Genomic DNA, 142,825 nt, shown 5'->3' on the forward strand with positions numbered 1-142,825 from the left:
TTTTTGCCATATCTATATAGTACTCACATTGTTGTTTTTTAACTTAAATTTTATTCTTATTCTAAATAATAACCACAAAATTACAGGTTTAATGTGTTAGTTATAGTTTTTCAAATAAATATTAAAATAAATGAATAACTCTTAGATAACTGTTATCTGTGTACTATTCACAATTATGCCACATGCTTCATTGTGTACTTACCAACCTTTAGGACACACTGCTGTTTTCATCTCCTCTCTCCACCTCTTTTTAGATGTGAAATCTCTTCTGATAAGATCACTGGTGTTCTGGCTGGGTACCTAATACTCTAGTCACTAGAGTCTAGTGGGTTCCCTTCAAAGCCACTCTGAGGGTGAAAACATTCCTGGGCAAGACTATGGGCATTTTCTCCTCTTTAGCAAGAAAACATCAGCTTTTATCTCTTCCCATGTCCTGGGGTTCTAGTTACAATTTTATTTGATAAAAGGGTTATGTGAATTTTTAAAAAATGTGTGCAAACCATAGGACAGATTAATCCAGGATATATAATGCTAGAAAGATCATTTGTCTGAGTATTCACTCACTCAGTCCTTTAGACATTCATTCAGCACTTTTTTGAGCCCCTCTTAGCCCATCCTAGCTTTGAGGTCAGGATAGCTGGCTTAAAATGTATCTTGTTTATTGTAATGAAGCAAAATAAATGTCTGAGTGGCTTAAGATGAAACCATGTGAAGCATTATTCCAATTCTCTTCCACTTGATCCAGATTGAGTGTAACCGTTGTTTTCAAAATGAGAAGATACCTTCTAAGATCACGAACCAGAGAATGACCCGATTATTGCATAAGGTAGGAAGTGATGCTTAGTGTCTTTTCTCTAGGAGAGGATGAGGGCAGGTACTTTGTAACAGGCATTTTTGTTCAACTCAGCACAACATGATGAGTACATTCTTTCCACATCACCATGCCCCATCTTCACACGATGTTAACTGTTCTATTCATTGATAGTCAAACTACCTCTTTCCTAATCAATCAGTCACTCAATCAATGCAGGGTGGGGGAGGAATCCAAGTGTGTATGTCAAGTCAATAACGTAGAGTAAGTGGGAACTATGTTGTACCAAGGAAAATTTGCAGGAAGAACTTTCCCATGTTAAGGTTGTAAGATATTGTAGTGATGATAATAATGGCTAACATTTATGGACTGTCCTGCATAGATTGCCTTATTTACCTCACAGAAAGTATGAGGTAGGTCCCATTGTTGTCCCCATGGTAGTGATGAGGTAATTGCAGCTTAGATAGAGTATGATCTGTTTACAGGGATTCAAACCCAGAGGCCATCTGCTTGATCACTCTGATTTTCTCTCCAAGAACTTTAAAAATGAATCTCAGAGAGAAGGAGGGGGATGGGAAGAGATTAACCAAAGAACTTATATGCATTACCCATGGACACAGACAATAGGTGCAGTAGGTCTGGGGGTGGCAGGTGCAGGGTGGAGGTGGTCAAAGGGGTAAATGAAAGGGACATCTTCAATACTTTCAACAATAAAGATAAATTAAAATTAATTAATTAATTAAGGCCTAGATTTGGTTCAGGCTCATCCTTGCTGTGGGGAGGATGCTGGGAGAAATGACTCCCAGACTTTTTCTTGCTTGAGGCTTCTGTAACTTTTCCACTTTCTCCTTCTATAGGATACAAACACCAGCATTACTTCACTCCCTTTTGTGGATACCAAGGGGAATAAAAACATGGTTAACTTCCCACACATCAGCCACAACATCATGCTGAATCCACCTCTGCTGTATACGGTGAGTGCTGGGTGGTGGGCATGATCTGAGCAGGAGGTGATGACTTGATTTCAGTCCAGAACCAATGTTTAGAAAGGCCCAGGAAGGTGGGAAAAGCCCAAGGCAGCCGAGGAGTCCGGTTTTAGTCCTGTTTTCACTCTTTACAATGAATGTAATTTTCAGCAAATACTGTTGTCATTGACTTTTTTTTTTATCTACAAAATGAGCTCTTCTAGGGTTGTCATGAGGATTCACTGAGGAAAGGAAAATGAAGTGTCTGGTGTACAAAAAAATTTTTTGCCTCCATTGTTTCCTCCCTCTTTTGAGATAGGACCAAATGAGATAATGTAAGAAAGTGCCAAGTTAAAGGGTGTTATACACTCATAAGTATAGTGTTTGTGTCCTGGGACAAGTCACTTTATCTAGTTAGGAATTGTCCTTCTCAAGCAGCAGTAAAATACTGTTCCATACATATCCTCCTGCAGTAGAGGTCACTGGAGCTGTTAAGTGCATACTGTTAATTGCATAATGTACATGGATCTCACAAAGATGACAGACAGATATAGTGGGGCCTTGACTTACGAGTGTCCCGACTAACGAGTTTTTTGAGATACCCGCTGTCTCTCAGTGGATTTTTTGCATTGAGTTGATAGAGTAATTTGAGTTAATGAGCTCCTTAACGAGCTCGGTCTCGGAACGAATTAAACCCATAAGTCAAGGCCCCACTGTACTCTCTTTGAGGGAAAGACTGAGAGCGCCTATTGTCTCATCGTTACCATTTCTCCCTGGAGAGGAAGGAGTAGAGCCTGTCTGGATATAGGTGTTCTTGGTCAGGTGAATAGTTTAGGACACCCAGGAGAGGCTTAAGGAGTTTATCACAAGTTCTTTCCATGAACAGGAGAATCAAAATCAGAACCAGATGCTGGCCTCTGAACACAGGGCTTCAGAAATGTCTTCTCTTTCAAGCGCCAACCCCCAAGATCCCAAGTCCAAGGAGAAGCCACGAAGGAAGCAGAAAGTGCCTCTGACAGCGGCAGGTATGCCTTCAGGGCAGTAGCAGGGTATGGTGAGGTGGTTATCCATGGTCAGGTGTGAAGAGCTGAGCTGAGCTGGAGAAGGCTAAGCTGCTAGATATTGGATTAGTCAATTAAGGCAACAAACCAAAAGAAAGTAACAGTCAAACCTTTTGTAAGCAGGATGCTAAATAGGAGAAAACACTGAGCCCCTCTGTTCCTCCTCTTCTCCCCCCCCGCACCCCCCCCCCCCCCGGCCCCCACCAGGTCAGGGTCTCAGGTACCAGCAGAGTCAGAGGCACTAGCCCACTGCCTGGAGAGCCTGACCAGGCTCCTGTCCTTTTATAGAGGAGAGGGGGAAGAGGAGTGCTAGAAGCGGAAAAGTACTGAGTACTGAGTCAGAGTGGGGAAAAATGTCTTGAAGTTTGTCCCATCTTCTTGATAAAGAGATCTTGGCAGAAGTACCTGCAGAGGCCTCTGAATGGAGGCTCCTGGGTTAGGTATATAATAAGTGCATTGCCAGCAAGGGACCCTGAGTCCTTGACTTAAACTCTTCCCAGATGTTAATGCATTTGGCTGTGCACCAAGGCTGGTGTGGGGGAGGGCAGCTTCCCCATGACATCTGCCAGATAAAGCCTTCATAATTGCCTATCGCAGTGGTTCTCAACTTTCCTAATGCTGCGACCCTTTAATACAGTTCCTCATGTTGTGGTGACCCCCAACCATAAAATTATTTTCGTTACTACTTCATAACTGTAATTTTGCTACTGTATGAATCGTAATGTAAATATCTGATATGCAAGATGTATTTTCATTGTTACAAATTGAACATAATTAAAGCATAGTGATTAATCACAAAAACAATATGTAATTATATATGTGTTTTCCGATGGTCTTAGGCGACCCCTGTGAAAGGGTCATTCGACCCCCAAAGGGGTCGCGACCCACAGGTTGAGAACCACTGGCCTATGGTCAGGCCTGAAAGCTTACACATCGGTTTTTGGCCAGGAGCTGACTCCTCACAAGGTTCAGAGATTCATAACCTATTAAGGTTCAAAGGCAGAAAACCCAAATCCACTGAGCATCTATCATGTCCCAACACTATCTGATGCTCAGAGCTGTTCTCCCACATCTTTGAAATTGGTTGTGCTGCTGCTTCTAAAAAGCTCAGGAATAGCCCTGGAGGAGATATTCTAGTTCTGAACTAGTTTTGCCTTTGAAGAGCTGCTATGTGTCTCCCTGCTCTTTCAGGCCTCAGTTCTTCTGGGCCAGGAACGTGCCTTGGTCAGCTTACGCTGTATATATGGAGACATACACAGGTCTTGTCCCCCATAAGTCTTTTTTATTCCCCCCCAATAATTCCTTCGCCAACTCTTCAGCAGTTTGTTAAATAACACCGTGCCCCTTCTTCTCCCCCATCCTGGTTTCCCTCCTCTCAGCACTCTCCAGTTTATCTACATCTCTCTTAAAGTTTGAATCCCAACCCACCTACCCCCAGACCAAACACAAGACCCTGATGTGATTGGGCCAGGGTAGGGTAGAGAAGAGCTAACACATGTTCCTTCCTTATAGTCTGAGGGACTCACTGGCTCAGCTGGCAGTACTTAATGGGCTTTGAAAGTCATATTTATGTTACCTGCTTGACCTCTGAAGACATCATAGCTTTTAGATCCTCTCAGGATAAACTATTTGTGCAGCCCAATACCAAATTAACTTGGGCTGAATGCTCCCTTTCACTTCCTTTGTGTTTTCCTCCTGGGTTGTTGAAATCAGTACACCTTGACCTGTATCCGTGTTATAGTTCAACCCTGTGAGACTCAAGATGCATAGTCCTTAGTAAGCCTCCTAGGTGCGGAAAGGGCTCACCGGCTCACAAACTGGAAGAGCTGCCATCGTCTCCACCCTGGGCAGATCCCTGGGTGCCTCACTGAACTGACAACCACAGTTTTTTCACACAGAGGCCCTAAGGTGTTTTAGGAACGAACTGTCTTCTTATGAGCAAAGTGAAATCCTGGGCTACACAGAGCTGTGGTTCCTGGGGCTCAAAGCCAAGAAGCTCCACGTGGATCCTGAGAAATTCAGCAAGACGAGTTTTGATGATGAACATGGCTCCTATATGAAGGTGATGAGAGAGTAGGTCATAGAAACCGCAGGGGTTTGGGACTTGGGGACAAAAAGGCTTAGAAAGGGAAAAAAGTGTGGGGTATTTTATAGCCTTTGGTGCTGATGTATCTGGGACTAGGCATCCTGAAGTATTCTAGTAGGTGCTAAACCAAAGAAATGCCATTTTTATAAATGGGAAAACATGCAATTAAGACGCAAACTACTCTAGTAACAGAATATAATTTTCTCTAAGAGTATTTGGATTAACAGTTTCCTGGGTGAACTCCCACAGGCTCTTCTCACAGCCCTGGACCCACTGGTAAAAGACTGAGTATGGAATATGATGCGGTCTCCCCAACATTCCCTTTTTTGTCCCCACACAAGCCCATACATGGACCTTTTTTCTATTTTATAATAAATGTCATTTCTCCTACAGACAAAAAATAAAAATAAAGAAAAAAAAGCTTTTGCCACTATAGTCCCTGGTGCATAGAGTCCCTGGTGATTGACTTCCTTCAGTTTTCTGTCTGTATCTCTGTGGCTTCCCAGGACAGGGCCTCTCCCCCGCCTCAGGTGAAATCTGGGCAGTGGAAAGTATCCCTATTGCTTCAGGAAGTGATTCCCACTTCTGAGGATGTCCAAATAAGTGATGCTTGTTCCACTAGGCTGGTGGGCTTGTGGGAATTTCCTTCTCTGGACACTCTTCATTACCTGATTAGGTTTAGGAAGATTGGCCTTTGATGACTTCACAGAGAGGCAGATTGTTTTAATAACATTTAGGGTTGTGTTTCTCTTAGCTTTACTATGCACACAAATCACCTGAGGATCTTATTAAAATTTTGAATTAGTATCCAACAGGTCTGGGGTGGGACCTGAGATTTTTGCCTATATATATTGATTTCAGTGAGGAAAGGAGAGGGAGAGAGAGACAGAAACATCAATGATGAGAGAGAATCATTGATCAGCTGCCTCCTGCATGTCCCCTACTGGGAATCAAGCCCACAACCCAGGCATGTGCCCTTGACCAGAATCGAACCCAGGACCTTTCGGTTCGCAGGCAGACGCTCTATCCACTGAGCCAAACCAACTAGGGCTGATTTTTGCCTTTCTAAAAAGCTTCCAGGTGATGCTGATGCTTCTGGTCTTCAGACCACACTTTGAGAAGAAGGATTTAGAGTTTCTGGCACACATCCTCTATCTAGAGTCCTAGTTCTCAACATTTTTAGGTCAAGAATCCCTTTAGGAATCTGATAAAAGCTATAAATCCTTACATCAGAAAAGGCACCCTGCACAGACACAAAATTTCGGTGGGGGTGGGGGAATAGTTAATGGGTCCTTGGTTAAGAATCTTTAATATAAACCTTACCACCATTTCAGACAGACTTTCCCACATTCTCCCTTCCCTCCTCTTCCCTCTCCCCCTCATCTGGGCCTAGAGTCTCTGAGAAATTCCCCAGGGATTTCAGCACTACCTTTTAATTCACTGGAATTCAGTTCCTCAATCTCAAGTCTTCGAGAGCTATGTTTTGGTTGGGGGGAGAGTGATATGTGTGCTTTCTGTATGCTTGGAATCTCCATCTTTGTTGCATTCTAGTATATGCACAAATATACAATGTACATAGCAAATTTCCAAACAAGAAACACAACCTCATTCTCATATTTATTCTGCCAGCAAATATTAATTGAGAACCTATCATATACTTGGGCATCTGCTAGACTCTGGAAATACTCAGGAAACTATAAAAAATGAGTATGGCCTGATACTTTGCCTCAATCAATGTCCAAGTGTGAGTGAATAACTATGATCCTCCAAACTGGTGGCATGTAGAAGATATGTACAAATGCCAGGGAACCACATATATCTTTACATCAACATGTGCAGAACCTTTACAAGTAGAGCAATCTATTTCCACATATCACTGAAGTTGTACATGTGCATGGTCTTGATTCCTCCTATGAGAACAGATCCCCCCACACACAATCACAAATACATTCTGAGGACTTGTACACGAACACTTTTCCTTCACCTCTCCCAAATTCATGAGTGTTAACACTAGGAATCACAGATTCTCAGAGCTGTAAGGTCTTAGAGATCATCTTATCTAGAACCTTCAGTTTCAGATGAAGACACTGCAGCTTAGAGTGGGTATATGGCTTGTCTGAAGCCACCCACAAAGTTTTTTTTTAATGTATAATTTTCTGTTGCTTTGACTAAACAGTTGCTTTGTAGTTTCCACCACATGGAGGGGCATGGATGATTCTGGCTCTTGGAAATGATTTCGCTTCATAGTTAAGAAAGGTCCAAGTTACATAACTCGGTAACTTGCTAACTCCAAGGTAGAATAAATCTGGATATGTCAAGAGGAGAACTAGGTCTGGCCAGAGAGACACAGAGCAGACACAAAGCCTTCTCTCATTGATGGAGACACATCAGGGGTCAGAAACAGAACTTCCCCCAAACGGAAGCTGCTCTTCCCCAAACAACACCCAATGTTCCTTGCATTACCTGACATGGATAGAGCCTGTGGGACTTTTCCTGGTATCACAGGGTAGCGTGGGATCGAGACAACAACCTAACCGTTGCAGTAGCAATGAGATGAGGGTGGGAGTTGCACTAGTGCCCAGTGCGGTTCAGAAAGTTCCCCCCAGGAGTCAGCCATGAGCTGAGAATGGGTATCCAGGGGCCTCAGTGTCAGGGAACCTCAGAGTCTATGGCTCTGCTCCTCACCCTTTGCCTGGCTTCTGTAGGTCCTGCATGACCACATTGCCTACCGCTACGAGGTTCTGGAGATGATTGGGAAAGGGTCATTTGGACAGGTGGCCAAGTGCTTGGATCACAAAAACAATGAGTTGGTGGCTTTGAAAATCATCAGGAACAAGAAGAGGTGGGGTGGATAGTAGCATAGGCTATAGAGGAGGGACTGCATGATTCTGGCCCCTCCATAATGCCAACCCTTCCCAACTATGCCCCTTCCTCTGATATTTTCTTTCTTTTTTGCCTATCTGATTCCATGGTGGGGTGAAGGGGAATGCAAGGTATGGAGAGTTTAGTGCTTTCTGCCTTGCCAGGGTCAAGGGAAGGAGCTGAGGAAAGGGGCTACTGCTGCAGCATGATATGTCACCATGTCTCCTGTCTCCATTTCTCATCCTCCCTGCCCCTCCCCAATCACTTCAGATTTCACCACCAGGCCCTGGTGGAGCTGAAGATCCTGGACACTCTCAGAAGGAAGGACAAGGACAACACCTACAATGTGGTGCACATGAAGGACTTTTTCTATTTCCGCAACCACCTCTGCATCACCTTCGAACTCCTGGGGTCAGCTGCTTTTTCTTTTTAATTCATTTACTTTAGAAAAGTGGCTTAAGGTGACAGAAGAGAAACGTTGAGGTCAGACACTAGATTTTTCTGGATGCAAACATTTAATGACTAGAATGGACATATAGAGAAAGCCTAGGAGCGAGGAGACTGAGCCAGAAGCTGCCAATCTCACCCCATCCCTTCATCATGCCTATCACCTGGGAGCATACACAGGCTGTGCCACCAAGTGCTGGGTGCTGGACTGGGTGACATAACCAAAACAAGGCTTCTGCCCTCAAGAGTGAAACTGAAATATGTTGAAAAGGACTCTTTTTTTGCTACCATTTCCCTATTTACTGGCTTTACCATCCTGTGATGCAGAGGTTGAAACTCAGGAAAGCAGGCAAACTGGCTGCTTAGAGTGGGGAAAGAGCTTTTTTATGTGCAAATAAGGACAGGAGCAGATTTTTTTGATAAGAGAGCAGAATCTGACTAAAATAGATTGGCATCACCTTGTTGAATATTGGAGCTGACAGTGTTCTAATTGGAAGGACATGCTAATTTGATTACTTTTCTCTCTGAAAAGACCATCTGATAAAATTAAATAAAACCAGAGATCTAGAATGCATTTAGCAAAGGAGAATAGTTAGAGGTGACCTCTCAGAAGCCCAGTATTATCAGCTTTACTGAGCTGGTAGCTTGGTGTTCCCATGACACCATTGCTGAAATTCTAGAAACTGGCTAAATTTGAATCAGGAGTGAAGTTGACACTCTCCTCACCTTCTCTGATGATTACAAAATGTCCACTTTCCACAAGCGAACTCTCTTCCTGTGACAACATGGACAACCCAGGCTGCCTGATTTGGCCATTAAGCAAGTGCACAGTTAGCATGTCATTGTATTGAAAGTGCTCTGAGAAGTCAGGAGGAGCAGTGTATGTGGGGGAAAGCCAAAGCTCAGAGAGGCTGCAGAGTTGCCCAGGTCACAGAGCTGCTTAGGATGAGGCCACTATGCCCATCAAAAATGAATGGCTTCCTAAATACAGGCAGAATTAGATAAAGTTTAGAGATAGAAGATTAGGAGAAATCAGAAAGAGGCCAATGCAGAGTCACTTCTGAGCTATGTCCTATCCCTCCTCTCTCCATCTTACAGTTTGTACAGAGGTCATAACCTGGTAACCCACAAATATGTTTTTCTTGTTAAAATGTTTTGAATTAGTTTCCAACATTTGTAAGTCAGCATATTTCATATAATATGGTTGGTTTTTATATAATCCTAGAGGCCCAGTGCATGAAATTTGTGCATGGGGTGGGGAGTGGGGCCCTCAGCCCAGTCTGCACCCTCTCCAATCCAGGACCCTTTGGGGGGATCGGGCCTAAACCAGCAGTTTGACATCCCTCTCACAATCCAGGACTACTGGCTCCTAACTGCTCACCTGCCTGTCTGCCTGATTGCCCCTAACTACCTCTGCATGCCTGCCTGATCACCCCTAATCCTGCTGCCTGATTGCCCCTAACTGCCTCTGCCTGCCTGCCTGATCACCCCTAACTGCTCTCCCCTGCTGGCCTGATTACCCCTAACTGCTCTCCCCTGCTGGCCTGATCACACCTAACTGCTCTCCCCTGCTGGCCTGATCACCCCTAACCACTCTCTCCTGCTGGCCTGATCACGCCTAACTGTTCTGCCTGTCTGCCAGATTACCCCTAACCGCCTCTGCCTTGGCCCCACCACTGTGGCTTTGTTCAGAAGGACATCCAGAAGGATGTCCAGAAGATGTCTGGTCTATCTGGTCTAATTAGCATATTACCCTTTTATTAGTATAGATTGCAGGCTTCTGCTTGTCTAGAACGTTTAGGAAAATCTGGTAAGAATTAAACCTTATTCTTGCAAAGTGACGGATGGAACCAAGTGGTCAGGCTTGGTATAGATAGGGTAGGGTGTCTCTGTTTTACCCCAGCCCCCATCTGTCCACATTCTTGCTCCCTTACCTGTCAGGAACCTGACATCTTTCTTTTTTGTTTTTTTATTTTTAAATAATTTTTTACAATTGACTTTTTAGAGAGAGGAATGGGGAGAGAGAGAGAGAGAGAGAGAGAGAGAGAGAGAGAAACATCAATGTGAGAGCAAAACATCTATTGGCTGCCTCTGTAAGCCCCGCTACCAGGGATGGAGCTCACAACCCAGGCATGCACCCTGACTGGAAATCAAACCCAGCAACCTTTTGGTGCTCGAGACGACACCCAAACAACTGAGCCACACCATCCAGGGCAAACCTGACATCTTTACATAGTCTTTTTAGGCTTGGGCAGAAGTGGCTGCTGGGTTGAGTAACTGATGGACTTCCTGGATTCCTCTCAAAGGCCTGAAGAACTATGAATATTTTAGAAGTTTGGTCCAATGTCTTAACACCCACAACATAACAAAGTTATTTAATGACCTTCTCATGTAAGAAATGAGGGCACATCTGAGAGGCCAGCACAACTGAGTGGCACCCTGGAGTCCCCATGAATCAATGGAAAAGTTGAGTTTATAGGACACAAAAGCCCTGCCTCCTGGTCTGACACTTGCCTATTACCAGAGGGAAACCAGGTAGTATGGGATTGTTTGCTGGTTCAAACTTAGAATTATACTTTTTACACTGATGCACATTACTTTCTCTCTTTCCCAGAATCAACTTGTATGAGTTAATGAAGAATAATAGCTTTCAAGGCTTCAGTCTGTCAGTAGTTCGGCGCTTCACCCTCTCTGTTTTGAAGTGTTTACAAATGCTTTATCTAGAGAAGATCATTCACTGTGATCTCAAGCCTGTGAGTACAATTTCTATCCTGCCAGGGTAGCTGGTTCCTACCCTCAGAAACTGTCCCATTCTCTTCCCAAGCGATAACTAGACAGCATCATGGCCAGAGCTCTCAGATGGAGCCAAGTAGTCATAGGTTGTGAAGAGTAAGGGATGGTTTGGAAACAATGAAGGGAGATGGTGTCATTGAGGTAGATAGGAATAGGAAGGTCTAGGGCTTTCCTGTGGAAGGTGTGCAGAAATGTGTCATTCAGGGGGCTGGATCTCCACTGTATTAAATCCTCACTATCTCCATTCTACTCTGAATTGGTTCTAGGGTACAGCAAATCTCTGACTACTACTTCTACTCCAAATGGATGTGCCCTTCCCTCATGACCTGCTAGCATTCTATACTTAGCTCTGTTACTTCACTGATTGCTTTCTGTAGGATTTGTTTGCTTATGTGTACCTGCCACTGAACTGCAAGTTTCTCAAGGTCAGGAATCATGTCTTCTCACCATTTTATTCTCAGGACCTAACATGGTACCTGACAATAGATATTGCAGTCAATATGTAGGTAAATGTTTGTTAGATGAATTAATGATTGTAAATGTGAGGAATACAGAGAGGCACTTAGAGAAAAGGTATAAAAGTATGAAGATATGAGGCCAGGAGCTAGTTCCCAAATCAACCTGACTCTCATAGATACTTAAATATCCTTTAATTTTTCCTCATTCCTTTCTCCTCACACCCCAAAATGGTTACTTTTAAAAAAATGTAATCCGTTGGATAATTTGGGATATTTAGACATTTAAGAATTGTCTAAATAGAGATGTTCTCTCAGGGCTGCCTGGAGGAGCCTCACAATGCCAGTACATTGATTTATTCTCCACACTCAAGTTCTAATCCTTAGCTTTGCAGCTTCAACAGGTCACAATAACCATGGTCTTTGAGCTTAGGGGACTGACTCTCAACAGGAAATTCACAAGACACCTGGTAGCCAAAATATTTATTTCCTTGAGAAATAGGTCAAGTAAATTGGAATGCATGTGCCCAGTAGGGGAAGTATGCATATAACCAACAGAGTGATGAATGTGGGTTCAAGAATTGGAGTTATTCTTATTTAGTATCAAAGACCCGTGATGCCCTGATGCATCCATGATACCCCCCCTACCGCACCCCCCTCAAGTGGTTTCTGCCAATAAATTGGAAGGCCAGTTCCCTCTAGCTAAGGAGCCTTTTCATTGACCTAGAGACACACAAGAAATTCTCATTCTTTTAAGACTTGCTGACCATACTCTTTCAGTTAACACAAATATTCTTTAGAAAAAGGAGTGGGAACTAAATTTGTACTTTCTTTTTTTTTTTTAAATGAAATCTTTATTGTTCAGATTATTACAATTGTTCCTCTTCCCCGCCCCCCCCCCCCCATAGCTCCCCTCCACCCATTTCCCAACCCCGCTCCGCCCTCACCCTCCCCCCACTGTCCTCATCCATAGGTGCACAATTTTTGTTCAGTCTCTTCCCGCATCCCCCCCCACCCCTTTCCCCCCCAAGAATAGTCAGTCCACTCCCTTTCTATGCCCCTGATTCTATTATAATCACCAGTTTATTTTGTTCATCAGATTATTTATTCACTTGATTTTTAGATTTACTTGTTGATAGATGTGTATTTGTTGTTCATAGTTTGTATCTTTACCTTTTTCTTCTTCTTCCTCTTCTTTAAAGGATACCTTTTAGCATTTCATATAATACTGGTTTAGTGGTGATGAACTCCTTTAGCCTTTTCTTATCTGTGAAGCTCTTTATCTGACCTTCAATTCTGAATGATAGCTTTGCTGGATAAAGTAATCTTGGTTGTAGGTTCTTGGCATTCATCACTTTGAATATTTCTTGCTACTCCCTTCTGGCCTGCAAAGTTTCTGTTGAGAAATCAGCTGACAATCGTATGGGTACTCCCTTGTAGGTAACTGACTTTTTTTTCTCTTGCTGCTTTTAAGATTCTCTCTTTGTCTTTTGCTCTTGGCATTTTAATGATGATGTGTCTTGGTGTGGTCCTCTTTGGATTCCTTTTGTTTGGGGTTCTCTGCGCTTCCTGGACTTGTAAGTCTATTTCTTTCACCAGGTAGGGGAAGTTTTCTGTCATCATTTCTTCAAATAGGTTTTCAATATCTTGCTCTCTCTCTTCTTCTGGCACCCCTATAATTCGGATGTTGGTACACTTGAAGTTGTCCCTGGGGCTCCTTACACTATCTTCGTATTTTTGGATTCTTTTTTCATTTTGCTTTTCCGGTTGGGTGTTTTTTGCTTCTTTGTATTTCAAATCGTTGACTTGATTCTTGCGCTCCTCTAGTCTGCTGTTGGGAGTCTGTATAATATTCTTTATTTCAGTTAGTGTATGCTTAATTTCTAGTTGATCCTTTATCACAACCTCGAGGATCTCACTAGATTTCTTGGGGTCTCACTAAGTTTATGGCAGTTTCTAGAAAATTCTTGAAAAACCTTAAAAGTGTGGTTTTGAACTCTATATCCAGTAGTTTGCTTTCCGCCATATCTGTCATTTGTGTTCTGTTTCTTTGTCTCCGCATTTTTTTATGCTTCCCTGTGTTGATAGAGTGGCTTTCTGTGCTAGGTGTCCTATAGGGCCCAGTGGCTCAGCCTCCCCAATTACCTGAGGTAGACACTCTTGGTACACCCCCTTGTGGGCTTTGTGCACAGTCTTGTTGTAGTTAAGCCTTGATTGTTGTAGGTATCACTGGGAGGGATTGACCGCCAGGCCAATTGGCTGTGAGAATCAGCTGTGTCTGCAGTGGGAGAACTTCTGAGCTGGAGACACCCTTCTGGGGCAAGACTTGCTTCAGTGGGGCTTTGGTGCTCACTGAGTCTGCCCCCTGAGTGTGTCCTTTATAGGTCTGAGGAGCTGCAATCTGGATGGTCCCACTCTGACCACCAAGCACACTGGCTCCTGGATCTCTAAGGAGGTGCTAATCTAGCCTCTGCCTGAGGCTACCCAGCAGGAGCTCAGCCGTGACACAATGAAAGTTGCCCTGGTGCCTTGGGCCAGCTGCAGTTTGTTGGGTGATTATCAGATTGCAAAGGGCCAGGCCTTTCATATGCAAAAGCCTCCGTGCACGGCTTGGGCGGGGCGGGGTCCCAGGGGATCAACAGGGCGGATCGAGCAGTTATGGCTGCTCTCAGTCCTGCCCTCAGAGGCCCTGCTTCTCAGTGTCCCGGCAATCGCTGCAAGCACCCCCAAGAGAAAGCTGCCCTCGAGTTCCAACCAATGCCAGACAGTCCAGTTTCTCCTGTATGAGTCTGGGTCCCCAGAGACTTGCCCGGAACTGGAGCTCAGAGCCTGAGACTCCCTCCCAATTGAAAAAGACAACCCTGTCCTCAGCCGCCAGCCCTCTCCGCATGCACCTCTGTACCTCTGTATTTTACTTCCGCACCGCACCTCCTCTGAGTCTCGGTATGCTTTTCTCTTTCCTTCTAGTTGTAGAATTTCCACTCAGCCAGCCTTCCTGTGGTTCTGGATGATGTCTGTTCCGTCTTTTAGTTGTATTTTTGAAGTGGTTGTGCGAGGCAGCAATCTCCGGTGTTTACCTATGCCGCCATCTTGGTTTCTCCCTAAATTTGTACTTTCTTAGTTTATGGTGCCAGAGGTTTTGGATTAATCCTGCTATTCCACATCTAGAATGGTAAGGGACTGAGTAAACAATTCATTCTTCCAATATTCATAATAATCAATTCATCTGATATCCAGATTCTTGAAAATACAATTAGTAGTTTAATCTTCCAGGGGATTTCTGTCATACTTGTGGAGGTGAGCCCAGGAGGTCTGCCTCTCTATCCATGACACTACTAGAACTCCTGGTTTCACATTTCCCCCCAAAGTCAGCATAAGAATCACAAATTCCAATCAAATCATTGTCTTTTTGTTTGTTTGTTTTAGTCTTTGACCTTCATAGCTGTATGTGATTGGGCACTTAATGGATACATCAGATTCTGTCAGTTATATTTCTAAGGCCTTATGTAAGCAAGGCATAGGACCAGGTGCCTAGGAGATAAAAAAAAAATAAATGCATAATCTGTATGGGGAAAGGGACAAAATACATGTAAAAGAAATACTGCAGCCGAAACCGGTTTGGCTCAGTGGATAGAGTGTCGGTCTGCGGACTAAAAGGTCCCAGGTTCGATTCCGGTCAAGGGCATGTACCTGGGTTGGGGGCACATCCCCAGTAGGAGATGTGCAGGAGGCAGCTGGTCGATGTTTCTCTCTCATTGATGTTTCTAACTCTCTATCCCTCTCCCTTCCTCTCTGTAAAAAATCAATAAAATATATTTTAAAAAAAAAAGAAATACTGCAAAGCAGCAAATAAGAGGTATATAACACAAGTCAAATGGGATGTCAAGGAAGGTAAACACATGGGATTTGGAGAAGATGTGGGAGGAGTCTACCATGAAGTAGTCTAATTTTGGACTGGGTCCTGTAGGATGGCAGACATTTAGATCAATAGAAGGCCTAGGACAACATTATTAAAATGTGACATATGTCCTTCTTCTTTTCAGGAAAATATCGTGTTACACCAGAAGGGCCAAGTCTCTATTAAAGTTATTGACTTTGGATCAAGCTGTTATGAGCATGAGAAAGGTAAGCCCCATTCCAGTCTCTTTGTCTGAATTTTCCTATTGAGATTTCTTTCCCTACTGAAACAAGTTCTTCATAACGAGGTTACTTGGGTTCTAGTCTGGCCTTAGTTGTTAAAATTGCTTGCATGATTTTGCACAAGGTTCTTCACTTCTCTGAGACTAAATTTCCACCTCTATAAAATGAGAAGGTTGGATTTAAAGCCACCAGATCTCGCCCAGAAGCCTGCCACAAAAACACTGTGGTGCATGGGCCCTGATCCCCTCTGTTGGGCCTCAGGGATAAGTTTGGCTACAGACATAAAAAAAAAAAAAAAGCCACCAGATCTCATATTCTGTGGATTAGGAATTACCCAAGAGCACTGGGTCCTCAAACTAACTAGATGGGCATCAAAATCACTTGTGGCCTCTGAAAAATTATAGCTTCCAGGGCCTCACTCCCAATGTGCCAAATCTGGTTTTCTGGGGGACTACCCAAGAGGCTGCACATAGCCATTCTGAAGCTTGGGATTCACTGCCCTAGGCTCCCTAGGCTTTATACTTCTTTCAAGCTAGAATCCAGCAAACAGCCCTGAGAACTTTGGCACAAACTGCTGAACTTGATTTGCTAGTCTCTACTTTGGGCTTTTATCAAGTTTGCTGTTGACAACAAGTACCATTCTACAAAGATTTATCGAGTATCTACAATGTGTCAGTCACTGTCCTGGATACCAGGAACAAAAAAAACCTGTGCTCAGGTTGCTTACAGTCCAATGGAAGACACAGAAAAATAACATGATAGGTGCAGTGATCAGAGATACACACAGGCTGTGCTAAGAGCATACAGAAGAGGCAGCCTTCATGGTGGCAGGGGTGGCAGAAGAAGCCTCCTGAGATTGAAAAAATAACTATTAGATGGATGTTTTCAAATATTCTGCAACACCACTTTGAAGACATGTGTCCTTTACCTTTTATGGATCCCATAAGAAATTCCAGCTAGAAAACAGTATGCCTCTCACAAAGAACCCGTGTGCTTACTCTCCTCGGCTGGAAAAGCAGTGTAACCTCTCAGTTACCATTCTATTGTGGCTGGCAGAATGCTCAGAAGCAAACTTGTAATTATTTTATCCTTGGTTTCTGATAGTCATATCCCTCTTTATACATTTCCCTTTATCTTTTGTTTAACTGTGTGACAGTATAGAGTAGAGACACTAGACTTGAACTGCCTGGATTCAAACCCCAGTTCTACCACTTATAGATGAAAGACCTTGACCATTTATTTAATCTCTGTATGCCTAATTTTTCTCATTTTAAAATGGGGGCAATAATAGTACCTCCTTCATAGGGTTGTTGTAACGATTGAAAGAGTTCATCTGTATAATACACTTGGAATAGTGGCTGGCACATAGTAAGCATTATGCAAGTATCTGTTAAACCCAGTTTTTAACACTACCCTGTATGTATGTTCTTTAGTTGAAAAGTGCTTCAAATCCATTTTGGAAGCAGGCAGGATATGAAAGTGATTTTTATTAAATCTTTATTTTGTCTTTAGTCACAAAATTATCATATCCTTACTATAACCAAGACAAACAACAAAGAAGGGATTACAGAATCCCCGCCCTGACCCATGCAGAGAATCACCAATAATAGCACTTAGAAACAATGAGAATGTCCCATTTCTCCAACCTCAGTCTTCCTATAATATCATCTTCCATACAGCCTCTTCTCCTGAGATTCCACTGAGCTTTCCCGTCCACATTTTACATTAAACAACGTATGTGCATAATATATTGAATATACATTTTTAAATTGTGCCTTTTGTGTGCTTCTTTTTCAGTTCTCATATGCCTCCTCCTTTGCCAAATCACAATACTTTCAGAAGATGTCTACCCCAAACTAATATGACAGTTTGGAAAGTCAGCTTGATATTAGTCTTACGTTTCCTTTTTTTATTTTTATTTATTTAAAATATATTTTATTGATTTTTCACAGAGAGGAAGGTAAAAGGATAGAGAGTTAGAAACATCGATCAGCTGCCTCCTGCACGCCCCCAGTAGGTACATGCCCTTGACCAGAATCGAACCTGGGACCCTTCAGGTCGACACTCTATCCACTGAGCCAAACCGGTTAGGGCGTGTTTCCTTTTTTTAAAGCTTAGCTGACTAAAATTGATTTCCTAGAACCATGGGGAAATAGAGTTCTTTATCGATAAAGTGAGGATAATAACCTCTACAACAAGGCTGCACTGTAAGATTTGATGAGATTAGATACAAGATGTGACTCCTGAGTGCCGCTCAGTTGTACTTCCAGTTTTCTGCAAAGCCCATAGAGCAAGCATGTCAAACTCAAAGGCTAACATGGGCCAAATAAACAAGGTTTAAGTTTATGTGGGCCACAAAAAAACAAAAGCTTCCATTTTTATAGAAATGTAGGTTTATTTCTTTTTTTAATTTAAATATACTTTATTGTTTTTTTACAGAGAGGAAGGGAGAGGGATAGAGAGTTAGAAACATCGATGAGAGAGAAACATTGATCAGCTGCCTCCTGCACACCTCTTACTGGGGATGTGCCCACAACCAAGGTACATGCCCTTGACCAGAATCGAACCTGCAACCCTTCAGTCGGCAGGCTGAGGCTCTATCCACTGAGCCAAACCGATTAGGGCAAAATGTAGGTTTATTTCAATAGAGACATGCTGAATACAAAGGGCTGAAATAAATGAGTAATCATTAACATAAAATAATAGAACATTTTAATAAAAATTAATATTTTTTCTTGAACATTAACTTACCAGACACTGAATAATGGCACAAATTAATAAGTGTAATGCAAATAAACCTATTTTTCTTGTTCTCCAAAAGCGAAATAATTTCCTTTTGCGCACACCAAACAAGTCAGTTCAAGACTAATAATGTGGCAATCAGCTGCTAAAATATTCGCTGCTAGTATTAGTGGAGAGAAATGGTGCACCTGCGCATAAGGCACATAAGTGAAATGAATGCAACACAATTATAGCAATCAGTCATTAGCAAATGTTGTAGTTTGTTATTAATAACTAGGGGCCCAGTGCACGAAGTCATGCACCTTGAAAGGAACTGTTGGCCGCGAGGCTGTGGTGGGCACAGGGATGGGTCTCAGCCCATCCTCCGCACCTCTGGCCTGCCCCTCCAGCCAAGGCCCCCAGTCCCCTGTCTGCCGGCAGTCCACTCCTGCCACCTCTACTCCCACGTGCTTACAACACCGGCCCTGCTCGCACCGCTGACAGCACAGAGCTATTGGGGCCGGCGCCAGCAGCGGATGCTAGAGGGGCCAGTGCCATCAGTGGGTGTGAGTGGTGGCTGCTGCCCTGATTGCCCTGAGCAGGGGGAGGTGGAGAAGCCCTGAGGGGCAATCGGGACCTGCAGCCACCGCTCACACCTGCTGATGGCGCTGAGCAATTAGGGCCGGAGCTGGGCGCCGGCAGTGGGTGCAAGCGAGGCCTGTGCCGGCAGCAGGTGTGAGTGCCAAGTGGGACTGTGACATGCAGGAGCTAAGAATTTTCAGTAACCACCAGAGGCTCACCCTGATGACAGCAACCAGCACCCCGCCTTGGTCTGGTGCCTCCACTCATCCCACCACGACTGACGCCTGCTATGTTCTATGCTCTGCCACCTGCTGCCGATGCCCACCATGTTCCGCGCACACCCCCTGGTGGTCAACACTTGTCATAGCGACCGGTTGTTCGGTTGTTCTGCCATTTGGTCTATTTGCATATTAGGGTTTTATATAGAGAGATTATGTATAACAGGATATTGTAAAAATTAAGTTACGAAATTTTTATTACGTTTCTTATATACCATTATACTGGCTGGGCTGAAAAAATATGTGTTGTGGCCCTCAGGCCATGAGTTTGACATGCTTGGTGTAGGGAGTAGTAGTTATCATTCACCCATACCTGAGAGGTTATCCTGGAGAAGGATGCTCTGGGGAGGAGAAGGTTTTCCTAGGGGAGGTTTCTCTTTCTTTTGCTCATAGTGTACTCGTACATCCAAAGCCGGTTCTACCGATCGCCAGAGGTGATTCTGGGCCATCCCTACGACATGGCCATTGACATGTGGAGCCTGGGATGCATCATGGCTGAACTGTACACGGGCTACCCACTGTTCGCTGGGGAGAATGAAGTGGAGCAGCTGGCCTGCATCATGGAGGTGAGGGGGTGGACTGGTCACGCTGCACTGGGCGGCGGCAGGACAGCTTGCTTCCACTCTCAAAGTTTGGGTTGTATCAGGCTCACTCTAGGGCAGTGGCCTGCATACTCTTCTGTTTTGGAGTAGATGTTCCCTAAAAGTATTTTTGAAATAATGTATCCCCTTTTACATTTTTAAGTTGACATCTAATATTTTTTTACCATTAATAATTACAAAAGTTGTAATTTTCACATATTGTGAAGTGACATTTAAAAATAAAACTGTTATACCAGTCTTTCAAATATATTCAAAAGACTCTAAAACCAGAGTGACATGACACCCATCAAAATCTATGTGTTGTTTAAAAAAAATCTCTGTGTCATTCAGTCATTAGTCATTTATTTTCTTAGCTTTCTGGGAAGTATATCTCCCAATAAAAAGATACATCAGATGATCATTTATTATGCCTATTATTCTTTTACTTAAACGCCTTTTGTTATGAAATTAAATTAGATAAAACAGGAGTAAAATAACCTTAAGAAATAGAAAATTTCTAATGAACAAAGATATTTTGATTGTGAACAAAAAAGGCTCATTATCTATCTATCTGCCTATCTAGCTATTTCTTTTTACCTATCTATACAAATCTCTTTTCTAAAGTGTCTCAAAGTTACAACTCAGAGACACACACATACCCTTGAGAATTATTTAAATACTAGAGGCCTGATGCATGAAATTCGTGCAAGGGTTGGCCTTTGCGGTCCCGGCTGCCTTGGTCCTTGGGGCCCCACCCCCTGCACACTGGTTTTTCCGAAAGGTCATTCTGCCATCTGGTCTAATTAGCATATTAGCTCTTTATTTTATAGGATAGTTTAATTTCATGGTTGAAAATAATAAAGTGTTAAAATAGCTGTAAACTGGCATGAGAATCAGTAAACCTGGAGTTTCATTCTGGATCTTCCTCTTTGGCAACGTACTTTCCTGCTCTGGATTTCTAAAAAAATGTAAGTATACGTATAGGTGGCTTTTAAGGTTGATGATGGATGATTTAATAAAGCCCCCCTGAACTCTTTCTGCTTCCAGTACCAAGGAGAATGAGGAATATGGGATCTGAGCTGAGTTCCTACTGCCCCAGAGTCCGCTTCCTCCTGACCTCAGTGTCAGTGGGGCTGAGGAGCAGGGGGGCAGGGTCTGCATGGATATGGCTGGGAACCCAGCTGCAAGTGCAGATGACCCTGGGCTTAGGGTGACACCTGTAATTTCTCTATCTCAGTGCAAACTATAGATTGCAGTGAGGACAGGTAAACAAGTAAGTGCTACACTTTTTTTTCAAGTAGGTATTTTGTGATATAGTGTTTGATGGCCACCTGTTTTTTCCCATCTCCTCTTCCTTTCCTCCCTCCCCAGTGCTCTGAGCCAGGATGTGATATTCCTTAGCTCAGGGCTTTCAGCATGGATACTGACTGGGTTGTTCAATGTGATAATGACATCTGGCTACCATCAAGAGTGCCTACCTCTAGTTGGTGCCGATGCCTGTTTAGAGTGACCTGACCGGTATTAACGCTCAGCGTGCTGAGACAGCCCTGGGTTAGGAGCAAAGACCCAAGCTCTTGGCCTGCTCTGCCACTGGCTTATAGCACAATGTCCTGGGTCTGTATCTGTAGAAGGCAGAGTTTGACCAAAGGCCCCCTCAGCTCTAACAGTCTTTGAGTGTGTGACTTACAAGAGTGAAGCAACTGCGTTTTAATTGTTGAAGGTGCTGGGCCTGCCACCATCTCACTTCATTCAGACGGCCTCCAGGAGACAGACATTCTTTGGTAAGTCCCCAGGTCTAACTCTCTTTATCCCATTGTGGCCTATGAGGTAGCACAGGCCTTAAAGACATCTCCCACACCCCAAACCCCATTGAGTGCTCTTCCCCTGGCCCCATCCCAAAAGACATGCTATGATTAGGGATCTCTTTCAGAAAAGTAAAACGATGCTGAGAAGTGGTACCAGATGGATTGGTGGAGACAGGATGGGCATGAAGTCTTGGCAGTGAAAATATGTAGGAACATGAAAACAATCAGGTTTCTGCTCAGAAGATATATCCGCAGATCTTGGAACCTTAAATATTATGACTATACCCTCTCCTGTAAGTTCTCCTAGCCTCTCCAAGCAGTTAGCCCCCTCACACCATGCAGTGTGCAGGGAAATCAAAGAGCAGAAGGTTCTTTTCAAGAATAGTGAAAGTTTCATTGCTATATTCTATCATTAATGGAGCATTATTCTTTTTCTACTGAAATTCTCTTATTTCTCCAGAACCTTACTATCTCAGTTCATTACAACTTTGGAATTAGGTGGGTAAACAAGGGCTCTCAGAACAGTTTTGCTGGAGGTGTGTTGTGGCTTGCCAGTTATGTGCAGGACATCTGGCTAATTACTGGGGTTAAGTCTCATCCACAGTCCCATGATGCCTTCATCACAGTTCCCACACTTTGGAATCTATGATCCTCTGCCTTTTTATTCAAGTGGTGCTGTGCAAGATGGACAGGCGGATCAACAAGGTCCAACTAAGGCAGGGCTTCCAGGGCACTATTAACCAAAAAGACAAAATTAGTCTTATATCTAAAATCCCCTTGAAGAGCTACAAGAAGCTAAGGGATTCCCATCTAGAAAAAAAAGCAATCGTAGCCCAAAGGTCATCCCAGTGAAGTGAAGCCAGACACGAGGAACGGGGGACTCCACAGGTAGGGACTCCAATGACATCTGGAACGACATTTCTGACCAGCCATAGTCAATGGGTTAGTTCACAGGCTCATACTGCTATGGAATCCCAGTCATTCCTAACCCTCCCACCTCTTATTTTTCACCTGAGAGTGGTTTCAAAATGAAAGGCAATCGCATAATTTCTCTCCACAACTTGCCCTGTCAATAGGAGAGTCAAACACACCCTCATGGAGGATCCTCTTGGTTAGCACTTCAGTCATGTTGGTGGTCAGTGGGTATGCACTGGTTCAGCCATGTGGTGGTTAACATGTAGACTATTTCTGTACCCTTTTAGTAAAATGCCACAGCCTCAAGCCCCTGCCTGACCCATCTCCTAGGACTCCTTGGATTCCCCATGACTTAGAAACTAAAAGTTTAAGGCCTGGCAAGAGGAGGTCCTCTATGATCTACTTCAGTGCCAAGGATGTCTGTCATCCATTGTGATTGTACAGTCCCCTGCCATTCCAATGGTTAAATCTTTTAAACATCACCCTGAAGTCATGGCTGGAGCTTTGAAGACCTTGCCTCTGAGTGGGGTCAGTGTCTTGGTAGCCTTAGTATGCTGCTTGCACATTAACTAACTCTTCCAGAGCAGTCTGATGGCAGACAGAGGATCTGGCTGACTGGCTGCTTAAACATGGAGCAATGGAACTGGTCTTTTGATCCCAAACTGGTCTTTTGGATTTCAAAGGATTTAGGGAAAGAATAGTAGAAATATTGGTGTTTCCTCCTTCTAGACAAAGACATTGTGGGAAGAGCCATATCTTATTTTTAAACTCCCACCCCAGGATATGTTTTTATTGAAGAGAGAGAGAGAGAGAGAGAGAGAGAGAGAGAGAGAGAGAGAGAGAAAGAAGAAGAAGAAGAAGAAGAAGAAGAAGAAGAAGAAGAAGAAGAAGAAGGAGGAGGAGGAGGAGGAGGAGGAGGAGGAGGAGGAGGAGGAGAAGGGGAAGGGGAAGGGGAAGGGGAAGGGGAAGGGGAAGGGGAAGGGGAAGGGGAAGGGGAAGAGGAAGAGGAAGAAGAAGAAGAAAGAGAAGGAGAAGGAGAAGAAGAAGAAGAAGAAGAAGAAGAAGAAGAAGAAGAAGAAGAAGAAGAAGAAAGAAAAGATTGATCAATTGCCTCCCTCTTAACTATAACACTAAACTCAGGAGAAAGTATGAGTGGGGACTGAAAGGAAGGGAAATAGAGCATCTTTGAGAGAGTACCAAAGACATATGCATGCCCATTTTATAGGGTATCCGATTTTTACCATCAGCACTAGGCTTTACAATGATGATGTGGTTTTGGTAGCAACATCCACATATACTCACTTCTTGCATAAGAAAGAATATTATTGGGAGCTGCATCCTCTTCAGTGTTTCTCAAACTTTATCTGTTTATAAGAATCACTTGGGTACTTGACAGTATGTTAATTCTCATGATCCTCAAGGGTCTATGTTCTTAACAATAGCTCTTTGTGATTCTCATGGTACAGTGAGCTTGGGAAACACTATGTCCACTTCAGTTCTTGGCTCCCTTCCTCAGGTTGAGTTGTAAATACCACTAATTAGTAGCGAAGTGATGTTGCCTCAAAGGTAAGATACTTAGGAGTTCCAGGCAGCAAGAAGGAGATGGAGAGAATAGGTGGGGTGAGAAAAACCTGTACAAGTAAATCAATTACGTAATGACGACTTTAGGAACTATGTCATTTATAAACCTTCGAGCCTGATTCTTCTTTGGTTATTTGTAAAAAGAGCAACATAAAGGATAAGGAGGGGGTGGGGCCACTGGTGCCACAGTTCAAAAGGGAAATAGAGATTTGTGTGAATTCACAGCACCTATACCCTATGCCAGTGGTCAGCAAACTGTGGCTCGCAAGCCACATGCACCTCTTTGGCCCCTTGTGTGGCGCCACGAAGTTTCAATCGCACTGTAAGTACGCACCTGCACGTGGTATTTTGTGGAAGAGCCACACTCAAGGGGCCGCAGTTTGCCGACCACTGCCCTATGCCATGCATTGCATCCTTATACAAATAAATACATATATAAATACACGTCTGTGTATGTACACACATACACATATGCACATTCTTGGTCCTGCCAGGAATTAAGAGCAGATGTTCTTTTGGAGGCTCCACAAATTGCACTGATTACAAAAGTAATGAAAGCTCTTCATTATGCACCTTCCAGAAGGTCTGTTACATGAACCCCACTGAGTTTTTGTGAGAATTCAGTTTAATCTGTAAATTGTGTGTACATGTGTGTATATACATACCCACCCATTCACATGCAGATTTATAAGGTGTGAGCATAAGTGGTCAACTTTTCTGAACATACACACCAGAATCCAGGTGTCCAAATGAGTGGTCTCACCTGCATAGCATTGCTCACAGCACCTTGGGAACCTTTGGAGCTGTCGTCAGGGCTTCTTTCCAGGCACGACAAACCATACATGTGATGAGGGCTATAATTGGTGAAAATGACTGAAGAAAGTCACTTCAAGCTGTTCCCTAAGAAGCAATTAAGTTTGATTTCCAATTATGGACAAAAATTTTTGATGTGACTACAAAGAAGTAATGAGACTAATTTGTCTGTGTGGTTTGTAAATGGGCTCTGAAAGCAACTCATTCTCCTAAAATGACTTTCTTATTATGCCCCATGATGTCCCAAATTCTCACTTTATTGAGTTAGTGGGGAAGAAGCTAAGGCATCAGTAATCTGAGAATGAACAATATCCTTTTTGTTCAGAGCTGAACGTTTTCATCATCTCAGATTTATTATTATTGTTATTAATCCTTATCATTATTATTTTACCTAAAACCATTGATTGATTCAAGGAGGAGGTGGTGGGAAGGAGACTCAGAACATAGTAAATAGCAGGGAAAATTGATCTAAAAGGTAGTTAAATCCATTAGATACTTCACACGTGGTTATTTCAATTGAGTGAGACTGCAGGTGTGTTTGTATGGAGGGGGCGGTGAAGTACCGGGAGTGAGAGAGCTGCAAAGACCACCCAAGACAGCTTGGATGAGTGAACAACTGTGATGTGACCAATGAATATTTACAACTGGAACTAAACACCAACTGTTGTATCTCTAAAGATTCCACAGGTTTTCCTAAAAATATAATTAACAATAGCGGGAGAAAAAGATACCCGGATTCCAAGGATCTCACGATGGTGCTGAAAACCTACGACGCCAGCTTCCTGGACTTTCTCAGAAGGTGTTTAGTGTGAGTTTGTCAAGGGTGTCTTTGTCTCTGACTCTCCTTTTAAATACTGTACTTTCCCACATGTTTGCTGGTGGAAGTCTGGGGCTGGGAGAGAGTTGTAAAAACAATAAGTGCTGACCAAAGACCTTTAGAGTCTACAAAACGCTTCCCCATCTGTTGCCTCATCAGTCTGCTCTCCCCACCTCCTGTGTGATTGTCTGGGCAAATGATTTGCTCTGTTTTGAGATATGACAGCTGAGGCTCAAAGAGATTAAGTGACTTTCCCTGGATTAGAATGTGTGTAGAGCTTGCCTTCTCCTTGGCCTCCAGCTGCCTGGCAGTGAGGTGGTAGGCAAGTCCTAAATGTCTTCTGCACATATTCCCAGTGTACGGGTTCAAGGCCTCTCCCCATTCCCCTGGGGTTTAGAGCCTAAATTCTTTAGGGAAGGGAAAGGGTGAGTTATAAACTATTTATTATGTGCAGCTTTTTGAATCTACATGGGTATTTTAAGTCTTAGAAATCAAGTTTCATACTTAAGTCAAATCAATGTAAGAAAAGAAGAGCACACGAAGCACCCACCTAGTACAGTGCCTAGTTAGAAGGTGTTTGGAAAATGTAGGCTACTATCATTTTTTAAAATATGTTTTCATTGATTTTTAGAGAGGAAAGAAGAGAGAGAGAAACATCTAAGAGAGAAACATTAACATCGCTCAGCTGCCTCCTGCACACCCCTTGCCAGGGCATGTGCCCTGACCGCAAATCAAACTGGTGACTTTTGGTGCGTGGGTCAAATGCTCAATCACTGAGCCACATCATATGGGCACTACTGTCTTTTTTTTTATTGTCTAAAGTTTTACATATGTCTCCTTTTTCCCCAACTGACCACCCCCCCACCCCCCACCAGGCCATTCCCACCCCGGGCAAGCACCTACCATCCCAGTGTCTGTGTCCATTGGTTATGCTAATATGCATCCGTACAAGTCCTTTGGTTGCTCTCTAACCCCCCCCCCCCCCCCAATCCTCTACCATTTGTTTCTGGATCTATTCTTGTTCATCAAATTATGTTGATCATTATATCCCACATATGAGTGAGATCATGTGATATTTATCTTACTCTGACTGGCTTATTTTGCTTAGCATAATGCTCTCCAGTTCCATCCATGCTGTTGCAAATGGTAAAAGTTCCTTTTTCATAGTGGCGTAGTATTCCATTGTGTAGCTGCACCATAGTTTTCTAATCCACTCATCTACTGATGGGCACTTAGGCTGTTTCCAAATCTTAGCTATGGTGAATTGTGCTGCTATGAACATAGCGGTGCATATATCCTTTCTGATTGGTGTTTCTGGTTTCTTGGGATATAGTCTTAGAAGTGGGACTACTGGGTCAAATGGGAGTTCCATTTTTAACCTTTTGAGGAAACTCCATACTGTCTTCCATAGTGGCTGCACCAGTCTGCATTCCCACCAGCAGTGCAGAGTTCCTTTTTCTCCACATCCTTGCCAGCACTTGTCATTTGTTTTGTTGATGATAGCCATTCTACTACTGTCATTTTTTAAAAAAGGTTTTGCCAGTTGGTCTGTACCGAATGGCAACTAGATGAGTGGTGTGATATTTGGCAAGTCACTGTCTCTCTTTGGGCCTGTTTCTTTTTTGTATATAAAGAGGTATTCCCAATGTCCCTTCTAGTGATAAGCAGTCCTATTATTGTTCAGTAAAGACCACCACATCTTCATGTTCTGTCATTCTTCCAGGGTGGGAGGCATGGAGTAGTTTTAGCAAACGCTCTTCTGGCATTTGTGCACTTTGGAATTTAGGTATTAGCTCAGAGGATAAACATCAGGTACTGCTGAAAGTTTTCCCTTCTGGAGAATCATACTGCTCCTCTTGGAAATGGAGATAAAAAGGGATCCTGTATCCCCATTACCCCACCCTACTCAAACCTCTTGCTAAAGCTGTAGAATGAATGTGCATTAACAAATGACAGAAACTCATTACTGACACAGAGGTGACTGATCCAGAAACCCCAACCATGCAGAACACAGCTTAGAACCAAGAGAGACATTATTTTTTTAATTAAATCTTTATTGTTCAGATTATTACAGTTGTTCCTCTTTTTTCCCCCCATAGCTCCCCTCCACCCGGTTCCCACCCTACCCTCTGCCCCCCCCCCCCACAGTCCTCATCCATAGGTGCATGATTTTTTTCCAGTCTCTTCCCGCACCCCCCACACCTCTCCCCCTCCCCCAATTCTATGCCCCTGATTCTATTATATTCACCAGTTTATTCTGTTCATCAGATTATTTATTCACTTGATTTTTAGATTCACTTGTTGATAGATGTGTATTTGTTGTTCATAATTTGTATCTTTACCTTTTTCTTCTTCTTCCTCTTCTTAAAGGATACCTTTCAGCATTTCATATAATACTGGTTTGGTGGTGATGAACTCCTTTAGCTTTTCCTTATCTGTGAAGTTCTTTATCTGACCTTCAATTCTGAATGATAGCTTTGCTGGGTAAAGTAATCTTGGTTGTAGGTTCTTGGCATTCATCACTTTGAATATTTCTTGCCACTCCCTTCTGGCCTGCATAGTTTCTGTTGAGAAATCAGCTGACAATCGTATGGGTACTCCCTTGTAGGTAACTGACTTTTTTTTCTCTTGCTGCTTTTAAGATTCTCTCTTTGTCTTTTGCTCTTGGCATTTTAATGATGATGTGTCTTGGTGTGGTCCTCTTTGGATTCCTTTTGTTTGGGGTTCTCTGCGCTTCCTGGACTTGTAAGTCTATTTCTTTCACCAGGTAGGGGAAGTTTTCTGTCATCATTTCTTCAAATAGGTTTTCAATATCTTGCTCTCTCTCTTCTTCTGGCATCCCCATAATTCGGATGTTGTTATGCTTGAAGTTGTCCCAGAGGCTCCTTACACTATCTTCATATTTTTGGATTCTTTTTTCTTTTTGTTTTTCTGGTTGGGTGTTTTTTGCTTCTTTGTATTTCAAATCTTTGACTTGATTCTTGGGATCATCTAGTCTGCTGTTGGAACTCTGCATAATATCCTTTATTTCAGTCAGTGGTCCTTCTTCATATCCTCAAGAGTCTCACTAGATTTCTTGAGGATCTCACTACATTTATTGGCGGTTTCTAGAAAATTCTTGAAAAACTTTATAAGTATGGTTTTGAACTCTATATCCAGTAGTTTGTTTTCCTCCATTTCTGTCATTTGTGACTTGTTTCTTTGTCTCTGCATTTTTTGTGCTTCCCTGTGTTGATAGAGTGGCTTTCTGTGCTAGGTGTCCTATAGGGCCCAGTAGCTCAGCCTCCCCAATTACCTGAGGTGGACACTCTTGGTGCACCCCCTTGTGGGCTTTGTGCACAGTCTTGTTGTAGTTAAGTCTTGATTGTTGTAGGTATCACTGGGAGGGATTGACCTCCAGGCCAATTGGCTGTGAGAATCAGCTGTGTCTGCAGTGGGAGAACTTCTGAGCTGGAGACACCCTTCTGGGGCAAGACTTGCTTCAGTGGGGCTTTGGTGCTCACTGAGTCTGCCCCCTGAGTGTGTCCCTTATGGATCTGAGGAGTTGTAATCTGGATGGTCCCACTGTGACCACTGAGTACACTGGCTCTTGGATTTCTAAGGAGGTGCTAATTTAGCCTCTGCCTGAGGCTACCCAGCAGGAGCTATGGAGAGATCATTAGATTCCTCTTCTTTGTTTAGGGTTTGGAGGTGCCCAGATGAGGCCCAGCTGTGAAGCAATTCAAGCCGCTGTGGGGCTTTGGGCCTTCTTTTGGAATTTCTGGGTCTCTCTGACCCAGCTGCAGTTTGTTAGGTAATTTTCAGATTGCAAATGGCTAGGCCTTTCATATGAAAAAGCCTCTGGTCACAGCTTGGGTGGGGCTGGGTCTCAGGGGATCAACAGGGCGGAGCAAGCTGCTATGGCTGCTCCTCAGTCCTACCCTAAGAGGCCCCACGTCTCAGTGTCCTGCGGTAATTGCTGCAAGCACCTCTGAGAGAAAGCTGCCCTTGAGTTCTGACCAATGCCAGACAGTTCAGTTTCTCCCCATATGAGTCAGGGTCCCCAGAGACTCACCCGGTACTGTAGTTCAGAGCAGTTGGGAGCTTGAGACTCCCTCCCGATTGAAAAAGACAACCATGTCCTCAGTTGCCAGCCCTTTCAGCATGTGCCTCCGTACCTCTGCACTTTACTTCCGCACCTCCTCTGAGTCTCAGTGTGCTTTTCTCTTTCCTTCTAGTTGTAGAATTTCCACTCAGCCAGCCTTCCTGTGATTCTGGATGATGTCCGTTTTGTCTTTTAGTTGTATTTTTGAAGTGGTTGTGTGAGGCAGCAATTTCCGGTGTTTACCTATGCCGCCATCTTGGTTTTAAGACATTATTTTTTAGTGCAAATGGGGCTGGTTGCTCACAACTAGCAAGAAGTAGTCAAATTACTGGAGCCTACTACTTCATCACTCCATATTTTGCTAATCAGCAAATCTTGGAATGAGAGACTAGAAGTTTTTAACAAATTTAACAGTGGTGAATATAAAGTGCTGGTCTAGGTTTTATAGACTAACTCTAGTTCTAGAAGTCTAGAAGAAGAGGGCAGCTGTAGCTTAATAGCAGTTTATTTGCCAAAAACTGGGAATTTCAGTTGTGTATGGCCTTGATGAGTCTAGGACAGTGATGGCGAATCTTTTTTTTTTTTTAAATATATTTTATTGATTTTTTACAGAGAGGAAGGGAGAGAGATAGAGAGTTAGAAAGATCGATGAGAGAGAAACATCGATCAGCTGCTTTCTGCACATCTCCCACTGGGGATGTGCCCGCAACCCAGGTACATGCCCTTGACCGGAATCGAACCTGGGACCTTTCAGTCTGCAGGCCGACGCTCTATCCACCGAGCCAAACCGGTTTTGGCGATGGCGAATCTTTTGAGCTCGGCGTGTCAGCATTTTGAAAAACCCTAACTTAACTCTGGTGCCGTGTCACATATAGAAATTTTTTGATATTTGCAACCATAGTAAAACAAAGGCTTATATTTTTTATATTTATTTTATATATTTAAATGCCATTTAACAAAGAAAAATCAACCAAAAAAATGAGTTCATGTGTCACCTCTGACATGCGTGTCATAGGTTCACCATCACTGGTCTAGGATATAATGACCTGCAGTTAGACAACAACTGAAATTGCCTATCTAGGAAGGTGGCAACCACATCATATGATCAACAGTTAGTAGTGTAAATGTTTTTCAGATACTTGCAGAATTATAAAAGATGGATTAGTTGTCTCAATCCATATAATTCTGATGGGTAGCATAATATATCATAATATATGACCTGGGTCAAAGTTACTAGGCTTAAAATTCTGAGGAAGTGAATTTTGGCTTAATAAAAATGAAAAACTAAAGAATTGGCATTTTAAAAAAATGTGGTTCTGTGAGTTAGTGCCTTGCCACTAAAAGTACTCAAGGACAACAGGATGATTCCACACTAGGGGTTCTGTCAAATGCATTTTGTTACTGCATTAGAATTTTGGCTGGATTATATCCAAGTCCCTTATAATCTTACCTGGAGGCCTGGTGTATGAAATTCGTGCATGGGGGGTGGTCCCCTCAGCTCAGCCTGCACCCTCTCCAATCTGGGACATCCCTTTCACAATCCTGGACCACTGGCTCCTGCCTGCCTGCCTGGTCACCCCTAACTGCCCTCCTGCCCCTGCTGGCCTGACCGCCCTGCACTGCCTCCCCAACTGCTCCCTCCCTGCTGGCCTGGTCACTCCTAACTGTCTCCCCTGCTGGCCTGGTCACCCCTTACTGCCCCCCTGCCAGCCTGGTCACCCCAACTGCCCCCCTCTGCCAGCCTGGTTGCCCTAACTGATCTCCCTGCCAGCCTGGTTGTCCCCAACTGCCCCCCTGCCAGCCTGGTTGTCCCTCATGGCCCCCCTGCCAGCCTGGTTGCCCCACGTAGCCTGCTTGTTCAGTCACTTGGTTGTTCCTCACTAACCCCCCTGCCAGCCTGGTTGTAGGCAGCCATTTTATGAGGATGTGATGGTCAATTTGCATATTACTTCTTTATTATACAGGATATTCTATCATTCTATAATATTCTTTTTTAAAAAATATGCTTTATTTTCTTCAGAGAGAGATAGAAACATCAATGATGAGAGAGAGTCATTGATCGGCTGCCTCCTGCATGCCCCCTACTGGAGATAGAGCCCACAACCTGGGCCCGTGCCCTGACAAGGAATCAAATCGTGACCTTCTCATTCATGGATCGATGCTCAACCACTGACAACACCGGCCATGCTATAATATTCTTTGTGATATATTTGTAGGTCCAAGTTCTGTAGTTTGGGAATTAAAATTAAGCATCTTTTTGTTTTGATCTTCTTAGTTTACAAATCCAAAATCCCATTGGTTAAGATTTCCTATATTTCTTATAAGGAAATTTATAGAACTCTGGGAGACTTGAACTCTATTACATTCCTTGACTTGTCATACACATTTACCAAAAATGATTATCCAATAGTTGTTTCCAATACTTTAAAATTATATGTAATAATCTCTGTTCTTTAGTATGTTTGAGTTATTACATAGCTTAAATGGGCTTTTTAAAATGAACCATTTATATTGTACTTCATTTAGATTTTTTATTGAAGTCTTTGAAAATGTTTCATTATTAAAAATAAAGCAATAATCCATGCTGGGCTTTGTTGGTGTGTAGATGGGAACCTTCTCTTCGCATGACCCCTGACCAGGCTCTCAAGCATGCTTGGATTCATGATTCACGGAATCTCAAAACACGGCCCAGGCTCCAGACCCTGAGGAAACTCAATCTCCCTTTATCCTCTGAGGCAAGAAAAGACAAGGTTCAAGGGCATCACCACTTGGATAAAAAAGGTACTGCCCCTCAAGTAACAAATCTTTTTCCCATAGTCTAGGAGGTAGGCATCTCTGGAGGATTGCATGTCAGCTTCTCTGAACTCAACCTTGGATAATTATTCTGGCTACATCACTACTGGCCTGCCACTTCTTACTTTTGGGATGTTCCTTTCAGGAAACTTGGTTGTAGCCCTTTTTTGCTACCTTGTTGTTAGGATTTTCCATTTTTCATCTTATCTCCAATTCTCTTTCTGCTACTTTTTTCCCCCACTGTGTCCTTTTCTGCAGCCCCATAATTACCTTTTGAATTTTTATCAGATCATGGAATTAGTATCTTTTATATACAAATAAACTACTGGTTATATACATGGTCATTGGAAGTAGACTGCCTGGAATTAAATTCAAGCCCTCTCATTTTCCAGGTGTGGGCCCTTGGGCAATTTACTTACCTCTCTGTATCTCAGTTTTTCCATTCATGAGAATAAGAGTTATGCCTTTTTTCTATGGTTGTGGAGAAAGGATTAAATGAATCAGTAAATATAAAGTCCTTAGAAGAAGGCCTGCCACATAGAATGTGCTTTATAAATGAATTGATTTAATATCATTTTGTCCAGAATTTTCCTGCTAATGGACAGTTAGAATTCACATTTGAACACTTGCTCCTTTGTCTTCTCTCTCCTTCAGCAGATGTGATTATCAAAGAGACCATAGACAAAATAAAAGATGGCACCACCAAGCAGTTTCAAAATTCAGGTGATCAGCAGGGCTCTCTCCAGCATGCTGCTGAAGTTGTCCAGCTGCCTCACCTAGCAGAAGCTTCCAGTAAACCAGAGGCAGTTGTCAGGCCAGAGGAGTCCAAGACCTCCACAGAGCAACAAAGCAAAAACTCCTCCCCCAAGAACACAAGCATTTTACCACCTATTGTATGACCTCTGCTGAGGGCGTGTCCTGTTCCTTTTCACCAATGATTTGTATTAGAGACCACACTTATATTGTACAATACATAAGATTGTTGTTTTTAATGCATAAAGGTTTGTTTAAAAAACAAAACAAAACAAAACAAAAACAACTCTATTCACATGGCCAGGTGGCATGATTCCTGATATGAGGGTGTGGGAGAGAATGTCCTTGCATCTATATTCCCTCCTTATGCCCTCAACCAGATAAAGCAATGGGGGTGTGTTTGTATGGGTTTGTGTGTGTGGAGGGGATGTTAAACACTCAGTTATATCATCACTAACAGAACTGTAAAATTTTTTTTTTTGCCCATGACAGGATTCTTGTTTGAAAATGAGAGAAGCTGAATTCAAACTAGTTTAAGCAACAAAGGACATTTATTGGTTTATATAATTGGGCAATCAGAAGGGTATGTGTAGTTTCAGGCACAGCAGAATCTAGGAATTCAAACAAGGTCATAGGACTCAGACTCCCTCTACATCTTAACCTTGCTTCTTTTTATGGTTAACCTCATTCTGAAGACAAGCTGTGCCCAGAGTTAAGATTATCATTATCATCCAATCAAATATGCAGTCTTCCTTGCTGCCAGGGAAGTTTTAGAAATGATTGGTCTTAAACCAATCACTATGTCTGAGATATTGGGATCCTTGATTGGCCAGACGGGTCACAAGTCCATACTGAGATGCTGGTGCAAGTGATAGCACCAAGTCTGATGCTTCTCTAGGACCACAATAGCAGGATGTGTTCGTCCACCCGCCACTCCCATAGTCTAATTAAGTTCATTTACTTTTTTTCCTTTCTAGTCCTTAGCTAATGTGTACATAATCTCTATATGTTGTAATTTTAATACCTATAAAATTTTACAAGAAACTCAAGATCGTAATGCCATAGACATGAAAAATATACTTGGCTTCATAGTTTTCCTTTTAATCACTGTGTAATATTCTATGAAGAGACACACCAGAGAACTGAAGCTATGGGTTTGCATAAAGTCAGGCAGGAAAGATAATACATGGTGAAAATAGCAGAGGGTCAAGAGAGTCCTAGGAAAGATCAATATGCAAGTGGTTGACAAAAGTAGAGTTCCAAAGAGACAGGAAAATTAGAAACCAAAGGAGGAGAAAGTTTCTAGAAGGATCAATAATATAAAATTATATAGGTCAGGATAAAAACAAAATGCTTTTTAAACGGGGTGATACGGACATTAACCCTTTGAGTGCCAACCAATATCCTAGGAACTATGCTAAAATTGCCAAGGCATTTTTGCTGATTTTACAGCAGTTTAGGAAAAAAATTATGAATCGCAAGTAAATGAAGTTACATATTCAAAAACTTAAGAAAACCTTTACTACATTTGTTTTCATCTTTAACATATATTGTTTGCTGATTGTTTTATAAAATACGAGTAGAAAAAAATTTTTGAGCGAAACATATAATGTTAAACTAGAGGGACACCCTTCTCCAATATCTTCCATAAAATCGTCATCTTCACAGCAAGAATTGACATATTTAGTAATATCATCATCACTAATAAAAGCAGACTTAGAACTGGATGCTATTTCAAAGCTTTAGGGCTACAAAATCTGAGTAAACTTCATAAAATCGTAGTACCTGTAAAAAATTAGGCAGATAAATGCCAGTGGTCAATTTTAGAACTACAAACATTCGGCATCATAAGTAATCTGCACTTAGGTGCCATCTGTCAATAAAGAGTGAACTACTAGCATCTAATAGTGACCCTGCAGGAGGAGCGCGATAGCACTCCCGGCACTTTTGGCCAAAGACGGGAGGAGCGTGATGGTGCTCCCTGGCAGTCTAGGGGTTAAGTCAGAGCAGTATCATGGGAGAGGTAACTTGTCCCATGTCTTATAACCAGGAAGGTACAGAACTGGCAAGAAATCTCGAGTCTTCTGGATCTATCTTCAACCATGGGTAAAGTTGAGGTGGACAGTTTTGTCCTTGAAGCCAAATCCTTGATACTATAATTAGAATGATTTAGGTTGGACATTAAAAATATTTCCCAATTTGCATGGTTATAGAAGACTGAAATGAGTTGATAAATTCTGACTTCCTATATTTAGGGAACACTTTAAAGAAGGGGAGCTGCAAATTGTGACAGAATGGGGGATACATTTTCTTATGCTATCCATCTGATTATTTTTTCATCCCTGAGATTTCTTTACCTTATTGCCCCATTGGTGCGGGAAGCCATCCATTGTCAATACTATCATGAGAGTGCATCAAGGAACATGGAAGGCTGATGATGAACCTTGAGCTTTAGCAGGGTTAAAGCTATGCACCAATTGTTCCATGTTGAGATAGCGATGGCTTGAAGCAATTTCCTGACCTGATAGCCTCAAAGTAAATCTTTACTGATCTTTACTGACCTTTGAGATGGTCTGTCTGCTACTTGTTTGCTGTGCTTTACTGAGGGCAAGATGTGTATCTAAAACTGAATAAAAAGTGGATTGGCCAAAGTTTCGGTGTGCTCTTCACGAAAGAGATACCCCTGGCCCCCCAAAGCCTTCTAAATTCATATTTCTTGTCTAGCATTTTCATTTGTGTGAGGCTCCTTCTTCAGATCCTGAACCCCCGCTGCAAAAGGTTGTGGCACATTGGATCCCAAGGAAACCATACACAGGAGCCCTTTAATGTAATTTTATTTTATTTTATGTCCTTGCTCGCATGGACAGGAAAATCTGCAAAATCCAGTGACTAGCATAAGATGACATGTCTTTGATGTGAGTGGGATGAAGATAATGTTAGGGCTCTGTGAGGATATAGAGAGGGGAGCTGTGGAAGTGAAAATGAAGGGCGGGGGCAAGGCTAGGCCCACTTCTGGAAAAGGGGAAAGCAGTGGGTGGGTTCCCATCACAAGTTCACCATCAGCCAGTCCAGCAGCTGCAGCCGTGTAACGTTTCCCACCGCCTCATCCAGCTGTCGCTCTTTCTCGTAGCGCAGCACTGACTGCAGAACCTCCCCTACGCTGCGTCCTTTGTCCACAGCGGCAGCTGAAAGTTGAAGTAGCTGTGGAAAGGAAAGAAAACAGTAGTGGAGGGCAGAACATCCCAGAAAAGGCCAGAAAGGTTCTGCCAAGGCTAGAACAAAGAGGTCAGGTAGACTTGGAGAAATGTCAGCAGAAGGGATTCAAAGTAGATGTTGAGACTTCCTTAATTGTAAAGTTTACTGAACTGTTGTCAGAAGAAAGTTGGTTATATCACCTTCAATTTAAAAAGCTATTAACATCCATCTGTTCATTATATGGAAAAGCTAATTTCCTTCTAGACTAAAACCTTCCTGCTTCCAGTGGCTGTTTGGTCAATGGTATCCTTGCTTTCTAAGAATTCCAGTGTTTTTAAGTTTACGTAATATCATTAAGCAGTCCCCATCATTGTCCCAAGACCAACAAGGGCAAGAGAGAAATATGTCAAAGGACAATGTGGATGCTGTCCCATGCCCCACAGACGAGAGACCCTTCAAGTGTTAGAGAAGGAATGCAGTTCAAAAATCCATTCAACCTTCACTTGTCATAATCAGATTGTTTAAAACATCTTCATGAAGATGTTTCCCAGAGAGGTGAAGAGACTTGTCAGTGCTAGAAATTAGCAAGGGCAAAATTCATACCCAAGTCTCTGAATCAATGTTTAGTTTTCTTTCCAAGTATAAAATGAGAAAAAATATCCAAAGCAACTGTTCTAATATGAACATAGTAGATTGCCATTCATCTGGAATCATAGCAGCAACAAACTAATGTAACCTAATTTTTATTTTGTACATTATGCACCTGACTCTATGATGAAAAGTCAAAGAGCAAGGAAGCAGGCCAATATCAGGAGCTCTTTCAGAAGGGAAAATTTCCATGTGAGAATTAAAGTACTTACAAATACTGTTGACACAAATGGAAACACAAAAAGTCTTGGCATAAAGAATAACCAAATGGAAATTTTAGAACTAAAACAAAAAATTCAACATGAAAACTTGTTGGATGGGCAAAATAAAGATAGAGGAAAATCAGTAAACTTGAAGATAGAACAATGGAAATTAGCCACACTGAAAAACATAGGATTGATTAAACTTCAAAAAAGATTAAGAAAATAAACAGAACTACAGGGCCTGTAGGACAATACAAAATGTTTTACATTTATGTCATGAGAATCCTAGAAGAGGAGGAAAAGTGTGGTATAGAAAAATACTTGAAGAAATAATGGGTGAAAACTTCCCTAACTTGCCACAAGACATAACAAATTTAAGAAGCTCAGTAAACCTGAATAAGATAAACTCAAAGAAATTCACTTTAAGACTTGTCATAATCAGATTGCTTAAAACAAAACAAAACAATAAAAAATCAAAAGCAGCCATAGAGAAATGCTATATTATAAGGGAACAACAATTAGAGTGACAACAGATTTATCAGAAACCATAGACACCAGAAGGATATGACATAGTAAAGCACTAAATGAAAAGAACTTTCAAACCAGAATTCTACATCCAGTACAAATATACTTCAGGAATAAGGAAAATTTCAGGGAGCGGGCATGGAGAAGTCAATGGGGGAAAAGGGAGACATATGTAATACTTTCAACTATAAAGAATTTAAAAAATTTTCAGATTAAAGAAAACTGAGAGAATTCATTGTCAGATAATATGTTCTAGTTCTTAAGACAAAAGGATAGTAATATTAGAAGGAAACTGGGAACAGTGAGAATAAATGAAGAACAACAAATAGTAAAAATTTCAGTTTTATAAAATACTTTTATGGTTGAAAGTAAATATAACATTGTATGAAATTTTTTTAAATCTACATGAAGTAAATACATGAAATAACTAAATATAGAGGAAAGTGTAAAGGGGCCTAAATGGTAAGATGTCTACATTCAGTTAAAGTGGTAACTATCTTACATAGACTGAAAAGTTAGGTATATTCTAATTCCTAGGGGGAAAAAACACTACAAAAACTACACAAAGAGATATAGTAAAAAGAAATTAAAATGGAATACTAAAAAATGTTTAAATAATTCAAAAGAAGGAAAATAGAAAGGAAAAATAGAACTAATATTAAAATAGTAGACCTTACTCCAAACATATCAATGATTAGAAAAATGTAAATGGTCTAAACACATAAATTGTCAGAATAAAAAATATATATGACCCACCCGGCAGTGTGGCTCAGTGGTTGAGCTTGACCTATGAACCAGGAGGTCACGGCTCGATTCTCATCTGGGCACATGCCTGGGCTGTGGGCTCGATCCCCAGTGTGGGGCATGCAGGAAGCAGCCAGTCAATGATTCTCTTTCATCATTGATGTTTCTATCTCTCCCTCTCCCTTCCTCTCTGAAATCAATATATACATACATACATACATATATATATGTATGACCCAACTATATGCTACCTACAAAAAACTCACTTTGAATGGTTAAATGATATAGGTAAGTTAAAAGTAAAATTACAGAAAAAGATGTACCACAAAAACACCTATTTAAAAAAAAAAAGCTTGAATCTCAACATTTATGGTCAATTAATTTTTATGAAGGGAAAAATAATTCAAAAGGTCCAGATATCCATTTATCTTTTCAACAAATCGTCTTGAGAAAACTGCATATCCACAGGCAAAACAATGAATCAGACCCCTACTTCACATCATACACAAAATGAACTCAAAATAGATCACATACCTAAAAGTTGAAATTATCAAATATTTTGAAGTTAAAAAAAGAAGAAAATCTTCATAACCTTGGGTTGTGTCAATGTTTCTTAATCTGGCAATACTGACTCTATGGGCCAGATTATTCTTTGTTGTGGGGTTGTCCTCTGCGTTGTGGAATGCTTAGCAGCATCCTTGGCCTCTACCCAGTACACTCTAGTAGCAATCCTGCTGCTAGTTCTGACAACAGTATATAGCTCCAGACATTCCCAAATGTCCCTTGGGGGCAAAACCGCCTCCTCCAGTGGAGAACCAACCCACTGGGTTATGCAAAGATTAGCTACATCATCAAAACACAAGCAATAAAAAGCAAAAAGTGATAAATTAGATTTTACCATTAAAACTTTTGCTTTTCAAAAGACTCCATTAAGTAAAATAAAAAAAAAAACATACTGAGAAAATATTTGCAGATCATATATTTGATAAATAACCTGCATCCAGAATATATAAAGAATTCTTGTAACTTTATAACAAGATGAAAACAACCCAGTCAAAATATGGACAAAAGATTTGCATAAACAGTTCAACAAAGAACATATATGAAGAGCTAATTAGCACATAAAAAGATGCTCAAATTAAATCCACTATATATACCACCATAATAGCTATAATATATAGTGTTGATGCGGATGTGGAGAAACTAAATTGTTGGTGGAAATATAAAATGGTACAACCATTTCGAAAAACAGTTTGGCAGTTTTTAAAGACATACTTACCATAAAGTGCAGCAATTCAACTCCTTGTTGCCCAAGAGAAAAGAAAATGTATATACACAAAAAACTTGTATATGAATGTTCATATTAACATTAATCACGGTAGCAAAAAAGTGGAAGCAATTCAAATGTGCCTTAATTGGTAAATGAATAAAAAAAATGTTGTTTATCCATATAATGAAACACTATTCAGGAATACAAAGGAATGAACTACTGTTATATACAACAACATGGATAAACCTCAAAAACAAAATGCTAAGTGTGAATAGCCAGATGTAAAAGACTATATATTTATAGCTTCATTGTTTAAAATTTTGGAAAGGTAAATCTATGATAGAAATCCAGTTAATGGTTACCTGAGGCTGGGGGTACAAATTGAGAAAAATAGCCTAGAAAATTCTGAGATAGAGAAATAAGGAGTCTAGTCCTATCAGATATTTTTAAAATTATAGAATGGCAGTAATTAAAATGGTGTGCTAATTTAAATAGTATTAAAATAGTAAATAGTTAAATAATTCAGTGAAACAGAAAAGAAAGTTCAGAAAAAGAACCAAAGGTAGGTATCCATCTGAAAAAAAATAAGAGATTGCATTCCTACCTCATATTTTATATAAAAATAAAAATCGATCAAAGTCTTAAAATTTTTAAAAAATACTGCGCATTGGAAGAAAACATGGGAAAGTATTGTTAATATCTTGGCGTAAAGAATGTCTTCCAAAATATGACATAAAATCCAGGAAAAATAAAATAAAAAAGTGTCTTAGATTTGACTATGTAAACATTTAAAAAATTCTATATGGCATAAACAAAACACCAAAAGACAAATGATTAAAAACTGTATTTAATATCACAAAGGCTAATTTCCTTATACATAAAACTCCTACAGATCAACAAGAAAAGGACCAACAACCCAATAGAAAAATGGGCTGAAGGTATAAACAAACAATTCATCCACGAAAAAGGGAATTCAAATGGCTCTTAAACATTAAAAAGATATTCACCCTCATTCCTAATAAGCCAAGTACAAAGGAAGGCAACACTTGGCAAAGACCAAAAGTTTGTCACTCACTGTTGATTGAAATATGGAAAACATGCATTTTTATATTGTTTTAGTAGATATGCAAATTTGGTGCAAGCTCTATGGAAGGCAATTTGAAAATATATATCAAATATACAAACATAAAAAATATATATACAAACAGACATTTATGGTGATCTTGAATCCTTTTCTAAGTATTTAGCATATACAGATACATTTGAATTCTGTGCACATGGCATTGCATATAGTAGCAAGATACTGGCAACTGAAATGTCCATACATGGGAAAGTGGTTAAATACAGCACCTTCATACAATGAAGTAATATGCAGCTATTAAAAAGAATGCAGCAGCTCTATATGTTGCAGAACAGGATATACATGGTGTCCCCCCAAAAATGTATATATACTTTGAATAATTATTCATTTCAATGGGTCCTATCAGATATTTATTAATTTCAATTAATTTCAAATCTGAAAAGAAAGAAACAACAACTGAGCTATCAGCTGTAAAGTGTGTATACATTTTTTAGGACACCTATATATATATCTTATTATCATTTGAGACTTAAAATGAGATGCATACATATAAGTACTTACTTGTGTATGCACATGTATTTCTAAAAGGATAAGCAAGAAATTGATCACAATAGTTTTCTCCAGAGAGAGCAACAAGATGGGAGATAAGAATGAGAAGAAAAAAAAAAACCTTAGTTTTCACTGTACATCCTTTTGTGCCTTTGGATTTTGAACTATGCACACATTACCTATTTAAAAAATGGATACAAATTTATTTAAAGGAAGTGGGCTCATGGACATCCCAGTGTTACTGGGTTCAAGTCAGCATGAGAATATTTGTATACATTAATTAAATCTCTTTCCCCCCAAAATTTCAAATCTATCTTTTGGGAAGTTTCTTTGATGTATACTTCATCCAACTGTTCTTAAAATTATACTGATATTCAACGAAAATTGCCTCATTAGTTGAAGTTTGGATGTCCTTTCCATTTTTTCCTTTAATAAAATAGATGACCGTCTTTATCTTTACAAATGGGAAAAGCTGTTTGGGTATTGTGTGCTTGTGTGTGTGTACAGGGGAAGGACTACAAGGCTATTGTGCCCATTTTAGATAAGTATGTTACAGACATTCTAATTCAAAATAATCTAAAACCAGAATGTATTTTATATACAATGGGTTGAATTAAGAGATGGCAATGGAACAAAAGCCTGTTTCACACATTGTACATATGAGAGCTATGCTTCTTTTTATATTTTTCATCAGTCTATAGCTTTTTTGGATATAGCCCCCCTCTATAAATTGCTGTTTTACAGACTTGTAAAATTGTAGCGACAGAGACACTTTACATTTTGCTAAGAACTCTTAGGAATATTTGTAGGATTGGAAAACTCGAATGTACACACAAATCACCTGGTGATTTTGCTAAATTGCTAAAATGAAGATTCTGATTCAGTAGGGCAGAAGTGGAGCCTGAGATTTTAAACTTCTAACAAGCTCCCAGCTGATACCAATGTTGTTGGTTCAAATAGGCCACATTTTGAGTAGCCTTCTCCAGACCAGGTATTTTCTTGTTTAGGTTTAGTGTACTGTAGCCTAATCTGGATGCTATCAAATCCTGTGTCTTCTCAGTCATCAGATAAACCAAGTAACCCAGTTGCAAGGGTTTCTGCCACTTATTAAACAGACAAAGCCTATTCCTCCACATCCTCTGGTTTTTATGAGCACGAATTATTTTAATAAATAATCCCAGCCTCTTTTGCCACCCCTTACTATTTAATTGTTAACCACCATTGTTCCACTTTTATCAATTGAGACACAAGAATCAAAAGCCCTAAAGTGGTGTGTGTGTCTGGTGAGGATAGTCTCTATTTCTTAATTCCTCTACAATAGCATGAGGCGGCAACTTGCGTAAGTGTTCATGCCTTCCAGACTCAAAATCTCCCTTCAGTGAGCAGTTCCAAGGCCTTATCTTTATCAGTAATAACAATGATAAGTTGATTTCCCATTTGCCTTATTCTTTTTATATATATAGTTTTATTGATTTTAGAGAGAGGAAGGGAGAGGGAGAAATAGAAACATTGATGAAAGAGAAACTCAAATTGGCTGCCTCCTACAGGCCCCCATTGGGCATTGAGCTTGCAACTTGGGCATGTGCCCTGACCAGGAATTAAACTGTGAACTCCTGGTTCATAGGTCAATGCTCAACCACTGAAACATGCCGGCCGGACCCATTTGCCTTATTCTTTAGTCTTATTTTTCCAACTGATTCAGAACTTAGGGCAAGGAGAAGAGGGATGCTATTTATCAAATCCCTTTAAATCCCCAATATCTCCTAGACAACCAGCTAAAAGAATAATGAAAGTTTTGAAAAGCTCATCAATCTAGATCCTTCATGCCACCTGCTCTCTCCGCCCCGCCCCCTCCCGCCTTAACACATCCCTAGAGTGCTTCCCAGCAGTCCCTTCTCATTCGTTGGGCAATGCTGTCCTATCCAAAATTCAGCCTGAAGCTCTGACCTTAATTTGAGTCTTTTACCAAGTATCTTGGAGTTCCTCATCTATGCAATTCCACCAATATATGCAGAAAAAAGAATCAGGTTTGATTTATCACATACCTCCTTCTTCCCCCTTTAAAGTGACTCTTATTGAGCAAAATATAATTTTATTTTACCCATTATTTCTGCCAAGAGGCATGATCTTCAAATTCTTACTGTCCCCATTCTTCTTGTGCCTATCTTCCCATTTAGAAAGAAAACAACTTAAACCCCCAACGAACCATTAATAAATATTTCCAAATTCCTCTGACTCTTCTTCCTTACCTTCTCTTGGATTCCTTCATCATCACCAGCAAAGTACAAAATAGGGACATTGAGTTCAGAGGCAGCTACCCATTGAAGTACGGCTTGGAGTTGCTTGTTCTGAACTGTATCAATTAGGTTCTGATTGCTGACAACCACTTTGGTTGATGCACACCCTTCAGGGAGCTGTCCCGATACACCTCTCAATTCATTATGGATAGCTTGATAGGCATTCTGCAAGACAGCCTCTGCTGTCCCTGTGCCCTTGACTGGTAAGCACTCATAGAAACTATCTGGGAAGGTTGAAGCTGGCCTGCTGGCATCCCCAGATTTATCATCTCCCAGCTCTGCCAAGGGAGAGTCACAGGACTTAGCAATAATGACACACAACTTCATCACTGAGTCCATCAGATGTTCTATCATCTGCCCATTCATGTGGCTCGTGACCATCTTGGCCAGCCCAGCAAGAGTACCACCAGACTCATCACCTTCACACACTTTGATGGGACAAGGGGGTACAGGTCTTTCACATAGGTCTTCCTTTATTGGTTGTTCTGGCACCTTGGGTTCAGAGTCATTCTTGAAAATGGTCTCACCAAGTAAATTCCTGATAAAGTTGAAGAAAACACTCATTAGATCCTTCTTCTCTGTTTCTTCTTGGTTACCTTCCATATGTGAAGACTTAAGGTTGGTCTCAGCAGAAACTACAGGGGCCTTGTTGGTAGGAAAGTTGGTTCTACCAGCAGCTTCAAGGAAGCTCTGTGCATCCATGCTTCCTCCCTGGGCCAGGTGGTATTGAATCAGAAGTAATGCAGATACAAGCAGGTCCTTGGCCCAGGAGTCTGAATCACACATAAAATTCTCAGGGTTCTCTAGGTGATGCACAGGGGGGATGAAATTGCAAGTATCCAGAGGATATTCCAGCGGAAAGTCTGGGGGAGGGTCATACTGGTTGCTGGGAGTTGTTGGACACTGAAAATCTGGAGATTTTCCTTCTTTATTCTGACTTTTATGCCATAAACTCAGGCCCTCTTTGATAATGTGTTCACCCAAAGTTTCAACACAAGTCTTCTCTGGTTTGCATGGAGGAGAGTACATTCTTTCCTTCAATTTACCTTCAGATTTCATTGTTGCAAAATTTACCTTTTGGTTTTTAGGACCACCCATTCCTTTCATGGAGACCACGGAATAACTCTCAGACTTGTCCTTGGTTTTCCTGATATTCTCAGGAGGTTTCTTGGCAAACATCACACTGTATAGCTTCCACAGCATAGCATCCATAATATCTGAGGCCTTTTGGCTTCCATGAAAGAAGAGACTTCTTTTCACAGCCGAGACAAAGTCTGTATCAGTCATGAGGGTCCCTGTGACATTGTGGAGGTTCTTCATGAGGGAGTCAATGAGATCTGAGACTACCTCTTTTGCATGCCCAAGTAGTACCTTCTTCAGCAGGATGGTGGCAATGGTTGTGTCCTTCACTTGGATTTTCAGAGTCTTCATTATGGAGACCATCATATCAGACACCACACTGTTAGCATAGGTCATGATCTTTTGACTAACAGAAGTTGTAAAATCATCAGGCCTTTCTTGCCCTTTGAACAGCTTTCTCTCCCCAGGTAAGGACCTTGCGCCCTCTTTGGAATCACCTGCATTATGAGATTCAAACACTTCTTTATAGAAGAAAGACTTCTTAGAACTAGGCTTGCCATCTGGACCCTTGCATTCATTGATCTTCAGGGAGGTCTTATATCTCAAATTTGAGGGACTCTGCAATGATTCTAAGACTCTGTCACCAGAGCCAGGAACCTTATCTGAGGTAGTATTCTTGGAATATTCAGAGACAGTCTCATTCACCAGCTCTGATGCCACCTTACTCAGGCTTTTGCTAGGGGGGGGTTCATCCCCCATGTACACTGACTGATGGACACATTTGTTCTCAGAGCCATCGATCTTTTCATTGATCTCCTTGCGGGCCATGGCTATGACTAAATTTGTGAGGCGGTTAGCATAGAAGGAAACTTCATCCACTGTACTCCCATTATCATCTTGGGCACCGGAACCTGGGAGAGGGTTTTCTTTGTGAGTCATCTCAAAATGAAATCTCCCTGCATTGTCCTTGTTGGTGTTATTGTAGTAGTCCACAGAGAAACCCTTCTGTGGGTCTTCTGAGTTGGTCATTTCCCCATCAGGTGATGATTCTCCAGGCTTGAACCTAACACTTTGGAACCCTGCTGTAGTTTTTTCCAGGTCTTTGCGGAGCCAGCTGAGCACTCTGACAGGATCAGTTGAGGCTTCCTTAAAAACAGACAAGTATTCATCCGACTACAACAAAGTAAACATAGGGGATATTCAGGACAACTCAAAGAGCAGTTACAAAAATGGTCACTTTGCTCAAGCCTGAACTCCTCGTCATCACAATAAAAGTAACCAATGTTTATTAAGTGCTTACTATTTATCAGGCACTGTTCCAACTATTTTGACTATTATCTCATTTAATATTACTCTCATAGTAAACTTAAATGTTAGCTCTCTTATTATTCATAGTTTACAGAGGAGGAAATTGAAGAACTGAGAGATTTAGCTACTCACCTGAGGTTATACAGCTAATCATTGATGGAACAAGAATTCCCACGCTGGCAGTCTGACTCCAGAGCCCATGCTCTCAGCCATTGCACTATATTGCATCTAACAACATGTATCCTTAAGATCTGACAGTTATCACATTCACAGCTGAATTAGCATTTGAACTAAATAAGATTTTTCTTGTATTAATGTTAATCGCTATTTCCTATGGTTAATCTGTTTTTATTTAGGTCTCTTATTACAACATATAGTTTTCAAAAAATTATAAAATTCAAGGATAATTGTGCATAGTTAATCACTTTGCCAGGCTACACAAGCACAATCTGGATATGCTAAATGACTTCCAAAGGACTATTTAATATCACTTTAAGTTAAAAATCTGATTTATAATTGAGGAGTTAATACCTGTGGACAATTTCTTAGTTTTAAGGGAATACAGATTCTTTGGTGGACACTAGCTGTGATAAGCACATGCACATACTTATATGTTTATACTTTGTAATCTATAATCTTCATTTGAACACAAGTTAAAATAAGAATGTATATAAAATTACCCTATTCACTATCAAATGTAAAGGATCATTGTAATTATTGGAGTTATAGCTCCTGGAATAACAAGTATTGCCCATCTTTAAAGATTAATTTGGTACTTTAATTACCAAGTGTCATATAGTTACTAACTACTATTTGTTAAATACTATGTTTGCCAAGCATTGTGCTAAGTGCTTTACACACATTATTTAATTTAATCCTCATACACAGCCTGTAAGGTAGATATCACTCATCCAATTTCACAGGTAGGAAAACTGAGGCATAGAAAAGTCAAATAAATTCACTAGCATCTCACAGCTACTACGTGATGAGGGTTAGTATTCAGATCCAGTTCCTACTCTAAAATTGGTGCTCTACCCGCAGCTGTATTTTGATGACTTGGAAAGAAGAGGAAAGCAGTTGTACAGTCCTCTGCAGGGCTGGTTTAAGCTGCCTGTTGGCCACAGTGCTTGGTTCAAAGTCTTCCTAGTTGATTATCCTTATATGGGCACTGTAGGGAAATTTTGTGCTTCAGTGGAAAACTATGCATAATTTATAGCATATCCTTCCACATTTTCTGATTCTAATTCTCTTAGAGCTATTTTACAATTCTGTAAAGTGTAGACAACTGATAGCAATGAGATATAATTGTTGTTTATACACACAATAATTTTGGCCAGGGAAGGATACATTGTAGAAAAGGTGCTTCCATTTGCACATTCACTTCAATATTCCTAATCTATAAATACGTCTTTTTTTCTTAGATGGTACTTTGAACCACACCAGTTCTTTGTTAATAAGTTAAATAAAATATCTAACATGAGTTTATTTTTATATATTTCTGAGAGTCATTACTTCACCTTTCTCTGAAAATGACCTTTTAACAGTTTTGGAAACCTTTGCCAAGATGTCTGACATGCTCACCTAACAGACATAAATGTCATCATGAGAGTAATGTACCAGGTGCTTCCCGACCCTCAGAGATAAATGCCAAGTGGAAATGGAACTATGCAGGTATTCTGTTTTTCTAGTTTTAATTTTCTTCTCCACTAATTTTGCTTTTGATTTTCACTTTGGTTAAATAGTAGCAGTAATGATTAAGAAATTGGTTTTATTGTCTCGCTACTTGGTGATTCTTTAATGAATTATGGTTTATAGAGCTCTATTCTCTGTTGGGTAAGACACAACAGAAAATCTGTTTTGCTAGCATTATTGCCTGTCTTAAAATCAATAATTTTGTGCCATTTGGAAGGAGAGGAGCCCTTTGATTTCTGGACAGGTAAGTTTTGTGTTTCTGTTTTTACTTTTGACATATGGCTTAAAGTTTATTATTCTTAATTGAGATATAATTGACATATAAATTAGAATAGTTTCAGGTGTTCGACATAATGATTCAATATTTATATATATTGCAAAATGATCACTAATAAATCTAGTAACATCTATCACCACACATAGTTCAAATTATTTTTTCTTATGATGAGAAATTTTAAGATCTACTCTGTTAGTGAGCTTCAAATATACAATGCAATATTATTAATTATAGTCACCATGCTGTACATTCTATCCCAGGACTTACTTATTTTATAATTGGAAATTTGTATCTTTTTACCACCTTCACCCATTTTGTACCCCCAACCCCACCCCTCGCAACCATGATCTGGTTTTGTATCTATAAGTTCTTTCTTTTTTTCTTTAGATTCTACATATAAGATCATATGGTATTTGTCTTTCCCTCTCCGAGGTATTTCTCTTAGCATAATGCCCTCAAAGTTCATCCATACTGTTGCAAATGGCAAAATTTCCTTCTTTTTTATGGGTGAATAATATCCCATTTTATCACATTTTCTTTATCCATTCATCCACTGATGGACACTTAGGCTGCTTCCATGTTTTGTCTACTGTAAATAATGCTGCAAAAAACATAGGGATGCAGATATCTCTTCCAGATAGTGGTTTTGTTTTCTTCAGATATATACTCACACATGGAATTGCTGTTCATATGGTAATTGTTATTTTAAATATTTTTTCATGATTGATTAAATGAGATTAAATAAGATAATATGCACAAAATAACTTGTACACTTAATGTGGTGTCTATAAACTAGCTAATACCACTTAAACATTTCAAATAAAAATTAGACCTCAAAAGAGTTAAGAGAAGAGAGAAGCCAATAAACTTGATCTTTAGGGCAATGCAGTAAGACACAGTTAACTAGCTATAGAAGCACTAGGGGATGAAACCTGACTTTTTGCATGTATGGGAAAGTAGTACTCTGGGTAGAAAGAGAAGTTCTGAAAGACAGTATGGCTAGGGATGTGTTTTATGATTCATTCCTGTCAGACCAGGTGGGAAGTGTGGGGAAACTACTGAGCTCCTGTAACAAATCTCTTAAAAATTATTTTTCATAACCAAAGGTCAATAACAGGTAGGAACTTCCTAATGGACAGAATTTAGCTTTACAATGAGGATTTAGGGGGGGAAAGCTGCCCTTATGCATGCCTGAGAAAGTGACAGAGAAAAGGTGGTGGAGTTAGAGCAAAGACAGCACTCAAGAGATGGAAAATCAGGTTTCAAAGTAGATGCTAACCACCAAGAGGACCAACCTGATGGCCTGCTACTGCCGAGGTGATTTAGGGGAGACAAATGATGTGTAACACAAACTACCTGTATAATGCAACATGTATATCATGTCGGTGTACAACACACTATAGACACTGTAAAACATACAAAGGTGAAAGAAATATGCAATCTATTGTAGAGACAAAACATGAACATAAATATTATTAAATACTATGTGATCAGTGCTATAAAATAATTAAAAGAGATATATTTAATATGAGAAGAGGGACAGATAATTTTGGCTGGGTAACTAAAAATGAAGTGACATTTGAGATGAACTTTTAAGCATTTTGATAGTCAGATACTTAGGCTGGCAACAAAATGACAGGCAAAATCTATTATTTGGGGTAATGCTAGTTTTAAATCAACTCAGTGGTGTGACAAAAAAGAGTCTTGGTCACTTTGCTTAGAGAGGGCATTCAAAGAGCAACTGTCTTTGTAGTGACTTGGGGACCCAGGTTCTGCTTTTCATGGTTTCACCCTCTCTTTGGCCTCAGAACCTTTTATTTAAGTCTGTGTATGAGGAACGACAGAGACAGTAAAGGTCTGGATAGGAGGCTTTTGTGGTTCAGACTTAGAAGTGACAAATATCACTTCTACCGTGATCCATTTGTCATTGTCTTTTGAAAGTTTGATTATAATGTGTTTCAATGCAGGTCTCTTCGAGTTCATCTTGAAGTTCATTGAATTGCATGGATGTTTAGTTTCATGTTTCATCAGATTTGGGAAGTTTCCAGCTATTATTTCTTCAAATATTCTCTCTGCCCCTTTCTCTTTCTTTTCTCCTACTGGGACTCCCACAGTGTATATGCTTGTTTGCTTGATGGTATCCCACAGGACCCTTTGGCTCTGTTCACTTGTCTTCAATATTTTCCCTTTCTGTTCCTTAGACTTAATACTTTCCACTTACCTATCTTAAAGTTTGTCGATTCTTTCTTATGCCTGCTCAAATCTGCCTTTAAATCTACTAGTGAATTTTGCATTTCCATTATTATGCTTTTCACCTCCAGAATTTCTTTTAGGTTATCTGTAGGTTTTGTCTCTTTATTGATACTTCTTGTTTGTTCAGATACTGTTTTCTTGACTTTCTTCAAATCTTTTCTTTAGTTCTTTGAGTATCTTTAAGACAGTTGGTTATAGTGTTGTCTAGTAGATCTAATATCAGGGCTTTTTCAGAGACAGAGCCTGTTGATTTTTTTTTCTTTGAATGGACCATACTTTCCTGTTTCTTTGTATGTCTTGTGATATTTTGTTGAAAACTGGACACATGAATCTAATGGCTGGCTGATGCTATAAGCTGTCTATTAGGTTTGTATCACTGTGTTTGTCATTCATAAAAGCATTAAGTATAAGTAGTAATGTTTTCCTATCTCCACATTGTATTAATAAGTTAGATTATGAAGGCTATTAAATTAAAAGACCTCTATTCTGATTGGATAAAGTATTATTATAGACCCTGACTCAGAAATATTTTAGAAACCTAAGTTTACATAAATTGGGTAAATCTTTACAAGTTAGATAAGTTAGGTACGTCTAACTTAGGCAAGCAAGATTAGTTTAATAATTTTAGTAGAATAAAAATAGTTATGTCTTTTCTGATTTATCAGTGTTAAGAATAATACTAGTGTTCATTTTTATTTCACTTTGATATGATCTTCATATCATATCTTTGATATGATTTGTACATTACACAGATCCAATAAGCTAGTATTACTTCTACTTAATGTTTAAGATGATGAAAAATATAAATTTGTATTTAATCCAGTTGAATAATTATTCTGACAAACTTTATTTCAATTTATGTTTTATAATATGTCAACTTGATTATAAATTTCCAACTTTTTTTTTACATTTTTATTGATTTCATAGAGGAAGGGAGAGGGAGAGAGAGGTAGGTAGACTCATCAATGATGAGAGAGAATCATTGATTGGCTGCCTCCTGTACACCCCCTACTAGGGATTGACCCTGCTACCTGGGCATGTGCCCTTGACTGGAATCAAACCCGGGACCCTTCAGTCCATAGGCCCATGCTCTATCCACTGAGCCAAACCGGCCAGGGCATTTCCAACATTTTTATGTAACTTAAAACACTGGACTGGTATTAAATTGAGTTAATTAATGGATATTCATGGGTTACTTAGATTATACCTAAGTAAAATAGAAAAGGAAATATTGATAACAAAGCATAGCTTATATGATTTTGCTTCTTGTTTTTTATTGCTATAGAAAGTATATGACTTTGGATCTGTTAATGAATGTGTTCATTTTTGCCATATAGGTTGTAGAAGGAATGTGCATGGTTGTAAAAATTGTCTTATGTATCATGAGCTCTACTAGTCTGTACATTAGCTGGTGTGTAATAGTTCACAATTATATACCTCTCCCTCCATAGTTTTCCTTTTGAAATAGAAAGAAAGAAAATACTTAGAAAAAAGTTATAATTAATAGAAATGGTTGAGATTATATTTAGGAACATAATGTCAAAGAAATCCAATGGCATACATGCTTGTTCTTCTAGGAACTGCAGGTAAAACCTGGTAGGGTTTCTTAGTCTTGAATTTCTAGTCACAGAATAGCAAATAATAAAGGCCTATACAAGTCCAATCTAAGATTCCTTATGAAAACTTCCAGCAAAGCAAACTATCTGGTTGCTGTACCTATGTAAATAATCAGGCCAATTCTGATGAGACAATCCTGATTTTGTGATCAAAGTTACTTTGAGAATTTTTATTAAAATGAAGGCAACTGTAGGGAAAAAAAAACTTGTACTTCAATATAAAACTATGTATTATCCCTAGTCCATAGTCTATAGACTAAGCATTGTTTACATCTTTCTACATAATCTGTTTTTGATTCTATGGAAGCTATTTTACATGTCTGCAAACTGTAGATAATGATAGCAACGCAAAATAATTATGTAGTCTATAGACATGTAAATTCTGCCCAGTGGAAGTTCAGCTGACTTCCCTTTCCCACTTGGAAGAAGCCAGTTTTACCTCTATTTGTGCATTTATTTCAATATTCCTGACCTATAAATGTATATATATATTTTGTTCTTCTTGAAGTGGTTATAACACTTCATCAATTTTTTCATTAAAGAGTTAAATAAAATCTTTAACATGCATTCATTTTCATATCTGATTGGGAATCTTGATTTCACCCTTTTTTGAAAATTATCCCTTAATAGTGACTACTTATCTACAGATAGGCACACTATCTGCAAATAGGCGTGTTTCCATAATTGAGCTAACATGTAAAGGTAAGTCTGGCTAATGCAGATGTGGGATTTATTCTTTTATCCTTTTCAGTTCTTTCACAGAACATTAAAAAAATAGCAACAAACCTACAGCATAGCATAGAACTTCATGATAGAGTATAGAACTGTGTTAGCATGCTGTGTTTTTAGGTTTTGTTTGTTTGTTTGTGAGAGAGAAAGACAGGGGAAGGGAGAGAAATATCAATTGGCCACGCCCCGACTGGAGATTGAACCAGCAACCTAGATATATGCCCTGACTGGAACTTACAATCTTTTGGTGCCTGGGAGGACTCTCCAACCAACTCAGCTACGCTAGCCACGGCTTACTGTGTTTATAGGTTTTTATTATCTATGTTTTTTAAACCTAAAATGTGTGTACCCTATGTCCATTATTCCACTTGAACTGGTTATAACACTTCATCAATGTCCTCATTAAAGAGTTAAATAAAGAGTTAAATAAATAGAAGAATTTTGCAAAAGTCCTTGATGAAGCTGTAGTGACGGACTGAAAGGCCAATCACAGTTCTTTTTCTATCAATGCAATGTACAACTAAATACCCATCTCTTTTAGGGGAGGTGGATATCAAATTATTTCTGAATCAAAGCTAGGGAAAAATTTCATGTCTTCACAAAGAATATGAAAAGGGTCAAGGGGTTTAATTTTCTCTCCTTGGCATCTTTTGCTTTAAGAGCTTAGTTTTATTTTTTCAAAACTCACCTGAGGACATGTTTTTATAGATTTTAGAACGAAAGGAAGGGGGAGAGAAAGAGAGACAGAGAGAAACAACATTCAGTTGCCTCCCATATGCGCCTCGACCGGGATAGAACCCACAGTCTAGATATGTGCCCTGACTGGGAATCAAACCCACAACTTTTTAGGGTATGGAACAATACTCCAATCAACTGAGCCACTAGGCCAGGGCAGGAGCTTATTTTTAAGTCAACATACTATAAACTTCCATTCTATTCTTCTTCATCTCTAGCTCAGTTAAACATATTTTATAAAGGTTTCCCTGGCTACCTCACACTTCGAAATTATCTGTTCTTTAAACAGCTATAGCAATTACTATCCAGAAAATCCATTTGGCAAATTATCATAGATTTCTTATCATTAGTATCTGCCAGTTATTTAGAGCTTTTAAATTATATTTATATTTTCACATTTATTTTTTATTTTCCCAAATTAATGATGTCTATGAAAACTGAAATAGTTTTGTTCTTTTTTGCATTCCCCAGAATGCTTCTCAGTGAAAAATGAAGAAATTTCTGTTAATTTGTTTAATATTAAAACTCATCTGTTTTATTTTTCTAAATGAAAGGACAGAGGTAAATAAAAGATCTGGTAGAAGCAGATTTGGTTGGCACTTACTCTATAATAAATATCATCTATATGTGTTAATGTCTTTTATAGATATGTAAATGTTTTATCTCTTAGGCAGGCTGTGTGATCCCAAGACAATCACACTTTCTCCAAAGAGATCTTAAGCAGCCTTGATTGAGAAAGAGGAGTCTTTGTGAATTTTTCCGGGTCTTCCTTGTTCACTCTCTCAGCCTAGGGATAGCTGCTTTTTGCATTTGCTACTGCTAGAACTCTAGAGTCCTCTTTTACAGCATTAGTAGTTAACTTGGTTAACAGTATTTTATTTAACATGAAATTACTGGTGTGGTTTCCATCTTCTGACTCGACCCTGACTTACAGTGCCTGATATTAAGTAAGTATTTAATAAATGTTTGTTGAATGATGAAGGCCGAATGACAATATTACTTAGATGAGAGTTTATAGTTCTGACAATTTTGAGGCAGCCTACATTTCAGAAAATACTTTCTATGAACAAAATTTTACAGCTGTAATGTATATTTTCATTAAATATAGCATATTTCTCCTACTAAATATCATATTATAGGAATGTTTCCCAAAAATTGTAGATGGAAATTTTTTGTTCTAAACAAGTTCATTTTTTTCCAAGAAATCAGTATTCAAAAATAAGAGGTGGATGGTGGTGGTGGAGACAATAGGGCTACTCTTAATGGCACTCCACATACCCTGAACCCAGTATGTGTTTGTAAGGAGGTTGACAACTTACCATTTTCCAGTCCTGGGGTTGGCTATCCCCAGGTGAATAGACATCAACTTTGCACACCCCATTTTGGCTTTGTAACCAGTCAACCCTCTCAGACATCTGGAAGTAGGAAAAAAAAGGGGGTATCAGAAGGGTAAGTGATATGAAAGTAGGGAGAAATAAGGTAAATAGCTGAGGTGTGGAAAACAGGAGCAATCCTTTCAGTAGTGACCTGTGCCAAGAGCTACTTCAAACTCACCTACCTCTGGATAACTTCAGCTCTCAACTGCAGGAAGATTTCTTAAACACATGTATCTCTTGTGCTAACGCCAGTGCCTGGTCTATACTAAAGGTGCTTAATACAAATTTGTTCATCAAAGAACCTAAGTGCTCATGTCCTGCTTTTGGTGTGCTTGCTTGACAGCCCTTCCACATCCTGGATTTTCAGTAAACACTCAAAATTCAACATGATAAAATAGAATTAATTTACTCTTCCCTGCCTGTTCTTGCCCCCACCAACTTTAAAAGAAGTAATACACAGTTCATTTAAAAATACATCTATTTTTATTGATTTTAGAGAAGAAGGGAGAGGGAGAGAGAGAGATAGAAACATCAGTGATGACAGAGAATCATTGATCGGCTGTCTCCTCCACACCCTACACTGGGGATTGAGCGTGAAACCCAGGCATGTGCCCTGACCGGGAATCCAACTGTGACCTCCTAATTCATAAGTTGATGTTCAACTACCGAGCCACACGGGTTGGGCACACAGTTCATTTTTAATTAATTTCTAGACCACCAGCTTAGTTTTATTAGCAGTAAGTCTAGTAGCTCTTCTTCCTCCAATTAGCGAAGAATCCTGGAGGAATTCTAACTCCCTGGTTCAGCCAAACTTCTGAATGCCAGAAGACAGATGTCATATGCACCACCTTTGTCCATGGAGGAGTAATACGTTGCAGATGTTTAATTTTCATAATCCTCCCAACACTTTTCTCTAATCCCTAACCTCTGTAATAACACCACCATTGACCTGCTTTTCTAAGTAAGCCAGAAAGCCGATACTCATTTTCTTCCACCCCAAGCCTCCCTCTAGCTATTACTATTTCTCTCTCAGCTGTCACCATTTTTCTTGAGAGAATTGCTAATCCTTGCTGTTTTTATCACCTTACCTCACAAATGAGCTTCATAACCCTTATTCCAAATACTCCTTTGGCCTTATTCTCATCCACTTTTCACGGCATCTTATTTGACAGTCCTCGGGAACATGGCTAATTACCACGATCTGCCCACTGATAATCTAAAAGCACGAGAAGCTTCTCCTTCCCCCTTTTCCATGCCAAACTTCCACCGCCAGGCTTCGACAATGAAATTTCCCTTCTTTTATTAGAAACGTTGCTTAGGTCTATATTTGTCAATAAGCAACATAGAAAAAGATGGCCAATTTTTCCACTCCAATGCCCCCAAACATCTATGTGAAACATACATATATATCGATATTTTGATTCTAACAAATATACTGCTTTAAAATTCTATAATAATTAAGTCCAGGAGCTTATCCAATTTTTCATGGTGCAATTGCATTTGTTCTTTGCTCCCACAGGAATTGTACCCGTTTTAACACCCCAATCACTGACTCAGTTCACTGAGCTAGGGAAACCCTTTCTTTTACTCTTCCTGACACTGTAATACGATTCCTTGGGTAAGCAATGAGTTCTCCACCCGGATTAGAATCATCCAGAAAACTGTTTAACCCCTTGAGTGTCGGGAAGCACTATCGCGCTCCTCTTTTCGCCAAAAGTGCCGGGAGTGCTTTATTTTAACATTATATGTTTTGTTCAATTTTTTTTCTACTAGTATTTATAATACAATCAGCAAACAATATATGGCAAAGATGAAAACAAATATAGTAAAGGTTTCCTTAAGTTTTTGAATATGTAACTTCATTTACTTGCGATTCATAATTTTTTTCCTAAACTGCTGTAAAATCAGCAAAAATGCCTTGGCAATTTTAGCATAGTTCCTAGGATATTGGTTGGCACTCAAAGGGTTAAAAAATACTGAATCTGAGGTACCATCATTCTCCCCCTCCCCCGCCCCCAGAGAATCTTATTTCAATGGGTTTAGGGTGGTAAAACTTAGGCACTGAATTTCTTAAAAGCTCCATGGGTGATTTTAACATGCATCTAGAATTGGGAGTTTCTGGGCTTGGACTTATTTGGAGAGATCCTCTCTGAGACAGACAGGCTAGCTCCAGAAAGATAATTATTTATTCTTTTCTTTAGAAATTTTCTCTAAGATTTTCTAACCTTCTTTGTTATCTTATTTTAATATTATTTATAAACCCAATAAGGAAGCTGTTAATGTCTATGAAATCAAACCCTTTATTGCCTCTTAGCAGCTCATATTAGATATAAATATTCTTATGCTTGAATCATTGCCATGAAGAAAGAAATGGGCGGTACTACTACTTGGCCAAAGGATGAGAAGACTAGGAAATGAGCTGTCCTGGACTGTTGAAATGCAAGTATCTTAGCTGCCAGTTTATTATTTCATCGAAATGAGTTACTTCTCGTAGAAAATAACAAAGCCAACAGCATTACAGAATTATTTAAGCTATATATCACAATTAAAAAGGATATAGTTTAAATACAAAAAGTAAGGAAAAGATGTGACCACTTACTCTTACTGAGGATGGGTTCTGAGATATGAAAAAAGTTCTTGATCAATGTGTTGTTGTCTTCACAATCCCTAAGTTTACCCACCCCTCCTGCCATTTAATATAAGGAATCTACAATAGAAAAACACAAAAAATGATTAATTTTACACATAACCATATTGCTTTTATTACAAAGTAATAATTTTGGCTTATTATTTTTCACATGTAGTACACAAGCAATGAGCACAAGATGACATTCAAATTTAAAATCCAGATCTTATTCTTGGAGCAGTTTGATGGTTTCCTAGTGACAAAAAGGGTTCATCTTTTTGCCAATAATTTCTGAAATGACTATTTTCTATGTTCAAATCATATATACAGGCTTATTTAACAGAAAACAAAAAGTTTTTAGCCTAATTTCAAACGTGCTCTAAAGCAGTGGTTCTTAACCTTCCTAATGCCGCGACCCTTTAATACAGTTCCTCATGTTGTGGTGACCCCTAACCATAAAATTGTTTTCGTTGCTACTTCATAACTGTAATTTTGCTACTGTTATGAATCGTAATGTAAATATCTGATATGCAGGATGTATTTTCATTGCTACAAATTGAACATAATTAAAGCATAGTGATGAATCACAAAAACAATATGTAATTATATATGTGTTTTCTGATGGTCTTAGGCGACCCCTGTGAAAGGGTCGTTCGACCCCCAAAGGGGTTGCGATCCACAGGTTGAGAACCGCTGTTCTAAAGGCAGTCAGAAGATAAGTAGCTAGAGTGGAGAATAAGTGCCCTGAATTCATAGATCTCAAAACACTTTGCAAGTATTCCTTTGAGGATTTGAGAGAAATATACACCCTCAAACTATAAAAAGGAATTAATAGTTAATGTCAAAACCAGCTTCCAGATCAATTATCTTCCATATAGTACCTCTACTAAGACATTTAAATAGAAGACATCAGGGCATTGTGCTCTCATCTTGGAATATCCACCCAGCCTCCTAAAAAGTCCCTCTAAATCCCATCTTGCTTCATAACCCAGGTCAAATCTTACCCATCCATGAAATATTTTCTAAATACCTAATTGAATGTGATTGTTACATTTTGTTTCAACCCTCTTTATTCTCTTTAGCATTTTAATGGCTCGAGTATATTCTATCTCCTTTATTAGATGGCTTCACGAAAGCAGATACATTTTCTTTTTTAAATACTATTTCTTTTTTATATTTTTATTGATTTCAGAGAGAGAGAGAGAGAGAGAGAGAGAGAGAGACATCAATGATGAGAATCATTGATGGGCTGCCTCCTGCATGCCCCACTGGGGATTGAGCCTGCAACCCAGGCATATGCCCTGACTGGGAATTCAACCGTGACCTTGTGGTTTATAGGTTCATGCTCAACCACTGAGCCACACCAGCTGGGCCAGATGCATTTTTTTATCCATCTCGGTATCCCTCATAGTAGCTAGTATCTTAAAGTTTGTGCTGAGAGAATGCATATACAAATACTGCCTATTTCTAATTCCAGATAGCTAAATTTTTCTTTAAATTGGAGAATATGAGAACAAAACAAAAATGGTTTGCCCAAGTTTGCTATGGTGGTAAGCCATACATTCAGGCTTTCTTGAAGCTTGACTCCTTATGCAGATAATTTCCCCCTAGAGCTTTATCTAAGATGTATATACTTAACCAATGATTTATTAACACACCTTCCTACTCCAATACTAATAAATCAACATCTGAGAAGTGCTCTTGTACTCCTTTCACAAGCAGAAAGTACACTTACTAAACCTATATATCCAGCAAACACTTCCACTTACATATATCCTAATGTTTTTATTCTATTTTTCTATGTCTTCTACATGTTTATCTGTATCCATGAAGCTTGTTTTAAACTTTAAGCTCCCCAAATTGTCCTGGATAATAGTACCCATAAAGAGGTACTTAAACACTTTTTTATGATGATATTCAGACTTCTAAATCTGTATACATTTCCAATAAGGAAATGAAAAAAAAAGGGGGGGGGGGAATCTGAAGAGTTTAATGAAGCCATGAATGGATTAATACATTTCTTAACTTCAAAGTTGGTGAGTAATGTCCTTGAGTTAGGGTGGAAAATAAAAAAGGATGCTTTGTGTTATCTATTAAATTTGATGGGGGAAAATAAGCTAACTATATAATACAGTGTAAAGATAAATTAACCTTAGAAGCCTTTTATTCTAACCTCCTCATTTAGAAAATAGAGACTCAGAAAGGGAATATTAAAACCAGTGGTATATTCCTTTAAATATTACAGCTATGCAGGTTAACATCCTGGGAGCTGTGACATTTTTCTATGGCTAACAGAGGGATCCTCCAGCCAATCATAGGACTGACCTAAATGTTCCTTAAAAACACCACTGTGATTATTACTTCAATAATTGAGGAGTGTAAATCACTGAATGCCAGTCAGGGAGGGCATAAGCAACACAGGGGTATGGTTATAGTTGTTGTGCCCCAGACCTTAACTCCATCTCAAGACATTTTCTCCTGTACTCATCATAAGCAAGAAGTGCCTGTTTACTCAAGGTTCCTAAATTCATAGAAAAGCTCCAATTACAGGTGGCATAACTGAAGCTTTTGCAGGGTGGATACATATCTGATCAAGTTTTAAAGTTTATTTTATCAGGTTTTATTACTAATTTTAAAAAGAATTTATTCTATTATACCCATTATCTTTTTCTCTTTCATTCCCTAAGTGTTTGGCATGTTGTTAGACACCCAATAAATTTGGTTGTTGGTGAATCAGTTTCAACTGATTTTTTTAAAATAAGGATTGGAAATATCTGTGTGTGTGTGTGTGTGTGTGTGTGTGTGTATCTTTCTCTCAATGGTACTATTCACTGTTAAGCTTGCCTGTGGATCTCCTCTACTTTCACTTCCCCTTAGTAATACTTCTTCCTGTACTGCCCTACTAGTAGAGACATGTTCTCAACATGGTTAGCTATCTACATATCCTGCCTTTTTCCAGTTCTCTGTTGTATAGCCAAGACTTCAGAAATAATAGCGAGAGGATGAAAGTGGATGAGAACTGGGACGCAGAGCTATACACGTCTGGTTTTGCTATTAGTACACTGGAGAAAAGAAGAACTTTTGGACAGCGACACCAAGAGGAGGAAAAGTCAGCAGGGAGTCAAGCTTCCAGTCTCATTGTCAAATTGAGAAGCAGAGAGTAAGAACAAGTCTTGTCCCCAAAAGGATGGGCAAAGAGGTCTGGCCAATCTGTAACAAAATGAAAACTTCAGCAGCCAAGATAGTAGGTTTAGCTGCAATGCTGCCAAGTTAGAGGCTCACATATTTCCAGAAGATTCATGTAAAATTAAAGTTGACTGGGCAAAGTGACCCATCACATATCACTAAATTCTCCCTTTTAACTACAGAGGATCAGAAAATAGGCTGTTTCATCAGTCCAGTGGGATTGCCTACCTCTGTAGTACTGGAATAGTGACCACAGAAGACCCCAGAATATACTTATAAAATCAACGAAGATGCTGGGATGTTCTTGCTCAGCTCGAGATCTTGTTTCCTCCCCCAGTCTTCCATGTACCTCCTCCTTGTTAGGACTGGTGAGTGACATAAGAATCACAACTGGTGATATCACTATCTCTATGGCAACAGTGGTGAGGCCACCAGAAATTGTGTCATCAAAGGACAGGGGGAGAGGTGAAGATACACTCCAAAGCTCTGATGTTTAGTTTGGGTTAACTTTCTCTTGATAATTTTCTTCTTTAAATATATAATTTAGGAAAGAAAAACTCTTATAAATATGTAATTTAGGTAGGAAATATGGGAGGGGAAAATTTTACCAATGGATTCCACTTAAAACAACAGAGTAAGTATCATATATTAACAAATCCATATAGATGCAGACAATAAGAATTAAAAGGATTGGGGGGAGGTACTAAATTTTGTATGCAAAGCACATGGAATCACTTCATTTTGTGGGATGCAGCTTGGATTCTTTTTCATTATAAACATCTTACTTTCACAAAAAAAATAAATTTTGAGATATTTTTCCTAAAGTGACCATCTCTGGGTAATAATTGGTCTTTGATGGTCAGAGATACAGTAGCACTAATGCATCCTCTGCAATGCCTCCACCTCCAACTGTAGTGGGATAAGTCAGACCTTGAGGCATTTGGTTAGCAATTTCTAGGCTTTATTAGCAGTACATTCTCTTTGGAAATATAACCTTAGGTACTCTTAATTAATGATTAAATATAGGACTAGTGCATAGTTTCCATGAAGCAAAAAGAATCTCTGATCAAGGCTACAAGATATGAATTAAAATCATTAATGGATTCAAAAGTGACTGACTGGTTTATTACAGGCTTCCTGTAGCAGGTTATTTATTGATGACCTTTTATATTAGGTCTCAGTTTCCTCATCTTTAAAATAAAGAAGTTGTGCAGGTTGATCTTCTACAATCCCTTCCATCTCTAACATTCTATGATTTTGATACTTCAGAGGTACTTGAATAAAACTACATGTACATGCATATAGCACTTTGCAGGTGAGCAAGCGCTTACACATCCGTTGTCATCCGATCCTCACATAACCTTTTGAGGTAATAGTGCAGGTATTATTTTCCCTGTTGGACAGGTATAGAAGCTTGCTCAGGGCACAACTAAAAACTGATGGAACTAAAACTTGGATCTAATTGTTTTCATTATAATTAACTAGTTATTAATACTAATAATAGGATGAGAGCAAAAGGGAGGCCAAACATTATAAATACGGTCACCTGGGCAGCTTCGCCAAGAAGCTACAGCTTCACGCTCCCTCGGGAACCACCGGTCCATTCCCTGCAGATCACTGGGGAAGGGAATGAACAAAGGGGGAGATGGTCACATGTGTAGTGAAGTCCAGGTGACAGACATAGGGACAGTGAATTCCTCTCAGTATAACTGGGGAACTATGGATTGGCTAGGGGGTAGACCCCACTAGAAGCACATGAAATCTTGGGAAAGTAAAATCGCCAGAGTTCTTTCTCTCTCACTTGCTCTTGTTGGCTTGTATTCTTGTTCTCTTTTGCTCTATGACCCGCACACCCCCGTGCACTCACCTGTTCTCTCTCCTGTGAGCTCATCCATTCTCTTCACAGCCATGTGGCCTTAAGCAGCCATGGCCCTGGGCCATGCAGACTCCACACTCAGGATGCTTGACTGGACTGGACTTTAATATGGAACAGAAATTCTGGGCGGTGGCCTCAATTCTGGCCTTACTGAAGACAACACTGGACTTCTTCCATGGTGAGACGGATAGAGATGGGACCTTGGAGGGAATCCCCTTAATTTTACATCATCAATAAAGCTTTCCACAAAACCCCAGCTTCCTGTAAGAGCCATAGGAAATTCCTTTCCTTGAGACACCCTCAAAACTCCACTTCTACCAATAACACAATATTCTAAATTTTAAGTCAGTGCTCTTTCAACTATATTATGACACCTTGAAACTAGTATTTAGAACATGGGGCAGCCCTGGCTGGGTGGCTCAGTTGGTTGGAGTGTCGTCACAGGGGGTTCCCTCCAACAAAAGGTTGCAGTTGCCTGGTCAGGACACATACCTAGGTTGCACAGGTTGGGTCCTGGGGTGGGCTGTGTATGGGAGGCAACCAATCGCTGTTTCTCACATCGATGTTCCTCTTTCTCTCTCTCCCTTCCTTTCTCTCTCTAAAAATCAATGACCAAAACATATCCTCAGGGGAGGATTTAAAAAAACATGGGGCAGTGTTTGACGTGGAGGTGTAAAATAACATAACTGGCAATGCTACACAGGTGTTAGGAGATTGCTGATAATAGGGGTCTATCAATTTATCAGAACCAGGAAAGTATGTTGATATTCATATTGACCCCAGAATCAAATACTACCAAACTTTAAGTGCTGACTGAACATAGGATGAGGCCAAGAAATGTAAGACAGCACAGCATGAGTAAATTTCTCTGATAAAATTTCTCTAAAAGTTTCCTGTTTTATTTCAGTTTGGTAGCTGCACCTTAACAGTGCGGGTGGGGTGGGAACAACCAATCTACTCACTACATGTCTTTTTCCTATCTCAGCATGCACACTTCTCTTCCTAAAAACAAAACAAAACAGCATGAATTACCAGGTGTAGAAAGATCCCTAAACCTTTTTTTTATGTTTTAGTCCCTCCCCTTGTAATAACTACCATGTTTGACAGTTTTCTATTTGCTAAGCTATCCCTTTCTCTCCCTCTTTTTTCTGACCATAAGCTAAACTTGTTAGTTTTATGATAGATAAAATCCAAAGCAAATGTCTGAGGACAGGTTGCTGGTTGCTGTCTTCTACTGAGGGATCTTGAAAGTTGAGCAGAAGAAACTAAAATTACAAGTGTTTTGTCTAATCTTTCTGGAATCTCCTCAGGCTGTAATACAGTGGTTCTCAACCTTCCTAATGCCGTGACCCTTTAATACAGTTCCTCATGTTGTGACCCAACCATAAAATTATTTTCGTTGCTACTTCATAACTGTAATTTTGCTACTGTTGTGAATCGTAATGTAAATATCTGATATGTAGGATGTATTTTCATTGTTACAAGTTGAACATAATTGAAGCATAGTGATTAATCACAAAAACAATATGTAATTATATATGTGTTTTCCGATGGTCTTAGGCGACCCCTGTGAAAGGGTCACTCGACCCCCAAAGGGGTCGCGACCCACTGGTTGAGAACCGCTGCTCTAAAACAATGCAGAGTCTTAGGGAAGTCCACAGTTAAAAATCAATTACAAACCACTGCCCCAGAGGTTTCTTCCTAGTCCACTAAATTTTAAATAACATGTCAGGAGGTTCATAGGCGTCCTGAATGAAGTGCACTCATGAATCACATTCCAGGTCAAGAATCTCTGGACTCATATGTCAGGTGGTTATAAATGCTTTGATAAATGAGAATAGAAGACAGCAGGAATGATGGCCACCTGGGATAAGATGTCAGATACGTCTTCTCTGAGGCCCCCTGCGAGCAGACTGGCGCTGGTGCAGACCGCTGAGGGAGCATGCCAAGAAAAGGGGACAGCAAGCAGAGCTTCCAGCAGAGAACACAGAATGCGCTTTGGTGGATTCCACGTGCACATCCTCACTCCTCCTTCTCTCCCCCACTTCCTCTCTGCATCCCTGCCCCGCTCCGTTCTCGTACCACTTCTCCCCAGGACCTTGCTGGTCTCCTTAAGGATGAGGAGTTCGGGGGCCACGCCTCCACCTTCCCCCAGTCTCACCAAGGCTTCCCTCTCTGAAACAATGAATTGAGAGTCAGAAAAGCTGAGCTCGGGTTCTGTCATGTTGTAGGCCCTTGTGCCAGTCAATTACTGGTTGACACTGCACGAGATGATTGTGACTGTTCGTTCTGTAATCTGAGATCTGAGATTCCAACCTCAGGGTTCTTCCCTGTCTACTCCCCGTTTCCGTCACGTCCCCTCCCCGCCGTTTCGCCCTCTTCCCCGAGCCCCCTTCTCCGCCACCGTCCGCCCAGTGTCTGACCCGCCCCCTTTCCTGATGTGCGCCTGCGCAGGCTGTTGGGACGATTACTCTTGACCCTGCCGAGGAGCCGTAGTCTGCGGAGCGCCGGCGGCAGGGGATTGTGGGAGAAGATGGCGGCCGCCGCTCACCCCCGGGTTGTCCGGGTCCTGCCAATGTCACGTAAGTGTCACTGGGAAAACGGGCCCGGGTCGGGATTCCGGGACAGGGTGACCATTTGGGGGGTGGCGCCGCGCCGCAGCGGTCATACCGACGCCCCGGACACGGGTTTTCTAGGTGCAGGGCTGCGCCCGTTCAGTTTCTCCTTTCCTTTCCGTCTCCGACTCACAAATTGACAGGCGCATTTGGGAAGGGGTCTGCGCCGGGAGAACGTGAGCAACGGGAAGGGGAGAGGAGAAAGCGAGGGGCGTTTAACCGATCGAGAGAATCGGGGTTCTCCTAGGGTTGCCAGGCTTTGGGGTTCTGAGAAATACTTACGTCGGGGTGCGGGGTCGTGGGAGAGGAGTCTGGAAAGGATGGGGCGGGGAGGATAGTGGAGAGAAGGTTCCTAAATGATTGGCTTTAAGACCTTGTGCAAACCTTTAATCGGGCTCAACTTAAGATCTTTCGTGACACAATGGAAATGATGATACCACAACGTCAGGGAGTTTCGAAAAACTAAGTGGTACTCATGAAAGCACTTTCTGAATCAAAAGCATCTCCGTAGAGAAGAGTGTCAGACCGAGGTGCTGGGCCTGGGGGACGAGGAATGCTTGTAGGGAAGGGAAGGGAAGGGAAGGGAAGGGAAGGGAAGAGTAAAGGATAGCTGGGGATTTTCTAAGCGTTGTTCATTCACCCCTTCGTCCTTACTAGATCGCCTATTAGCGTCCTGAGACTGAAAACATGCATTTACTCTCCCACCCAGTAAGAGAGGCTAGAAAGGCAAAGAAATTTAATCCAGTTATGCTTTTCACCCTCCAGCCCTTCACAAACAGGCCATCGACCTCCAGAAGTTGTATTTTTTTTTTTTTTATGGTACCTGCTATCTGCTAATCACAGCTCTAGATTTTTTAAAAAAAATTATCTATATTGAAAGTATTACTGATGTCCCCTTTTAGATATTCTTATAATTGCTTTTTCTTCAACTTTTTTTTTTGTAACTGACATCATAGCTTGTCATGCCGCTTTATTGTCTCTGGTAAAATAACCTTTTAACTAACTCTGGAGAGGCAAGTTTAATGTGTAATAAATCAAGACACTATAGAACAGTTGTGTGAAACAAAGATACATAGTGAAGTGTGGAGGGACTATTGAGTACCATAGGAAATCAGAAAAGGGAAAGATGGGTATCATTTGAAGCAATGAGGGAAGATTGGAAGACCAGGGAAGAATGGCAGTTTTCCCACTGATTTTGTGAGGTTTGTTATGATCTAGAAAGTCAGAAAGGTTGGACATTTTCCTGTCACTGGCAAGGACTAGGGGGTGAGAATGGAACCATGAAGTACTTAGGAGGCAGTGAAATGACTACCTGTAGGTCTGATAGTAGGAAAGGAAGTTGGATACATTACATGGGATCAAATAATAGAGGCCTTTGAAAGCCAAACAGAGTTTTAAGTCAGTGGTCTCCAAAGTGGGTTTTGCAAGAGGAAATGATAGAATACAATGATAGAATACAAAATAAAACAAAACCCACACAACAACCAAACTAATACTTACGTTATTCAAACTATATACACTGTTCTTTTTTTAAAAAATATATTTTATTGATTTTTTACAGAGAGAAAGGGAAAGGGATAGAGAGTTAGAAACATCGATGAGAGAGATACATCGATCAGCTGCCTCCTGCACACTCTCTACTGGGTATGTGCCTGCAACCAAGGTACATGCCCTTGACCGGAATCGAACCTGGGACCCTTGCATCCTCGGGCCGATGTTCTATCCACTGAGCCAAACCGGTTAGGGCTACACTGTTCTTCTTTTTTTTTTTTTTTAATTAAATTTATTGGGGTGACATTGGTTGACATATAGATTTCAGGTGTGGGTTTCTATGTTATAAGATCTGTATACTGCACTGTGTGCCCACCACCCAAAGTCAGATCTTCTCCTGTCGCCACATATTAGGACTCCCTTCTCTGGCCACTCCATTACCTCTGGCAACTTGTTTGTGTTCACAAATTTCAGTTTTATATCCCACATATGTGTGAAATCATATGGCTATTAGCTTTTTCTAACTGACTTATTTCACTTATCATAATATTCTCAAGGTCCACCCATGTTTTTGTAAATGACACTATTTCATCCTTTCTTATGGCTAAGTAGTATTCCATTGTGTGTATATACCACATCTTTATCCAATCCTCTATTGCAGGACACTTCGTTGTTTCCATGCATTGGCCACTGTGAATAACATAGGGGTGCATATATCTTTGTGAATACATGATTTCAAGTTTTTCAGATATGTGCCCAGGAAAGGGATTGCTGGGTAGTGTTGTAGCTCTATTTTTAATTTTTTGAGGCATCGCCAGACTGCTTACCATAGTGGTTGTATGTACACTGATCTAAGTGATTTAATACATGTTTTATAATGTATATACTCTTGGAGTACTTAGAACATGTGTGTAATTTATAGATAAGCACTTAAAAATAAATATGTTTGGAGACAATTTATTTAGATATTACAGTAGAAAACCATTGTAGGTTTTTGAACAGAGGAATGTAAGGAATAAATAATGTTACTCTCCTAATGGTGTCCATAATAAATGGAAGAAAATGGAGAGGCTGGAACCAAAGAGGGTAATAACATATTTATTGAGCACATACATGAGCAAGGCACTTACCAGTATATTATTAATATCCATACAACCCTCTAAAATGTTAGCTCCATGAGGGTAGGGACTTTGTCTTTTTTTTACGATGCTAGACACAGTTTTCTAGAATAGTTCTTGGCCCATAATTGTTGAAAAAACAAATAACCATGTGAGGTTAGTGTAACATTACCTTCTGAGGTATTTTGAAGTAGTAATAAATGAAAACAGCTGTTATTCATGCAATGCTAAATGTGAGTTAGGTAATGTGCTGAATGCCTTATGTACATTTATTCTGATCCTCATAACAATCCTTTGTGTTATTAATTCTTTGAGTCCAGTAATTGTTCCCATCTTCTTGACTGTCCTTTATCCTATGCCCTCACTTCCTTCCTTACTCATCATTTTAATAATTCCTTTTCATACATTCTCAACTCTCCAGCCCATCTCCCTTTGTCAGCAAAAAAGTCAACTCTGATTAAACCAAACTTTCCATGTATTTCCTGCCTGCCCCTGAGCAGTAGAGAATTGAGCTAGAAAAATACCAAACTAACTGACTGACCTTATTTTAAATTCATGAATACAAATCTCAAAGTAGATTTTCAATAGAATACAAAGTAGATATTCAACACTAACATTTCCATAGGAAATTTGCTTTCCCTTTCTCTATAACAATTATTTAACATGACCAATCTTTTAAAGCTTTTAACATGTGCTTCTGTCTAATTCTCTGCTTTACAGAGAAATCAAGGAATCAGATGAGAAAAATCTCTTTTTCCCACCGCAAAAATCTAATAGCTGACCTGTGATAATTCTCTGCCTTCTCTCCAAATGAGCTCCTTCAGCTCTGATCTATAGCCATCCTCTCTTATCTATTCATTCCCTCTTTTGCATCATTAATTTTTCTCATCAACTGGGTCATTTCCTTTAGCATCTACACTAATAAAAGAAAAACATGGTAATTGGCGTACGACCGCTACCCTTCCCATTGGCTAATCAGTGAGTATATGCAAATTAACTGTCAGCCAAGATGGCTGCCGGCAGCCAGGCAGCTGGAAGCGAACATGAGGCTTGCTTGCTGCAGACTCCAACGTTCCCCGCCTGCGCTGCCGGCCTCTGAGCCGGCAGTTTGAAACATTCTAACAAATATAGAAGCTAAAACAAACGGCTGGGATCTCAGAGCTGAAGTTATACATTGTTTCGATTATAGAACGCAAACAAACCAGCGGAAGCCTCAGAGCTAGAGCCAGAGCTAAAGCTGGCCCAGAATAAAATAAAAAAAAAATAAAAAAAGGAGCGGTTGGGAGCTTCAGTTAATCACCATCCTTAAGGCAGCCCTCAGCCCCTCACCCAGGCTGGCCAGGCACCCCAGTGGGGACCCCCACCCTGATCCAGGACACCCTTTAGGGCAAACCAGCCGGCCCCCAGGCCTCTATCCTATATAGTAAAAGGGTAATATGCCTCCCAGCACCGGGATCAGCGGAGCAGCAAGGCCTCCCAGCAATGGGATCAGTGGAGCCACGAAGCCTCCTGGCACAGGATCAGCGTGACAGGGGGCAGCGCCCAAACCCCCTGATCGCCCTGCTGCTCCGTGTGTGACAGGGGGTGGGCCACAACCTCCCTATCCGCCCTGCTCTGTTCGTGACAGGGGAAGGTGCCCCAACCCCCTGATCAGCCCTGCTCTGTGCCTGATAGGGGGGAGCTCCCCAACCCCCTGATCGCCCTGCGGCTCTGTGTGTGACAGGGTGCGGCACACCAACCCCCTGATTTGCCCTGCCCTGAGTGTGACAGTGGCGGCGCCCCAACCCCCCTCCACGGGCCTTGCTCTGTGTATGACAGGGTAGAGCCATAACCTCCCCATTGGCCCTGCCCTGAGTGTGACAGGGTGCAGCACCCCAACCCCCTGATCTGCCCTGCTCTGTGTGTGACAGGGGGCGGTGCTCCAGTTCCCCTATCGGCCCTACTCTGTGCGTGACAGGGGGGAGCTCCCCAACCCCCTGATGGGCCCTGCTCTGTGTGTGACAGGGTACGGAGCCCCAACCCCCCTGATGGGCCCTGCTCTGTGAGTGACAGGGGGCAGCGCCCCAACCCCCTGATTGGCCCTGCTCTGTGCGTCACAGGGGGTGGCGCTGCAACCTCCCCATCGACCCTGCCTTGAGTGTGACAGGGGGCGGTGCCCCAACCCCCCAATCGGCCCTACCCTGAGTGTGACTGAGGGTGGCATCGCAACCTCCCAATCCACCCTGCTCTGTGCATGACGGGGTGGCGCCCCAACTCCCCAATCGGCCCTGCTCTGAGCCTGACCAGGGGCTGCACCTAGGGATTGGGCGTGCCCTCTGCCACCCGGGAGCAGGCCTAAGCCAGCAGGTCGTTATCTTCTGAGGGGTCCCAGACTGCGCGAGGGCACAGGCCGGACTGGGGGACCCGCCCCCCCCCCGCCCCCCACCCAGTGCACAAATTTTTGTGCACCGGGCCTCTAGTCCATATATATAAAGAGCCAGGGGCTGTCACAACTGAAACCAACGAATGGACGACCGAACAGGCTGAGTGGGGCAACAAGGCCAGCAGGAGGGTTAGTGAGAGACGACCAAAAGACTGAGCAGCAGGCTGCGTGGGGCGACCAGGCTGGCAGGGGGGGCAGTTGGAGGTGACCAGGCCGGCAGGGGGGCAGTTGGGGGCAACCAGGCCGGCAGGGGGGCAGTTGCGGGTGACTAGGCTGGCAGAGGGGCAGTTAGGGGCAACCAAGCCAGCAGGGGAGGGCAGTTAAGGGTGATCAGGTTGGCAGGCAGAGGCAGTTAGGGGTTATCAGGCTGGCAGGGGGCCCAGTTAGGGGCAATCAGTCAGGCAGGTAGGTGAGCAGTTAGGAGCCAGTTGTCCCGGATTGTAAGAGGGATGTCCGACTGCCTCGGGCCTAAACTGGCAGTTGGACATCCCCTGAGGAGTCCTGGATTGGAGAGGGTGCAGGCTGGACTGAGGGGACCCCCCCCCCCCCATGTACGAATTTCATACACTGGGCCTCTAGTATGCTATAACATCTCATATTTAAAAAAAGCTACCTTCCTTGTCTTCATCTTACTGTAGTCCTATTTTTCTTTGCCCCTTTATATCAGATCTCCTCAAAAGAGTATCAGTACTCCTTTTACAATTTCCTTTCTTCACATTTTCTCTTTTGCTTGCTCCATTCAGGCTTTAATTCCTACTATTCCAATAAAATTTCTCTTGTTAAGGCCGTTTATAGCCAACATTTTATAGATCTCATAGTACTCTGTCTTCATGCTACTTCACTTTTCAGCATTGCTTCATAGAGCTAACACCAGTAGACACCTCCCACCCTTATCTACAGTTTTGCTTTCCACATTGTTAATTACCCTACAGTCTGAAAATATTAAATGGAATATTCCAGAAATAAACAATTCATAAGTTGTAAATTGCCCATCATTTTCAGTAGCATGATGAAATCTTGTGCTGTTCTCCGTGCTGCCAGAACGTGAATCAAAACAAAAGTTAATATAAGCTTTAACCCAAGTAAATGAAAATACTGATAGCAAATAATGTAATAGGTTCCTAGGAAAATGAGCTATTTGTATTCATTCATAGTCAATGTTATGTTAATACTTCCCATTTTTGTATATTCTGGGCTTTTGTTTAAGGTTCTTCTATTACTGCATTAGCCACAGCCGTGCTTCATCACCCACCCCAGCGCCAGCTTCACCATGCACTCATACCTCATGGGAGAAGTGGGCGTTCCTCAGTCAGTGGGGTGGTGGCCACTGTGTTTGGAGCAACAGGATTCCTGGGCCGATATGTTGTCAACCATCTTGGTAAGTAAAGTTCCTAGAGATTAGTATACTTCAGTGCCACTTTTTAGGGTTATCTAATGAGAAGCCAGGAGCTATGTTTCTTTTCATTTTAACAGTATTCTGAATGACTCCTGTCTTGGATTTATGTGATTTTGGTCTTCTGTGAGCATTGTGAGCACATCCATACTTCCTCATACTTCCTATATGATGCTAAAATGGGAATAGGGGACTCTGAAAAGTTATGGCATCTCTGACATGCCAAAATACACTTTTCGTTATAGATAGTGTCAATTCACATGTACTGGCATTTAAATATTTACCACATCACTCTCATCTAATCTAATCTAATAATAGACAAACATGGTAATTGACCATACCTCCGCTACGCTTCCCATTGGCTAATCAGCAGGATATGCAAATTAACCCAACCAAGATGGCGGCCAGCAGCCATGCAGCTGAAGCGAGCAGGAGGCTTGCTTGCTCCAGTGATGGAGGAAGCCAAGGTTCTCCGCCTGCTGCAGCCTGGCTCTGAGCTCCGAAAGCAACAGCTCTGAAAGCAACAAAGTTGCAATTATAGAAGCTAAACAAACCCCAGATACCTGTTTTCAGCAGGCTCTGGCCTCGGAGCTGGAGCGGCAACAAAGTTTCAATTATAGAAGGTAAATAAATCCCAGAATAAAAAAGAAAAAAGAAAAAAAGGAGAGGCTGGGAGCTTCCGTCGCCAGCTTGGCCAGCCTGAAAACAGACCTCAGCCCCTCATCCAGACTGGCCAGGCACCCCAGTGGGGACCACCACCCTAAAGGGGGTGTGGGCAGCCTGAAAATAGCCATCAGCCCCTCACCCAGGCTGGCCAGGCACCCCAGTGGGGACCCCTCCCTGAAGGGGGTGTGACCAGCTGCGAACAGCCATCAGCCCCTCACCCAGGCTGGCCAGGCACCCAAGCAGGACCCCCACTCTGACCCGGGACACCCTTCAAGGCAAACCAGCCGGCCCCCACCCATGCACCAGGCCTCTATCCTATATAGTAAAAGGGTAATATGCAAACTGACCCTAACAGCAGAAAGACTGGGAATGACTGGTCTCTATGACACACACTGACCACCAGGGGCCAGACGCTCAATGCAGGAGCTGCCCTCTGGTGGTCATTGAACTCCCACATGGAGGAGCTCTGCTCAGCCACAAGCCAGGCTGATGGCTGCCAGTACAGCGGTGGTGGTGGGAGCCTCTCCCGCCTCCTCAGCAGTGCTAAGGATGTCTGACTGCAGCTTGGGTCTGTTCCCCGCTGGCAAGTGGACATCCCCCAAGGGCTGTCGGGCTGCCAGAGGGATGTCTGAGTGCCAGCTTAGGCCCAATCCCCCAAGAAGCAGGCCTAAGCCAGCAGGTGGTCATCCCCCGAGGGGTTCCAGACTGCGAGAGGGCACAGGCCAGTTCTGAGGGAACCCCCCCGAGTGCACAAATTTTTGTGCACCAGGCCTCTAGTCCTATCTAATAAAAGACAAAAAGGGTAATTAACTGTACCTCCACTACGCTTCTTATTGGCTAATCAGCGAGATATGCAAATTAACTGCCAACAAAGATGGCGGCCGGCAGCCATGCAGCTGAAGTGAGCAGGAGGTTTGCTTGCTCCAGTGATGGAGGATTCCAAAGTTCCCTGCCTGCCGCAGCCTGGCTCTAAGCTCCGAAAGCAACAGCTCCAAAAGCAACAAAGTTTCAATTATAGAAGCTAAACAAACCCCAGATACCTGCTTTCAGCCAGCCGCGGCCTCAGAGCTGGGAGCGCCAGTGATGGCAACAGAGTTTCAATTATAGAAGGTAAATAAATCCCAGAATAAAAAAAAGAAAAAAAGGAGAGGCTGGGAGCTTCAGTCACAGGCCAGCCTGAAAACGGCCCTTAGCCCCTCACCCAGACTGGCCAGGCACCCCAGTGGGGACCCCCACCCTGAAGGGGGTGTGATCAGCTGCAAACAGCCATCAGCCCCTCACCCAGGCTGGCCAGGCACTCAAGTGGGACCCCCACCCTGATCCGGGACACCCTTCAGGGCAAACCAGCCGGCCCCCACCCGTGCACCAGGCCTCTATCCTATATAGTAAAAGGGTAATATGCAAACTGACCCTAACAGCAGAAAGACTGGGAATGACTGGTCTCTATGACACACACTGACCACCAGGGGCCAGACGCTCAATGCAGGAGCTGCCCTCTGGTGGTCAGGGCGCTCCTACATGGAGGAGCTCTGCTCAGCCACAAGCCAGGCTGATGGCTGCCAGTACAGCGGTGGTGGTGGGAGCCTCTCCCGCCTCCTCAGCAGTGCTAAGGATGTCTGACTGCAGCTTAGGTCTGCTCCCCGCTGGCAAGTGGACATCCCCCGAGGGCTGCCGGGCTGCCAGAGGGATGTCTCATTGCCAGCTTAGGCCCAATCCCCCGAGAAGCAGGCCTAAGCCAGCAGGTGGTCATCCCCCGAGGGGTTCCAGACTGCGAGAGGGCACAGTCCGGGCTGAGGGACCCTTCCCCGCCCCCCCTCCCCCGCCCCCTCTCCTCCCACCCCCCAGTGCACAAATTTTTGTGCATCGGGCCTTTAGTGTTTTCATATTATGTTAACATTGATCCTTGTCTCAATCCATTCTCTTTTAGGGCGTATGGGGTCACAGGTAATCATACCCTATCGGTGTGATACATATGACTATATGCACCTTCGTCCTATGGGTGACCTGGGCCAGATTATCTTTCTGGTAAGAGCCTGTATTACTGATTACACATGTAAATAACTGTGAGGTCATTTTTAGGAAAGAGAGGCAGTTAATAAAGCAGCAGTTTCATTCCAGCATGGACCAAAGGCATCCTCTACTAGTATTCATCACAGGGCATTTTTGAAAACTTTAGTCTAGCAGTTGGTAAACTTTTTCTGTAAAGGTCCACATAGTAAATATTTTAGGCTTTGTGGGTCATAGGGTCTTTGCCATGATTACTCAGCTCTGCCCTTGTAACTCAAAAGCAGCTATAGACAATATGTGAAGGAATAGGGGTGACTGTTCCAATAAAACTTTATTTACAAAGTTGAATTGTAGACTAGATTTGTCTGTGGGTCATAGTTTGCGAACCCCTGCTCTAGACCTATGCTATCCAGTATGGTAATCACTAGTCACATATGGCTATTGAACACTTGAAATGTGGCTAGTCAGAATTGAGATGCACTGTTAACTGTAAAATGCACCCCAGATTTCAAAAACGAAGTATGAAGAAAATATATCAATATATCAGGTTCTTCCTTTACACCAGTAGTTGCCAATGGCAGAGGGTTGGGGAATGGGGTGGGGGAGACCCTTCAAGGGATGCTTAAAAATATGTGGGCCCTTTTGGTGTCTCAGTGACTGGAGATCTTACTGGTTTATTAGGTAGGGGACAGAGATGCTAAATATCTTACAGTGCACAGGACAGTTCCTTTCCACAAAGAAATGGGCTGCCCAAAATGTCTGCAGTTTTCCTACTGAGAAACACTGGGCTTTGATGTTTGGGTCTGCTGTTCTTTTAGCTAAATTTTCTTACTTTCATCATCATGCATGGAACTGAGCTCTTCCATTTGCACATGTTCCCTTTTAAAAAAATATTTGGTAAATATCCTTAATATCTGTTATTATTTTTATGTAGATGATTTGTGATCTCTTTAAATATTGACTTATTTTTAAAGGCATTTTATTCTTTACTGAATGTTCATAAACTATATTTATATTGGAAATTTTGTGTTTATAGAGTGTTTTTCTTTTCCAAAATCTTATTTTCAAATATCCTCTTGTTAATGTAGCTACAGGAGCTTAGCTTTTTTCTAGTTCTTTGTAACTTAAGATTATTGGTTACTTTGTCAATCCTCAAAATAAAAATATTACACAAGTATAGGTGAAATGCTGTAAAGCTACTGGCTTGCAAATGTAGAGTCATTAGAATTGAGCTATATGACTTATTTCATTTTTTCCATAGATGCTTATTGAGTGTCTGCTGTGTGCCTGGCATTGAGCTAAGCTCTGAGCATATCTTGATGAACAAGTCCAGGGGGAGCTCACAGTCTTAGGGAATATAGACACTAAACACATAATTTTGAATAGAATAATGATTCTGAAAGGGGAAGTCCAGGGAAAGCAAAATTGATGGGGAGGGACTTCATTGTGTTGTTATTGTTTATTTTTGAGAAGGATGGACCATATTGGGTGTGGGGTTCTGATTTCTCTGCTTCAGTTTCTGTTTGAAACTACTCTCTGAATGGCTACTTGGTCTGACTAGGGCTCTTGGGCCTGAGCCTTGGGAGTCTGGTTTCCTTTTGATTCCTTCTCTCCAGTCCTCATTCCAGGGCCATTTATGCAGTTATTGCCTCAAACTCTTACACTCTTAAGTTATTTTATTTTAATTTTTAAAAAAATCTTTATTGTTGAAAGTATTACATATGCCCCCTTTTTTCCCATCTACTCCCTCCAGCCCATCCCCACCCCCCACCCCCACCACCCCACTCTCTGTGTCCCTGGGTTATGCATATGTGCATACAAGGTTTTTGGTTGATTACCTCCCACCGGCCACCCTCCCCCGCCTTCTCTCTAAGATTCTGCACTCTGTTCCTTGCTTCCATGTCACGCTGTTCATTAGTTTATTTTGTTAATTAGATTCCATATATGAGTGAGATCATGTGATACTTGTCTTTGTGTGATTGACTTATTTCACTTAGCATGATATCTCCAGGTCCCTCCAAGCTGTCTCAAAGGGTAAGAGATTCTTCTTTTTTACTGCTGCATACTATTCCATGGTATAAATGTACCAAAGCTTTTTTATCCACTCATCTACTGATGAGCACTTGGGCTGTTTCCTGATGTTAGCTATTGTAAATTGTGCTGCTATGAACATAGGGGTGCATACATTCTTTCTGATTGGTGTTTCAGGTTTCTTAGGACATATTCCTAGAAGTAGCTTCGCTAGGTCAAATGGCAGTTCCATATTTAATTTTTTGAGGAAACTCTATACTGTTTTCCATAATGGCTGCACCAGTCTACATTCTGTGTGGTGTAAGTTGGTGGTCTAATTTCATTTTTTTTTGCATGTATCTGTCCAATTTTCCCAACACCATTTATTGAAGAGACTGTCTTGACTCCATTGTATGCTCTTGCTTCCTTTGTCAAGTATTAATTGAGCATAATGACTTGGATTGATTTCTGGGTTTTCTGTTCTGTTCCATTGATCTAAATGCCTGTTCTTATGGTAGTACCAGGCTGTTTTGATTACAGTGGCTTTGTAGTATACCTTGACATCTGGTATTATGATCCCTCCAACTTTGTTCTTCTTTCTCAAGATTGCTGCAGCCATTCAGGGTCTTTTTTGGCTCCATATAAATTTTTGGAGTATTTGTTCTAGATCTGTGAAATATGCCATTGGTATTTTAATAGGGATTGCATTGACTCTGTAGATTACCTTGGGTAGTATGGACATTTTAATGATGTTAATTCTACCAATCCATGAACACAGAATATTCTTCCACTTGTTTATATCTTCTATCTCTTTTTTAAACATCCTGTTGTTTTCTGAGTATAAGTCTTTTACCTCCTTGATTAAGTTTATTCCTAATTATCTTAATTTTTTTGTTGCAATGGTAAATGGGATTGTTTATTTAGTTTCTCTTTCTGAGAATTCATTATCCTATCTAATAAAGATGGAATATGCAGATTGACCGTCACTTCACAACAAACATGGCGGTGCCCATAACCACAAGATGACGGCGCCCAGTCCCCTCAGCATCTCCGGAGTCCTCCAGTCCTTTAAGCCCTCGCTGCAGGGGTGAAGGTCAGGCAGCGCCCCAGTCCCCTGCAGTGAGCACACAGCCTGGCCCTGCATGCCCCTTGCCGCAGCGCCGAGGAGCAAGCAAGCTCCCGCAGAGAGCAGCCAGCAGGGCCCTGCTTGTCCCTGGCCACAGTAGCAAGGGGCAAGCAGGCCCCCGCAGAAAGCAGAAACCAGGACCTGCGGTGGCGTCGAGCAGGCAGGTCCACAGAGAGCAGAGAGCCATGGGGAGCGAGCCTATGCCGTCAGTAGGACATCCCCTGAGGGCTCCTAGATTGGAGAAGGTGCAGGTTGGGCTGAGGGGCCCCTGTGCTCGAATTTCATGCACTGGGCCTCTAGTTGATGTATAAAAAAAAGCCATCAATTTTGGGGTATTCATTTTGTATCCTGCTACATTGCCAAATTCACTTTTTAAATCTAGTGGTTTTTTTTGGTGGAGTCTTTAGGGTTTTCTATGTACAATATCATGTCATCTGCAAATAATGAGAGTTTTACTTCCTCCTTTCTAATTTGGATTCCTTTTATTTCTTCTTGTCTGATCACTTTGGCTAGGACTTCCAGTACTGTGGTGAAAGCAGACATCCCTGTCTTGTTCCTGTTCTTAGGGGAAATGGTTTTAGTTTTTGCCCATTGAGTATGATGTTGGCTGTAGGTTTGTCATATATGGCCTTTATCATGTTGAGATATGCTCCCTCTATTCCCACTTTGCTGAGAGTTTTTGTCCAAAATGGGTGTTGGATTTTGTCGAATGCTTTTTCTGATATGATCATGTGATTTTTGTGTTCCAATTTGTTTGTGATGTATTACATTTATTGATTTGTGAATATTGTACCAGCCTTGCATCCCTAGAATAAATCCCATTTGGTCATGGTGTATGATCTTTTTAATATATTGCTGGATTCTATTTGCTAATATTTTGTTGAGGATTTCAGCATCTATGTTCATCAGAGATATTGGCCTGTGATTCTCTTTCTTTGTAGTGTCTTTATCTGGTTTTGGAGTTAGGATAATGCTGGCCTCATAAAAAGAACTTGGAGGTGTTCCTTCCTCTTGTTTTTTTTGGAATAGTTTGAGGAGTGTTGGTGTTAGTTTTTCTTTGAATATTTGATAAAACTCCCTGTGAAGCCATCTGGACCTGAACTTTTGTTTGGTGGGAGTTTTTTTATTACTGCATCTATTTTATTAGTTGTCATTGGCCTATTCATGTTTTCTGATTCTTCCTGATTCCTTCCAATGTGTTCTTTATTTGTGCTATGTCATTCTTTATTTCTGATTTCATATTTATTATATCATTTCTCATGCTGTTGAGCATCTTTACCATCAATATTCTGAACTCTATGTCAGATAAATTGTTTATCTCCATTTCATTTCTCTCTTCTTCTGGAGAATTCTCTTGTTCTTTCATTTGGGGATTGTTTCTTTGTCTCCTCATTTTGGCTGCCTGTTTGGGTTTGTGACTGTGTATTAGGTAGATCTGCTGTGCTTCTCAATCGCTAATGGAGGACAATGTCAAATGCTGTTTTTGACTATTTAGGCAAAGACTCAAAGCCTCAGGAGTCCTCCTCTGCCACAGACTGAGAGGATTCCATCTTGAATAGCCCCTAAGCAATCATCCACAGGTGTGGCAAGATTTTTTTCAACAAAGTGGGGCACTTGCTTCTGCCTGGAGGCTAATTGTTATTCTTAGTCTTTTAATGGGCCTCAGAAACTGTGCACTGTGGGATTAGGTGTTTTTCAATAGGGTGGGTCAACTGCCTTCCCCCAGGCAAAGCCACCTGTATAGCAAATGTCTATGTGAGTAAGATGACCTCTGTAACGTGAGGGACTGACTCAGCACAGGAAACTGGGGTGTCTGCCTTCTGAGTTCTAACCCCAGAGCTACTGATCCTGGCTTCTGCTCACACAGCTCCAGTCCACTCTGCCCTCCCTCTGCCGGAGCACAAGGTGGGTGACTCCACCGGGAATTTTGTGCATTGGTGCTTTAAGAGGGTGCCTGTATTTCCAGCTGTCTTTCCTTGGCAGATAGCAACCCCTCTGCTTTTCACAGCCAGATGTTATGTGGGTACCCTTCTCAGTTCTGGTGCTCTCTGGTGGGGGACCCAGCTTGGGGTTTAGACCCCAAAGTCCTCAGTGGGAACCCCCTACAGCTGAGCTATCTCTCCAGAACTTCAGAGAGTCTTTGGGAGCCCAGCCAACCCTTCGCTCCTCAGCCCCTCCCACTAGTCTCTATACAGTCTCTACTTTCCATCCTAAGTTATTAGGTTTCTTTCCAGTGAGTCTTTATTTGATTATTCAGGAAGTTTTCCTGTATTTTAGTTATAATTCCTGTTTGGTCCTGGGAGCATGTCTGTGCAGCATCCCCTTACTTTGCCATCATTTATTATTATTTTTTTGAGGGGAGAGTGGCCCTAGATAGCTTCAGGATGAGGGCTAGTCACCAGAAAGACCAATCACATTATTAGAGGGTTGGAACTTTGGGCCAACCCAACCTTCCAGAAAAGGAGGAAGGCTGGAGACCTCAATCACAGGATCCTTTGACTTAATCAATCATGCCTGTGTAACTGTCTGGACACCCAGGCCCAGGGCACTTCCAGATTGGTGAACATTTCGATATATCAGTGGCACACCCTGACTCCACAGGACGGATGCTCTTGCACTCAGGACCCTTCCAGAGTCCTGATATATATATATGCTCTATATATCTCTTCATCTGACCATTCATTTGTATCCATCTACACTAATAAAAGAGAAACATGGTAATTAGCATACAACCGATACCCTTCCCATTGGCTAATCAGCATATCCTTATGCAAATTAACTGCCAGCCAAGATGGCGGCCGGCAGCCATGCACTGAAGCAAACAGGGAGGCTTGCTTGCACCAGTGACTGCGGACTCCAACATTCCCCGCCTGACTTGCCGGCCTCTCAGCTGCAACTCTAAGCAACTATGTTGCAAATATAGAAGCTAAACAAAACCCCAGAAACCGGCTTTCAGTCAGCCGGGCTTCAGCCAACCTGACCACAACATTGTATCAATGTTTTCAGCAGCGAGGCCTCAGAGCTAAAGCTGGCCCAGATTAAAAAAAAAAAAGAAGAAAAAAAGGAGCGGTTGGGAGCTTCAGTCACCCGCCAGCCTGAAAACGGCCCTCAGCCCCTCAGCCAGACTGGCCAGGCACCCCAGTGGGCACCCCCACCCTGATCCAGGACACCCTTCAGGGCAAACCAGCCGGCCCCCACTCATGCACCAGGCCTCTGTTCTATATAGTAAAAGGGTAATATGCCTCCCGGCACCGGGATCAGCGTGACAGGGGGCAGCGCCCAAACCCACTGATTGCCCTGCGGCTCTGTGTGTGACAGGGGGCGGGGCCACAACCTCCCTATCCGCCCTGCTCTGTTCGTGACAGGGGAAGGCACCCCAACCCCCTGATCAGCCCTGCTCTGTGCCTGATAGGGGGGAGCTCCCCAATCCCCTGATCACCCTGCGGCTCTGTGTGTGACAGGGTGCGGCGCCCCAAACCCCCCTCCCCCCCCCCTACGGGCCCTGCTCTGTGTGTGACAGGGTAGAGCCATAACCTCTCCATCGGCCCTGCCCTGAGTGTGACAGTGGCGGCGCCCCAACCTCCTGATCAGCCCTGCTCTGTGGCTGTTAGAGGGTGCGGCGCCCCAACCCCCCTCCACAGGCCTTGTTCTGTGTGTGACAGGGTAGAGCCATAACCTCCCCATTGGCCCTGCCCTGAGTGTGACAGGGTGCAGCGCCCCAACGTCCTGATCCGCCTTGCTCTGTGTGTGACAGGGGGAGGTGCCCCAACTCCCCTATCGGCCCTGCTCTGTGCATGACAGGGGGGAGCTCCTCAACCCCCTGATGGGCCCTGCTCTGTGCGTGACAGGGGGCAGCGCCCCAACCCCCTGATCGGCCCTGCTCTGTGCGTGACAGGGGGCAGCGCCCCAACCCCCTGATTGGCCCTGCTCTGTGCGTGACGGGGTGGCGCCGCAACCTCCCCATCAACCCTGCCTTGAGTGTGACAGGGGGCGGTGCCCCAACCCCCCAATCGGCCCTATCCTGACCGTGACTGAGGGTGGCATCGCAACCTCCCTATCCGCCCTGCTCTGTGAATGGCAGGGGGCGGCACCCCAACTCCCCAATCAGCCCTGCTCTGAGCCTGACCAGGGGCTGCACCTAGGGATTGGGCGTGCCCTCTGCCACCCGGGAGCAGGCCTAAGCCAGCAGGTCGTTATCTCCCGAGGGGTCCCAGACTTTGAGAGGGCACAGGCCGGGCTGGGGAACCCCCCCTCCCCCCTCCCGAGTGCACAAATTTTTGTGCACCGGGCCTCTAGTTATAATATAATGGCCATTATAGGTATAGCACTTTCCTGAGTTCTGTGAGTTACTCTAGTTAACTATTGAATCTGAAGAGGTTGTGGGAAATTCTGCCTGAATTTGTAGTAGCCAGACTCTGCTATAATTTTTAATCTCTTGAGTTATTTTTTAGATTCTTCCTCTCCCATCCTTTCCATCTTGGCTGAAAAAATCTGTTTTTTTTTTTAGCTCTTTATATGTAGAGCTGCTTTTTTTGGATGAGTATGTCAGTCACTGTGCTGTAGATTTTATCCATATTTTACTTAATCTTCATGGCAACCCCATGAGTTAGGCTGTATTTTCAGATTTTACATGGAGCTTGGAGAGATCATTTGTGCACAGCTAGTAAATGGCAAACTGGAATTTGCATTCCTGTCTGACTCCAAAGCTGTTATTCTGTACTGTCTTTTCTACCCCACTCTCCATCATAACCAGTTCTTCCTAGTTAGGGCTTTGTTTTTTGTTGTTGTTTTTTTTTTTTTGCTTTTGAATCTGATATCTATAGCCCATTCACTCTTTTCTAAATTACACAGGCATTTGAGTATGCTTGCTCATGTTCACTCATCCTCTTTGTCTCCATCCCCTTTCTCTCTTCCCTTTTCTCTTCCCCTCACTCTCCTTCCCACTCCATTCATTCATGCATACACACTTAATATTTGACTCTATGAAATTCTTATTATCTTTCATTGAAATGCTTCAAAAATTTAGTTTCACTGTAATATAGAAAACTCTGTACCTTTGTCTGAGGTTATTGAATTCCTAGTCACTATTTTGGATAAGAATCATCAATCTAAGTGAAGTTCTAACTGATGCTCAGAATTGTAGTTCTACACCAAATTCTGCCATTAGCTTAATCTGGAGTTTTAGGCAGGTCACTTCTCTTTGAGTGTTGTTTTCATGTATTTAAAGTAGAAATGACTAGATTTGGGATTATAAAGAGGAAAGAGTTTAAAAAATATGAAAAATTATTATGAATGTTCCCAATTTATTATTAGCCTTTAGTAGACCCTCCTTATCTTCAGTCTGTAACTGATTGCTGCTGAAAAGGGAAAATCAGTTTATATCCCAGATGATACTTGGTTGTTCAGCTATATTTCAGGAAGAGAGACTTGATTACTGGATTCCTTTATAGACATGTGGCATTTGGGTGGACAAAAATTGATGTGGTCCATTAAAAATGAAGAGCATTTTGCCCTGGGTGGGTATCCCATTTGGAGCATCGTGCTGATACACCAACATTGTCGGTTTGATCCCCAGTCAGAGCTCATACAAGAAGCAACCAATGAATGCATAAATAGGTGGAACAATAAATAGATGTTTCTCTCTCTGTCTTTCTCTCTCAAATCATTTTATTCTTTTAAATGAAGAACATTTTTTTTTTTTTTGCTTGTTCTACCATTTGATTACCTGAATAAAGTGGACTTTCAACTATTTGTCTCCAGAAGAGTCAGAGAATCAGCAGGGGTTTGAGATCTCAGAATAATTTCTGTTGTAATAAATAGAGCCTGTGTGAAATGGCACTGTATTGTGACTACAACATATGGCCCATTTTGAAATTTGCCAGGGTATGTGGGTGGGGCCCTACAGAAAGGTTAAGTGCTAGCGTATACCCCTTATGTTTTTACTTGGTTGTCTATTGCCATTATAGGAATGGAATGCGAGAAACAAAGATTCTATCCGAAGAGCAGTCGAGCACAGCAATGTGGTCATCAATCTTGTTGGGCGAGACTGGGAAACCAAGTAAGTCTTGACTCATTTCTTTGTGTAAGCTGTCTTAGGGTTCAGTAGACACTTATTGGGCACTGTTTCTATGTTAAGCATTGTTGTGATGACATTTTAAATTAGTTCATCAATAAGCAACCATTTACATACTAAGCATTTGCACACACATCAACCCCCCCTTCCCCTTAGGGGATTTAGTTGCATAAGTTTGGTATAAGTAAGCAGTGTGATGTGTGGCCCATAAGAAGTATGTATGGATTGTGTCAGTGTGGTCAGTGTGGTCCGTGTCATCAGCTGGACAGGATGACCAATACTGGTCCTGTGCTTGGATCTTTCCAGCTGGGATAGGGTTTGGTAGGAGAATTTTGCCTGTTCCACTGTCAACAAGGTGACCATTGGGTCTTCCAGTGTGACAATGTTCTAGATCTGTTCTCCATATTGTTAACTGAAGATGGCATGAGTACTGGTTTGAACAGTTCTTGTGTAAGTTGTTTATCAACAACTATTGTTTAAAACCTGTAGTTCCACAAAACTTTGTTCAGACCTGTTTTTGTAGCATTTACTAAAGTTTGACTTAGATTTGTTTATATATGTCTACCTCATCAAATGCTCTTAAGTTCTTTGATGACTTGGAGGGTCTTAGCATTATACCTACCATAGTGACTAACACAGTGTAGAACAGAGTAAGCATTTAGTTAATGTTGTTGGATTAAACTGGTGACTGTCTGTTCTTTTTAACCCTGAGAGAAACAAAGGCATAGAATAAAAAGTGGTTTCCCTGGTCCCAGTGCTTTCCTCATCCCTACCGAAACAGTGCAGCCAGATTTTTTTCAAGGACCTCAGCCTTGGAATTCATTGAGGACACAGAACATTATGCTGATTTGTAACATTAGTAAACCTTGAATTATATATATAGTAATAAACAGTGAGCAGTAAAATAAAAGTAAGTTTCATTTTGGGTGAAATCATTGCTGTTTTACAGTTCAGTTATTATGAATTCTAGCACTAGTATGAAAATCAGACAGAAATCTTTGAAATCCTGAGTTAAGTGTTCTTAGCAGATCCCCTTTTCTTTTCTTCTAGAAACTTTGATTTTGAGGATGTTTTTGTGAAAATTCCCCAAGCAATTGCTCAGGTGTCTAAGGAAGCTGGAGTTGAAAAACTTATTCACATTTCACATCTGAATGCTGATATTAAAAGTACTTCTAGATATCTGAGAAATAAGGTAAGTAACAAGTTGATTTGGGAAGTGATTCACAGAGCTGGAGTTTCCTGGCCCCTTTAAAACATGAATTAAGTTTTTACTCAGGGTTTCTCATGGACATATCCAGGATAAAAAGGGGTTTTTAAGCCTCCATACCAGAATTAGATTTATGTGTGAGGGAGCGTGTGCATGTGCACTGTGTTCTGCCATTTTGGTCAAGTGCCTTCTATTTGTAGGGGACTATGCTAAGGGGCTTCAAAGATGGATAGACTATATTATTACCCTCTAAAATGCAGGTTCTTGGGTCATAGTAGAATTACACAGTAAACAAAAATGGTAGAGTATGACTCCTGCCTGAAAGAATCATACCTGTGTCACCTACCAAGGTTACATGATCATCTTTTTTTCTCAAACCCCTTGTATAGTTATGACCTTGTGCTACATCTGAAGGGGTGATATGAAGACTGAGAATGACCAGAGGTCCTTGACAGTGGCTCCAACTTTTGACCCACTGCATTCCTTTATTCAACAAATTGTTTATGAAGCATCTACTATGTGCTACATTGTATGAGGCATTGGAGATATAGGAGTAAATAAAACAGACATGGTCTTAGCCCATATCTAGTTTCTACTTCATTAAGGAAAATAATTCCCGATGTACCAGGTATTATAAAATAGCAAACTGCTGTAGGAGCCTATAATAGAGGAGAGAGGGCGCTTTAAATTACTAGCATCAGAAGATTCAGCGTAAACTGTCTTAAACAAAGGGAAATTTATAGGTTCACATATCTGAAAAAGCCAGCAGTAGGAAACCTTAGCCACATTGCTGCCAAGGTTCATCAGGGCTTCAGCTTTGTTTCTCTGTGATTCTGTGTGTGTGTGTGTGTGTGTGTGTGTTTCGTACTCACAAAACTGCCTGACAGCACCCTAGGCTTCATATTTTCATACTACACGAGAGAGAGAAAGAGAAAGTTCACACTGCCTGCCTCTGCCCTGGCATTTATAGAATCATCTGAATTCACGATTGTTTGGAAGCGACAGGGCAGGGGAAGTTAGTGGTGAGAAAGAGGGAAGAGTCAAATATGTCCAGCTCTTTGGCTTAAACCACTGGGTGGACAGTGGTGCTATTGAATGAGATGAGAAACATTTGAGACTAAGCTTTAGGGCAGTGGGTCTTGACCTTAGCTACACATTAGAATCATTGAGGGAGCTTTGAAAAATCCTGATGCCCAAGCCGCACTGAGACCAATTCAAATAGAATCTATTGGAATACAATTTGGCATCAGCATTTTTAAACTCTCCCTAGGTAATTTCAGTGTGCAGCAAAGATTGAGAAATACAATTTCTGGAGAATGGAAGAGGATGATTCAGTTTTGGACGTGGGTAGCATTTCAGATGTGTGTCAATCATCCAGGTAATGTGGATGAATGGGATTTATGATCCTGTAGCTCAGAAGAGAGGTCTGGTTCGAGGTATAAATTAGGGAGTCACCAGCATTTGTTGATAATTGAAGTAGTTGGAGGGGATAAGATGACCTAGTGTGGAAACATGGATTGAGAAGAGAGCTTTGGACTGGGCCCAGAGGAATACCAGTGATTAGTGGTCTGGTAGATGAGGACTTGGTAGTCCTCATCAAAACAAACAAAAGACTTAGAGTGAACGTGATCAGGTAGGAGGAAAACCAGGAGATGTGAGGTTATGAAAGCCAAGGGAAGACAGTGTTGCAAGGAGCGAGTAGTTACTTATGAATGCTACTGAGAAGCCAAGTAAGTGAGAACTCTAACCTTGGATCTACCCATATGGAGGCCATCGGTGATCTTAACCTAGAATCATTTGAGTACAAACTTTGGGGCAGAATCCAGAGTACAGGTGAGTGAGAAGTTAGTAGGAGCTGAGTCAGTGGGACAGTAAGGGCAGGTGGCATTTTAGGTGGTTTGGTAAAAGAAGGAGTAGGGGACAGTTGGACAGGAAGCTGGAGGGTCACAGGAAGCTGGAAAATTATTTTTCTTTTAAGGTAGAAGATCTTTGTTTAAAAGACGTTGTTTTAAATGCTGGTGGGATGGTGCTGGTAAAGAGACTGAGACTGAAGATACAGGAGAGAGAAAATGGGGCAGGTTCCTGAGAAAGTTAAAGGAGGTGAGCTCCAAAGCATTGGTGGTGGCACTGCTCCTCTGATGTGTTGAGAAAGAAGGAGAAAATGTTGGTTCATGCACCTCAGTTTGTAGATTAAGTGCTGAGAACTGAGATGGTTTTTTTCCTGTGGTATATCTTCTCTTTGCATTAACAGGTAATGTCATTTACTGGAAGGGAAAGGAAAATAAAGGAGAAATTTGAATAGAATAGAAAATGTTTGAAATTGTCGCATGGGAGAGTAAAGTAATTATAAGAAAACACTATATGTGGGAAATGTTAAGGACCCAGTTAAAACTGGTGAATTTACAGTCATGGGTCACTTAGAATTACATTCTGAGAAATGCGTTGTTATGCCATTTTGTCTTACAAACATTGTAGAGAGCACCTATACAAACCTAGATGGTATAGCCTATTGCTCTCAAGGCTACAAGCCTGTACAGCATGTTACTGTACAAACAACACAAGATTAAATCAAGAACAAGTGAAAATATAAGTAGAAAGAGTATACATTAAAATAAAAATATAGTAAATGTATAAATAAGTAACAGTTGTTTGTTATCATTATCAAGTATTATGGACTGTACATAATTGTATATACTATTTTATATGACAGGCAGTGGAGTAGGTTTGTTTACATCAGCATCACCACAAACATGTGAGTAATGCATTGCACTAAGTTGTTAAGATGGCTACCCTATCTCTAGACGATGGGAATTTTTTTTAGCTCCATTATAATCTTAGGGGGCTTAGTGTATGTGATCTGTTGCTGACCAAAGTGCTATGTGCGCATGACTATATAGTGATACCAACTTGGCATTTTTATTTATTTAATTTCTTCCAACTCTGAAGGCAGAAGGAGTTCATGGTTCAGAGAAGGAGAGTGATGGGGTTCTCCCAGGGTTGGTATTTTGCCTAGTGGGTGGAGTAGTGGACAAAATGACAAGGCATTTTACAGTATTGGTAAGAGAGTGATTGAGAAGTTGGACTGTGGAATCTAATCAGAGACAAAGGATGTTTGGAGGGGTTGATATAGAGGAAAGCAGAATCAGTGGACTAGAGTTTCTGAAAAGGTTGAGAAACAGATTATATCAGGAATAGAAAAGCAAGAACAAGCAGGCTGGAAGTATAGGAAATTGTTCTCTGAGAGGAAGGTGTCTTCATTTAGTTTCAGAAGAAGGGCACTTCCAGTTGTTGATATGGTCTGTGTCCTGACCGAGTTGAGAGTGCAGAAGTGGACTGAAGAGGTGGTTATTGGAGTTGAGAAGCTCAAGAAACAGAGATCCAAGTCCACTTGGACATTGATGTCACCCACAGTGGTGGTGTAGGTGGAAAGAAAATTGGGGTGGAAAAGAAGATTGATATCTGCATTGAGCAAGAGACCTTGTCTAGGAGGTGAATAGATGACAACAAGTGAGGACAGGAAGATTAAGGACCTACCTGGCCAACCACACAGCTCTTTCTCTGGCAGGATGCTAAGTTGTTGACACAAACCAGAGAAACTGTAATTAGAAGGGAAAATGGAGGCTAGAAAAATTCTACTCTGATTTTTCTCCTTCTGTGTAAGCTTCCCTATAATAATTATGAGAAGAAATCCAATAAGAGCTATAAGAGACAGGGACTTTTTTTTTATGTGTGATTTTAAAAAATTATGTAATTGAGATTTATGAACAGTACCATTACCTTAATCTGGAGGAACATATGACCTTTGAAATATAAGTAGTGTCCCAATAGTGAAAAAAATGGATGCTTTTTTTTTTTTTTTTTTACTCATCTCAGAACTCTGTTTGTTTGGTTCCTTTAGGCTGTTGGAGAGAAAGAAGTGAGAGATGCATTTCCAGAAGCCATTATCATAAAGCCTTCAGACATCTTTGGACGAGAGGATAGATACCTCAATTATTTTGCAAGTGTGTATTCTTTCTTAACTAGGGGCCCAATGCATGAATTTGTGCACCTTGAAAGGAACTGTGGGCCCTGAGGCTGCAGTGGGCATAGGAGCAGGTCTTGGCCCATCCTCTGCACTACCGCCCAGCCTCTCCTGCCACGGCCCCTGGTCACCTGTCTGCCAGTCCCCTGTCTGCCGCAGCCCCGCTCCCGCTGCCGCTCCCATGTGTTGCCATCAGCGCTCACACTTGCTGAGCAGGGGGAGGTGGAGAAGCTCTCAGGGGCTATTGGGGCTGGCAGCAGCTGCTCACACCCACTGACAGTGTCGAGCAATCTGGACTGGCACCGGGTGCTGGCAGTGGGTGTGAGCGGTGGCTCTGGTACCAGCAGCAGGTGCGAGTGGGGCCCAAGCCAGCAGCAGGTGCGAGCAGTGGTTGCCGGACCCAATCTCGCCTCAGGAGCAGGAGGAGGTAGAGAAGCCCTGAGGGTTGTTTGGGGCCAGCAGCCTCCGCTCACACCTGCTGGCAAACACTAATCTTTTAACTATCTCCATAGTTTTGCCTTTTCCAGAATATTATGTAGTAGGAATCATACAGTTTTTAGCCTTTTCATATTGGCTTCTTTCTACGTTTTTACTGTTGTGAATAATGCTGTTTTGAACATGGGTATACAGATATCTCTTTGAGACCCCGCTTTCAATTTGGGGGGTATATATCCAGAAGTGGAATTGCTAGATCATAGGGTAATTCTATTTTTAATTTTTTTAGGAACTGCCGCACTATTTTCCATAGTGGCTATACTAGTTTACATTTCTAAGTACACAAGATTCCAATTTTTCTCTTTTTTTCATCAACACTTGTTATTTTCTGTTGTTTTTTTAATAGTAGTATGAGGGCCCTGACCGGTTTGGCTCAGTGGATAGAGCGTCGGCCTGCGGACTGAAAGGTCCCAGGTTCAATTCCGGTCAAGGGCATGTACCTTGGTTGCGGGCACATCCCCAGTGGGGGTTGTGCAGGAGGCAGCTGAATCGATGTTTCTCTCTCATCGATGTTTCTAACTATCCCTCTCCTTCTCCCTTCCTCTCTGTAAAAAAAAAAAATCAATAAAATATATTTTTAAAAAAATAGTAGTATGAGGTAATATCTCGTGTTTTTGATTTGCATTTCTCTAATGATTAGTGATATTCAGCATATTTTCTTGTGCTTGTTGGCCATTTATATATCTTATTTGCAGAAATCCCTATTCATGTCTTTACTCAACCTTTAATTTGTTATTGTTGAATGGTGGGAGCAATCTATATATTGTGAATAGTGACACCTAATTAGATATAGGATTTTCAGATATTTACTTTTATTCCTTAGGTTACACTCAGTTAATTTTCACTCAGTTAATTGTGTCCTTTGATGCACAGAAGCTTTTAATTTTGATATAGTCTGATTTATCTATTTTTCCTTTTGTTGCTAATGCTTTTGTTGTCATATTCAAGAAATCATTGCTAAGTCCCATTTCATGAAGCTATGTTTTCTTTTGAGGATGTTTAGATCTTTGATCCATTTTTATTTAATTTTTCTATATGATGTAAGGCAGTGGTTCTCAACCTTGGCTGCGCATTAGAATCACCTGGGAATTTTTTTAAAATCCTGATTTTTGGGCCTCATCCTCCGGAAATTCTGTTTCTTTGTTACTAATATTGTGGCCTCACCCCATATCAAAGAAACAGAATTTCCGGAGGATGAGGCCCAGAAATCAGGATTTTAAAAAGATTCCCAGGTGATTCTAATGTGCAGCCAAGGTTGAGAACCACTGATGTAAGGTAAAGGTCCAACTTCATTCTTTTATACAGTGGGGCCTTGACTTACGAGTGTCCCAACTAACGAGTTTTTTGAGATACCAGCTGTCTCTCAGCTGATTTTTTGCATTGAGTTGATAGAGTAATTTGAGTTAACAAGCTCCTTAATGAGCTCCCTAACGAGCTTGATCTTGGAACGAATTAAACTCATAAGTCAAGGCCCCACAGTATGTGGATATCCAGTTTACCTGGCACCATTTGTTGAAAAGACGACCTGGCCGATTGGGAAGGTGCCACACCCATCACCCTGCTGCTGCTGCCATTGGCGGGCCACCATGGCTGCTTGAGCCTCGGGTCTCGCAGCCACATGCTGCTGCCTGCGCCTCGGGCTGGCCCTCCCAGTGGCAGCCCCATCGGGGCTTGCCTGAGCCTCAGGCAGCCGCTGCAGCTTTGTCTGGAAGGATGTCCGGATGGTTGTCCAGAAGATGTCCACCCTAATTAGCATATTACCCTTTTATTAGTACAGATTTCTGTTATGCAAAATGATTATGTTAACCTGGAATACCTGGAGGTGGTGGGTTTTTAGCAGCTTAATCATTCTAAGAATAGTTCTTTCTTCTGCCAGATATGCGCTGTTTTGGTGGTGTACCTCTTGTGTCCTTGGGCAAGAAGACAGTGAAACAACCAGTATATGTAAGTACTGTGAATGAAGGTTGACCAGTTTTCTGGTTTTATCCTAATCCTTTAACTCTTGTCATTTTCTTCTTTGTCAGTTTGCTTCAACTGGTTGCTTTTCAGTATACCTAAGAGTGACATGAATTCTCTTTGTCTTGTTCATTCATTTAAGGAAAATGTATTGAACCCTTAATGTACTAGGCCCACTGTACATGTCATGGGGGATATAGAGATATTAACTATATATACACACAAATTGCTCTCCTCAAGTTGGTCTCCATAAGATGCATATTAGCAAAGCAATGATCATGCAGTGTGATAAATGCCGTGACTGGGAGAGAGATTTATAGGATTATGTGAGAGGAATACCTAATCTAGACTTGATGGTCAGGGAAGGCCTCCAAGAAGAAATGACATATCAGGTGAGACCTTAAAAATGATTAACAGTAAGTCAGATGAAGAGGCTGGAGAAGAGTATCCTATGCAGAGGGAACAGTGTGTACAGGAACCCAGAGGTGAAAGAGCATGTTGGGTTTCATATTATATTGAACTAGGATTTCTCACTCATCTGTGGCACTATTGACATTTTTGGCCAAATAATCAGTTCTTTGTTGTAGGGGCTATTGTAGCTGTATTCCTGGCTTCTGGCCACCAGATGGCAGTAGCATCCCCTACCAACCCCCCAGTTGTGACAACTAAAACTGCCTCTAGGCATTTGTCAAATGTCCCTTGGGTGTCAAAATCACCCCAAGCTGAAAACCATAGATTTGAAACTATATAAAATTATTATTTTTTAAAGTCAAATTGGTAGAATTATAGGCCAGTCCATGTGGTTTAGCCTAATAGTTTGAGATAGCTTAGTAACAGAGGAGCTTGGAGTCGTGGTGGGCAAAAGCACATCAGGAAGGCCTGACAGCCATCTATCTATCTATCTATCTATCTATCTATCTATCTATCTATATAAAAGCCTAAGTGACCGAACGACCCAATGACAGGTTGACTGGTCGCTAAGATGCTCACTGACCACCAGGGGGCAGACACTCAACACAGGAGCTTCCTCCTGGTGGTCAGTGTACTCCCACAGTGGGAGCACCGCTCAGCTGACCGATGGGCACCAGACCCTGGGTTCATGATTGGCAAGTGCAGCTGCAGCGGTGCAAGCCTTTCCCGCCTCCGTGGCAGCACTACTGAGCAGCGGCAGGTGCAGCGGGGCTGAGATTAGCGGGAGCGGCACCCAGCCCGGGCTCGGGCTCCTCCCCAGCCGCCTGCTGTTTCGTGCACTACTACATTCCTCGGGGATGTCAGACTGACTGCCGATTTCGGCCTGACCCCCACAGGCCTGGCTGAGGGACCCAACTGGTGCACAAATCCGTGCACTGGACCTCTAGTATAAAGATAAATACCTTTGACTAGAAAAAGTATTTTAAAACTTACAATGTGGAGATGGTTTGAGCTCTTAAGTCTGTTCTTCAATAAGTTTTTGAAAACAGACATGCCATTATTTTAATTTTATCATGGGTTTTGTCTCTCTGTGTGATTGATGTGACCTTCTTTCCTTCTCCCCTCCTTCCTTCCCTCCTTTTTTCCTTTCCTGCCTCCTTTCTTTCTTCTTTTTCTCTCCTGAATCTCTATTTCCCTCCCTCTCTTCGTCGACAATCACCTAAACGTGTGTTATAATTTCTTATAGGTTGTAGATGTATCCAAAGGAATTGTGAATGCAGTTAAGGAGCCAGATGCCAGAGGGAAAACTTTTGCCTTTGTTGGGTAGGTGGTTAGAGTTTGACTTTAAAATTGTGTTACCTGTTAAAATGAAGGACTCATCATAATTCACAGCAACAATTTCAAAACATGTCACTCACTAACAGATTTATTCATTGCATTTTTATAGTTTCTTTCTTCTATGTATTTATTCCAGAAACCTACTCCCTTAGCCCTTAGACCAGTGTGTCTCAAAGAGTTGTCCAAAGGCCATCTTATCAGAATCTTCTGAATGCTTATATTAAATCAGAATGTGAAAGAACCTAGGAATCTGCTTTTTAATAAGTGATTTTTTTGTCACCAAAGGCTGACAACCACTTCCCTAGAGAATTATATTTACGTAGTCCCGTGACCACCACAGATGGTTTTGTATCACTCCAGTGATGTTTTTAATATATAAAAGGATATTACTGTAAATGCTAAAACACAAAATACTTTTAGGGAGTAAGTACAGTTGCAAAATCAAATTAACGTTGCTAGAGTATCTTAATGCCCCCAAAAGTTGAAAATGGCTGGTTTAGGGAACATTTGCTAATGCTGTGCAAGACTGATCTTTTGTTACATGCTCTCTTTGTTGAAGTTTGCTCTCCAGAAAAATGGGACACAGTTAAACTGACTTTCCTGAAATTGTTAAATTATGACATAGCTAGGTTTAGAACCTTTATACTGAATTGACTAAGTCTAAAAAACTAAGACTTAATCTGTCAAGTTCAGAAGTACCAGATCCATCTAATAATTAACTCAGAATCCCATCATTCTGTGAAGAAAACTAGTGGTACCTGATGTTTTGTGACATGTGGGGATCTGATTCAACAATGAATGGATAGCCTAATTCCTAAGAAATATTTGATTCTACAAAAAAGACACTTTTCTCTCTCAACCAGATGCATAGTATTTATTTCCAGGATTATGAATTCATACATTTTTATGTTTCACTATTAGTACAAGTTTAATTTAGTTAAAAATGGTTTTTTGGTGCATGAAAAGACTATAGTGTGTTTCCATGTCAACCAGCTGCTGCAAGATGTATGTCTCTCTTCAAATTCCCAGTTTGGTACATTAGCATGCAGTTATATGACCTAGACTGGAAAAATCACTTACAAAAAAATGTATTTAGCACAGGTTTTGTAAAACACAAGATTCAAACACATCAGGCTTTAGTTAGGTACTTAGACCAGGATACTAAGGAACAGATGAACAGAAATGATTTTACAAATTTTGCTTGCCTACTGCTCAGTGGGGATGGCTCTGGGGGATAAGTTAGCCATTTTCTGTGGCTTTGCCCTGCCCCTTCAGTCTCTTTGCTAGGCTCTGGTAAGTCATACTTGTTTGACACAGTGATGGGTCAAGTAATGCTAGACTTGGCAGTGTAGGCATTTTTCCTTGTGAAATTATAAAAATGCATCTATATTTCTCTTTTGCCTCTTCAGTTCCAGGGGAAAACTTTGCTTGTTTCCTTGACACTTTGATGTTAAGGCATAAGCAGAAGACCTGAATTTTGCTTCTAGTTTTTTCATAGTTACTAATTATATGATACTAGCCCATTCTGCTTATTCATTTAATAACTACCTATGGACACACACACACACACACACACACCTGTGAGAACTGCTGTTCGCGGACCATAAGGTATAAGATCAGCACGTAAAAAATCAGTTTTCTATGTTAGCATATGAACAATCTAAAATAAAATTAAAATAATTTTATTCAAAATAGCATAAAAAAGAATAAAATACATAGGTGTAAATTTAACAAGAGAAGTAGAGACCTATACACTGAAAATTATAAAACATTGCTAAGGGAAATTAGGGAAGACCTAAATAAATGGAAAGACATCTCATGTTCATGGATTGGAAGAATCAATATTGTTAAAATGGCAATTTCCCCAAAACTGATTTCTGTTTTCAACTTAATCCTATCAAAATTCCAGCAGGCTTTTTTTGTTGTTGCAGATATTGACAAATTGATTCTAAGTCTACATGGAAATGCAAAAGAAGCACAGTAGCTGAAACCATTCTGACAAAGAATTATAAGGTTGTAGCAGTTAAGCTTCTTAATTTCAAAACTTACTATAAAGCTGCAATTATCAAGTGTGGTACTGGCATAAAAATAGACATATAGGTCAGTGAAACAGACTTAATAGTCCAGAAGTAAACCTTATGGGTGGTTGCTTTTTGACAAAGGTGCCACAACAATTTAAAGGGGAAATGATAGTCTTTTTAACAAATGGGACTGGTATATCCAAATGCAAAAAGATGAACATTGACCCTTACTTCACACCATACATGAAAAAAATTAAGTCAAAATATATCAGAGACCTAAATGTAAGTATTAAAATTTTTGGAATATAAGTAAAAATCTTTTAGACCTTGGGTTAAGCAAAGATTTTTTTTAGATATGACGAAAGCATACTCCATAAAAGAAAAAATGGATAAATTAGATTTGATCAAAATTAAAAACTTTTGTATTTCAAAAACACTGTTAAGAAAATGATAAAAAGACAAGTGAGGAGATCATCACTGAAAGGATGGGGTGGATCAGAGAGGTGTCTGGAAAGCCTGAGGACACAGAAGAGATGGAAGTACTCCCTAGGACAGTGATGGCGAACCTTTTGAGCTCGGCGTGTCAGCATTTTGAAAAACCCTAACTTAACTCTGGTGCCGTGTCACATATAGAAATTTTTTGATATTTGCAACCATAGTAAAACAAAGATTTATATTTTTGATATTTATCTTATATATTTAAATGCCATTTAACAAAGAAAAATCAACCAAAAAAATGAGTTCGCGTGTCACCTCTGACACGCGTGTCATAGGTTCGCCATCACTGCCTTATGAGAACAGGAAAAGGGCACTCCTAGGAGAGAATAGTAGGATTACAAAGCAGAACTGAGTCTTGCATTTGAAGGTAGTGATCAAAAACCAAAGGTGAAGCCCATTCACCCAGTTGTACTTTCTCTACATCTCTGTCTTGCTGGTGGTTTAGGCACTGAGAAGGTGAATATTTGGGTTAACCAGAGTACGCGTTTTGCTACACCAGTATAGTGGAGAGGAGGCTGGAGACAAGGTTTTGCTGAGGATATTTGCAAAGGAATGACCATGAAATCTAAGCTGGGAAGGACACAGGCTTCAGTGTACCTTTGTCTGTGAGCAGGGGCATTTAAACCAGTCTTCAAGTCACTGTTAATGGAACACAAAGTACTTTAGAAGAGCTGAAAAGGAAGGATGCTACGTATTAGTTTGCCCATGAGTCCAGTATTGCTTGGCATCATAAAGATTACAGGTTGTTCTTTGGCACAGCATATATTATATGCCCTGCAGTGATCTTCACATCCTTTTAGATTGGAAGAGTGCTATTTAAGGGCTTTGTCCCCTACCTGACATTTTCTGTCTTTTTGTTTTATTTTTTGGGTGAAAATATCAGAATGATGAGGTTCTCACTAAATTCCTTTCATTTTGCTCAGTTATCTCAGGCTTTGTGATGCAAAAGGGATTAGAAAAGTAGGTAAAGAGATATTAAAATGTATTATAAGCAACAACAATTATTAAAGCGAGGTTATACTGGTTCAAAACTATTCAGATCAGGAGAATGGAATATAAAGTCCAGAAAAATTCTCAAGTATATGTAAGAATATGGTATGTGATAAAGACAACATTTAAAAATATGGGGGAAGGTTAGATAATTCAGTAAATGGTGTTATCCTATCTAATAAAAGAGAAACATGGTAATTAGCCATATCCGCTACCCTTCCCATTGGCTAATCAGGGCGATATGCAAATTAACTGCCAACCAAGATGGTGGCCGGCAGCCATGCACTGAAGCGAACAGGGAGGCTTGCTTGCTCCAGTGACGGCGGACTCCAACATTCCCCGCCTGACTTGCCAGCCTCTCAGCTGCAACTCTAAGTAACTATGTTGCAAATATAGAAGCTAAACAAAACCCCAAAAAACCTGCGTTAGTCAGCCAGGCTTCAGCCAGCTGGACCGCAACATTGTATCAAATACAGAAGGTAAATAAAGGCCAGAAACCTGCTTTCAGCAGCCAAAGACTCAGAGCTAAAGCTGGCCCAGAATTAAAAAAAAGAAAAAGAAAAAAAGGAGCGGTTGGGAGCTTCAGTCACCCACCAGCCTGAAAACGGCTCTCAGCCCCTCAGCCAGACTGGCCAGGCTCCCCAGTGGGGACCCCCACCCTGATCCAGGACACCCTTCAGGGTAAACCAGCTGGCCCCCACCCGTGCACCAGGCCTTTATCCTATATAGTCAAAGGGTAATATGCCTCCCAGCACCGGGATCAGCGGAGCCGCGAGGCCTCCCGGCACCGGGATCAGCGTGACAGGAGGCATTGCCCAAACCCCCTGATCGCCCTGCGGCTCTGTGTGTGACAGGGGGCGGGGCCACAACCTCCCTATCCGCCCTGCTCTGTTCGTGACGGGGGAAGGCACCCCAACCCCCTGATCAGCCCTGCTCTGTGCCTGATAGGGGGGAGCTCCCCAACCCACTGATCGCCCTGTGGCTCTGTGTGTGACAGGTGCAGCGCCACAACCCCCTGATTGGCCCTGCTCTGTGTGTGACAGGGTGCAGCGCCCCAACCCCCTGATCGGCCCTGCTCTGTGGGTGATAGAGGGCGGCGCCCCAACCCCTGCCCCCCAAGGGCCCTGCTCTGTGTGTGACGGGGTAGAACCATAACCTCCCCATCGGCCCTGCCCTGAGTGTGACAGTGGCGGCGCCCCAACTCCCCTATTGGCCCTACTCTGTGAGTGACAGGGGGGAGCTCCTCAACCCCCTGATCAGCCCCGCTCTGTGCATGACAGGGAGGAGCTCCTCAACCCCCTGATCGGCCCTGCTCTGTGTGTGACAGGGTACAGAGCCCCAAGCCCCCTGATGGGCCCTGCTCTGAGTATGACGGGGCAACGCCCCAACCCCCTGATCGGCCCTGCTCTGTGCGTGACGGGGTGACGCCGCAACTTCCCTATCGACCCTGCCTTGAGTGTGACAGGGGGCGGTGCCCCAACCTCCCAATCGGCCCTACCCTGAGCATGACGGAGGATGGCATTTCAACCTCCTGATCTGCCCTGCTCTGTCATGACGGGGCAGCGCCCCAACTCCCCAATCGGCCCTGCTCTGAGCCCGACCAGGGGCTGCACCTAGGGATTGGGCCTGCCCTCTGCCACCCAGGAGCAGGCCTAAGCCAGCAGGTCATTATCTCTTGAGGGGTCCCAGACTGCAAGAGGGCATAGGACGGGATGAGGGACCCCCCTTCCCCCCGAGTGCACAAATTTTTGTGCACCAGGTCTCTAGTATCTTTATAATAAAACAAAAATATATTGCTGAAGGAACTGATGTTATGGATTTAAAAATAACAACTTATTGGTAGAAGTATTAGTAAAGATATATGGAAAGTTATGTCACTGATTATTTTAGAGGAATTTTCTAAATATAAAGCCAAACCATAAAATAAAAGAAATCAGTAGTTTTAAGTGAAATATTTAGACTTTTATATGCCACAAAACACCTAACCATTAAAATATAAAGAATAAACAAGAAAAGATATTTCCAACTCTATTATTAAAATATAAAGAACTCTTAACAAATCATTCTTATAGACAGGGACCCCAGGAGGAAAAAAGGAAGTGTAAATGACCAAAAATATATAAAGAAAAAAATTAATCTTTAGTATTAAAATAATGCTAATTAAAACTTTGAGGTACGTTTTTATACCTGGCAGATTGACAAAATTTTGTTTATTTTTTTATGACTAAATTCATTTTTGGTAATGGGGTTACTAGCATTTTATGTAATTTGATATAACCTTTTCAGAAGGCAGTTTGGATATCTACACTAATAAAAGACAAACATGCAAATTGACCGTACCTTTGCTACACCCTAATCCACACCCACCAGCCAATCAGAGCGACTATATGCAAATTAACCCAACCAAGATGGCGGCTGGCAGCCATGGAGCTGGAGCGTGCGGAGGCTTGGTTGCCCCAAGGATGGAGGAAGCCAAGCTTCCCGCCTGCCGCAGCCAGCTCTGAGCTCCACTCAGAGCAACAAAGTTTCAATTATAGAAGGTAAATAAACCCCAGATACCTGCTTTCAGCCGGCTGTGGCCACGGAGTTGGAGCAAGCTGGAGGCTTCCCTCCCGCCCGCCCTGGCCAGCTCTGAGCTCCTCTCAAGGCTACAAAATTACAATTATAGAAGGTAAATAAATCCCAGAATAAAAAGAAAAAAAGGAGAGACTGGGAGCTTCCGTCGCTGGAGGGGCTTGGCCAGCCTGAAAACGGCCCTCATCCCCTCACCCAGCCTGGCCAAACCTCCATGGGGTGAGGGTCCCCACTGGACGGGGGCACTTGACCAACCTGAAAACAGCCATCAGCCCCTCAACCAGGCTGGCCAGGCACCCCAGTGGGGACCCCTACCCTGAAGGGGGTGTGACCAGCCTGCAAACACCCATCAGCCCCTCACCTAGGCTGGCTAGGCACCCCAGCGAGACCCCCATCCTGATCCAGGACACCCTTCAGGGCAAACCAGCTGGCCCCCAAACGTGAACCAGGCCTCTATCCCTTATAATAAAAGGGTAATATGCAAATTGACTCTAACAGCAGAACGACTGGGAATGACTGGTCACTATGACACACACTGACCACCAGGGGCCAGATGCTCAATGCAGGAGCTGCCCCCTGGTGGTCACTGCGCTCCCACAGGGGGAGCTCTGCTCAGCCACAAGCCAGGCTGATGGCTGCCAGTACAGCGGTGGTGGTGGGAGCCTCTCCCACCTCCTCAGCAGTGCTAAGGATGTCTGACTGCAGCTTAGGCCTGCTCCCTGCTGGCAAGTAGACATCCCCTGAGGGCTGCCGGGCTGCCAGAGGGATGTCTGATTGCCAGCTTAGGCCCAATCCCCCGAAGAGCAGGCCTAAGCCAGCAGATGGTCATCTCCCGAGGGGTCCCAGACTGCGAGAGAGCACAGGCCAGGCTAAGGGACCCCCCCCCCCCCCTCAAGTGCACAAATTTTTGTGCACTGGGCCTCTAGTATTCAATAAAAGCCTTAAAATCCCAAAGTATACTTTTTAGCTAGTTCTACTTCTAGAATGTATTATCCTATATAATAAAAGGCTAATATGCAAATTGACCAAGTGGCAGAACAACCAGTCACTATGACCTCCACTGACCACCAGGGGGCAGACGCTCAATGCAGGATCTATCCCCTGGTAGTCAGTGCGCTCCCACAGGGGGAGCGCCGCTCAGCCAGAAGCTGAGCTCAAGGCTGGCAAGTGCAGCAGCAGTGGCGGGAGCCTCTTCCGCCTCCACAGCAGCGCTAAGGATGTCTGACTGACGGCTTCGGCCTGCTCCCCGGGCTCCTGGACTGCAAGAGGGTGCAGGCCCGGCTGAGGGACCTCCCGCCCCACCCCCAGTACACGAATTTCATGCACTGGGCCTCTAGTAAACACATAATTATGGATAAGTACAAATATTTACTATAAGAATGTTTATTAAAGCATTATTTTATAAAAGAAAAATATTTAAATAGCTTAAACATCCAAAAATGGGAATTGGTAAAATAGTTATAATTGCTATTTTTGCAGTATGACGTGCAAGCATTAAACATGCACTAGAATATTTAGGGTGCATATATGTTTATCAGGGTTATATCCTCTTGTTGTATTGATCCCTTTAGTATTATGAAGTGGCCTTCCTTATCTCTTGTTATGGCCTTCACTTTGAGGTCTATTTTGTCTGATATAAGTATTGCTACCCCAGCTTTTTTTTCATTTCCATTTGCCTGAAAGATATTTTTCCATCCCTTCACCTTCAGTCTGTGTGAGTCCCTTCTAATGAGGTGGGTCTCTTGTAGACAGCAAATGTATGGGTCATGTTTTTTTATCCATTCAGCCACTCGATATCTTTTGATTGGACCATTTAGTCCATTTACATTTAAAGTTATTATTGAAAGGTACTTGTTTGTAGCCATTTCTATTTTTTTGTGGCTGCTTTCTTTCTGGGCTTTTTATTTCTTCTTTTTACACCAGTTCCTTTAGCATTTCTTGTATTGCTGGCTTGGTGGTGATGAACTCCTTTAGCCTTTTTTTGTCTGTGAAGCTTCTTATTTCCCCTTCAATTTTGAATGATAGCCTTGCTGGATAGAGTATTCTTGGATTTAGTCCTTTGCTTTGCATCACTTTGTAAATTTCCGTCCATTCTTTTCTGGCCTGATGTGTTTCTGTTGAGAAATCGTTTGATAATCTGATGGGGGACCCTTTGTAGGTAACTCTCTGTTTCTCTCTTGCAGCCTTTAAGATTCTCTCTTTGTCTTGTACATTTGCCATCGTTATTATGACGTGTCTTGGTGTCGGTCTTTTGGGGTTCATCTTGCCTGGGACTCTCTGTATTTGTGTAACTTTTTTCTTCCCCATATCTGGGAAGTTTTCTGTCATTATTTCTTCAAATAGATTTTCTAATCCTTGCTGCTCTTCTTGTCCTTCTTGCAGCCCTATTATGCGTATGTTACTTCGTTTCATGTTGTCCTGAAGCTCCCTTAGGCTCTCCTCCTGTTTTTTAATTTTTTTCTCCAGTTGCTGTTCAGATTGAGCTTGTTTCTCTGCCTTATCTTCTAACTCACTAATTCGGTCTTCTGCTTCTTCTAGTCTGCTGTTGAAACTTTCCATGGTGTTTTTGATTGTAGCTATATCACTTTTCATTTCTTCCTGATTCTTGCATAGGTTGTTGATTTTCTCATCCATCCGGTGAATGAATTGTACAACCATTATTCTGAATTCTTTTTCTGTCATGTTGCACGCTTCAGCTTCATTAATTTCCTTTCTTGGTGATTATTCATTGTCTTTCCTCTGGGTGTTGTGTCGTCTCTTCATTCTGATTATCTCCTGATGGTTCAAAGGTCGAGTTGCGTGGGCCTGGGCCGTGCGCAGTGGGAGGCTCCCACCACCCTAGTGTCACTGAAGAGCTCTGACACTAAGATGTGTGGTTGTTGTTGGTTGGTGGGAACCAGGCTCGCTCTGTGTCAGTGTTGCCAACACTCAATGTGGCCTCGCACGTGCCCTTAGAATTAGGGACCCTGCCTGCACTGTGCTGAAATAGAGGCCCCCCTGGAGCGTGTTTAAAACCAGAGCAGAGCCCCCTAGCTTGCGCCAGGAGTCAGAGTTCCCCAAGAGTTCAGTATCAGAGTCTCTGTTGCTTCGCACAACCTCACCTTGAGAATCAGGGTCCCTGTGTGCCCTTGCACCAGGAATTGGATTCACTGGCTGTTTGTATGAATGCACAGGAAATCAGGATCTCAGGCGCAGGTGATAAGAAACACAGTCAAGTCACTGGTGCTTGGTGCTGCCTCCTGCCCTGAGAAACCGGGTCCCTGGGCCTGTGCTAGGCGGACAAACTCCCGTTCGCGCGATTGCTCCCAGCTCAGGGCTCCGATGCCAGCAGTGCGCGCAGGATTAGTTCCTGGTGGTGTGCTCGCTTATGCCCCCAGCCCAGGGCTCCGATGCCAGCAGTGCGCGTAGGATTAGTTCCTGGTGGTGTGCGCGCTTATGCTCCCAGCCCAGGGCTCCAAAGCCAGCAGTGCGCGCAGGATTAGTTCCTGGTGCTGTGCGCGTTTTTGCTCCCAGCCCAGGGCTCCGAAGCCCACAGTGCGCGTAGGATCAGTTCCTGGTGGTGCGCGCGCTTATGCTCCCAGCCCAGGGCTCCGAAGCCCGCAGTGCGCGTAGGATCAGTTCCAAGGTGCTCGCGCACTTTCAGGCCAAAGTTTCTGCAGCGCTGAGGCCCCGGCAAGGGGTAGGTCTATCAGTTAGTTACTCTGGCACTGCCGGCGATCCTGGGGGAAGGGGGGATGGGCTCTGTTACTCACGGATCTGCAGCAGGGATTTCTGAACTTTCCGTGTCTGCAGGTCTGTAGCTGTGGTCACAGGTCTCTGTCCCCAGTGGCTGCAGGGTCCTGGTATGTGTCTGAGATCAGACTGGGTGGTGCTGAGGCCAGGATCCTAGTCTCAAGCAGCTCTGTTTCCCAAGATGGCGTGGTCGCTGTGCCTTTGCTGGCTGCCCAGGAGTGTCTGCGCCAGGAGCAGGACTCCGCCGCCTAAGACTACCGGGTTTAGCAGCCCCTTAGAAGACTTGCAGAGTCTAACTGTCCCTAGCTCATACACACTCACCACACACGTCCACACATTCCTCTATCACTTCCTTGCACTCTCACACTCTCTCCCTCCCTACCTTCCTGCTGGTCGCCATTTTTCCAACCCATGCACTAGAATATTTAATGACATTGACAGATGGTTGTGATTTAATGTTAAATGAAAAAGACATTACAGAATAGGATGAACTGTAATCTTATAAAAACAAAAATGTATATGTAAGGGGATGAGGATATATTTTAAACATATTAACATTGTCTTTGGTGGGATTATGATGATTTTCCTTTGTGCTAATCTGTATTTACTACAGTGCATATGTGTTCCTTTTTCATAAGACAAATGTTATTTTGTTAAATTAAAAAGGTGAATTTTTAGGTGCAAATAATTTGAATAACTGAATTTTTTTTTTTTTTGTAGGCCAAATCGATACCTCCTTTTTGACCTGGTGCAGTATGTCTTTGCTATGAGTCACAGACCCTTCCTCCCATACCCTTTGCCACGTTTTGCCTATCAGTAAGTAAAGCACTTCTTTTTGTGCCTTCTAAAATAGAGCTAACTAGATACATTTGTTCATAATGCTCTCTCACTTGGGGTTATAGGGAGTATGTTCCTTACAGTGAAGTCTCGGAATCTCTAACTAGAATGTTGTCCTAATATCTTGATGTTAGTCTAGGAAAGAAACAGAGACATCTAAGAAAGGGAAATGCAGAATAGTGTGGATGAGAAAAACGATGTGTTGAGGGGTTAAATCTGCAGTTCTTCAAATTCTCCAATTAAAAATCACTGAGTTTTAATATGGAGAAGTATCTTGGCAGGTTGGATAAAGGAGAGATCAGGTTTCTGTTTCATATCACTTACCCAGAGTGGCAAAGGGACTCCTCTTTATTAAACCATTCTGGTCATGCAATTGGGGAAAGGAGCTAGGTTGGTTCAGACTTGGCCTATGGTTGCCTTGTCTTATTTCCTTGCTTCTTAGTTCACTTCTTCCATTTGTAGGTTTAGAAGCTCAGAATTATGTCACACACTTTCACGTCCAGTTTGCCAGATTTTTTTTTTATAAACCAGCATGGCAGTTCACTCCTTCATTTGTTTGTTCTTCAAATGCCTGCTGTGTCATAGGCAATGCACTAGGCACTCGAGATGTTACAGTAAGCCCTGTTATAGAGGTATCAGAACAGTAGTCGATTAGAATGTAGTGTGATGATAATATCTATGGAGAGTGTTCTATTTTTAGGCTGTCTCTACTTCCTCCTCATTTAATACTTATAATGACTCTAAGTATGTAAGGAAGAGTGTATAGTGTGAGTAAAAGAGGGAGGCTAGGACAGAGCATGAGGAATACCTACATTTAAAGAACCAGCAGAATAACAACTTTGTCAAGGAGGCTAAAAAAGCGTAATAAGAATGTTTAAGTGAAAAATGTAGAGTTTGGAAGCCTAAATACCGAAAGAAAAGTGATGTTTTGATTTTTTTCTTTTTAAAAATTTTTTTTTCAATTATGGTTTACATGCAGTATCATTTTGTATTAGTTTTGGAAAAGGAGTGTTTTAAGGAGAGAATGAATGAATGTTTTAAGAAGGGGAGCATTGCCCTGGCTGGTATGGCTCGGTTGGTTGGGTGTTGTCCTCTGCACTGAAGAGTCACCGGTTCAATTCTCAGTCAGGGCACATGCCCTGGTTGCGGTTTCGATCCTCAGTTGGGGTGTGGCAGGAGGTAGCCAATCAGTGTTATGCTCTCACATTGATGTTTTTCTCTCTCCTCCTCTCCCTTCCTCTCTCTCTAAAAGTAAATTAAAAAAATAAAATAATTTTAAAAAAACGAAGGGGGAGCATTGCTATTTGTTCACATCTCTATCTCTAGCACCTAGAAAATGCTTGGCACACAGTAGGCATTGTTAATATTTGCACACTACTCAGCTTGCCCTACATCCTTAATGGAAGCATATTTGAATGTCTGAGGCTTACATTAGATTGAATTTCAGACTTCTGAATGTTGGATCATTTTGCTTGTTTTGTTGGTGGTGGTAGCTTTATTTTACTTTTTAAGATTAGTTGTCACTTTGGTAGAGAATAAGCAGCGTCAGCAGTTACAGCGGTCAGGCTGGGTTAACTTGAAAGAAAAGGTAACCTCACAGAGAGTTGTGCCAGGATGTTGGTTCTTTTCTTTCTTTTAATTTTTTATTGATTTCAGAAAGGAAGGGAGAGGGAGAGATAGAAACATCAGTAATGTGAGAAAATCATTGATCCACTGCCTGCTGTACACCCCACACTAGGGATCGAGCCCACAACTCAGGCATGTACCCTGACCAGGAGTCGAACCAAGAACTTTCTGGTTCATAGGTTGGCGCTCAACCACTGAGCCATGCTGGCTGGGCAGTTTTCTTTAAAGAAAAATGCCTCTACAGCAGTCTCTCTTCCTGTGGTTCTTATAACCTAGCTTGAATATTGGGCATAGAGACACTTACCCCATGTGCTATATTTATTCCTTTGTCCAGATGGATAGCACGACTCTTTGAAATCAGTCCATTTGAGCCCTGGACAACGAGGGATAAAGTGGAGCGGGTGAGTATAAGTGTGTTGAACATCTACCTGGATAGATGCTGGGCAGGGAGCTGCATAGATGGATAAGTTAGGAAAAGGTGAAAGATTTATATGATCTGAAGAGGAACCCAATTATAGAGACTGGCAGTTAGAAGTGATTTTTGTTTGCTTGTTTGCTTGGGTTATTTTCATGCTCTTGTCTATCTTTTACCCTCCTGGAAAGGTCAGCCCTCTACTTGTGCACTCAGACTCTCCCATTCTCAGCTTGCTCCAGGGTGTGGTTCCTCCGCTACTTTTTCTCTGATGCTACTAATTTTTCTTTCTCTGTTGGCTCATTTCCCTTAACATACAAACATGCCATAAGATCTCCACTCTTTTTAAAAACAAAACCGTCCCTTCTCACCCTGTTTGTGCCATTGCATGAAAACTCCTCAGAAGGGCTGCTGTACCTGCTATTGACAGTTTTTACTTCATTCCTTCTTTAACACACTTCACTCAGGCTTTTATTCACATTTTGCCCCTAAAATTGGTTTTTTCAAGGTTGCCTGTGATCTCCATTCTGCCAAATCCATAGTGAGTTTTCTGACGTCTCGCTGATGAGGTGCTCTCTCCTTGCAACCCTGGATTTCCATCTCTTTTCTGGCCACTTCTACATTCTCTTGCATTTCCTCCTCTCATTGGGCCATGCTTTTCGGTCCGCCTTCCTGGGTCATTTTCTTCCTGATCTCTAAATGTTGGGGGACCCAAAGGCTCTCTTCTCAGCCTTTTGCCATCTTTGCTTATTCTCTAAATGACCCTCACCTAGTCCCATGCTCCAGCTGCTGTCTGTAACTCATAACTGCAGTTTTATCTCCAGCCCTGAATTGCCCCCCAACCCAGCTGTAGGCTCTTACCAATTTAGATAATACTACAGTCATCTGAAATAGAACATGTCCATAAATAGAATTGCAAACCTGCCTCTGTCATCACAATTAACAGTATCACTATTAGCTCTGTTTGTCAAGTCAAAAATGTAGGATTTCTTCCTTTCCCATCCAGTCTAGATCTAAATCAGTGCTCTCCCATAGAACTTCTGCAGTGCTGGCTGGGAATGTTTTATGATCTACAGCAGCGGTTCTCAACCTGTGGGTCGAGACCTCTTTGGCGGTCGAACGACCCTTTCACAGGGGTCGCATAAGACCACCCTGCATATCAGATATTTACATTACAATTCATAACAGTAGCAACATTACAGTTATGAAGTAGCAATGAAAATAATTTTATGGTTGGGTCACAACATGAGGAACTGTATTTAAAGGGCCAGAAAGTTGAGAACCACTGATCTACAGTGTCTAAGATGTAACCGCTAGCAACATGTCACTATTGAACACTTGACATGTGGCTTGTGTGACTCTAGAAATAGGCTTTGAATTTTATTTAATTTTAGTTCATTTAAACTTAAATTTGGTTAGTGGCTATCGTATCAAAGAGCACAGCTCTAGACAATCAGCAGGTATGATTCTGGCAACCCTCAAATATGCTCCAGATCTTACAACTTCTCCCCTTTCTACCTTTTTATTCAGCTTGGTATGAAAATGTTTATAATAGTATTTAAATTTTTCAACTTATAGAAAGGTAAAGGAAATAATTGTCTCTCCTCTGCCCACTTTAATCCAAGTGGCTAGCGTCTTCTTTCTTATTGCCTTGAGCAGTCTCCTGTTGCCTCTCTGGTCCCTCTGCAGTGTTGGACTCCAGAGCTCTGGCTCTTCCCAGCCTGCTGTCTCCCATTCTAGTCTGACTCATTGATCAGTCACCCACTGTCTATAAAAGTTTCTAGGGAGGACACAAAATAAAAAAAAAATAATATACCACCTCTACCTTTGAACACCTGTTGACCTTTTATCAATAAGAAACAGCCAGATTGTCCTCTAAATGTTACCCGAAAACTGAAATGTAGAGAAGATGAAAAAATAGTCCTTGGGGAACAGATGTGAATGGACAGCATTATCTTCCCATCTGATAGGATGGAAAGCCAAGACCATTTCAAGGTGTCCTGTACATTCATGAAAGATTGGGCAAGAGAACTAATTGTCAGAATACTTCATTGTATCTTGCACTAATGTGCCTCTCACATTTGTAAGTGAAAAAGTGTTAGTACAGTAGGCTGAATGGGTTTTAGATTTTGTTTGGAGGTTGCTTTACAGCACTGGTAAAAGAATTGCAGACTTTGTCGGGTGGGAGAATGAAGAATCTTTTTAAGTCTTATAGTTCATTCTCCTCTACAAACAAGATCGGTTTGGATTTTTAGATCTGAGCATTAGTCAACCAGGTTAAGTATAGCTGGAGCACAAAGGTTAATGGATTATCTCTTAATGAGCAAGGACAAATGCTAGTTATTTCTGTAATTCAACAGTTAAAACTGAGGCAGAAAGCCTGTGCTCAGAACATGGACACACAGGCTTTAAATCCTATATTTTACTTAAAACCTATAAAGCCACCCCTGACAAATTTGACGACCTATGCCTCTCACTTTAGATTTATTTCTGTTTAAATCTCTAGAATGACTCTCCTAGAGCCTATGTTCTATGCTCATGGATAGTGCTGGGGACCTTTGAGCTGCTATTTGGTGAACTTGCCCTTTTTTCCTTAAACCCTTTGCCTGTGGTCAACTTTTAGAGAGTGCTGGAACCAAGCACTGCCACATATCCTTTGAAAACAGTGAAGTATCAGTAATGGGTCTCAGCTGGAGGATTGAGTGCTTGCTGGATAGCATGTGGCGTTCTCGGACAGCATTCAGTGTTCTCTGTGGTTCTTTGTTCAAAGGTTCACATCACCGACATGACATTGCCTCACTTGCCTGGCTTGGAAGACCTTGGTATTCAGGCCACACCCCTGGAACTGAAGGCCATCGAGGTGCTGCGGCGTCATCGCACTTACCGCTGGCTGTCTTCTGAAATGGATGAGGTGAAGCCAGCCAAGACTGTCAACTTTTAGTGGCCTCTGAGCTGCCCTGGGTTTTTGGTGTCATTTGGGTCATCTGGCTAGTGACTAGTCCACTTTCATCAGAGAATCCTGTAAACAGTGAATAAGATCTCTCTATTAAAACATCTGAGATTATATTCTGCAACAGTTTTTCCTTTCTTGATTTATGAAATGAGAAATTTAGCCATTTAGAGCTTAACATAATTTTTGTTTAAAAATATATATTTAATAATGACTTGTATCATTTATCCTCTGTAATGCTGAAGGATTGGAATTTCACTGTGTCAAGCTACTTCTATAAGAAGGACTCCGTTTTAATGTCAAAATATTATGACAACCACAAGTGATAGGTGATTATCTCTTACTATCCATTAATTGAGAAAATATATAATGTTCCATAACTAATCAGAATTTATTTTTAAAATTTTAATGATAACTATATATATTTTTAAAATAGTACATACATATAAAAAATTGTGGACAGATTTTCAAACTGCATGCAGTAATTCCATAGTCCTCTGCTCAGACCTAAACTACCTGAAGTCTGTCCCCCCTGCTATTAGGACAGCTAGATGATTTCAGATACATGGAAATAGAAAGGTTCTCTCCACGCGAAGGAGGTGCCACAGTCTCTCTGCAGTGATGACTAATGCACAGGAATTAGGACTTTTGTGTAAGTTGATATTACAGCCAAGACCCAGATGATCAGTTGGTTTAGTCAGCAAATTCCTCAGTACAGTATAATTAAAAACTCTCATAATTCAAGGTGAAGCCATCACACCGCCTTAGGTGACCCATTGCTAGGAGACCCAAGGTTAGGCACTGCTTTCCACCACAGTTCAGCCCCTTGATATGTAGGTGGGGATGTCAGTGAAAAAAATCCTGTTCAGTTACACTAACACCCATCTCATTCTTCGAGTAAGGAATGTGGATGTTGAAGGTGTTTTATATATAACAACCTGGGCAGGTGCACTGACCAGAATCGAACCATGACCTTCTGATTCATAGGTTCATGTTCAACCACTGAGCCACACTGAAGGTGAGTTTTCTACCTTCCATTCTCTACATGTTATAGAATCTTGTCCCAAAATGGACAAAAGTGTACTATTAAGTGTGGTTTGTGGACCAGCAACATCAGCATCACCTGGGAACTTGTTAGAAATACTGAAAACCAGGCCCTACCTACTTCAGACCTGTTGAATTAGGGTCTGTGTTTTATTTTATTTTAATCCTCACCAGAAGATATGGGGTTTTTTTTTGTTGTTGTTTGTTTTTTGTTTTTAATGATTTGAGAGAGAGAGGCAGGGAGAGAGAAAAACATCAATTGGTTGCCTCCTGTATGTGCCCCAACCGGAGATCAAACCAGCAACCTAGGTATATGTCCTGACGGAATCAAACCTGCATGGGACGATGTTCCAACCAACTGAACCACCTGGCCAGGCAGAGTGCATTTTAGATAGGTCCCTGGGAGATTTGTATGCACATGGTGTAAAAAGCCCTGATGTACAGACATGCTGTGTTAGAGTAGAGCAGTTCCTGTTATTAAGTCAGGTGGCTGAGCCCCACCACAGACCTACTGAATCAGAATCTCTAGAGAAAGGGCCTAGGAATTTTATTTTTATTCTCATGCACAGTAATACGTGAGAATCGGTGCTCTAGGGAAAGGTGCCCAACTTCAGCTTCACTTTTTTTCTTCAGTTAAATTTATCTCTTGTTATTGCCCCTAATACTCCTGCTTGCCATAAGCCAGCCAGTAGGCACACAGATGAGTGGATTTGACTTGAAAATAAATAATAATTCTGTAACACACAGCATCTCACAGTATCTGCATATTCATTCTGTTTCCGCATCAACTTATAACTCATAATGCTATCTACTTGCTTTCCCTAAAACCAGGATAATTTTTCTTTCTTGTCACACCCAGTGCCCCTGCTTATATTTTGTAATGCATTCTTTATTATCCTGACATGAAAGTCATAGCTACTATAATCTACCTAACATGAAATCAAAATATAATCCTATATAATAAAACCCTAATATGCAAATCGACCGAACGGCGGAACTACTGGTCACTGTGACACGCACTGACCACCAGGGGGCAGACGCTCAACGCAGGAACTGCCCCCTGGTGATCAGGGCGCTCCCACAGGAAGAGCGCTGCTCAGCCAGAAACTGGGCTCATGGCTGGTGAGCACAGTGGCGGTGGCGGGAGCCTCTCCCACCTCTGCTGCAGGCAGGCGGTAAGGAGCAAGGCGTCCCAGACTGCGAGAGCCCCGGACTGCAAGAGGGATGTCCAACTGCCAGTTTAGGCCCGATCCCCTCAGGCTAAGCCGGCAGGCGGACATCCGTGAGGGGTCCCGGACTGTAAAAGGGTGCAGACTGGGCTGAGGCCCCCCCCCCCCCCCCCCCATACACACACACATATCACAGTGCATGAATTTCATACACCAGGCTCTGGTACGTAATTAAAAACAGTACTCCAGTGTATTGGTGTGTGAGCACAACTACACGGAAGCCATAATGAAGTCAACTGCTTGCATCCAGGTGGGCAGTCAAAATAGGCACCAATGTACACTGGTCTCAGGAGGAAGGGGTTATATTGGTCACTTAAATACTGTGAACACCATGTCAGCTTCTGAATTAGTGAACAGCTTTTTTTATTGAAGTATAATCGACTTAAAATAGTATATTAGTTTCATGTGTACAGCATAGTGTTTCAACATTTGTATGCACTGCAATATGATCATTGCAGTAAAACAGTTACCATCTGTCACTATGCAAAGTTAGTACAATATTATTGACTGTTTCCCCATGCTGTACCTTACATCCCCATGACTTATTTATTTTATAACTAGAGGCCCGATGCACGAAATTTGTGCAAGGGGCTCGGCCCCCGCTGCCGTGGCGGCGGCCTCTGCCTTGGCCCTGCCACCGTGGCTTAGTCCGGAAGGATGTCCAGTTAAATTATCATATTATGATTTTATTATTATAGATTGGAAGTTTATGCCTTTTGATCTCCTTCACTTATTTCATACCCGCACCCCTAGCCCCCTCTGGCAACCCCCATTCTGTTCCCGATGCATCTGGGTTTTGCTTTGTTTTGTGTTTTAGAGTCTACATATAAGTGAAATCATATGGTACTTGTCTTTGTCTGACTTACTTTACTCAATACCCTCAAGGCCCATCCATGTTGCAAATGGAAAGATTTCATTCTTTATGGCTGAGTAGTATTCCATGGTTATATATATACCCCATTTTCTTCATCCATCCACCCATCTATCCATCCATTGATGAACATTTAGGTTCTTTCTATATTTTGGTTATTGTAAATAATACCATGAACATAGGGGTGCATATATCTTTTCTGATTAGTGTTTTCATTTTCTTTGGATAGATAACCAGCAGAGGAATTGCTGAATCATATTGGTAGTTCTTTAAAAATTTTTTGAAAAACCATACTGTTTTCCAGAATGGCAGCACTAATTTACATTCCTATCAATAGTGCATGAGGGTTACCCTTTCTCCACAATTTGGCAAAAACACTTATTTCTTGTCTTTTCAATAATAGCCATTCTGACAGGTATGAGGTGATTACCTCTTTTTTTTAATTAAATTTATTGGGATGACACTGATTAACAGAATTATACTGCTCTCAGATTTCAGGTGCACAATTCTACAGCACATCATCTATACACTCTATTGTGTGTTCACTACCTCAAGTCTCTGTCCATCACCAGTTATCTCCCATACTCTCCTCTGTCTCCCCCTACTCCTTTCCCTGGCAATCACCACACTGTTGTCTATGTCCAAGAGTTCTTTCTCTTTTTTCTTTTTTGCTCAATCCCTCCATGAAGTGGTATTTCATTGTGGATTTGATTTGCATTTTCCTGATGATTAGTGATGTTGAACATCTTTTCATGTGCCTATTGTCCATCTGTATGTCTTCTCTGGAAAAACATCTCTTCAAATTCTCTGCTCTTTGTTTGTTTTATTTTTTTAGAGAGAGTGGAAGGGGAGAAGAGAAAGAGAGAGAGAGGGGAAAAAAAACCCCCATCAATGTGAGAGAGGCACATCATCGATTGGTTGCTTCACATGCCCTGACCGGGGCCAGGTATCAAACCTACAATCCTTGACTGAGAATTGAACTTGCAATCCTTCAATGCATTGGCCAATGCCGTAACCACTGAAAACACTGGCCAGGACTCCTCTGCTCATTTTTAAGTCAGATTTATTTTGTTATTGAGTTGTATGAGTTCTTTAAAAAAAAAAAAAGTATACATATATATCTATACTTTTTTTTTAAAGAACTCCTACAACTCAGTAACAAAATAAATTATTGAATTAAGAGAGGAAGGGAAAGAGACATAGAAACATCAGTGATGAGAGAGAATCATCAATTGGCTGCCTCCTGCATGCCTCACACTGGAGTTTAAGCCCCCAACCTGGGCATATGCCCTGACCAGTAATTGAACCATGGCCGCCTGGTTCATAGATCAGTGTTCAACCAGTAAGCCACACTGGCTGGGCACTTAGCATTCACATCTTTAATCCATTTTGAGTTAATCCTATATAATAAAGAGGTTATATGCAAATGGTCATTACGCAACCAATCAGCAGGAGGGCGGGGCAGCGAGCTATTTGCGCACAGATTCATGTGTAGGACCACTAGTTTTTTACGTGTGGTCTAGTTTCATCCTTTTGTATGTAGCTGTTTAGTTTTGCCAACACCATTTATTGAAGAGTTTCCTTTCCCTATTGAATAAACTTGCCTCCTTTGTCATAAATTAATTGAATGTATATACATTGGTTTAATTCTGGGCTCTATTCTGTCCCATTGGTCCAAGTGCCTGTTTTCAGGCCAACATCATACTGTTTCGATTACTAAAGATTTGAGTATAGTTTGAAATCGGGAGCATGATACTTCTGCTTTGTTCTTCTTCCTTAAGATTGCTTTGGTGATTTGGGATGTTTTGTTTCATACAAATGTTAGAGTTATTTGCGTTAGTTCTGTGAAAAATTCCATTGGAATTTTGATAGGGATTGCATTGGATCTGTATATTGCTTTGGGCACTATGGACCTTTAAAAAGTATTGCCCATGTGGCTCCGTTGGTTGAGTGTCCTCCCATGCACTAGGAGGTCGTGGGTTTGATTCATGGTTCGGGCACATGCCTGGATTTAGGCTCAATCCTCGGTGTGGGGCATGAAGGAGGCAGCCAAGGGATGTTTCTCTCTCATTGATGTTTCTATCTCTCCCTCTCCCTCCCTCTCTCTGAAACCAATAAAAACATATTTAAAAAAAATAAAGACATTATTTCAATCTAGAAGCACAGAACATCATTTACTTGCCTCTTCTTCAGTTTCTTGCATCGGTGTCTTTAGTTTTCAGTGTAGAGGTCTTTCACTTCCTTGGTTAAATGAGTATTCCTAGGTATTTTATTTTTTAAAAAATCTTTATTTATTTATTTATTATTTTTTAAATAAATCTTTATTGTTCAGATTATTACAGTTGTTCCTCTTTTCCCCCCCATAGCTCCCTCCACCGGGTTCCCACCCCACCTTCTGTCCTTACCCCCCCCCCCCCACTGTTTTCGCCCATAGGTGTACGATTTTTGTCCAGTCTCTTCCCACACCCCCCTTACCCCCGAGAATTGTCAGTCCACTCCCTTTCTATGCCCCTGATTCTATTCTATTCACCAGTTTATTCTGTTTGTCAGATTTTTTTATTCACTTGATTTTTAGATTCACTTGTTGATAGATATGTAGTTGTTGTCACTTTGTTGTTCATAATTTTTATCTTTACCTTTTTCTTCTTCTTCCTCTTCTTAAAGAATACCCTTCAGCATTTCATATAATACTGGTTTGGCGGTGATGAACTCCTTTAGCTTTTCCTTATCTGTGAAGCTCTTTATCTGACCTTCAATTCTAAATGATAGCTTTGCTGGGTAGAGTGATCTTGGTTGTAGGTTCTTGGTATTCATCACTTTGAATATTTCTTGCCACTCCCTTCTGGCCTGCATAGTTTCTGTTGAGAAATCAACTGACAGTCATATGGGTACTTCTTTGTAGGTAACTAACTGTTTTTCTCTTGCTGCTTTTAAGATTCTCTCTTTGTCTTTTGCTCTTGGCATTTTAATTATGATGTGTCTTGGTGTGGTCCTCTTTGGATTCCTCTTGTTTGGGGTTCTCTGCGCTTCCTGGACTTGTAAGTCTATTTCTTTCACCAGGTGGGGGAAGTTTTCTGTCATTATTTCTTCAAATAGGTTTTCAATATCTTGCTCTCTCTCTTCTTCTGGCACCCCTATAATTTGGATGTTGGTACACTTGAAGTTGTCCCAGAGGCTCCTTGCACTATCTCCATATTTTTGTATTCTTTTTTCCTTTTGCTTTTCCGTTTGGGTGTTTTTTGCTTCTTCGTATTTCAAATCTTTGACTTGGTTCTTGGGATCACCTAGTCTGCTGTTGGATCTCTGTATATTATTCTTTATTTCAGTCAGTGTATGCTTAATTTCTAATTGGTCCTTTTTCATATCCTTGAGGGTCTCACTATATTTCTCAGAGGTTTCTAGAAGATTCTTGAATAACCATATAACCATGGTTTTGAACTCTATAGCCAGTAGTTTGCTTTCTTCCATTTCTTTCGTTTGTGACCTGTTCTTTGTCTCCGCATTTTGGCTGCTTCCCTGTGTTGATAGAGTGGCTTTGTGTGCTTGGTGTCCTATAGGGCCCAGTGGCTCACCCTCCTTAATTACCTGAGTTGGACACTCTTGGTGCACCCCTTTGTGGACTGTGTGCATAGTCTTGTTGTAGTTAAGCCTTGATTGCTGTTGGTATCACTGGGAGGAATTGACCTCCAGGCCAATTGGCTGTGAGGACCAGTTGTGTCTACAATGGGATAACTTCTGTGCTGGAGACACCCTTATGGAGCAGAACTTGCTTCATTGGGGCTTTGGTACTCACTGAGTCTGCCCAGGTTTTTGGGGAGAAAAAGGCCAGGCCATTCATATGCAAAAAGCCTCTGCTCACAGCTTGGGTGAGGTTGTAAATTGCGTGGGGCGGGGTCTCAGGGACTCACCAGGGCAGAGCAAACAGCAATGGCTGCCAGTCTGCTCTGCTCAGAGAGGTCCCAGGGTCTGTGTCCAGCGGCCCTGTGCAGGAACAATGACCGCTGCAAGCACCTCTGCGAGAAAGCCGCCCTCACGTTCCAGCCTGATGCCAGACGGTCCAGTTTCTCCCTGTATGAGTCTGGGTCCCCAAATTCTCACCCGGAACTGGAGTTCAGAGCAGTCGGGAGCTTGTATCTCCCTCCCAATTGAAAAAGACAACAGCATATCCAGCTGCCAGCCCTTTCGTGCGTGCCTCCATACCTCCTCCACACTTCCACACCTCTGCACCTCCTACCGGACTCAATGCGCTTTTCCCTTTCCTTCTAGTTGTAGAACTTCCACTCAGCCAGCCTTCCCATGGTTCTGGATGATATTCGTTTTGTCTTTTAGTTGTAGTTTTAATGTGGTTGTGCACGGCAGCAACTTTAGGTGTTCACCTATGCCGCCATCTTGATTGTCTCTATTTTATTCTTTTTGATGCAACTATAAATGGGATTGTTTTCCTGATTTTTTTTCCGATAGTTTGTTATTAATATAAAGAAAAACAACAGATTTTTGTATATTAATTTTGTGTTCTGCAACTTTACTGAATTTATTTATTAGTTCTAACAGGGTTTGTGTGTGTGTGTGTGTGTGTGTGTGTGTGTGTAATCTTTAGGGTTTTCTACAAATAGTATTGTGTCATCTGCAAATAGTGACAGTTTTACCTTTTTATGATTTAGATGCCTTTTCTTTCTTTTTCTTGCCTAATTGCTGTGGTTGTACTTATAGTTTGTTGAATAAAAATGGGGCATCCTTGTCTTGTTTCTGATCTGAGAGCAAAGGACTTCGGCTTTTCACCATTGAGTGGGCCCAGGGCACACCACGGTTCAGCCTTCCCACTTTTGATTCTCTTGCCTTTTTATTCTCTTTAGTAGAGTACACATCTGAGGTTCAGAATACAGAAAGCTACCATAGCATTTCTATCTTTCTAGGTGATCATTTTAGTTATATAAATTAAAAGTATAGCCGTAACCGGTTTGGCTCAGTGGATAGAGTGTCGGCCTGCGGACTGAAAGGTCCCGGGTTCGATTCCGGTCAAGGGCATGTACCTGGGTTGCGGGCACATCCCCAGTGGGGAGTGTGCAGGAGGCAGCTGATCGATGTTTCTCTCTCATCGATGATTCTAACTCTCTATCTCTCTCCCTTCCTCTCTGTAAAAAATCAATAAAATATATTTAAAAAAAAAAAAGTATAGACTCACTGTTCATGGTTTGCCACAAATTAGCACAGGAACCAAACTTTTAGTGAGTGGTTTTACTTGCTTTCGCTTCTAGGTTGACCAGCTCCTCGTATACTCATTCTTTGTTTTGGCTGTCTTTCGCTTGTACTTTCACACTCCTTCTTTAGACCAGTGCCAGCGGTTTATCTTTCATTTTCCTTGGCTCCTGAGGAATCCTGTTTTGTTTAACCTGAGTTACCTGGCTTTCTGCTCAAGCTCCAAATCAAAATGCCACAACAGCCGACTAACCATGAAGGACGTGTTCCCTGGGCCTCCACCAAATAATCCTGAACCCGGAGCACTCTTCCTGATGCTTCTAAGGGCAGTCAAATTGCTTTCTCCTCCTCGATCACTTACGTTCTTCCCTTCAGAATCATGTTTTTTGAAGTTTAAGGAATTAATTTAACGTCAAATATGCACAGGTTGTTCCCAACTTAACAAAATACTAATCAAGGTTTGAATTACTTGTATATTTAATTTTAAGTCTTTCGGAGGTTGATCACCTTTGCCAACTAAGGAAACAATTGGACCATCCCAAAATGTTTGAATTCTCTTCCTAGTGTGTGGAGATTGCATGTGACCAAGGACTGTGCCCTGGGTGCAAGATCTGGGCACCAATATCCAGGGTGATTCTTATTCTGATAAGGAGGGATGAGGTGAGTGTCCATTTATAGTGGCTTTTCCTGTAGGTACTTCAAGCCCTGCCCTGTGGGAGGTGCACTTGTGGCCTGTCAAGTGGATTCAAGTAGCACTTTACCTGACCATCAAAGCTGATCTCAGCCTGCAAGACGAACCTGCCCATTTATCATAATGTTGTCATTGCACCTCTATAATTTAACAAGTCTATCTACTTCCTGATCCTACTCTAATTCTAAATTCTTCCTGGGCCCTCCTGTATATCTCCCTCATCACCTCCAACTTTATCCTAATGAGAAATATAAGTTCTATAATTGAAGTGTATATGGAGATATGTGTCACAGGCTCTGAGAGTATAGAGAGACTATTTCTGAAAGAGTTAGGAAAACCCCATATTAAATGGATTTGTAAAGCTGTCTTGAGGATAACTAGGTGAAATGTGTGAGTGTGCAGATGAGTGTGTGTGTGTGTGTGTGTGTGTGTGTGTGTGTGTGGCAGTTAGTGTGTTGGGGGAGGGAGAGGAGTAAGGAGTTTAACTTTTATCTAGGAGGTAATGCAGAGTGGTTTAGCTGTTAAGCCCTAAACAGACTTGGGTTCAGATATGAATGCCACCACTTCTTAGCTGTGAGGTTTGGACAGAATCACCTGACCTCTCCTGCTCACTTAAATGAGGGAACAGGGGTTTAGAGAAGGTAAATTGCCCATTAGAAGTAGCTGAGCTACTTGTTTGACCTGAGTCTATCTGGCTACAAAACTCATGCCTTGCTCAGGGATTGCAGGGTGATCAGAAGAAAGCCATGACCAGATTCACATTGTGGAAGGTTGTGGAGTGAATGGGAGATGAAGGCATATTTGAAGAAACGTTTCCGGTGAAGGAAAGACCTCAGAGAATGAGAGGAAGAGCAAGATGGAATGTTGAGGAGTGTCAAGTAAAAGCACATTCAGACTTAGTGAGGAGAGACTTTTATTTGAAAATATGGTTGTAAAGCAGGGAAAGGACTCTTATAATCGAAGAGACCGGAACAAAGTCTGAGCTCAGCTGTGCTGAAGCAGAGCAGGAAGGTTTCCGGGCTGGAGTGGGCTGGTGGAAGTGCTGGAGGATGCTGGCAGGCCTGGGGTGCAGGGAGGCTATGGGCCATTTATGGTTGCTAATTGGCTTGATGCAAAGGAAAGTGAGCTGCTCTTATCTGTATGACAGGAGGTAGTTCGGCACATTGGAGCAGGTGCCTTGTCCACTGGCTGTAGGCTCCTGCCTCCCACAGAAACGGAGTTGGGCGCTGCCTCCCTGATGATTACATTTCAAAGGAATGGCTCTCAGGTCCTTGAGACAGACATTCTGGCTTGTAAAATTGGCAAGCGGCTTTAAAAAGACAAATACATCTCTAAAAAGCAGAGAATTTCAAGTTTTCTAAAGAAAATGGAAGAAGTCTGTCTAGTTTAGCCAGGCTGATGGACCAGTATGGCCCTCTGGGTCAGGGCATACAAAGATTTAAAAACCTTCACATGTGCTGGGGGATACCGGCATAACTCATGCTGCCTGGTCCTGAAGGTAATGGAGGGGACCGAATTCAGAGCACAGGTGAGGGATTAGCCCTAAACACCTAGGATAGTGTGGGTTGGTAGTTACAGTAATATGATATTAACATGACATTACTATTGTTATCTATTAATTTGTATTAATTAGTATTACTATACACTGAGTGGCCAGATTATTATGACCACCTGATGTTTGTAGGCAAATTAGCTGTAATTTCGCGCTGAAGTTGCTAGAGGGCCAGACCATTATAAATAAGGAAGCAGGTTATTTACCATGACAGTAGAAGTGATTTTTTTCTGAAGATATGGGTAAACAACACGATTTAACAGCCTTTGAACGTGGGATATATTTGAATGTCAGTGGCTAGATTATTATGACCACCCCATCAGTACTTCGTTGGGCCACCTTTTGCCTTCGATACTGTGGCAATTCTTCTTAGTATTGACTCCACGAGATGTTGAAAGGTGATGCGAGGAATCTGACACCATGCCTGATGAATAGCACTGTCCAGTTCTGTGAGATTTGATGGTTGTGGAACCAGTTGCCTGATAGCTCTTTTAACTTCATCCCACAAATGCTCAATTGGATTGAGATCTGGTGATTGTGGGGGCCACCTAAGCAGGGTAAAATCTCCCTCATGTTCTCGAAACCACTCCTGCACAATACGAGCACCGTGGCATGGTGCATTGTCTTGTTGGAAGAAGCCATCTCCATTGGGATACACCATCAACATGATAGGATGAACCTGATCAGCAATGATACTTAGGTATGTTGTGCTAGTCAGACATTGTTCCACACGAATTAAAAGGCCCAAATCATGCCAGGAAAACATGCCCCAAACCATAACACTGTCCCCACCAGCTTGAAGGGTTGTACTCATGCATGTGGGGTGCATGCTTTCATGCTATTTCCGCCCAATTCTCACTCTGCCATCTGCATGATGCAACTGGAAACGTGATTCATCGGACCACATGACTTCTTTCCAATGCTCGGCTGTCCAATCCTTGTGTTCCTGTGCGAAATGAAGACGTTTTATCTTGATAACTGCAGACAGCAAAGGTGTTCGAACAGGCCTTCGGCTTCCATATCCCATATGATGCAGTGTACGGCTAATTTTCCTACAAACGTCAGGTGGTCATAATAATATGGCCACTCAGTGTATATTTGTTAATAGAAAACTTATTTGCTATTTACTGAAAGTGCAGCTTCAATTTTTGTCTCAACTTTTCATTAAAATCTCTACACTGTAATGTAAACCATATGAAAGGAAGACTTTTTATTTGTTGTATTCTCTGCTATATCTCAAAACCTAAAAGTGCTAGACACCTACTCGGCACTCAATAAATATTTGTTGGATGGATGGATGGATGAATGGATGGATGGATAGATGGATGGATAGGATGGGTAGATTCCTTACTCCTATGTGAAACCTTCCCCTGACCCCAAATTATTACGGTCTTGCTCAGGTAATAATGGTTTCAATTTTGTAATACAATCTCAAATTATAATAAGCTCCGTTTGGTCATTAGGATGTCCAGTCTCCTGTATTAATTACAATCCTGGCTAGTAACCTAAATGTTTTCTCTACACTTCAGCAGGGGTCCAGGAAAACTGAGTGACTGGCCCCCTTCACATGTCTTCCTCCCGTTTACCAACAGAGGTCATCCCATCCCTGGAACTGGGCCTAGTGTGCTGAGGGATTGGGGAAAGGGCACAGTCTTCAGGGAGAGCAAGTGTCTTCACTGACAGTCAGATGTCTGGGCCTTCTTGACAACAGATGTTTAAAGCTGGATCTTGTGGAGTGCTTTCATGAAAGTGATGATTGTTAGGGATGGGAACTGAAGCTGTAAAAGTAGATGTTGCAGAGGATAAAGTGTCATATTAATAAAACATCACCCATTAACACCTCAGTACAAATTAAAGTGGCTGCACCTCACTGATAAGGACCTGCAGAGTGAAAGGGATAAACAATTTATGGTGGTGATGATGATGATGATGGTGGTGGGGTGTGTGTGTGTGTGTGGGAGAGGGGTTGGATAGAAGCAGCACTAAGAAATCGGAATTAAGGAGTTGTAAGGGAATTTAGAGATTATTCAGTTCAAGCTCCATGTTTCATCATTGAAGAACCTGAATAAAAACAAGAGAAATTACAGCCCTATAGAACCTGGTGGACAAACACTTCTGGGGCCAGACAGTCCATAAATAGTATGGTGGGAAATAGATGTATAGAGGGAAATCTGTGCTTCAGTGAAAAACGATGCATTGTCTGGAATGGACACTCATATGAGAGCACATTCTTCTGGGCTGTGATTCCAATTCTATGGGGGCTATTTTACAACCCGTAACGCAGAATAGTTTTTGTTCATAGACATGTAAGTTCTGTCCATGAGGGTTCAGCTGAACTTTGTCCCCAAGTTTTCTCTCCAATGACACCTTTATTTCAGTGTTCCTGATCTTTGGATTCTCTCTTGAACTGGTAGTAACACCTCACCACTTTCTTCATTAATGAATTAAATGCAATCTTTAAAACGTGTTCATTTTATATCCATACTGGAGGCCCGGTGCATGAAAATTTGTCGGAGACCGGGTGTAAGCTGACACGGTCCTTGCACCTGAAGGGGCTAGCAAGGCTGGGACCCTTACCCACACAGTTTTACCAGACTTGTTTGGATGGTGGTTATCAGTAGAATGAGAGCAACCTTTGTAGAATGAGAACAGCCTTTCATGGCTTATCAAGAAGTCTGTAACTATTTACTGAGATTTGCTGTGCCGAGAATTTGTCCTTCCACTCTCTCTCTCCCTTAGAGATTAAGAGGAACAAAGAATACATTCCTCTTGACAGACCTCCTATTCAGTGTTTTGTGTATAAAAGGCATTGCGTGGTTAATAAACTTACTGCAGTTCCTCGATTGACCTGTAGTCCTCCCGATCCCACTCTCCTGTCTTTCTTTCTTTTCTCAATTCCCACCTCCCTACCTCAGCCCGGTTCAACCTGTCAGGCTGGCCCTGACAAAAATTGTGCACTCAAGCAGTGGGTGGTCCCTCAGCCCAGCCTGCGCCCTCTCACAGTGTAGGAGCCCCGTGATGGATTGTCCCACAGAGGGAGGCCCGGCCCACCCGCTGCAGCACCGCTGGCCACTGGCCGGGTAGCCAGGACCTCCCTCTTTGGGGTGATCAATCGCAGGGCTCAGTGATCAATAGCCCCACAGAGGGAGGCCCCACTCACTGGGCTGGGGCTCCATGATCGATCACCCTGCTGACCAGTGGCCTGGGCCTCCCTCTGCAGGGTGATCAATGGCGCCCCCCCCCCCCCCCCCCAATCATATCACACCCACCTTGGCTGGCCTGGCACCAGTGTGTGTCATAGTGTGGTCATCCAGATGGTTGGTATGTTGTTCGGTTGATTTACACATTATGCTTTTATTATTATAAATGAGAGTTGTGATTGCTGCCTTTGTTTCAAAACTACCCGTAACAAAAGGGACTAGTGGACTGGGGCAGCTTTCCTGCTCCCTGCAAACGATCATTTCCAGATGGGGATTTGCTCAGAATTAAGGTTTCAGTTTTCCAAGGGAAGCTGAAAATCTAATTTTCATACAAGTGTGAAAACTTTAATTTTTAATATTGACAACCAAATTTTTTAAAAGCAAAAATAATCTGTGTGTGCCCAAGAAAACTTGGTGGCCTGATCCAGCCCATTGGCCACCTTGTCAGGTCAACAAAGCAGTGGAAAGAAACCTAGATCCAAGGAGGACAAGTGGGCCCAGGGCTCCCTCATCTGTTTGGTCATCCTCACTGCAAACCTGTGAAGTAGATGCCACTCTGTTTCACAGGATGCCCACAAAGAGGCCAGGTGTCAGAAAGTCGATGGCAGCAGCAGGACCAAACCCATTTTTCTGTCCAGCACTGTTTCCCCTACAACCAGGGCAGCGGGAGGTGGGAGGTGGGATGGGAAGGGAAAGGTGGTTTGTCTTTACCTGTGTGGGGCCAGGCAAGCCATGTGAGATCCTCAGCTTCACAAGAAATGTCAGTTTGGAGATCATTTAACAGAGTGAGATGGGTGGATTGCCAAAGAAGCTTTCACAACCCCTACCTTCTCCAAATGATTTTTTTTTTCAAGGACAACTGAAGAAATATTTCTAGATTCTTTAAGCCTGATTCTTTCTCAAGGATAGTTCCAACATAGTGATTATAAATAAAAATGGAAGTAAAATCATGGAAGAATTATTAGAAAATATAATAAGGTAGATTTTAAAAAGCCTCTGCACTTTTCAGTTGTTTTAATATGTTTCATAACCAAAGTACATAAAGCATTCATTCATTCATTTATTTTAAAAAATGAGGACCTCCTGCCCAGTTTGCCTGTTACTGTACCAGAGTCTACTTAGTTTATCAAATATGTAAAACTATCTCTGTCCTTATTAATTTCACTCATGTAAATGTGACAGGCAAGACCGAGTTAGGCTCACAACAACTCAGAGAGAAAAATAGTATCTCCATTTTACAGATAAGGAGAAACAAGGTAGATTTACCCCAAATTGCATAGCTGATTAGTGGCAAGATGTCAAGATGTCTGACTCTAAGTCTAGAGCTCTAAACTTTGGTTACATCAGTTTTGGGGGTCATATTCAGACACTTTGAAATAAAAATTTTAAGGCAGAATACATTAACTGCTAATATTTGATAAAAACAAAATACCTTTCTACAACCCTGGTTCAATTTCCTTCATTAAATATTACAAAATTTCCTACTCAGTTCAATAACTCTCATGACATTTTAAACATTATGCTAGGTGCTGGTGATTCAAAGAAAATAAATTAACACTCCTCTAAGGAAGACCTGATTGGTCTTTTTATGTTGTGTAAAAAAAACATTTTTACCTAATGGATCTTTTTACCTTTCTACTCATTGCAAATCTCACCATTGTCACAGTTTTCCCTTAATATAGAAGTTTGAATTTTTTTTTAAAATATATTTTTTATTGATTTTTTACAGAGAGGAAGGGAGAGAGATAGAGAGTTAGAAACATCGATGAGAGAGAAACATCGATCAGCTGCCTCCTGCACATCTCCCACTGAGGATGTGCCCACAACCCAGGTACATGCCCTTGACCGGAATCGAACCTGAGACCCTTCAGTCCGCAGGCCAACGCTCTATCCACTGAGCCAAACCGGTCTCGGCTAGAAGTTTGAATTTTTATTCCCTTGCTTAAAAATGCTAAATTGTTCCCATAAAAGGACTCAACAAATAGTTCTGTAAAGAATATTCTTGTACATGTTGTCCACAATTCTGATGATTTCCTCAGGAAATCGAATTACTAGGCTAACGGGAGTGAACATCTTAAGGTTTTTGAGAACCATTGAGAAATTGGCCTCAAAAAAGGTTGGACAATTTACATAACCTACCAGTGGTTTATTTATTCCTAATACTAAATATATTCCTTGCTTTTGAAATCTTTGTATATTTGATAGGGTATATCTTACTGTTCATTCTTGTGTGTTGCTTTGATCATTTTCCATATGTTTGTTGGTCATTTTCTTTTGTGAATGCAATTTGTATAGTTTTCTTATTGAAATAAACTTTTTTTTTGCCAACATGTACCAACATTTTATATAGTCAAGCTATTAACTACTAGTATATGTTATATGTTGCAAATATTTTTCCAGCTGATCACTGGACTTTTAATATATAGAAGTTAAGTTTTATTTAGTCAAATTAATTACATGTTTTCATTTGTAGATTTTTCCATTGTTCTTCCCTTTTTTAATATCAAGTCAACATGTCACTATATTTTCTTATGTTGCTAATGTTTAACTAAAACATCTGAATTTATTTCAGGACATAATACCTAACAAAGCTATAGCTTCCTTTCCTTTTTCTGTTGTTTACTAAATAATATTTTTCTTAGCCAATAATTTGCGATATCATCTTTGTCATAGGATAGAGGTTAAGTGCATAGATTCTGGAATCAACCTGCCTAGTTCAGCCCAAACTCCAGTAATTGTGGAAATCTGAGGCAAGTTACTTAACCCCTCTGTGCCTCAGTATGCTTGTCTGTAAAATGGTTATAATAATGTCAATTCAACTGATGATTATGAGAATTCAATTAATGTATGTAGAACAGTTAGAATAGTACCTGACACATGATTAAATGCTATGTAGATGTTGGCTGTTATATACCAAACTAGAGGCCCGGTGCACAAATTTGTGCACCAGTGGGGTCCCTCGGCCTGGCCTGCAGGATCAGGCCGAAACTGGCTCTCCGACATCCCCTGAGGGGTCCCGAATTGCGAGAGGGCACAGGCCAGGCCGAGGGACCCTACCGGTGCACGATCGGGGCTGGGGAGGGACACTGGAGGTTGGCTAGCCGGGGAGGGATTGTGGGAGGGCTCCAGGGCATGTCTGGCCTATCTCAGTCCCAATTGGACAGACCCCAGCAGTAAGCTAACCTACTGGTCGGAGCATCTGCCCTCTGGTGGTCAGTGCATGTCATAATAACTGGTCGACTGGTCGACTATCTGCCCCCTGGTGGTCAGTGTATGTCATAGTGAGCGGTTGAGCGGCCTTAGCATCTCATTAGCATATTACACTTTGATTGGTTGAATGGCTGACCGGTCAACCAGACACTTAGCATATTAGGCTTTTATTATATAGGATTCTGTCACGTTAAGGGTCTGTTTGGGAGATCTACTGTTTCATTGATATATCATATTTTGTACCAAATTGGATTCTATCTTAATTATTGTAGCTTAGCACTTTAAAAAATGTACTTTCAAAATTCAATGAGGCACACCTGAAATCTACCTCAGTACTTGATGTATGAAGGCCTTGTATAAAATGAGAAGCAACAGAATTGAGGTTAAAAAGGAAGAACACAGCTCTTTTGAATCTATAGCCAAGGGGTAGGATGCTCCCCGGGCAATCTCAAACAGATGTGGGAGTTCCAGCTACTGAAATCCATGATGGCGCTGCAGGGAGGTGTGAGCAGGCCTAAACTTCAGTTCCTCATTTTGCAGGCCTGGAAACAGCTCTCCCTGGGGCAGGGGTGTGAAGGGAGCTCAACAGAGTTGACTGGGTGTCCAGAGGGTCCTTACAAAAGACCATTGAGAACTTGGGTACTTCATTCCTTACACCATGGGGACGTTGAAGGAAAAAGGACATAACAGCCTAATTCACCAGGGACCAGGCACATTACTGCTTCCCAAACAGACTGCACCAAGATTCTGCCGAGGGGACCAAAAATATTTAAGTTCTGATGTGTTTGGGTTTTGTTTTTTTGTGATTGTCATTGTGACACTAGAGACAAATAGAAATAACTATGTGAAGAATGGCCTGTGTATGTTTTCAACCAATAAACTTCTTGGGCTGGGTTAGTTTAATGTAGGAATTCAGAGAGGACACCAATTCCCTTGGGCAAAGAATGGCCAGCACTGACCAGGTGGTTCAGTTGGTTGGAGCATCGTCCCACTGAGCACACTTCTTAGTATCTTTGGACAATGTTTCACATACTGCGAGTATTCAATAAATATTTAATGTAATCCCTCACAGCAATAGGTTAAAGAAGAAAAATCACATAATTGTATTATTAGATCAGATAAAGCATTTGACAAAATCTAACAGCCATTTATGACAAAAACTCTCAGTAAACTAGGAATAGAGAGTAACTTCAATTTGATAAAGAAAATCTACAGAAACACAGCTGAAATCATAGTTAATGGTGAGAAACTAGAAGCTTCTCTGCTAAGGAACAAGACAGAGTTCTCACTACTACTTTTTCACAGTGTACTGGAAGTCCTAGCTAAAGCATAGACAAGAAGAGGAAATAAAAGGAGTACAAACTTAAAAGGAAGAAATAAAATTATTTGTTCACAGATAATGTGATTGTCTCTGTAGAAAATCCCCCCAAATCAACAAAAATTTCCTGGAGCTAAGAAGTTATTACAGCAAGGTCTCAAGACTTAAAAATCAATGGTTTTGATAAACAATCCAATCAAAAAATGGGCAAAGGACCTAAATAGACACTTTCGAAAGAAGACATATAGAAGGTCAAGAGACATATGAAAACATGCTCAAGTCACTAATCATCTGAGAGATGCAAATCAAAATGACAATGAGGTACCATCTCACACCTGTCAGAATGGCTGTCATCAACAAATGACAAGTGCTGGTGAGGGTGTGGAGAAAAAGGAACCCTTGTGCACTGCTGGTGGGAATGCAGACTGGTGCAGCCACTGTGGAGAACAGTATGGAGTTTCCTCAAAAAATTAAAAATGGAACTCCCATTTGACCCAGTAATTCCACTTCTAGGAATATATCCCAAGAAATCAGAAACACTAATCAGAAAGGATATATGCACCCCTATGTTCACAGCAGCACAACTTATAATAGCTAAGATTTGGAAACAGCTTAAGTGCCCATCAGCAGATGGGTGGATTAAAAAATGGTGGTACATCTACACAGTGGAATACTACACTGCTGTAAAAAAAAAAAAAAAAGAAGGAACTCTTACCATTTGCAACAGCATGGATGGACCCGGAGAGCATTATGCTAAGCAAAATAAGCCAGTCGGAGAAAGATAAAAATCACATGACCTCACTCATTTGTGAAATGTAATGAACAACATAAACTGATGAACAAAAATAGAGCCAGAGACATAGAAGCATTGAACAGACCGTCCAACCTAAGAGGGAAGGCAGGTGAGGGGGTGAGTAAGAGGACTTACATGCATGCATATGAGCATAACCAATAGACACAGACAGTAGGTGGGTGAGGGCATGTGCTGGGGGGTGGGAGCGGCTAGGGAGAGGTCAATGGGGGGAAAAGGAGACTTATGTAATACTTTAAACAATAAAGAATTTTTTTAAGAAGTCCATGGTTTTTCTATATTCCAGCAATGAATAATTGGAATTTGAAATAACACAATACCACTTACAGCAGAATCCCCACCCAATTAAGTACTTAGGCGTAAATATAACAAAATATGTACACAATATATATGAGGAAACTATAAAACTGATGAATGTAATCAAAGAATTAAAGTGGAGAGATATTCTGTGTTCATGGATAGGAGATCTCCATATTGTAAATAGGTTAGTTTTTTGCAACTCGATGTATAGATTTGCACTCTCAACCAAAATTCCAGCAAGTCATTCTGTGGATATCAACAAACTAATTCTAAAGTGTATATGAAGAGGCAAAACATCCAGATTATCCTACACACTATTGAAGGAGAACAACGTTGGAAGACTGGCACTACATAACTTCAAGAATTACTGTAATACAAAGTGATGGGATTAAGAAGTACTAAGTGATAGTCAAAGGGATGTAAAGTACAGCATAGGGAATATAGTCAACATTATTGTAATAACTCTCTGGTGCCAGCTGGGCACTTGAATTATCAGAGGGGACACTTTGTGACCTATATGAATGTCTATCCACTGCACTGTACAACTGAAACTAATACAAAATAGTGTTGAATGCAAACTGCAATTGAAAAAATAAAATTAAAGATAGAATTACTATAATGCTACAGTAATCAAGACAGTGATACTGGCAGAAGAGGAGACAGATTGATGGAACAGAACAGAGAGCCATGTATATACACATATAAATATAGGCAACTAATCTTTAACAAAGGAGCAAAGGCAATACAATGAAGAAATGATAGTCTTTTCAACAAATGGTGCTGGAACAACTGCACATGCACATGCAAAAAAAATGAATCTAAACACAGGTATTATATCCATGACAAAGATTAATTAAAAAAGGAATCATACACCTAACTGTAAAATGCAAAATTATAAAACCCCTAGAAGATAAGAGAAAACCTAAATGACTTTGGGTTTAGTGATACATTTTTTAAATGCAACACCAAAGGCATGATCCATGAATGAAATAATTTATAAGCTGGACTTCATTAAAATAAAAAATTTATTTTCTGCAGAAGGCAATGTCAAGATAATGAGAATATAAGCCACAGACTGGGACAAAATATTTGCAGAAGACATATCTAATAAAGAACTTTTATTCAAAATATACAAAGTACACTTAAAACTTAACAATAAGAAAATGAACAACCTTATCAAAAATGGGCAAAAGATCTGAGCAGATAATTCATCAAAGAAGATACACAGGTTGCAAATAAGCATATGAAAAGATGCTCTATGTCATATGTGCTAAGTAATTGCAAATTAAAACAAGATACCAGTACGTACCTATTAAAATTACCAAAATTTGGAACACTGGCAACACCAAATGTAAGCCAGGACCTGAAACAACAGGAACTCTTATTCATTACTGCCTGGAATGTAAAATGGTACAGTCACTTTGGAAGACAGTTTGTTAGCTAGAAAACTAAATACAGGGTGGGACAAAAGTTTACAGTTGTGAGTATGTGCAGCAGAGTTTATTCTTGTATTATTATAATTTATAAATTGTATTATTTTCCATATGAACAACTATAAACCTATTTTTGCCCCATCCTGTATACTCTTGCCATACTATCCAGCAATTATTTTCCTTGATATTTACACAAATGATGTAAAATTTATGTCCCTATGAAAACTTGCACAGAGATGTTTATAGCAATCCTATATAATAAAAGACTAATATGCTAAGTGGTTGTCCAGTTGTCCATTCAACCAATCAAAGCATAATATGCTAATGATATGCTAAGACTGCTCATCCACTCGCTATGACATGCACTGACCACCAGGGGGCAGACAGTCAACCAGTTGACCAGTCGCTATGATGTGCACTGATCACCAGGGGGCAGACGCTGTGACCAGGAGGTTAGCTTGCTACTGGGGTCTGGCCAATAGGGACTAAGCCAGATGGGCCAGACACACCCTGGAGCCCTCCCACAGTCCCTCCCCAGCTGGCCAACCTCCCACGTCCCTCCTTAGTCCCGATCGTACACCAGTGGGGTCCCTTGGACTGGCTTGTGCCCTCTCGCAATCTGGGACCCCTCAGGGGATGTTGGACAGCTGGTTTCAGCCCGATCCTGCAGGTCAGGCCGAGGGACCCCACTGATGCACGAATTCGTGGACCAGGCCTCTAATTTTTTCATAATTGCCAACACTGCACGGTACAACTGAAACTATGATGTTCTTTAGTAGGTGAATGGATAAATAAGCTTGGTACATCCAACTATGGAATATTATTTAACACTAAGAATAAATGTGCTATCAAGCTATGAAAAGATATGGAAGAACCTTAAGTGCATAAAACAAGTGAAAAGAGATGATCTGAAAAGGCATCATGCCATATGACTCCAACTCTAAGACCTTCTGGAGAAGGAAAAACTATATTAGAAAAATTAGAGGTTGCCAGGAGTTTGGGTGTGGGGAGGGAGAAGTGAATAGATTTTTAGGACAGTGAAACTATTCTGAACAATGTGATAATGGTGGATACATATCATTATATGCTTGTGAAAATCTACAGAATATACAGCCCCAAGATTAAACCCAAGTGTAAACTATAGACCTTGGAAAATAGTGATGTATCAATGTACACTCATCAATTTAAACAATGTTCCACTCTGGTGCAGAATATTGATATTGAAGGAAGCTATGAATGCGTTGGAGCAGAGAATATGGAACTCTATTTTCTGCAGTTCTGCTATAAACCTAAAACTGCTCTAAAAATAAAATTTATTAATAAGAATAAGTGGTAGGCTGGAATTGGCTTGGGGGGGTCATAATTTGGTGATATCTGATTTAGACTGACAATCTCTGCCTTTTAGTTGGTGTGTTTACTACCTTTATTTTATTTTTTATTTATTTGTTTGTTTATTTATTTATTTTTAATCCTCACCCTAAGATATTTTTCCATTGATTTTTAGGGAGAGTGGAAGAGAGAGGGAAAGACTGAGAAATATTGATGTGAGAGAAACACATTGACTGGTTGCCTCCTGCCGAGGCATGTGCCCTTGACCAGAATCAAACCTGGGTCCCTTTGGTCTGCAGGCCTATGCTCTATCCTCTGAGCAAAACTGGCTAGGGCTTTAAGTACCTTTATTTTTAATGTAATTATTGATATAGTTGGGTTTAAGGCTACTATTTTGCGATTTGATTTCTATTTATCTAATCTGTTTCTTATTCCTTTTTCTGTCCTTTTCTTTGGTTTATAAAAAATTCATTTTTGCTATTTTCTTTTAATTTCCCTATTATCGTTTCAGATGTACACTTTTGCTATGTTCTAGTTGCTGCTCTAGTGAGAGTAAAATGTGTTCTTATCTTATCATAGCCTACATAGAGTTAATGCTATCTAATAATAGACAAACGTGGTAATTAACCATAACTTTGCTACCCTTCCCATTGGCTAATCAGTGAGATATGCAAATTAACTGCCAACCAAATGGCGGCCAGCAGCCAGGCAGCTGAAGCGAACAGGAGGCTTGCTTGCTCCAGTGAAGGAGGAAGCCAAGGTTCCCCGCCTGCTGCTGCCGGCCTCTGAGCTTGCACTCTAAGAAACAATGTTGCAAGTATAGAAGCAAAACAAACCCCATGCTTTCAGCCAGCCGGCTGAGCTGGAGTTGCAACAGAGTTTCAATTATAGAACCCAAACAAACGCAGATTCCTGCTTTCGGCACCCGAGGTCTCAGAGCTGGAGCCGAGCCTCAGAGCTAAAGCCGGATCTCAGTTCCAGTGACAGCCGCAGAAGGTCAATAAATCCCAGAATAAAAAAAAAAAAGAAAAAAAGGTGAGGTTGGGAGCTTCAGTCACCTGCCAGCCTGAAAACGGCCCTCAGCCCCTCACCCAGGCTGGCCAGGCACCCCAGTGGGGACTCCCAGCCTGAAGGGGGTGTGACCAGCTGCAAACAGCCATCATCCCCTCATCCAGGCTGGCCAGGCACCCAAGCGGGACCCCCACCCTGATCCAGGACACCCTTCAGGGCAAACCAGCCGGCCCCCACCGGTGCACCAGGCCACTATCCTATATAGTAAAAGGGTAATATGCCTCCCAGCACCGGGATCAGCGGAGCTGCGAGGCCTCCTGGCACTGGGATCAGCGGAGCCGTGAGGCCTCCTGGCACCAGGATCAGCGGAGCAACGAGACCTCCTAGCACCGGGATCAGTGGAGCAGTGAGGCCTACCAGCACCGGGATCAGCGGAGCAGCGAGGCCTCACTGCCCCTGTGTCAAGCAGAGCTGCGAGGCCTCCTAACACTGGGATCAGCGGAGCCGTGAGGCCTCCTGGCTCCTGGACCAGTGTGACAGGAGGCAGCGCCTAAACCCCCTGATTGCCCTGCGGCTCTGTGTGTGACAGGGGGCAGGGCCACAACCTCCCTATCCGCCCTGCTCTGTTCGTGACAGGGGAAGTTGCCCCAACCCCCTGATCGGCCCTGCTCTGAGCCCAACCAGGGGCTGTACCTAGGGATTGGGTCTGCCCTCTGCCACCCGGGAGCAGGCCTAAGCCACCAGGTCGTTATCTCCCGAGGAGTCCCAGACTGTGAGAGGACACAAGTGGAGCTGAGGGACAACCCCCCCACCCCCCGGCCAGTGCACAAATTTTTGTGCACCAGGCCTCTAGTCTATATATAAAAGCCTAAGCAACTGTTACGACCGACAACCAAACTACCGGTCAGTATCTATGATGCGCACTGACCACCAGGGGGCAGATGCTCAATGCAGGAGCTGCCCCCTGGTGGTCAGTGTGGTCCCACAGCCAACCTCCTGTGGCTGCCCAACCTCCTGCCATCCCTCCCCCCTTCACGCCCCCACCCCCCCGGCCAGCCGGCCCCAATTGGCCCCAACTGGGGACTGGGCAAGATGGCCCCAGTTGGCCAGATTGCTGGCCAGGTCAAGGGACCCTACCCATGCATGAATTCGTGCACTGGCCCTCTAGTCTCTCTCTCTCTCTCTCTCTCTCTCTCTCTCTCTCTCTCTCGTGCCATATATATATATATATATAGCGGTAATATGCAAATGAGGGCGGGACTCCATAACGGTCATGACCAGCTCAGGAGGAGTGGCTGGGCATGGCCCCAAGCCTGAGAGAACAAAACAGAGGGGTGCCTGCTCTGAGCCTCCGTGGTGCGGCTGGGGGCAGGCCCCCAGCAGACACACACACACACACATACACACACACACGAGGAGCCTGCTCTGAGCCTCCACGGCCAGATTGTGGCTTAGGCCCACTCTCCATGGGAAGCGGGCCTAAGCCATCAGTAGGACATCACCTGAGGGCTTCCAGACTGTGAGAGGGGGCAGACTGGGCTGAGGGACCCCCACCTCCCCAGTGCACGAATTTCATGCACCAGGCCTCTAGTATTATATAAATTTTATAGTTAATGTTTTAAAAATGTTGGAGCTTCACATCAGTGTAATTTCATTACCTCCCCTTTCTTTGTGCTATTGTCACATATTCAATTTCTACATACATTATATTTCCACCTTACAAGGTCACTATATCTGCTCTACACAATCATTTGTCTTTCAAGGTCATTAAGAGAAGAAAAGAAATATATAGTCTCTTTCATTTAGGCATGTATATATTCTTTCTAGTGCTCCTCATTCCTTACTACAGATCAGAGACTCTTTCTAGTGAATCTTCCTTTCAGTCTGAAGAATTTTCTTTAGTGTTTATTGTAGTGCAAGTATACTGATTCAGTTTTCATTTACCTGAAAATGTCTTTAGTTTTTAGGAATAGTTTTGTTTGATGTAAGATACTAGGTAGACTTCCTCCACACCCCTCTTCTTTATGATGTTATTCCACTGCCTTCTAGCTTCCACATTATTCATATAATTGCTCCTAGAGTGGCTTTTAAGATTTTTTCCCCCAGCAGTTTAATTCTTATGTGCCTATATGTGTTTCTTTAAATTCTTCTGCTAAAGAGTTGCTAGTATTTTTAGGTTGATGATTTTAGACAAAATTTAGTATGTTTTCCTCATTAATTTTTCTATATTTTTTTCTGCCTCAAAAAAAATATAGAAAAATTTTTTTCTGCCTCTTCATCTGCTCTCTTTCTATGACTCCAATTGCAATTAGTTAGACCACCATATATATATATATATATATATATATATATATATATATACACACACACACACACACACACACACACGTATTGGTTAGTCCTCACTGAAGATTTTTTTTCTCATTTATTTTTAGAAAGAATGGAAAGGAGGGGTAGAGACTGTGAGAGAGAAACACTGATGTGAGAGAGACACATTGATCGGTTACCTCCCACAGGTGCCCCTGAATGGGGCCAGGGATCAAGACAGCAACCAAGGTATGTGCCCTTGAGCAGAATCAAACCTTCAACCCTTCAGTCTGCGGACTGAAGCTCTAACCACTGAGAAAACTGGTTAGGGCTAGACCACTTGATATTGTCCCACAAATCACTGATTCTATGTTTTTTTTTAAATTTCAAATAGAATTTACTGTGGTTATGTTGGTTAATAAAATTATATACGTTTCAGGTGTAAAATTCTGTAACACATCATCTGTATATTGTATTGTGTTCACCATCCCAAGTCAAGTCTCCTTCCATCACCATTTATCCCCCCTATGCCCTCTTTTACCTCGCTTCACCCCTCACTGACTCTATTTTTAAAAATAATTTTCTCTTTTCTTCACAATGGATAATTTCTATTGGTATGTCTTGAAATTAATGACCCTTTTATCTAAAATTGCCAATCTGCTGCTAAGTTTATCCAGTCAACCTTTAATTTCAGATACTGTAAATTTCAGTTTCAGAATTTCCATTTGGTTCTTTAATTTTAGAGTTTCTACTTTTTCCTTGAGATATCTCCCTTTCTGCATTCATTATGTCCATCTTTTTCTTTAAATCTTTGAACATTTTTATAACAGCCATTTTAAAGTTGTTTAATTACCACATCTGGATCATCTTCTGGCCAGTTTCTATTGACTACTTTTTTTTGGTTCATCAGTTACATTTTTCTGCCTCTTCAAATGTACAGTAATTTGTGATTGTATCCTTGACATTCTGAATGAATCCTTGTAAGCATCTGGTTTATGTTGCATTTCTTTAAAGAGTGTTGAGTTTTGTTTTGATTGTTACACATTTGGGTGCTGTTGAGACTTGCTTTTAGGCTTTGTTAGAGTAGGTTTAGAGTGGCCCTTCTCATAGGGCATGGCGGTTACTCTTAAGGAGTGGTCTTCCTCGTGTCATAGCAAAATACGCAGGGTGTTCAGTGTAGATCTCTCTGTTATGACTCAGCCAGAACTCCTGTGTTCCACAAGGCTATGTGACCTCTGATGTCTCTGTTATGCTCTCAGCTCTGGAGCAGTAGCTCTAAGCTAGACCTTGTTGAGTTTCTCCCTGGGCCCATTCAACCTATTGTTTGTCTGGGAATCTGGAGGGAATCCCCAGAAAAAGGGGGGCCCCTCATGTAGCTATTTTAACTTTGGTACCCTGCACTGAAATTTCCAGATGCTTTAGCAGTTCCCAAGCTCTGTTGTCTGACTCACCAGCTCAGTGGGACTATTTGTGCTCTGTGGTTCATCCCAGGCCATGATTGTGAAATTGTCCCCAGGTAAAGAGATGGAATAAATATTTATCTTCTCTCAGGGACCACAGTATTCTGTTTCCCATTGCCTGAAAACAGTTGTCTCATATATTTTGTTCTGTTTGTAGTGCATTGTTTTTGTTTTGTTTTGTTTTTTTGGCAGGAGAGCAAATTTGATTCTGATTGCTCCAACAAGGGTAGAAACAGAAGTTGATTCAAAAAATTTTTTTTAAATATTGCGGTACGTTTTCATTTGATATCAGCAGATTTTTCAGCAAATTTTATACAAGTATCCTCTCTCAAACTTGTCAAACTAATCTTTACTTACCCACAATTCCAGAGTATCTTTTCCTAAGTGCTTCTTACAATTTTCTTTCAAACTGATAGTTTCAGCTTGAATTATTTAAAGTCTCACTAGAATGCTTAAATGAAATGGAAACTAACCTGTTGGCAGGCAGGTGGCAGATGGTAAACAAGGTAGTGCTTTAAATTATTATCCATCTGTTAACATTAGAAGAGCTGTGCCACAACCTTTTACGGTTAGGGTTCAGGATCTGAAGGAGGGGCTGTGCACAAATGAAAATGCTATGCAAGAAATATGAATTTAGAAGACATGAGGGGCCAGGTGGAAACCTCTCTCTTGGAGAGGCACACTGACTTCTGGCCGGTCTGCTTTTTATTCATTTTTAGATACACATCTTGCCCTCAGTAAAGCACAGCAAACAGGTAGCAGACAGACAGTCTCAAAGGTCACTAAAGATTTACTTTGAGGCTATTAGGTCAGGAAATTGTTTTTGAGCCATCGCTATCTCAACACAGAACAATCGGTGCATAGCTTTTAGCCCTGCTAAAGCTCAAGGTTCATCAGCCTTCCAAGTTCCTTGGTGCACTCTAATGACAGCATTGACAATGGATGGCTTCCTGCAGAGCTGAGTATAGAGGCTTATAAAATTCAATTATATGGACAAGTGTGGGCTGTATAAAAATTGCATTTACTCTAGTTCTGATGGTAATGGCCAAGACTTCCATGCTAGGTCACTGATGAAAATCACAACCAGATATGGTTAAAAAAAACCACAAAACCCATGCTTTGGTTCTAGTCCCAGTTCTACTCTTCTTGTGTTGCCTTGTTCTGCAATCTATATTGGTCTATTTTCCAGGCCATTTTTTCCCTTGGTTCAATTCCATTTTTTTGGTAGGTATTATGGGCTAATGAATCAGTTGCAAAGAATTTTATTACTCTGCCATTTCTCAAAGTTAACTCTTTAACCATTGTATTGACTACTCCATTGGCTCTTTCTAACTTGTACTCTTAATTATGTACAAATGCATAAGTTTTTAAGATGCTCTCCAATTATGCAGTATGATTCTTTTTCTTCTGTGGTGGGAGAGATTTGTGTAAGCCTGTTGATTATTGGTGGGAAAGTCAGTTATATCTCAACATTTTCTTACTCAGCAATTTTACTTTATGATTACTTCCTGGGTCAAACTATTTTATATTCCCACTCCTGGCTGAACAGCTGGAGTGAAAAAAAAATGTCTTGGGACACTCCTATATATAGACTTCAGCACAAAGATAAATATATAGGCAACCAATCCAGGAGGTTAGAAAGGACATTAGAAAATGAATATATAAGCAGAAAGAAAACTATCTGCAGGTTATCTGTACTAACCCCCAAAAACTATGGTATGAAGAACTATGACTCAAACATTGAAAAGAATATAGCCTGGTAAATATTACTCAACCTTCTGACCCTCAGATTCTTTATCTGTGAAATGGGGTCATGATCCCAACATCACAGGGTGGTTATGAAGACCAAATGAAATCACATGTACACAATGACTAGCACTGGATGTCCCATAGAAATGCTTACAAAATATTTATTTTCTTTTTTTCCTCCAACACATACTCATAACCTACAAATAAGCTTTTCTCAGTCATTATTATCAACCCTATGATTTGTCAAATGAATGCATCTTCTGCAGTTACAGATATTTGTAACTGATTTAGTAAGGGAAGTTTAATCTCTTGAGAACCTATTACCCCCAACTGAGCATAGAATGAGCAGTAATTTTAGAGAAAATATGTGAGTCAGGGAGGAGTCCCCCCCAAAAAAGTCAGCAGTATGACCAACAAAAGTATTCCATTCTGAAATATTTACTGACTGGCTAGAGGTTTTATGCTAAGGGAGAGAAAAAATAGACATTATTCATATTGAATCACCATTTTCCTCCAATATGATTTTAAGACAGTACAAACAAAATTGTCCATACTTGAATATTCTATTGCTATGTTTAATTACAATCTACTTCGACTCTCAAAAGCTTTTTTCATTTCCTCTGAGAAATTTTTCTGCCCTTGATTTCTCCCGAGAGCTTCAGAGCCAAATTTTCATTTTCTTTTTTTTAATGTTTATTGTTGAAAGTATTCTATGTCCCTCTTTGTCCCCCATTGACCCCTTCTAGCCCACCCCTGCCAGCACCCCCCCTTCACCACCCTATTGTCTGTGTCCATAGGTTATGCATATATGCATACAAGTTCTTTGGTTGATCTCTTCCCACCCACCCACCCCTGCATTCCCTCTGATATTTAACAGTCTGTCTCTATGTTTCTGGATCTATTTTGTTCATCAGTTTATTTTGTTTATTGAGTGAGATCATATGATGCTTGTCTTTCTCTGACTGGCTTATTTTGCTCAGCATAATACTCTCCAGGTCCCTCCATGCTGTCTCAAAGGTAAGTGATCTTGCAAAGGTCTTTCCAGTGAAACATATGCCCAGTTTACCTAATTATTCCCCCTCCCCCATGTCTACTCTTCCTCTTTGTTCTCTCCCTATATTCTGGGCACTGCCAAGCAGAAGCTAGAAACTTCTGAGTCCTCTTTCATGACTTCTCTCCCATAGCCTCCAGTTTCAGATGGAGATTATACTTTAAATTATCATTAATTTAAGGAAATAATAAAGATCAGAGTGGAAATAAATGACATAGAGACAAAAAAAACAAAACAAGAAACACACACACACACACACACAAAACAACAACAAAAAAAAACACACAAACAATACAAATGATCAATAAAACCAAAAGCTGGTTCTTAGAAAGGATAAACAAGATCGATGAACCTATAGCCAGGCTCACCAAGAAACAAAGAGAGAGGACTCAAATAAACAAAATCAGAAATGAAAGAGGTGAAGTAACAACACACCCCACAGAAATACAAAGGATTGTAAAAAAATACTATGAACAACTCTACTCCAACAAACTGGACAACGTAGACAAAATGGACAAGCTCCCAAAATACAAGCTCCCAAAACTCAATCAGGAAGAATAAAAAAATGTGAATAGGCCTATAACTACCAATGAAATTGAAGCAGTAATAAAAAATCTTCCAGCAAACAAAAGCCATGGTCCAGACGGCTTTACAGGGGAGTTCTACCAAACATTCAGAGAATAACTAAAACCTATCCTCCTCAGACTATTTTCCAAAAAATTCAAGAGGAAGGAATACTCCCAAGCTCTTTCTATGAAGCCAGCATTACCCTAATTCCAAAGCCAGATAAAGACACTACAAAGAAAGAAATACAGGCCATTATCCCTGATGAACATATATGATAAAATCCTCAACAAAATTCTAGCAAATCAGATCCAGTATTACATTCAAAAGATCATACATCATGACCAAGTGGGATTTATGCCAGGGATGCAAGGATGGTACAATATCTGCTAATCAATAAATGTGATACATCACATAAACAGATTGAGAGACAAAAATCACATAATCATATCAATCAATGCAGAAAAAGCATTTGACAAAATCTAGCACCCTTTCTTGATAAAAACCCTCAGCAAAGTGGGAATAGAGGGATCATACCTCAATAAAAGCCTTATATGACAAACCTACAGCCTACATCATACTCAATGGGCAAAAACTAAAACCATTTCCCCTAAGAATAGGAACAAGGCAGGGATGCCCACTTTCACCACTCCCATTCAACATAGCACTGGAAGTGCTAGCCATCATGATCAAACAAGAAGAAGAAATAAAAGGCATCCAAACTGGAAAAGAAGAAGTGAAACTGTCATTATGAGAAGGCTAAAAAGGGCTAATTCCAATGTAACCCTGATTTTTGGGGGGCTAGCAACCTGAATCCATGTCAGCCAGCCCAGTGTACATTTTTGATAACCTATAATTAAGTCATTACTTCTTTCCCAGAAACTAGTCTTACAGAACCTGTTACAGAGGCCATAAAACTGTGAACAGTGCACTGCCCCGGAGAGAGGGTTATTAACGCTGGTGCCAGGCCAGACCATCAGATATGGCCTGGAGACCCCCAACACTTGGGGGCCTTCTTGCAAAGTCCGCAAAAAGGATCAGAAGCATAATCCATATTTGCGAGACTAAGACCCCAGAAAGATATAAAAGAGAAGCCCCCTGCATGTTACTTTACTCAGATTTGGAAAGTTATTCCCTGAGTCTGCCGGCATAAATAAAAAGTGTCTCTCCTCTTCTTTAAAGCATCACTTGGTTTTTCTTTGGTCTTCTGTAACAATTATTCACAGATTACATGATATTGTACATAGAAAACCCTAAAGACTCCATAAAAAACTACTAGACTTAATAAATGAATTTGGCAATGTAGCAGGATACAAAACTAACACCCAGAAATCTATAGCTTTTTTATTCACCAATAATGAACTCACAAAAGAGAAACTAAAAAAAAAATTACCATTTCACCAAAAAATTAAGATACCTAGGAATAAACTTAACCAAGGAGGTAAAAGACCTGTACTCAGAAAACTACAGGATGTTAAAAAAAAAAGAGAGATAGAGGAAGACATAAACAAATGGAAGAACATACTGTATTTATGGATTGAAAGAATCAACATCATTAAAATGTCCATACTTCCCAAAGCAATTTATAGATTCAATGCAATCCCCATTAAAATACCAATGGTATATTTCACAGACCTAAAACAAACTCTCCAAAACTTCATATGGAATAAAAAGACCCTGAATAGCCACAGCAATCCTGAGAAAGAAGAACAAAGTTGGAGGGATCATAATATTAGATATCAAGCCATATTACAATGCCACTGTTCTCAAAACTACCTGGTATTGGCACAAGAACAGACATATAGACCAATGGAACCAAATAGAGAACCCAGAAATTGACCCAAGCCATTATGCTCAATTAATATTTGACAAAGGAGGCAAGAGTATACAATGGAGTCAACACAGTTTCTTCAATAAATGGTGTTGGGAAAATTGGACAGATACATGCAAAAAAATGAAACTAGATCACCAACTTACTAGTAAACCATACACAAAAATAAACTCAAAATGGTTAAAGGACTTAAACGTAAGACAGGAAACCATAAAAATCTTAGAAGATTCCATAGGCAGCAAAAATCAGACATATGTCGTAGCAATATCTTTACTGATACAGCTCTTAGGGCAATGGAAACTAAGGAGAAAATAAACAAATGGGATTACATCAAAATTAAAAGCTTCTGCACAGAAAAAAAAAAATCAACAAAATAACAAGAAAGTCTGTGAGAACATATTTGCCAATGCTATCTCAGATAAAGGTTTAATCTCCAAAATTTACAGGGAACTCATACAACTTAACAAGATAAACAATCCAATAAAAAATAGGCAAAGGACCTAAATAGACATTTTTCAAAAGAGGATATACAGAAGGCCAAGAGACATATGAAAACATGCTCTAAGTCACTAATCATCTGAGAGATGCAACTCAAAACTACAATGAGATGTCATCTCACACCTGTCAGAATGGCTATCATCAACAAATCAACAAAGAACAAGTGCTGGGTAGGATGTGGGGAAAAAGGAACCCTTGTGCACTGCTGGTGGGAATGCAGACTGGTGCAGTCACTGTGGAAAACTGTATGGAAATTCCTCAAAAAATTAAAAATGGAACTCCCATTTGACCCAATAATCCCACTTCTAGGACTATATCCCAAGAAACCAGAAACGCCAATCAGAAAGGACATATACACCCCTATGGTCATAGCAGCACAGTTTACAATAGCTAAGATTTGGAAACAGCCTAAGTGCCCATCAGCAGATGAGTGGATTAAAAAACTGTGGTACATCTACACAATGGGATCCTACGCTGCTGTAAAAAAGAAGGAACTTTTGCCATTTGCAACAGCATGGATGGACCCGGAGAGCATTATGCTAAGCGAAATAAGCCAGTCAGAGAAAGATACTGGTAAATATCACATGACCTCACTCATATGTGGGATATAATGAACAACATATATTGATGAGCAAAAACAGATTCAGAGACAAAAAAACACTGAACAGACCATCCAACCTCAGAGAGAAGGCAGGGGAGCCAGGGCTGGGGGGGCGGGGGGCAGTCAATCAGGGGAAAAGGAGACATACTTAATACTTTAAAAATTAAAAAAAATCACAAAATGAAAGCAAAGGTAAAAATAAAAAATAAAATCATCATGATTTCTAATCTAAAAAAATTATCATTAATTTGCTGATGTTTCCCATTATGAAGCTGTTAAGACCATATCAGCAAACAAGTAAGAAGTTGAAAAAGTAAATTAACTGCCTGTACTGCTAATTTACACAGTTGAATTAAGAGAGTAATGAAATCTTAATAAAACCATTCTGATCATTTCAGCATATTTCCTTCCAGTCTTTTTTCTTGTACTTCTGTTTAGTTTTCTTGTCTTACTTTTCTTTTTCTGATCATTTTCTTACCTTCTGCTATTACAAGATGCTTCAAGTTCATCTTGTATTTTTCCTGCTCCAGAATCAATCATTTCTTTAAGATACATTGGTCCCTTGCATTGGAGAATGTGGGCATTGGGTACTGGTTTTCTTTCAAACATTGCTGTAGTCACCGTCATGTATTGGGATAGGGGGCAGTTCCCACCTGGATTCTAAGCTATGCTCATTGTTAGGTTTTGTTGCAGAAGACCAAAGAAAACCAAGCGACGCTTTAAAGAAATGGAGGGACACTGTTTAATGATGCCAGCGGACTCAGGGAATAACTTCTCAGTTTAGCCATTTCTGGACCCATCTGGCAAAGTGGTAGAGTAGGCAACCAGGAGTCTGCTAAAGACCAGGTGCCTCCTGGAAAAGAACTCATGCTAAGGAAAGGTGTCAGGCAGACAAAGGTGTACAATTGCACAGTCCTATTCTGAGAGAGAAGTGATTCTGTCTAGGTGTGGTAGTGACATTTGGATTATCT

General features: G+C 41.6%; 3 protein-coding genes and 1 non-coding gene across 4 annotated transcripts; 3 read left to right on the forward strand and 1 right to left on the reverse strand.

The window, feature by feature from the left end:
• The first annotated feature begins 745 nt into the window (after positions 1-745).
• Positions 746-33,534, forward strand: DYRK4 (dual specificity tyrosine phosphorylation regulated kinase 4). The gene is made up of 13 exons (XM_070407576.1): positions 746-826; positions 1,669-1,785; positions 2,663-2,801; positions 4,736-4,899; positions 7,629-7,765; positions 8,056-8,196; positions 10,847-10,985; positions 15,524-15,605; positions 19,595-19,767; positions 21,503-21,563; positions 25,575-25,704; positions 32,403-32,578; positions 33,245-33,534. Exons 1-13 carry the CDS (start codon positions 806-808, stop codon positions 33,487-33,489), a joined length of 1,725 nt encoding a protein of 574 aa, XP_070263677.1. The 5' UTR covers positions 746-805; the 3' UTR covers positions 33,490-33,534.
• Positions 15,771-15,905, forward strand: LOC139007867 (small nucleolar RNA SNORA5). The gene has a single exon (XR_011471006.1). It is a non-coding gene; the product is annotated as a small nucleolar RNA SNORA5 (small nucleolar RNA).
• Positions 33,535-36,388: 2,854 nt separating the features above from the next.
• On the reverse strand, positions 36,389-57,603 carry AKAP3 (A-kinase anchoring protein 3). Its single transcript, XM_070407583.1, has 4 exons — positions 57,521-57,603; positions 54,865-54,960; positions 43,808-46,081; positions 36,389-36,544 (listed from the first exon to the last, which is right to left on the reverse strand). Exons 2-4 carry the CDS (start codon positions 54,958-54,960, stop codon positions 36,389-36,391), a joined length of 2,526 nt encoding a protein of 841 aa, XP_070263684.1. The 5' UTR covers positions 57,521-57,603.
• Positions 57,604-65,103: 7,500 nt separating this feature from the next.
• NDUFA9 (NADH:ubiquinone oxidoreductase subunit A9) lies at positions 65,104-108,722 on the forward strand. The gene is made up of 11 exons (XM_070409555.1): positions 65,104-65,191; positions 71,463-71,633; positions 74,242-74,339; positions 83,424-83,515; positions 84,581-84,722; positions 88,636-88,738; positions 91,130-91,197; positions 92,867-92,943; positions 103,494-103,589; positions 105,571-105,637; positions 108,419-108,722. Exons 1-11 carry the CDS (start codon positions 65,143-65,145, stop codon positions 108,587-108,589), a joined length of 1,134 nt encoding a protein of 377 aa, XP_070265656.1. The 5' UTR covers positions 65,104-65,142; the 3' UTR covers positions 108,590-108,722.
• The last annotated feature ends 34,103 nt before the right edge of the window (positions 108,723-142,825 follow it).

Source organism: Myotis yumanensis, unplaced genomic scaffold, assembly GCF_028538775.1.
Source record: "Myotis yumanensis isolate MYYU_CA2020_CCGP unplaced genomic scaffold, mMyoYum1.0.hap1 SCAF_3, whole genome shotgun sequence".
NCBI classification, from domain to species: Eukaryota; Metazoa; Chordata; class Mammalia; order Chiroptera; family Vespertilionidae; genus Myotis; species Myotis yumanensis.

What these genes read in the sequence shown, in the direction of transcription:
- AKAP3 (XM_070407583.1), bottom strand. Translation starts at nt 54,960, where the DNA reads ATGTCTGAGAGGGTTGACTGGTTACAAAGCCAAAATGGGGTGTGCAAA. An exon ending in AACCCCAGGACTGGAAAATG is followed by an intron (nt 46,082 to 54,864) that starts GTAAGTTGTCAA and finishes TCTGTTTTTAAG; the next exon opens with GAAGCCTCAACTGATCCTGT. An exon ending in ATGAAGGAATCCAAGAGAAG is followed by an intron (nt 36,545 to 43,807) that starts GTAAGGAAGAAG and finishes TCCTTTCCACAG; the next exon opens with CTACTTCAACTTTCAGCTGC.
- DYRK4 (XM_070407576.1), top strand. Translation starts at nt 806, where the DNA reads ATGACCCGATTATTGCATAAG. An exon ending in ATCATCAGGAACAAGAAGAG is followed by an intron (nt 7,766 to 8,055) that starts GTGGGGTGGATA and finishes CAATCACTTCAG; the next exon opens with ATTTCACCACCAGGCCCTGG. An exon ending in ATCACCTTCGAACTCCTGGG is followed by an intron (nt 8,197 to 10,846) that starts GTCAGCTGCTTT and finishes TCTCTTTCCCAG; the next exon opens with AATCAACTTGTATGAGTTAA.
- NDUFA9 (XM_070409555.1), top strand. Translation starts at nt 65,143, where the DNA reads ATGGCGGCCGCCGCTCACCCCCGGGTTGTCCGGGTCCTGCCAATGTCA. An exon ending in GGGCGAGACTGGGAAACCAA is followed by an intron (nt 83,516 to 84,580) that starts GTAAGTCTTGAC and finishes CTTTTCTTCTAG; the next exon opens with AAACTTTGATTTTGAGGATG. An exon ending in AAAACTTTTGCCTTTGTTGG is followed by an intron (nt 92,944 to 103,493) that starts GTAGGTGGTTAG and finishes TTTTTTTTGTAG; the next exon opens with GCCAAATCGATACCTCCTTT.